Genomic DNA, 144,179 nt, shown 5'->3' on the forward strand with positions numbered 1-144,179 from the left:
GATTTAACTTTTCATGATGTAATACTGACACAGACCCTCCAATTATTCTTTGTTCTGCTGGACTTTTCTGGGACTTCAACAAAGGAGGACCCACGAGCCCGGGCCATCACCTAGCACCAAGTGCTACCTTGTTTCAGAACCCAACATTGGATCTATACCAGAGTGATCCTCTGCTTGAGAGCATCTGCACAGTTCTGAAAGGTGGACCAGGAGGTTGAGCAAGAGGCTCAGCCCATAATTTCGGGTAAGTGTTTGCTGCAACTAATTCCATTTTTTCCCACTGATGCAAATCTTTTTTTCTTTACTTAATAACCACCAACATGATGACATTCTTCCTTCCACAGGTGCCATGGTATTTATTCCTCCCATTTATCATTTATCATTAACACTGAACATTTGTTCCTCCCAATCACCACAAACGTCAAACAATTTATCCTCCCAATGATGCCAGGGTATCTTTTCCTGGAGATGAAGAACAAACAAAGAAAAAAAGCCGCTCAGGTGCAAGTTCAGAGCCTGGTGCAGGTCGGATCCGTCATCCAAACACAGAAAATTCCAAAGATTGAGACCGCACTCAAGGTGATAAGATGAAAGAAAACAAACTCCTTTATTCTTCATAAATGAAGCAGACAGACAGTGCACAAACAGACGTGTCGGGTTGACGCGTTTCACGATGCTGTAGATCGCTTACTCATAACCTGACAACCAGTGCTAAGTGCTTTTTCCTCCCACTAACGTTAATAATTTTTTCCTCCCTCGTACCACTAAGACTGAGCATTTTTGGCATGTATGCTCCAGGTCAGCGACTTACCAAGAAGAAATGAGGATAAAGATTACTGCCCCAGAGATCATACCTCCAAGCATAAGTCAGCAATAGCAGCTCTCATATTCCTATCCAGACAAGTTTCCTGTCTTGGATTATTTTGGCCAGTTCTGGTAAGTGTATAGAATTGAATATTCTTTGTAAAATATAATTAAAGAAGAACTGCAGTCTGCTCACATAATTTGTAATAAAAACATCTTTGCCATTCTGAAGCTTCCCTCCAACCACTTTGAATATTATTTTATATATATTGTGATTCTGTACTTGCCAAATATGCTGTGGAAATCTCCCTCCACTACACATTTATGCAGACACACACACACACACATACACACATAAATACACACACAAACATATATACAGACACATACACATTTATGCAGACACACAAATATACAGACACACTCACACCACTGCTTGCCTGCACATTTCTCCTCTCTTGATGAATACTCATGGATCTCCGCAGTCCCTTGTTATCTACGCCCTCATTAAGCCCCCTCAGCTCTGTAGCTCTCCTTTGCTCTCCTATGACTCATCTCTCCTCCCTTGCTGGCAAACTTTCACCAGAGCGAGAGAGATAGCTGTGCATGATGTCAGTAGTCTAGGTTAATTACCAGACAAGAAAGAGGAAGTGGGTTGTATAAGGTATTTACTGGCAGGAAAAAAAATGTTTTACTATCCAAAGTGAAAACAACAAGGGCAGAGAATTTAACACATGGAAAGATGAAAAAATGACTAAGAGCCGGTTCACACTCATGCGGCTGCGGCGTTCGCATGTAATGTCGGAGCGCACTGCTCCTTCATTACATGCGATCGGCTGTGCGGTGCGAGTTTAGCCATACACTTTGTATGGCTAAATTCGCACCGCACCCGCAGCAAACACGCACAGGACCCTTTTTTGCAGCCGTATCAGGATCGGATCGCACAGCGGTTCACACTTGTGCGATCCGATCCTTTGTGAACTGCAAGATCGCACTGCGATCAAACTGGAGGTGTCGTTAAGATTACATTGACACCCCCAGTGTATCGCATATGGCAGTGTGAACTGCCGGGGGTGCGTTTGCGATGCGGGAGCAGGCTGCGGATTCGCAGCCTTCCCGCATCGCATAAGTGTGAACCGGGGCTGAAGGTCCGCTTTAAAAAACAAAAAAATTATAATAATAATGCCATTTTTTGTTTTAAGCAAGAAACAGACTTCTGATCTGGATGCAATGGTTACTGCACATTGTACTACACCACTGGTTCATTCACCTCTGTAATCATGATGCCTATAAAAACTATAACAATTACAATGACCTTATTTAACCTAAAAATCCACAGCTTTTAAATAGAGGCTAATATAGAGGTTTAAAAGTTAAGATAACATTGTGTCAATCTTAGGGTCTCCTAAACAAATTTGCTAAATAAATGCTACGCTGGAAGACAAGCTGAGGGCTTGTAAAAATGAATTGTTCCCTTGGATATCTTCCTGAATGATTTCAAGGTAATTGCAGAAATGCTTACCATTTAAAACTGCACATGCTTATCAGACTGTGAAATACACAAGTCCAAACCAGACACTGTATAACAATACGAATAGCGTGCATACTGTAAATCACAAGGATTGAGACTTTAGGAATCAGATGTTCCCGAATAAGTCCATGACCCTTACGGCTGAATGTTTCAGAGAGGAAAACACAAAAAAAAGCACAATTTACACCACAGGTTGCACTAAATAGTAACTGCACAAAAAGGTCATTCCTCCCAAAAAAAAAACCCCACTATATTACCAAAAATATTGGGATGCCTGCCTTTACACGAACATGACCGTAATGACATCTTCTCGTCCACATCAAAGCCTGACCTCACAAATGAGCTTCTGGAAGAATGGTCAAACATTCCCATAGACACACTCCTAAACCTTGTGGACAGCCTTCCCAGAAGAGTTGAAGCTGTTATAGCTGCAAAGGGTGGGCCAACTTAATATTGAACCCTACGGACTAAGACTGGGGATGATATTAAAGTTCATGTGCGTGTAAAGGCAGGTGTCCCAATACTTTTGGTGATACAGTATCTCATAAAAGTAAGTACACCCCTCACATTTTTGTAAATATTTTATTGTATCTTTTTACATCCTATAACCAGGACAGCTCATCTATAGGGCTATTGATTACATCACATCAGTGAGAGTATTGTTAATCGGTCACTTGCGTACATCCTATAAGCAGCACAGCTCATCTATAGGGCTATTGATTACATCATATCAGTGAGAGTATTGTTAATCAGTCACTTGCGTACATCCTATAAAAAGCACATCTCATCTATAGGGCTATTGATTACATCATATCAGGTCATTGAGTATCTATTGGTCAGTTGCATATACCCCATATTGATCTGTATCAACATCATGTCCGAAAGGCCGACAAGGAGAGGCCGACGTTCACAGGCCAGGAAAAGAGGGCAAGCAGCCTGTGTCCATTGTGAAAAGTGATGGTCACAGTCGACATAGTGCATCCTCTGCAGGCGGGGCACGCCCATACTTTTTTCGGTGCTGTCCGTGCTATTCAGCCACAACATGTGGAAGATTTGGCGGAGTGGATCAATAAGTCGTCCTCATCCTCCTCGTCCTCTGACACCCACACTCACAGTAGTTTGCCTTCCACAGCAGCTGCCAAAGCGGCCCGTTCCACAGGCTCCCTCTCCACAGCTACTCCTTCTGTCGCCCCACGATCATGCATGCACGGAGGAGTCATCTGAACTAATCGATCATAGTGTCAGTGACATGCTGCTGATGTTGGTTTCCAGGTGGATGAAGGGAATAACGTGAGCCTAGAGAGAGGGGGTGACAATGACGGACAAGAAACCAGCAGTCATGTTGCCACAGCTGAAGCATATTGCTAAGTTTGCTCCAGTGACGAGGAGGGAGGGGATGATGAGGTCACTGACTGTACTTGAGTGCCTGACAGGATGCAGGAGGAGGGGAGGGGGAGGATGAGGAGGACTCACAACCATAGCAGTAGCCAACCTATTGCATCACAGCACAGAGCTCCACAGGTGCAGGGTGCAGCAAACTCACCGTGGACTCGCAAAAGTTCATCGGTGTGGGCTTTTTTCAGCACCTGTGCAGTAGACCGCAGCTTTGCATATGATGACAAGGCATATGATGACCTGCCATGCAGTCCGTTGGCAACAGCACCTGAAAGAGGCAACAGGTCAAAACAACCATACATCTCCTTGCTCCTCATCTGTGATCTCTAACCCTACTATACCTCATGCCTTCTCAAATACCAGCATTGAGAGGGATGATGGTATAGCAATGAGTGCCTCAGAGACTTGCACCCAATCTGCTAGCAGCACACCACCGCTTGATTTGAGCAGCAGGCAGATGTCACCACCCCAGTTTTTGAACCGTAGAAATAAATACTGTCCCAGCCATCCACATGCTCAGCGTCTTAATGCTAGCTTGGCTAAATTGCTAGCATTACAATTGCTGCCTTTTCATCTGGTAGACTCTGCTCCCTTTTGCGAATTTGTGGAATGTGCTGCACCACAGTGGCAGGTCCCAAAAAGGTATTTCTTTTTGCGTAAAGGCCATTCTGGCTTCTACTGTCATGTGGAAGGTAATATTTTGGCCTCGTTGGACAAAGCGGTCAGCAGGAAGGTGCACATTACTGCTGACTCTTGGTCCAGCAGGCATGGAACGGGACGTTACATTTCTTTCACGGCGCACTGGGTAACTCTTCTGGCAGCTGGGAAGGATGCAGGACAGGGTTCGGTGTTGCAGCTTGTTTTGCCACCACGCCCCCAAAAAGCTGGTGCTGGTTCTGCCACATCTGGCTACTCCACCACCTCCTCCTCCTCCTCCTCCATATCCTCTTCTGCTCAATTGTCCTCTAAAGCAGCAGTGCTCCCTAAGCGTTCAAGGTGCTACACAAGCAGTCAGGCTAAAAGATGCCATGCTGTGCTTCAGTTGGTCTGTCTAGGGCAGTGATTCTCAACTCCGGTCCTCGGGACCCACCAACAGGCCAGGTTTGCAAGATAACTAAATTACATCACAGGTGATCCCATTTGCTGCTCTGTGATTGCAGTATTCTAGTCTGCATCTCCCCAAGGTAATACTTAAAATCTGGCCTGTTAGTGGGTCCCGAGGACCGGAATTGAGAACCACTGGTCTAGGGGATAGGAGTCACACTGGTGCAGAGATTCTGTCAGCTCTGGAGAGCAGGCTCAGAGATGGTTGACGCCACGACAGCTTGAGCCAGGAATGGTTGTATGCAACAATGGCACCAACCTTCTCTCTGCCCTCCGACAGGGACTCTTGACACATGTTCCATGCTTGGCACATGTCCTGAATCTGGAGGTGCAGTGTTTCTTGAGAAGATACCCAGGCTACCAAGATCTCCTGAGGCAGGCCAGAAAAGTCAGTGGCCATTTCCACCATTCGTTCAATGCCAGTGCTCGCTTACCTGACATTCAACGGGAATTAAACCTACCCACCAACTGCCTAATTTGTGACATGCCCACCAGGTGGAACTCAATGTTGGCAATGCTGCAGTGGCTGCCCATGCAGCAGAGGGCCATCAATGAGTACCTGTGTGAGAATGGCACAAGGACAGGGCCAGGGGAGCTTGGCTTTTTTCGCCATGCCAGTGGCTATTGATAAAGGATGCATGCATCGTCCTGTCACCATTTGAGGAGGTCACAAGGATGGTGAGCCGGGACGACGCATGCCTCAGTGACACTATCCCTCTAGTCTACCTGCTGGAGCACACGCTGCTTGGAATCATGGACAGGGCACTTGAGGCAGAACAGCGGGAGGAAGAGGAGGACTTCCTTTCCTCACAAGGCCCCCTTTATGCAGATATCATTCCTGCAGGGCCACAAAACACACAGGAGGAAGAGGATGAGGAGGATTTCTGCAGCATGGATGTAGAGGATAGCATACAGCAGTCTTCAAGGGATGGTTTTGATTACCCAGAAACCCCAGGAGTTGTATGTGGTTGGGGAGAGGTTGCTCCTGCTGACAATGTTATCCTTAGTGACCCAGAGGACTCAGAAGCTCATGCCTCCTCCAACTTACGTTGCATGGGCTCCCTGATTCTGCAAAGCCTGCAAAGGGACCCGAGGGTTTGTGCTATCAAGGAGAGGGATAATTTACTGGTTGGCAACCCTTCTTGATCCATGCTACAAGGGTAAAGTTGCAGAGCTCATCCTACCTTCGCAGAGGGAGCAGAGGATGAAACATCTTGAGGAGGCCTTGAAAAAAATTTTGTGTACCACCTTTCCAGACACTGGGGGGGTCAACATTCTCTGGGGCAATAACTTGCATTTAAGCCTTCAAAATGAGGCTGTTTGGTTTTCGAGGTTTGACTCCCATAGACTTCAATGGGGTTCGTTTTTTTGAACAAACTTTTCCTCTGTTCGTGGTTTTCTGGTGTGAAACTAATCGGGGGGTGTTCAGCTCATCACTAGTGACAACCAGCATGGATTTATGAAAGACTGTTCTTCAGACCAACTTGTTATCATTTTATAAGGAAGTAGTTTATCTAGATTTTGCATAGGCATTTGACATTGTACCTCATAAACATTTAATCTATCAAACAAGGTCAGTTGGAGTTGATGAAACACAAAGAAAATTTCTGGAATTGCTGCACTCCTTGAAATCCTGTAATGTATATCATAAAAACATCACAGACACCATGGGGATATCACAGATGGAATATGTTTCATGCTAGTAGCAGCGCTGCTACTAGCTTGAAACATGTTCCATGTGTGATATTCCCCCATGGTGTCTGTGATGTTTTTATGATATACAATACAGGATTTCAAGGAGTGCAGCAATTCCAGAACTTTTCTTTGATGTACATCTCTAAACGGGCTGTGCTGGCACCCTTGCACCACTCTCGCAGGTGTTTCTTTTCAACTCACCTGAAGACGATATTTTGAACTTAAATTGTATTACATGGATAGGAAACTGGTTACATGAATTGGTCAAGAGAGTAATGATAAATGACTAAAGTGGTGTGCCCCAAGGTTCTGTCTGGAATTAAGAGCTCAGTTTTGATGTTTGCTGATGATACCAAAATATGTAGGGAAATAACTTAATCACAGAATGTAGCATCGTTACAGAAGGACCTTGACAACATAGGGGGTTGGGCAGCTACATGGCAGATGATGTTCAATAATAGGAAATGTAAATGTATTCACTGGGTGCCAAAAATACATATGCAAATTACACAATAGGAGGGGCTCTCCTGGGAGAGTCAGTGATGGAAAAGGATCTAGGAGTGTTTGTAGATCACAGACTTCCCTATAGCATGCAATGTCAGGCCGCAACTAACAAACCTAGCAAAATACTGTTATGCATTAAAGGACATACATTCCAGAGATAAATTAATTATTTTACCACTTTACAAAACACTGGTTTGGCCTGATCTTGAATGTGCAGTTCATTTTTGGTCACCAATCCTCAGGAAAGACGTTGTTGAATTAGAAAGAGTTCAGTGCCATGAAATAAAAGTGATACTAAACCTAAAAATGTTTTTTTACCTTATCGCATTGCTTGCATTAACCATTTCAGCCCCTTAATGACCAGGCCATTTTTTGCAATATGGCACTGCGTTACTTTAGACAAGTAAAAGAAAGAGAAAATTATTTTGCGCTTGGAACACACTACATATAAATCAATTAGTAAGGAGGCAGCCAACCATACAGGTAAGGATACACACCCAAAAGTACAATATAAAACAGGGTAGTGCCAATTTGATAAAGGTAATGATTATAAAAGTTCATAATCTGGTTAAAAGATAACCAACACTAAATGAAGGTGAAGTATTCAAATGTAAAACGACAATAAGTTAAAGTCCATATTGAAGTGAAAGGAAATGTGTCCAACACCAGTGAATAGAGGTATATGGAATGCAGCAATCACCCCGTGGATAATTCAATCTGAGTCTGAATGGTCATGTAAGGCAATAATGACAGGTAATCGGCAATGATGATACCGGACAGATGGTGAATGGGTGACTTTCAACTTGTGATGGAAAATTACCTCAAAGCAAGAAAAGACTCTAATGGGGTTGTATGTCCCAAAAGATATAACATTTATTTAAAAGATCCACTTATATAGATACAAAGAAAGCCGGTATGTAGTAAAATCGCAAAGACTGCAGTGTGGGCGTGCTGTCTTCTGACGCAGGTACCGCCTTATGCGTATATAGCAACGGCAATAGAAAATCCCTGAATCAATATATTTGTGATCTTAACACCGATTCCTTGGGGATTGTACTACAGCATGAGGCCAGCCCTGTATGGATTAATTTTCTGGACCTAACGGTTGAGGTTAGGGATGATGCTTTGGTTACAAGCACCTTTTTTAAATCCACAGATCGCAATAGCTTCATAGGACAGATAAGCTGTCACCACCCCTCCTGCCTCAAATCTGTACCTAAGAGTCAATTCTTACGGCTGAGGCGTAACTGCACAAGTTCAAATTATATTATTTAATTTATATTATTTTTCAGCAGGCCACCTTGTTGAAAAACAGATTCTTAGATAAGGGCTATGATATTACAGAAATTAATACTCTTATTAGGGAGGTGGGACGTTTGGATAGGACCTAGTTATTAGAGGGTCGACCTAAAGCCCAGAAGGATGATAATTCTATAGGGCTCCCATTCATTACTACTTACTCCAAACAAGTTTGTGACATTAAGTGCATTTTCAAAAAACATTGGAGTGTTCTTAGGAACAACAGGGTTTTGGGGTCTCAATTACCAACTACCCCTCAGGTTGTCTTCCGAGGGGTCCAACCTTTGCACCTATATATCGCTCCTAATGTTCTAGATAAACCTAAAAAAGCTTCTTTCTTTCAAGATATGAAAGGCTTTTTTCCTTTTTTGCTGTCTGCCGAGTTAATGCTTTGAATGGGAGATGCATCTGTGAGCTTCAATCCACAGCTAACTCTAAACAGTTTTCTATCAAATCATTTATTACCTGCTCCTCCACCAACATAGTTTATCTCATACAATTAAAAATAGAATATTAATCAGCGTAAAACCACAATACTGATAATGTGAAAGTAACAACAAAATCTAAGGCTGCAAGCAATCAGTATTAACACATCACACCAGTGCATAAAAGTAAATTAATATTGCTGCGTCAAAGTAAGAAAATAGCAATGGTGACTCAAATCATACATAAAACAAATAAATAAATCTCTGTGAGTAATACCTTTATATTAGAAATTGGGAAAAAATGTGCAATAAAGAGATATAAATAAATGACACTGTGTAAAAATTATCCAAATGATGAATAATGGTGCAATAGTGACAAAATAACTAAAATAAATTATTGAAAAAGGTCCCAGACCTAATAAAACGAACTGTGCTGTGCTTAAACAGTGAATCAGTGCTTCACTCCACTTCACTTATTCCAGTGCTCCAGTGATTAGTGCTCTTTAAGCAGCTCACCTTATGGATAGACTCATAAAGAGTCATATAAGCATCAATAGTATACAGATGGTGTGACTCCTTCTCTGCAATACTCAGACCTCCCGTGAACCAGCCTCCAGGTCCCGGAACACTAAGGCAAAGAAAAGGAGAAATTATCTAAAGCTCTCAGTTTGAATTATTTTATTAAAATTCAAGGTGTTTGGTACTCACAGGGGCAGCACTTAAGACAGACCTTAACATGACCTTCCTAGGTCTGACGTCTGGCGAGTAGGCTCCTCCCCCGTACGCGTTGTGTCATGTGACTTCGTCAGCAGGGGTGGAGCTATAATCAAACGTCTGAACTAAGTATAAAACTGAGAGGAAGTGTCCATCAAAAATGTATATTTTCCTACGAGCAACCTGTGTATAGTAGATTTTTTTTAAATTGCCGCAGACACTTCACTTCTCATAAAAAGTGCAATGGAACTGATAAATGTAAAATAGTGCTGCGCAAGTGATAAAAAATCTTTTAAAATTGTATATATAAGTGATAAAATCTGTGGTGGTTTATACAGTGGATCCTAATCAGAATAAATAAATCTCTGTGCTCAAATGAAAAAGGTAAATACCTATAATACCTCAAATATGTGCAAAAAATGTTCATAAAATTATAAATGCTTGTTCAACCTTAATAATGAATAAATAATGATGCTTAAAACTATATATTAATTATAACAGGCGTGTCGAATCACCAATAATAATAGAAATGAATAATTTCAGAATAAATAACTCTCTGTGCTCAAATAAATAGAGTAAATACCTATAAAACCTCAAATATGTGCAATAAATGTACATAAAATTATAAATACTTGTTCAACCTTGGTAATGAATAGATAATAATGCTTAAACCAATATATTAATGATAACAAGCGTGCTGGATCACCAGTAAAAAATGTGCAAATAATCAACAGTGCACCATATGAAATGGTAATAAAATTATGTGCAATAAACAAGCAATATCATAGATAAGAATAAATATAAATAAATATCAATTAATAGTGTCCAGAAAAGTTTTCTGTGATAAAAAAGTGCCAATAAATAGTCCACTGTAAAGTGCTCAAGCCACCAGGTGTGTGGCTGTGCCCCCAACAACCAAGTGGGTGACAAGGGTGTCACAGCTGTTTCCTAATTGTGCACCCCCTTGTGATTGGGCGCTCACCTTATGTGTAAAGTAAATGCGCTCAACTGCTGACTGCCTGATGGTATCAGGTGATCACCTCCCATAGACTGGTCAATCTCCTCTTTTGCAATCTCGCATTAGAAATGATTGGATCTAAATGTTAGATATCCGGCAGATGCTGGTGATCTTATCTCCATAGACACACCATATATCCTCATAGTATTCGTTTGCATGGAATAGAGAAGGCTCACAATAGTGCTTATATCGTTTAAGAAACACACTTTATTTCATTAAAACAAATGGTGATACACTCACATTTATCAGTGCAACCATGCACCTTTAGATAGCCTCTTAGATATTTTCCTCTGCAATGCCGTGGTGGTATAGTGAGAGACGCCTCCGAATAAGCCCTTATCCTCTGCAGTGGATCTAGCTAGCAGCTAGACAGTCTCACATCCAAAATCTGCGAAGCGCTCTGTCCGTCCTTGCCCCTCCCCTACGCGTGACGACACAGGGACCACGTTACTTCCTCAGGGGGATTCTTCACCATCTGTCCGGTATCATCATTGCCGATTACCTATCATTATTGCCTTACATGACCACTCAGACTGAGGGTCATGTCTGTCTGGTAAGCAGATTGAATTATCCACGTGGTGATTGCTGCATTCCATATACCTCTATTCACTGGTTTTGGATGCATTTCCTTTCACTTCAATATGGACTTTTACTTATTGTTGTTTTACATTTGAATAATTCACCTTCATTTAGTGTTGGTTGTCTTTTAACCAGATTATGAACTGTTATAATCATTACCTTTATCAAACTGGTGCTACCTTGTTTTATACTGCGTTACTTTAACTGACAATTGTGCGGTCGTGCAACGCTGTACCCAAATAAAATTGTGTCCTTTATTTTTTCCCACAAATAGAACTTTCTTTTGGTGGTATTTGATCACCTCTGCAGTTTTTATGTTTGTTTTAAATATATATATTTTTTTTACCAGTAATGGAGGCAATCAGTGACTTATAGTGGGAGTGTGACAGTGCGTCGGACAAATTGGACACCTAACTTACACTTTTGACACTTTTTTGGGGACCAGTGACATTATTACAGTGATTAGTGCTAACAAATATGCATTGTTACTGTACTAATGACACTGGCAGGGGAGAGGTTAACATCAGGGGTGATCAAATGGTTAAATGTGTTCCCTGGGAGTGCTTGCTACCTGTGGGGGGGTTGCTCTGACTGGGGGAAGAGAGATACCGGTGTTCCTGCATAGCAGAAACACAAGATCTCTGTCTTCCTCCCTGTCAGAACGGTGATCTGCCTTGCTTACATAAATAGATAACCAAAGAACTTGAAGACCTTAAAGTATACCCATCATCAGCCCCTAACATCACTACCAAACAAAGACAAGCCATCAGGAATTTGGCTGATAATCATTCAATTGTTATTAAGCCAGCAGACAAGGGTGAGAATGTCGTCCTGATGGACTCCAACATGTACGTTGGAATGTGCCTTAAAATTCTCAATAATCAATATTGGTACAGACGCATTACTGCAGACATAGTACTCAAATATCATAGAGAATGAACTTATAGATCTGGCCTACCTCAATGGCACGATTTCCAAGCGTGCACAGGAGTTCATCAGGACGACATTCCCTATTAACCCCATCTTTTATTCGCTTCCCAAAATCCACAAACATCCATCCAATCCACCAGGTTGACCAATCATTTCTGGTTGTGGATCCATTACGGAAAATGCCAGCAAACTGGTAGACGAGTACTTAGACCTCACGTACTATCATTACCCCCTTATGTTCGCGATACGATACACTTCTTACAAATCATTGAGGATATAGTTGTCCCCACTGAGTTCTTCCTTGTCACGATTGACGTCAATTGGCTTGCTATGGGGACACACAAAAGAAGAGGAGGAGCTAAGACTGCCGCCAGGGACCTGCTATGGCAGGACACCTAGTTGCCATTGTTTACATCTCACTATTACACTGTATATTACACACGTTCACTAGTTAGGGCTTTTGTTTTGTTACATGTGTCTCTGAGCATGCTTTAAAAGAATGTTTGTATTTGCACCATCCTTATCTATATCTGATATATATCATCCTCCCTGTGTGGAGGTATTTCTCATTTTGTGGCAAATCTGGCATATTTCCTGGAGGCATGTACAGTGGGAAAAATAATTATTTGATCCCCTACAGATTTTGTTACTTTGCCCACTTACAAAGAAATGAAGGGTCTATAATTTTTTATTTTTTTTTATCATAGGTGTATTTTAAATGATAGAGACAGAATAATAACCAAAAATCCAGAAAAAAACACCTGATTCAAGTGTTATATACTCAGTTGCAGTTCAGTGAGTAAAATAAGTATTTGGTCCCCAAGCAAAACATGACTTAATACTAAGTGGAGAAACCCTTGTTGGCAAGCACAGACGAAAGATGATTCTTGTAGTTAGTGACCAGGTTTGCACACATCTCAGGAGGGATTTTGTTCCACTCTTCTTTACAGATTTTCTCTAAATCCATAAATGTTTCTTGGCTGTGGCTTGTCAACTCGAAGTTTTAGCTCCCTCCATAAATTTTCTATATGATTAGGGTATGGATGACCTTAATGTGTTTCTTCTTGAGCACTCCTTTGTTGCCTTGGTGGTATGTTTTGGGTCAAGCACCATCCCTACAGTCAAGCACAGAGGTGGAAACATGATGCTTTGGGGCTGTTTCTCTGTTAAAGGTACAGACTGACTTTGCCACGTTGAGGGGCCAATGGATGGGGCCATGTATTGTAAAATCTTGGCTGATAACCTTCTTCCCTCAGCCAGAACACTGAAGATGGGTCATTGATGAGTCTTTCAGCATGACAATGACCCAAAACATACCACCAAGGCAACAAAGGAGAGGCTCAAGAAGAAGCACACAAAGGTCATGGAGTGGCCTAGTCAGTCTCCAGACCTTAATCCTATAGAGAATTTATGGAGGGAGCTGAAATCTCGAGTTGCCAAGAGACAGCCAAGAAATCTTAAGGATTTAGAGAAGATCTGTAAAGAAGAGTGGACCAAAATCCCTTGCAATCCTCGTAACCAACTACAAGAAACATCCTACTTCTGTGCTTGCCAACAAAGGTTTCTCCACCAAGTACTGCAGTAAGTCATGTTATGCCTGGGGATCAAATACTTTTTTTACTCACTGAACTGGGGCTTAATTGATAGCATTTGTTTTATGTATTTTATTTGGATTTTGGTTGATATTCTGTCTCTATCATTTAAAATAAACCTATGATAAAAATGATGGACCCTTCATTTCTTTGTAAGTATGCAAATGTACTAAATCTGCAGAGGATCAAATAATTATTTTCCCCACTGTATATTAATCTATTAATAAAAATATTTTAACAAGAAAAAACTGTTAGATGTTTTCCTCAGGAAGTAGAGTATACAGGGCTATGGGAATTACGAGAGAATAAAAATCAGACACATGGGGGTTGATTTACTAAAGCTGCAGAGTGCAAAATCTGGTGCAGCTCTGCATAGAAACCAATCAGCTTCCAGGTATTTTGCCAAAGCTAAATTGAACAAGTGGAAATTAGAAGCTGATTGGCTACCATGCAGAGCTGCACCAGATTTTGCAGTCTTCAGTTTTGATAATCATCCTCAACTATGGGGTACCCTGGCCTTCAGCATTAGTTGTGGACCCCAGATTTTTCCTAACGGTAGCACTAATGTATGCAAATATTTAAAAGTGGTTTTTCTCAAATCTGGGTCCTGGGGCAAGCAAGCATTTATTTTTCTAAAATTATTAGCAGAATTGAGAACAATCATCTAAAGCAGGCATGTCCAACCTGTGGCCCTGGGGCCACATGCGGCCCGGAACCCCATGCAATGCGGCCCACTGCCCCCTGACTATTGTTTTTTTTGCTGGGGAGGAAGGAAGTTGGGTCAGGGGCATGGCCACAGTGGCTTCCAACTAACGGTAGGCAGAGGCTGCCTCCGGGGGGGCGAGCATGTGCAGTGTTTCTGACTCCTACTACCATGACCACTTCAAATCACTGAAGTGGTCATGGGGGTTAGAGTGTTCCTTTAATATATCTCAGAAGAAGTAAACCTCTGTATACTGATTACATTTCATTTGATCATCCTCTAGTTGTGTTAAATTTGTGCGGGCGGTGCGGGAAGGGCGCGACGGCATTTTATTACTTGTATATCTTAACTATAATATATATTTTATTTGCGGCCCGAGAACATTTCTCTACACTCAATGTGACCCAGAGAAGCCTAAAGGTTGGACACCCATGATCTAAAGCATGGGTGTCCAACCTTTTGGCTTCTCCGGGCCACATTGAGTGTAGAGAAATTTTCTAATAGTTAAGGTATACAAGTAACAAAACACCGTCACGCTCTTCCCGCGCTGCCGCCCCCCCCCCCCCAGCACTAATTTAACACAACTAGAGGATGATCCCTTCCGAGGCAGCCTCTCCCTACAGTTAGTTGGAAGCCGCTGTGGCCGTGCCCCCGACCCAACTTCCTTCCTCCCCAGCAAAGAAAAAAACTTCTCAGGGGCAGTGGGCCGCATTGCCTGCGGTTCTGGGCTGCATGCGGCCCCCGGGCCGCAGGTTGGACATGCCTGATCTAAAGTGTGCCTTGATCAATACTTTAAAAGCCTCAATTTCAGTACAGAACAAACATAGCAGTAATAATACATGCTTAGTTGCCTATATGAAGACATACAGCTATATGAAGACATACAGCATGTGTATCCTCTCTTCTAGAGGAAGTACCTGAGGACCGGCGTCTCTAGCCATGCAAGCAGTTAGTCTTTTACATACATCACGTGACAATGTTCCTCATTCACTATGTATTTAAGAATGGTCATAAAACAAGCTTATCTATGTAGAAATCTTATTTCTCTACACTGCCTGCAGCACACAGACCCACACAAGCCAACTCAGACTTGTCAGTTCCGATTGATTTTCACTGGCTGATTTTACTATTAGCAGTTCTGCAAATGTTAGCAGAGTTTGGTTTGCTGGATAAAAGGTCAGTATTTTTCCATTAAAATGTCACTTTGCAAAACTGAATGCACTAACTTCCTCTAAGAAGAAAAATCTTATTGCTGATATTTAAAGTAGATATAGTATCAGATTTATTTTTTCATGTAAAGTGCATGCATTGCACATAATTGGGTATTCAACTCAACCATTTTTATGCATATTTATTAGGGTGAAAGTGAAAATCCACTAGGTAGATCGACCCATAATAGTTTATAGCAGCCATTGTCAACCAGTGTACAGTGGAACCATAAAGCCTCGTACACACGATCAGATTATCGAATGAATTTTCTTTAGTTTTTTGTTGAATGCGAGTCTCATATGGAAAGTGAAGAGGTTACTTTCATATAAAAATTCTCATATGACAGAATTCAACTTCAGAAGTGATGTCATGTGTTGAATTGTTTTGTATGTATTCTTTAGTTTCCGAGCATGCCTAGTCTTGCTCTTATGATGTTTTTCAGATAAAAACTGTACTAATTAAATGAAAATCGGACATTGTGTTTATGTACGATAAAAATTTTATAGCCTGCACATCCAGTTTTTGTTGTACAAAAATTCGTAATCGACTGTCGAAAGCACTATACTACGATCTGAAAATCGTCAGATCGTTCGTCGGACAAAATTTTACTTCCAATTTTCTTATCGTGTGTACGGGCCTTAAGGTTCCTCCAGATGTTGCTAGGGGTCTGACATCCCTTTTGACTATGCTTACATAGTTTCAGGCTCAGAGCCACCAGACAGAGCCAACAACATGACACCAATGATCTGTTTTACTATGTGTAAGGATCAGGCATTCTGACCACCACTGCAAGGGAGGGATTCTTTCTGCATACCTGCAATGTAAGGGGCATTTTTTCCATGGGCCTCCGATAAAATAATTTTAGCAAGAAAAACATTTCAAGAAATCTCATGGGGTAGAAAGGTTAGCTTTTTGTGAGTAAGTGGTATGATGCATGTTCTGATTCACATCCAACCAGTCATTCTTTTCACATTCAGTAAGTAGTAGATGTACTATTAATGTTGATTGCAACTTGCTAGCGACAGGATTGGTGGAGATGGAAAAAAACTCCACCCCTTTGATTTTACAGTGCCCGTACTTACTCATTGGCCAGTATAGTAGGTTGTCCCTATCTTGCTGGTAGGGGTAATTCTGCAGCATTCATTTGCCCCTCTATTGATCCTGTTGCTGCCAAGTTTCTGCCAGTGACAGGACTTTTAATGGGTTAAAAGCTTATGTCAGCTGCATCACACTCTTCCAAACTTCCTGCAGTGCAACAAGTGCAGCATCTCTAAATTCCGAGTTTTAATGGTGATAATAAAGCGATACATGCTTACTAAAAGGGAAGCAAATTAAATCAGAATTACGTGATGCAAACCTCACATGCTTCTGAATCATTCAGTTCCACAAACCTTTAGACCCCATTCAGACTGGGGCGACACGACTTGGTGGGACGACCTGTGAAGTTGCGGTGCACAGCGTGCACTGCAACCTCATATAATTGAAGTCAATGCAAGTCGCCTCCGGGTCACCCCAAAGTAGTACAGGACCCTTTTTCTAAGTCAGAGCGACTTGTGTCGCTCCTATTAGAACGGGTCCTGTACTATTCAATGGCGAGCGACCCACCGCGACTTGTCAGGCGACCAAGTCACCTGACAAGTCGCGCTAGTGTGAATGGACCCTTAAGAACTGATGATTATGAAGTTCTTTTGAATTCCATGTAAACACAGCCTTAGGCCCCCTTCATACTAGCCAACCGATCGGGTCAATCTGGCAGTTTTTAATGCAGACCCGATCGGACCCTCCAGCTTCCTCTATGGAACGGCGGGTGTCAACAGACATGTCCACTGACACCCACCAACATCTGATCCGATTGGAAAAATTAATCCTCCAGTGTAACAATATTGCATCACCACGAGTGCAACCTCTACCTAATAAATTGCACGCTTACCGAACGGTATGGACCTTATCAAGTAGGATCAAACACAGTTGGGGCTGCTGTCACGCCAGGGCCTTTGATCTTTCCATCAGGATGGTTAGGCTTCTAGAACTCCTTAAGATTCTTAATGGATCAAACCAGCAAGGATGGATGTCAGATATATCTCCCAAACACTGAGAGCAAGGATCCCTCTCGTACACCGTGGATCTCATAGAGGTTCCCAAAAAGAGATACTACTCGCAATAGTGTAAAACCAGATATATAATTAAAAAGTACAATCAGCGCAACGCTTAGTATTACTAATAGGTCATATGTAAGCTGAACACCAAGGGTAAATTTCACAAAAACCCAGAAACCACAGATAATAAAAACAGTGCAACGCAAATAAAAAGCACATTAAAATCACAATCCAGAGCCCAAACAAAAAACAAAAGTCTTAGGAGTGACAATAGTCCAGAGCCCCAATGGAAAGGGGTCCTTAACCGCTTGCCGACCGCCGCACGACTATTTACGTCGGCAGTCAGCCCCTCACAGGCAAAGCGACGTAGGGCTACATCGCTAACCTGTGAGGGTCTAGGGAGCGAGCGCGCGCCACCAGAGGCGCGCTCCCGCGCGGTCACGGACCCCCCGCGCGTGTGCCCGGCGGACCCGATGTCTGCCGGGCACTCACGATCGTCCGTTAGAGCGGGAGAAAGGCAGGCGGCTAATGTAAACACAGCCGCCTGTCAGTCTCCCCTGTGTAAGAATGGAGATCAGACGGTTCTACTATGTAGGACCATTGATCTCTATTCTTACACTAGTAGCCACAGCCAATCACAGTTAGACACACTTAACCCCTCCCTCTCCAATACAGTTAACTCCTTCACTGCCTGTGTCATTTTTACAGTAACAGTGCATATATATAGCACTGATTACTGCAGCAATGTCACTGGTAACCCCAAAAGTGTCAAAAATGTCAGTCAAGGGTCCGATCTGTGCGCCGCAATGTCGCAAAATCGCAGATCGTCGCCATTACTAAAAAAAAAAACAACAAAAATGACAAAAATCTTTCCCTTTTTTAGTAAACGCGATAACTTTTGCGCAAACCAATAAAAATACGCTTTTTGCAATTTTTTTTTTTACCAAACATATGTAGCATAAAACAAATTGGCCGAAAATGTTAAAAAATTTAGATTTTTACATTTCATATAAAAAAATTTGAAAAATATTGTTATTTTTGCAAAATTGACGCTCTTTTTTTGTTTATAGCGCATGATCAAAAAATCGCACAGGTAATCAAATACCACCAAAAGAAAGCTCTGTTTGTGGGGAAAAAAAAACGTCAAATTCGTTTAGGTACAGCATCGCACGACCGCGCAATTGTCCGTTAAATTCACGCAGTGCCGAATCGCAAAATAGGCCCTGGTCAGGAAGGGGGTAAAATCTTCCGGGGCTTAAGTGGTTTTTAAAAGGTAAAACTTCCTTCTGTGAAAAGTTCAAACACCTTACTTCTTGATACCATACAAGCGTTTAAATCGCAGTTCGGTAAGGGGCTCACTTATCAGTGGAGGATTACTTGCCTGTTTTTTGCTGTATTTACAAGCTTACACAATTTTTCTTTCTGATAATGAGTATTTAGAAGTGTTTTTTGTGTGTTGGTTCACACCTTATCTACGCCTCTGCCTATTTGACCTTTAACTCTGGTAAGCAGCTTCAATATCGGTGGTAGATACACATTCACTCTTCCTTTTTGGTCTCACTAAGATCTGCTTTCTTTTTTATGCACGTATTGGTGTTTGATTTCAATATTTTTTACACCATCGTATGTTTGTGGGGTTTTATGCTATGGCGTTCCTCTTTTTTCTTTTATGACTCCACGCCATTCACTTCCGGGAGTTTAACCACGGATATCCACAATTAAGTTGTTGAGATCCTGATTTGAACCCTGCTTCATTTACTACACGTTCTGGTAAGCGTATTACCATAAGGGAGTCGGGATTGTCATCAACTATTTTGACACATCATTTTTTCACATCAATTTGGACTATTATAGTTTTTTTTTTTTTATTTGGTTAGAGACTATTTTTGATCACAATTTTTCTCTACCTATCAGTTGGTATAAGGACATTCAGTTTATTGTTTGAACAGCGCAACTTGTTTTATTTGTATTTGGTTAAGGGTGTGGTCACACTTGAAGTTAATATAAATACAAGTACAGCGCCAATCATGTGTGTAAGGACAAGACACCATGAAGTAAGAGTCCAACAAATAGTGATCCTAAGTTGAAAGATGAAAAAGTCCAGCCACCCAAGATGGAGTCGATTAAATGGAAGACATCATCACCACGTGCAACAGATTATAATAGATGTCTGCTTACCAGAAACCTCCAGACCCCCTGTTAAGGCGGGTCACATAGGCAGATGGTAAAAAGATCCGGGGAGGGGGTCCTCTATATTACGGAAGCCGATCCTGAGATGGTCACTCCAAAGAGGGCACACTTCCAGTATCCAAATAAACCAGTGCAATAAGTAGGAATGATGGCATACCTCAAAATCAAGAGGGAGACTCCAATGGCATAGTAAACTTCACATCTTCACAACTTAACATCATAAAAAGTAGAAATGGCAACTCACAATCTGGACAATTCAATGCGCATAAGGTGGAAACCAGAAAGAGCGTGAAGACAAGCGGACGTGCCTGACGTTTCGTCCTACATAGGACATTCTCAAAGGCAGTGTCCGCATCCATCCACACGCTATTTATAGTAACAGGCCTTGAATGCGATCGTTCACTGGGGTCCTGGAAGTCCGGAGCCACCGGAAGTGCGTCCACCGGAAGTGATGTCATCGGCGGAGATACATCACTTCCGGTCTACGATCCCACTGCAAGAGAGCTTGCATTTCACCGCTGCTCAATGCCAGGGACCCAGGAAGTGAAGTCCCCTCCAGAGGTCGCCCAATTGAAAACATTCAATCCAGGCAAAACCCACATCCGGCGGACTAGTATCTCCATGGCACCCATCAACAACCGGGACACCAACAGGAAAGGACAACACAATGATCGCATAAAAACAAAGGAAAACAAAGTTAACCCATTACAGGCCGTTCTAACTAATCCATAAACAATTAGTTCATAATTATATTCACATAAAAAAGTGTATGCACCATCAGGGGAACGGAAACGGAAAACTTGAAGTTGCAGCTATTTTTGTGTTATTTCCACTAGCGCGGTTACTACTCTATCACAAATACTCACCTTATGTCCGGTTCTGTCTCATGGACACCCGCCGCTTCATCTAATGCTACCAGTCCTCTTCTAACAACACTCTCCTCAGTTCATGTGAGCTCAGGATATCATTGACCTATACCTTTGTGTATGTCATCAGTTCACCCTGAGATCCTTCCTAGAATAGGAGGAGGACCCAGCCAGAAAAAAAAGCTATGTAGTCTCAAAAGGTATGGCGCACTTTTAAGTGTTTTTGTTGTTCTAACTAGGTCATAGTGTAGTTATGTTCAATGTTGTTTGTTTGCTTTACCTTGCAATGATGGGTTTACATGTTGTGGCAACAGTTTGTAATGCATTGGCTGATCAATTCCCTCTATGCCAAAGAGGGGTCCTGGACAGCAGACATATTCCCCCACTATTTGGCTTGTGGTTTCTTTAAGGGGGGTGATGGGAACACATTTAGTACTCAGGGGTTCTAATCCATGCAGGGTGAGTGGTTCTGGGGAAGTCTGATTGGAGAGGACTAATTTGCAGTACTCTCTGGATAGCTAAATCCTCATTTGAGACATATAATTCGGAGTCTCCAAGAGACTTTTGGTAGGAAGGAGCCTCCACCCACTTTGATCAGTGCCTACAAGGGAGGTCTGAAAAGCTGCAGGAAGGAGTCAGCACTTGTCTGTGAGGTGGAGTGTGAAGCAGATCACAGCTGTGAGAAAGTATGGACTGTGGGGCATCTGAGGTAGTTTTTTTCTGAGCTTCTGTGGCTTTTGCAGAACCCTGAAACAGATGGAAACCCTAAACTCAGGTGTGGGACTTGTATGCTAGCAGCAACCCAAAGTGTTGGTTATTTTTTCATTATGCCAGGATTTGGACAGTTTACATTTTGCTTCTGCTGAAGAAAGCTGTTTGTTAACCTGACTTTGAAAAGCAATACAGGCTTTTTTTACATTTTACAAGTGGCTGGCTGATGATCCTGGGCTTCCCATATTACACCATGTATTCATTCACTTAAAGTGGAGTTCCGGCCACAGAATCGCTTTTTTTTTTATAAATACTTCCCAAAGAGTGATCCCCCGCCCTTCATACATCCGCTAATCCGGTTTTAGACAGTTTAATAATGGATTGGCAATCATAAAATCTTACTTTATAAAAAGTTTGCTGAGCGCCGCCATCTTTGTCCTGGTCACCCGTAGCCGCAGTATGCAAATGTCTGCCCTGCTTCCTGGTTCAAGATGGAGGGGGCCGATGAATGCAGCGCGAAATCTCGCACATGCCCAGTACTATGGGATCGGCATAGTAAGGGTTTCCATAGGGACGGCTGGGCTCCGCCTATCATCGCGTCATTTCCTGTTTGCAAATAACGCGATGAGAGGAGCGGCCGGCTGCCTACGTCACTGCCCATTGCATCCTGGGAGTGATGAGTAAGAGCTCAGAGGGCGCATTGCAGGACAGGAAGTAACGGCACGGGCTGCGGCCACAGAGGGAGGAAGTTGAAGGAAAGGTGAGTATATTTTCTTCTGAAACAAGGTAAGTAAAAAAAAAAAAAATTCAGGAATATCCAATTCTTTTTCAGGTGACAATAAGGAAGCGGATGGCACAAAATCTAATGTAACGATTTTGCTGCCGGAACTCCGCTTTAACTTGTCCATATTCTCTAATATGCTAGTGAATATGGACACTAACATATTAGTGAATATGGACAAGCTAGGTGAATGAATACATAAAGTCTTTCCAATGACCACAGGTGTATGGAACATATGTAATGTTCCATACACCTGTGGTCATTGGAAAGACTTTCACTCTTATAGATAGCCAAAAAGATCAATGGTGTCATTGGGAACTTATCTGAGAGACAGAAATTGCTCACTGCTCAAGGAAACCTGAGGAACCTCTGGAGGAACCCTGGTTGGGAAACCCTAATCTAAGGTGAGGGGATACCTTGAGTGGCAAGGTGGTAGTGTGGTGCATGGTATTTGGGTAAATATTTAAATACACAGTGAAGATTTGGAGTTGATGCACCAAAGGATCTTTGTTTCTTTTTTTATTTTTATTTGGACATTTTTGGACTGATCACAGAATGTTTATAAAGGACACTAGTGTTTGAATATGATATATGTGGAATACACAATAGGTCAGTTGTGATTGATGGTAACGCATGTCATATATATAAAAACATGTTACAATTATTATTTCTGTTTTACTACCAATCTATACATTAGTTTTAGTTTGGGGAGAATTAGAGCGCTTTAGTATATGTTTTTTTTTACATTTCTATTGTTGTGATAGCACGTATTAGTGTAAGCAGCTCTTGCTTGTACACGATATTTGATATTGAGAAAAAAGATGTTTTATAATTTGTAGGGTGTAATGCATGGGTCATATGTTCATTTATTACATCCTGTGACTAGAGGGTGGGGGGGGGGGGGTTGGCAGAGCCGCACTGTCTGTGTCTATGGACACAGGCAGCCCGGCTCAGGATTGAGCGTGCAGTTGTGCCACAATTTAGGGAGAACCAAGAAGAGGAGGAGCCAGGAGCACCAGCGAGGGACCCCAGAAGAGGAGGTTTGGGGACGCTCTGTGCAATTGTACAGAAGAGGTAACCATAAACCTGTTTTTTATTTAAAAAAAGTAGAATTTACAATCACCTTAATGGCACTTTGACAGTCTAAAATAAGGAATGCAATGAAAATATTATTATTATAATTAGTATGTTAATGAGGGGGGGGGGAGCAGGGAAAGCTAATTATAAATAGAATATACTTCAGCTTTAGGTTAGCCAGTAAAGCTGGCCATACATTATACAATTTATTTTTATTTGATTTCCTTTAGACTAATGCCTCGTACACACGCAACGATTATCGGCCGACCGATCGTCCGACTTTTGGTGTTTTGTTGGTTGGAATGTGCCTAGACTGCACACGAATTTTCTCGGCCAACAAAAATCTACTTCAGTAGTGATGTCATGTTCTGGTTTACTTTCCGTGTGTTTTTTCTTCTCTGAGCATGCCCAGTCTTGCTCATCAGATTTTTGTCTGCCGAAATCTGTACTGACTGACGGAAAATCGGCCGTTGTGTTGACGGCCAACAAAAATTTTATAGCCTGCACACCAGATTTTTTTCGGCCGAAAAGTCGGAGTCGGTTGTCGGAAGCATCATACTAACAAGCCGAAAATCGGCCAATCGGACGTTGGCCAAAAATTCACGGCCAATAATCGATGCGTGTGTACGAGGCTTTATGCCTCGTACACACGCATCGATTATGCGTGTAAAATTTTTGTTGGCCGTCAACACAACGGACGATTTTCCGTCAGTCAGTACAGATTTCGGCAGACAAAAATCTGATGAGCAAGACTGGGCATGCTCAGAGAAGAAAAAACACACGGAAAGTAAACCAGCACATGACATCACTTCTGAAGTAGATTTTTGTTGGCCGAGAAAATTCGTGTGCAGTCTAGGCACATTCCAACCAACACAACAACACTCTGGACAAAAGTCGGACGATCGGTCGGCCGATAATCGTTGCGTGTTTACGAGGCATTACCTTCAACTATGTAGTAAAAGGGCCTGCCTGATTGCATACAAATTGAAAGTTTTTAGGTTTGACCTCATATTATATGATTTTGGTAAATCTAAAGAAAAATTGTACAAGGAAATTGTCTAATGTATGGCCAGCCTAATATGTACTGCTTAAAAGGGAATAAAAGCCTTTGGCTTCATGTACACTTGATCGTCATTTACTATGGCAAAACGCAAAATGAGGCAAAATCGCTCTGAAATTTTGCAGCAGTTTTGCGTTTTCCCACTGCCGGCGGTCAAAACATTCCTATCCTGAACATTATTCTTCCTCATTCAGGAGAGAGAGGTTGAGCCTCACCTAACCGCAGCAACTCCTAAACTCTGCTAAAAGCCAATGTGTGCATGGAGACATATATGAACAGAAAATATGGACTTTAAAGGCATAATTTACTAAAAAATATACATTTTATTGATAATTTACATAAAAACACATGTATTCATGTTAAGATTACAATGTAAACAACACAAAAATCTAGTTAGTAGACCAGGTCTGACAATGGGGTCAGAGCCAGTGAGACAGTAGAACCTGAGAATGTCCTGTCGCAGGGATGCGATATGATGTGAAGTGGCTAATAGCTCTACATGTTTTGCAATATTTCGGTTCTTCAGGAGATTATTTTCTTGTACATATTCTCTAACCAGGCCGTTGTACCCGATTGTACACCAACCTAGTAATTGCACAGGATAAGAACAGGTGATTTTGTCTTCAAAAACACTTGCAAAGTTCAAAATGTCCTCTTAACCATAAGATAGTATTGCTTTAGATAGGAATACTGGAATACTAGTTGGTGAATTAATTGCATCACAGATAGAACACAAAGTCGTTCATCATAGACTTTTAGGTAGCCTGGAGATTCACAGGGACAAAGCCTGTGATTGTAAAGAGAACTTGGTTTGACAGTATGGTAGGAGCAGCTGGTGGAGGAGGCATCTGACAAATCGTCCGCAGCACGGTGATCGGTAGTGCGGTGTGCTGCTCCAACATACCGCATCTTCCATCACAGTAAACAGCCAATGACGTAGGCTTTTTACCATGTGATCAGCTGTGTCCAATCACAGCTAATCACAGCATAACTAGGAAGTGCCGGGTATCAGCATTCCTCTATTCACGCTGACAAGGCGTGAGTAGAGGAGAATATAATAATATCAAGGGGGGAAACCCTGCGCTAAGTTTAGACAGGAACAGATGATAATATTGTCCCAAAATAATAGCAGCTAAACACTGGACCTATAGAAATCCAAGCAAAATGTATACCAAAATGGTGTAGCGCTAATGACAACCAAAAATATAAAATACCACATTAGTCATAAAAACAAGTGCGGTGATACAAGCAAGAAAAAACAAAGTCCATAAGGGTCATGAGTCCCAAAAATGGATAATAGGTGGAAAGTTGTAATCCAAAGGTGGAGTCCCAATAGATGGTGAGGCAGGAGGAAAACACCCGTGATCGGTAATGAGAGATGGCTGCTTACCAGAATGAATGGGCCCCCAACTTAATGGACAGGCCACAGAGGCTTGGTAAAAAACCTCAGCATAGACTCTTGCCTCCACAAAAATATGGATATGGACATGGATCAATACACTTGTAACCAGCCTCAGCTTCCAAAGGTGTAGCAGGATGAAGCGATAAAGCTCATATACAGCTCCAATATAAGATGCCAAACACGTGGAAAGGAAGATAAAGGGAGACCATAGCGTAATCCAGCATTAAATAGTAAAGACGTTTATTAAAGGTTCCACTTACATTTATGCAGACAAATACAGGCAGACTTTAAAAACCGCGGCGTCCCGCGGGAATGTAGTGAGCCGGCGTTGAGAGGGGCGTGGGTAGAGGAGAGCCAATAAGTTGCTCTCCTGACGGGGGATCTGCACTGATTATCAGTGCAGACCCATCAGCGATGGCCACCAGTGATGCCCGCTAGTGCCCACCAGTGATGCCAGTCAGTGCCCATCAGTGATGCCTTTAGTGCCACCTATCAGTGCACATCAGAGCCACCTATCAGTGCCCATAAAGGCTGCCCAACAGTGCCACCTACCAGTGCCGCCTATCAGTGCCCATCAGTGCTGCATATTAGTGCCTTCTCATCAGTGCCCATTAGTGCCGCCCACTTCATCAGTGCCCATCAGTGCATCCTCATCAGCACACATCAGTGAAGAAGAAAACATACTTATTTACAAAATTTTAGACCAGAAATGAAGATAGATGTTTTTTTTTTTCATAATTTTCGGTCTTGTTTTATTTGTTTAGCAAAAAATAAACAGTGGTGATTAATTGGCAACAAAAGAAAGCTCTCTTGTCTCAAAAAAAAAAATTGTAAAAATTGAGTTTGGGTACAGCCTTTCACGACTTCGCAATTGTCATTCAAAGTGTGACAGTGCTGGAAGCTGAAAATTGGCCTGGGCAGCGGGGGGGGGGGGGGGGGGGAACTGGCTGGTATTGAAGTGGTTAAGTGTGATCCCAGCACAGGGGCTCCCATATGTTGTTTCTATATGGGCCCCTCCAAACATGGAGGTTGTAGAACACGAGTGTCCTCATTGTATTACGTTGTATCTCCTTGTATGATATTGTGTCTCATTGTATCACATTGTGTCTCCTTGTATCACATTGTGTCTCCTTGTACCATATTATGTCTCCTTGTATAACATTGTGTCTCATTGTATTACATTGTGTTTCCTTGTATCACATTGTTTCTCCTTGTATCTCATTGTGTCTCCTTGTATCACATTGTGTCTCCTTGTATCACATTGTGTCTCCTTGTGTCACATTGTGTCTCTTTGTGTCACATTGTATCTCATTGTGTCTCCTTGTATCACATTGTATCTCATTGTGTCTCCTTGTATCACATGGTGTCACATTGTGTCTCCTTGTATCACATTGTTTCTCCTTGTATGATATTGTGTCTCATAGTATCACATTGTGTCTCCTTGTACTATATTGTGTATCCTTGTATCACATTGTGTCTCCTTGTATCACATTGTGTCTCATTGTATCACATTGTGTCTCCTTGTATCACATTGTGTCTCATTGTATAACATTGTGTTTCCTTGTATCACATTGTGTCTCCTTGTATCACATTGTGTCTCCTTGTATCACATTGTGTCTCATTGTATAACATTGTGTTTCCTTGTATCACATTGTGTCTCCTTGTATCTCATTGTGTCTCCTTGTATCACATTGTTTCTCCTAGTATCACATTGTATCACATTGTGTCTCCTTGTATCACATTGTATCTCATTGTGTCTCCTTGTATCACATTGTGTCTCCTTGTATCACATTGTGTCTCCTTGTGTCTGTCTCCTTCTATCACATTGTGTCTCCTTGTATTAAATTGTATCTCATTGTGTCTCCTTGTATCACATTGTGTCTCTTTGTATCACATTGTATCTCATTGTCTCCTTGTATCATCACATTGTATCTCATTGTGTCTCCTTGTATCACATTGTATCTCATTGTGTCTCCTTGGATCACATTGTATCTCATTATGTCTCCTTGGATCACATTGTATCTCATTGTGTCTCCTTGAATCACATTGTCTCTCCTTGTATCACATTTTATCTCATTGTGTCTCCTTGTATCACATTGTATCTCATTGTGTCTCCTTGTATCACATTGTGTCTCCTTGTATCACATTGTGTCCCCTTGTATCACATTGTATCTCATTGTGTCTCCTTGTATCACATTGTATCTCATTGTGTCTCCTTGTATCACATCGTGTCTCATTGTATCACATTGTATCTCCTTATATCACATTGTGTCTCCTTGTATCACATTGTATATCATTGTGTCTCCTTGTATCACATTGTGTCTCATTGTGTCTCCTTGTATCACGTTGTATATCATTGTGTCTCCTTGTATCACATTGTGTCTAATTGTATCTCCTTGTATCACATTGTGTTTCATTGTATCTCCTTGTATTACATTGTGTCTCATTGTATCACATTGTGTCTCCTTGTATCACACTGTATCTCATTGTGTCTCCTTGTGTCACATTGTATCTCATTGTGTCTCCTTGTATCACATTGTGTCTCCTTGTATCACATTGTGTCTCCTTGTATCACATTGCATCTCTTTGTGTCTCCTTGTATCACATTGTATCTCCTTGTATCACATTGTATCTCATTGTGTCTCCTTGTATCACATTGTGTCTCCTTGTGTCACATTGTATCTCATTGTGTCTCCTTGTGTCACATTGTATCTCATTGTGTCTCCTTGTATCACATTGTGTCTCCTTGTATCACGTGTCTCATTGTATCACATTGTATCTCATTGTGTCACATTGTATCTCATTGTGTCTCCTTGTATCACATTGTATCTCATTGTGTCTCCTTGTATCACATTGTATCTCCTTGTATCACATTGTGTCTCCTTGTATCACGTGTCTCATTGTATCACATTGTATCTCATTGTGTCACATTGTATCTCATTGTGTCTCCTTGTATCTCATTGTGTCACATTGTATTTCATTGTATCACATTGTGTCTCCTTTTGTCACATTGTATAACATTGTATCTCACTGTGTCTCATTGTATCACATTGTATCTCCTTGTATCTCATTGTATCACATTGTATCACATTGTATCTCCTTGTGTCTCATTGTATCTCATTGTGTCTCCTTGTATCACATTGTATCTCATTGTGTCTCCTTGTATCTCATTGTATCTCATTGTATCACATTGTATCTCATTTTGTCACATTGTATAACATTGTATCTCACTGTGTCTCATTGTATCACATTGCATCTCATTGTATCACATTGTGTCTCATTGTATCTCATTGTGTCTCATTGTATCACATTGTGTCTCCTTGTATCACATTGTGTCTCATTGTATCACATTGTATCTCTTTGTGTCTCCTTGTATCACATTGTATCTCATTGTGTCTCCTTGTATCACATTGTATTTCATTGTATCACATTGTGTCTCCTTTTGTCACATTGTATAACATTGTATCTCACTGTGTCTCATTGTATCACATTGTATCTCCATGTATCTCATTGTATCACATTGTATCTCATTTTGTCACATTGTATAACATTGTATCTCACTGTGTCTCATTGTATCACATTGCATCTCATTGTATCACATTGTGTCTCGTTGTATCTCATTGTGTCTCATTGTATCACATTGTGTCTCCTTGTATCACATTGTGTCTCCTTGTATCACATTGTGTCTCATTGTATCACATTGTATCTCATTGTGTCTCCTTGTATCACATTGTGTCTCCTTGTATCACGTGTCTCATTGTATCACATTGTATCTCATTGTGTCACATTGTATCTCATTGTGTCTCCTTGTATCTCATTGTGTCACATTGTATTTCATTGTATCACATTGTGTCTCCTTTTGTCACATTGTATAACATTGTATCTCACTGTGTCTCATTGTATCACATTGTATCTCATTGTATCACATTGTGTCTCATTGTATCACATTGTATCTCCTTGTGTCTCATTGTATCTCATTGTGTCTCCTTGTATCACATTGTATCTCATTGTGTCTCCTTGTATCTCATTGTATCTCATTGTATCACATTGTATCTCATTTTGTCACATTGTATAACATTGTATCTCACTGTGTCTCATTGTATCACATTGCATCTCATTGTATCACATTGCGTCTCATTGTATCTCATTGTGTCTCATTGTATCACATTGTGTCTCCTTGTATCACATTGTGTCTCATTGTATCACATTGTATCTCTTTGTGTCTCCTTGTATCACATTGTATCTCATTGTGTCTCCTTGTATCACATTGTATCTCATTGTGTCTCCTTGTATCTCATTGTGTCACATTGTATTTCATTGTATCACATTGTGTCTCCTTTTGTCACATTGTATAACATTGTATCTCACTGTGTCTCATTGTATCACATTGTATCTCATTGTATCACATTGTATCACATTGTATCTCATTTTGTCACATTGTATAACATTGTATCTCACTGTGTCTCATTGTATCACATTGCATCTCATTGTATCTCATTGTGTCTCATTGTATCACATTGTGTCTCCTTGTATCACATTGTGTCTCATTGTATCACATTGTATCTCTTTGTGTCTCCTTGTATCACATTGTATCTCATTGTGTCTCCTTGTATCTCATTGTGTCACATTGTATTTCATTGTATCACATTGTGTCTCCTTTTGTCACATTGTATAACATTGTATCTCACTGTGTCTCATTGTATCACATTGTATCTCATTGTATCACATTGCATCTCATTGTATCACATTGTGTCTCGTTGTATCTCATTGTGTCTCATTGTATCACATTGTATCTCTTTGTGTCTCCTTGTATCACATTGTGTCTACTTGTATCACATTGTGTCACATTTGTCTTACATTGTATCTTCTTGTATCACATTTGCATCAAAGAACTTCTTAGCAGAGTACAGCCAACACATTCCCCCGAGGCCACGCCCAGCGTTGCTGTCACAGAGGCTCCTCCCCCCGGTTCCAGCATCCAGTAAGGTTGTTTGTCTCCCCGTCCGCGGCCCCCGTGTCCCCGCCCCTCCACATGACAGACGTCCAGCTCCTCAGTGCGGGCCGGTGCATTGCCTCCTCCGCTCTCCTCCCACACATCGGGGCTTTAAATCCGGGGACAGCGGGCGGCATGATCCGGAGCTGTGTGCAGGGATCGGTGTGAAGGAAGGAGCGGCACACCGGGTGAGTAGAGAGGATGATGAATGGGCAGGGGGAGGGGGTACCGGAGATCCTCATTCATCGCTGCAGGTGCCTGCTCCGGGGATGATGGCTGCCTCCAGGCGGCACCATGCTCCTCGCCTCCCGGGGTGGGGGTGATGAGTGCTGCGCTCCGGTATATGGCGGTGTGTGGAAGCGGTGCCGGTCCCTCCAGGTCCTGTGTATAGGAGAGCAGATGTTGGGGGCGGATCTCCTCCCTGAAGTCATTACAGAGAAGATGAGGATGTCTATTGCATCAGAAAGTCTTCACAGCAAGGGACACATAGGGGGGACCGGCTATGATGTCACAGCCTCTGACGTCATCCCACTTCCCCTATCTCCATCATATTGTATTATCATGTGTAATGATGGAGGATATAATCTGTGTGCTGTGCACCTTCCCCATTCCCTGACCCCCATCCTCTGCCTGGGCTCAGTGAGGGGTCATTGCAGGTCAGGACAGATTTATTATGTGAAGGATGGGGATCTCTTCCCAGGATCTTTTTACAAAGAATTAAAGTGCCCTGAAACAAAAAAAGAAGTCGTTCCATTGCAGAATATCCATTCTTAGATGTGGTGGTTGCATCCCTTTCTTTTAAAGTCTTGCTAAACCCACAACAGTGAAATCAGTGTGTGTGTGTGTGTGTATATATATATATATATATATATATATATATATATATATATATATATATATATATATATACATACATACATACATACATACATACATACATACATACATACATACATACAGAATAGCATGCTTCTTATCCACTTCTGGACCGCAATGATTTACCCCCCCTAATGACCAGGCAATTTTTTGTGATTCGGCACTGCGTTACTGTAACGGACAATTGTGCGATCATGCGACGCTGTACCCAAATAAAATGGATGTCCTTTTTTTTTCCCCACAAACATATCTTTCACTTGGTAGTATTTGATCACCTCTGCAATTTTTATTTTTGGGCTATAAACAAAAAAGGAGCAACAATTCTGGAAAAAAAAAAAAGTCACATTATGCTATATAACAACCCCCCCCCCCCCAAATAAAAATATCTCATTTTTTCACCCTTTCAGGCCAATTTGTATTCTGCTACATATATTTGGTAAAAAAAAAAAAAAAAAAAATCACGATAAGTGTATTTTGATTGGTGGTTTGGTTTGCACAAAAGTATCACGTCTACATACTAGGGGAAAGATTTTTCATTTTTTATGTTTACTAGTAATGGCGGCGATCTGTGTTTTAATTTTTTTTCTTACTTTCTTTTAATTTTGCGGGACTGTGACATTGCGACGGACAGATCGGACCCCCAAATGACATTTTTGATGCTTTTGGGGGTACCAGTGACATTTCTACAGTACCAGTGCTAAAAATATGCACTGTTACTGTAATTATAAAACTGGCACGGAAGGGGTTAACCCAGGGGTGATCAACAGGTTAAGTGTGAGCCTAGGGGGTGTTTTCTAACTGTGGGGGGGGGGGCTTGTGAAATGAGCACAGAGACCTGTGCTCCTAAATAGGAGGAATACATGAGCTCTGTGATCATTTCAGAGAGAACAGTCAGCTGTGTTTACAACAGCTGATCGTCTTTCTCTCTCAGTGGGGAGCGATCGCAGGTGCCCTGCTGCAATCGGTTCTGCCGGTCCCGTGCAACGCTGCCTAGTGGGGGTGGGCGCGTGTTCACCCCCCAGGACCGCTCCCCCGAACTGACATACCCAAAAGTTGGTTCACACAGCCAAGCCAGCCTGCTGCAGTATATCTGCGGCGGGCGGTCGGCAATTGGTTATACTCACTGTGGAACCTAAGGGGTTAATCCTCTGCATTGTGTATGAAGGATTCTGTCTTCTCTAGCCCCCCCCCCTTCTTTAACTGACTCCAACCCATCTACTGATAGAACAGAGCATTAGGAGTCAGGCTGCACATGCTCAGTATGGTGTGTATTGCTCCCAACTGAACATGGAGGGGAGCCATTGGCTCCTGCTGCTGTCAGATAAATCCGGAGAGGAGGCCGTGAGATGAAGTCATCTGCACGCGTGTCGTCCATAGTAGGAGACTTGCTATAGGAGTCCTTAGAAGAGAGGATGAACCCCAGAAAAGGAGGATCGGGGCTGCTCTGTGCAAAATCATTACACAGAGAAGCTAAATATAACTCGATTTTCTTTCTTTTTTAAATAAACCGTTCTAATCTCTTTAAGTTAAAGTGGTGATGGGTGTTACTCCTTTAAAGTATATGTAAATGGGAAAACCATTTTTTTTTTTGGGATAGGATATAAAAAGGGTGTTAGACCCACTACCAAGTTTTTATTGATTCACCCCTCTAATTGTCCTGGTGCCCATTGTCAGAGATAGAAAGTAAAGTGGGAATCCTAAATTATAAAGCTATCATTAATGAGGGAAAATCCCCCATAGGGACACATGTTCTGGTAACCGCTAAGATGGAAATTCTAACACTTAATAGATTTTCTCTTTTCCTGTTGCATCTGAAAAGTAGGAAAAACTCTCCAGAAGAATGCAGAGTGCAAAAATGAACCTGATTTATTTATTATTTTCATGTACTTGTATAGCGCTGTCAATTTATGCAGAGCTTTACATATACATTGTACATTCGCATCAGTCCCTGCCCTCAAGGAGCGCACAATCTAAGGTCCCTAACTCACATTCATAAATACATTGTAGGGACAATTTTATACAGGATCCAATTAACCTACCAGCATGTCTTTGGAGTGTGGGAGGAAACCGGAGTGCCCGGAGGAAACCCACGCAGGCACAGGGAGAACATGGAAACTCCAGGCAGGTAGTGTCGTGGTTGGGATTCGAACCAGCGACCCTCTTGCTGCTGATGGGCTATTGATTCTTCTCTACTCTATCCAAAACCAAAAAGATGGGTTTTGGCTATAGAGGCACTATAAGTAAGTTACAAAAGTCAGCGATCATCTGCAGTGAATGATGCGATTTAATTTATTGTGGCATCTATTGCAATGTTTAGTGTAAAATATTTTATTATTTTTTTCCTTAAGCGATCTCACTCAGTGTGTAAACACTGAAAGCCAAGTCTTTGAGGTTGTTTGCTGATCATTGAATGAATACAGGATATTGTATGTTGCATGCTGGGAGATCTCCATCCCTGAAGGCATGTTTATTTTCATTGGTTGGGTCTGACATGGGCTTTTACAAATCTCTCATTTGTGCGTAAGTAAGGGTCATGTGAATGACTCCACATGATTGCGAGGGTCTGCCGTACACAAACAAACAAGATCCTGGACCCCCCTTGTCTCCAAAAATGTGTCTCAGAAGAGTGCACTGAAGTTTTTAATAAAATGTGGAAATTTTGTAGGTTCCTGTAAAGCAATGCGTGCCGGTAATACTTTTAGTTTGAAAATATTAGAAAGTTATTTCATGTGATTGCATACTAATAAAAAATAAATTCTAAAGATTGCATACTAAAATACTCACAAATACAATGCCTTTATATTTATGGCAAACTACAGTGACTGAATACTAATAGCATGAACAAATACACTAATAACACTTATTATAAATCCTGTATTATAATAATGCACTAAAAATGATAATGTATATATTGACAGGACTAAGAAAAAGACATAGCAATGGACAGAAAGTAAAAATGTTACATCTTTCTAAGCCTCTTTTACATAAGTGGAAAGGGGGTGGTAAAAACAGGAGGTTGAACCCTTCCTCAACCGCCTACAGCTGGAGGGGACTGTACACCTACATCACAGCTATGGCAAATTTAGCGTGGAGTGTTGATAGCCAGCAATGCTGTCAAACTCAACCATTCAAGTTAAAGAGGAAGTAAACTCCTCAAAATGCTTTTTCTTTTTTTCTTCCCTGCAAAGTAAATGCATAATGTGCTAGTATGCTTTGCATACTAGCATATTATGTGACACTTACCTCCAACGAAGCCCACGATGTCCACACTGCTGGCCGCATCCATGTTCACCCATCTTCTTCCGGGTCTGCGGACTCCGGCAGTATTACTGGCCGGAGCTGCGTGACGTCACTCCCGTGCATGCGCGCGGGAGTAGCCAGTCACGGCACGGGGCTCTGAAGAAACGGCACGGGCGGCCGTTTCTTCAGAGCGCATGCGCCGATGACGTCATTGGCTGTATGCACTGTAAATATCTCCTAAACTGTTCATGTTTGGGAGATATTTATAGCACCTAGAGGTAAGCCTTAATATAGGCTTACCTATAGGTAAAAGTCATTAAAGTGGGTTTACAACCTCTTTAATGGGGTTGCGCCACATCCCTCAGACAAAAGATTGCCTTATGGTTGTGGCCCATTGGCTCCATTTGAAAATTGCAAAAAAAAAAAAACGGGAGGATCACGTTCTGAGTGGCTGAAAGCCACCGCCTAGCCAAACTCTGAAAACCAATTCACCATGATGAACTTGGCCTAACTGTTTGGTAACAGTTGGCATTCCTGAATACAAAATAATTGGTTATTTTAGGTCTTTAGTTGTCTTGTGTGATCAGAATGCACCTTCAAACATCTTCTGTATGTCTGTGATGGGTCATGGTCATGGTAAATCTAGTGGTAGTTAGTCACATTCAACTGGACTTCTTCTGTATGTTGAAGACATTTCATAACTTCTCTATTCCACTCTTTTAAGTTCCAAAGATTGTTCCAACACTAATTAGGACTAAAGAATTGTCTTGGAGCAGCTATGAAATGTATTCAATGTACAGAACAAGTCCAGTTGAATGCTGCTACTACTACTTCCACTGGATCAGTGTTTCTCAACCTTTTTTTTTTAGTCAAGGCACCCTTTAACCACTTTACCGCTAAGTACTTGAATAGTACTGCGGCAAAGTGGCTCGTTCCCGTCTGACGACGTAGACCTACGTCGCCGGACTCCTCCCCTGTAGGCGGCGCTCGCGCGCCGCCGGAGGCTCGCTCCCGCTGTTTTTTATTCACAGCGGGAGTCAGGCCAGGGGAGGAGCAGCGGCGATCGCCGCTGCTCTGCCCCGATCGTCGGGGATCTAGTGTGGAGATCCGCCCGCCTGTGTAAACACAAGCGGGCGGATCTCCTCAGTGACAGGGAGTGACAGATCGGACTGTTCAGCATAGCTGGACATCCGATCTGTCCCTGTGTCACTCAGTCACCTCCCCCCACACACGTCACCAGGCATACATTAACCCCTCCCTCTCCAATAAAATTAACCCCTTCACTGCCAGTGTAATTTTTACAGTAACAGTGCATATGTATAGCACTGATTACTGTAGTAATGTCACTGGTACCCCCAAAAGTGTCAAAAATGTCAGTCAAGGGTCCGATCTGTCCGCCGCAATGTCGCAGTCCCGCAAAAAAAATCGCAGATCGCCGCCATTACTCGTTAAAAAAAAAAAAAACACCAAAAATGACAAATCTTTCCCTTTGTTAGTAAACGCAATAACTTTTGCGCAAACCAATCAAAATACGCTTATTGCGATTTTTTTTTTTTTTACCAAACATGGGTAGCAGAAAACAAATTGGCCAAAAATTTAAAAAAAAAATTGGTTTTTACATCTTTTTTGGGGAGAATTTCATATAAAAAAATGTTAAAAATATTGTTATTTTTTCAAAATAAACGCTCTTTTTTTGTTTATAGCGCAAAAAGTAAAAATCGCACAGGTGATCAAAAAGAAAGCTCTGTTTGTGGGAAAAAAAGGACGTCAATTTCGTTTGGGTACGGCGTCGCACGACCGCGCAATTGTCAGTTAAAGTTGCACAGCGCCGAATCGCAAAAAGTGGCCCAGACGTAAGACAGCAAAATGCTCTAGTGGTAAAGTGGTTAAAAACCATGGACAGTCTCGAGGCACCCAATTCTAAAATGTAAAAGCTATTCTAATAGGCAGCAGCATCCAGAAGTCCAAATAGGACACCCAACGTTCGAGGTGATTTATTCTTTCAAAGCAAATACACTTTTAAAAAATGGTTCTGACTAGTATTCCAATGTTTCTCTTCTCCCTCAGTTTTTCTCCATCGGTCAGCTAATGTGACTCCAACACTGATGGAGAAGGGCAGGGGAGGGTCAAACAAGGATGCAATGCAGGTGACTGATATCCTTTTTGATCAACTGATGATGTCATTGATCGTTAGGACGCTGGCAGCTAGAAGGTTGTAATGGTGCACGATGAACACCTGTGACTTAGTGTAACTAAAAAGGCAGCCTTTATTCACAAACCAAGGCATTTTGCCAAGGCACCACTGAAGAAACCTCAAGGCACACCAGGGTGCCTGGGCACCCAGGTTGAAAAAGGTTGCACTAGATCCTTCAAACGCCTTGTAGGATGTGTCCTGAGTCAACTAAAATGCATTTATCTTTGTGTTTAATGGGAACTGTTCTGCTGAAAATGAACATTCAGTATGCTGGCTTTATCATCGCCTTTATTAATGCATTTTATGTAGCCGCTGTATTGTTCACAGGAACTTTGTTTACTGCAACTTGACTGTTCAAAATCAAGTTCATTGAACTGTATGACGAAAACCAGGGTTTTGAGTTCACTGCCACTTGGACAAATGTGGGTTTTGCTGATGCGGGGGATTAGGCTGATGATGGTCAGTGTGGATTTGGCCATTCAGGCTGGTCACTTTATAGTGTTGTAGATGCTCAAAAACAATCATTTTACAAGACTGATCTATTTCGGGGGGGGGGGGGGGGGGTAAATTGATGATTTCAGCAAATATATTGGATGGGATTTGTTGTGATGGGGCTGTTGATGTGTGTATCATAATAGCAAGAGTCAGTTGCATGGGTCAGTCCAAAAAAGTTTGTATAGTTTTGAAAAGCATTCAGAAGACCTTGCCGGGTATTGGCTCAGAACGGCTGTGGCATACGGTGGCATCAAGTGTGTGTTTAGGCAGAACGTGGTGTCTGGCCATCAGGAGCTGTGCTTTCTCCGTACACATGGCTGAAAGACTGTTGAAATACATATTTGCACATTGATTTACCTGCCAAAGGACTAGGAAATCTGTGCAGTGATGAACAATTCTGTGAAACTGGTGACCACCAATATTTCCTAATTCAATATTTCCTAATTCATCTTTGCAGCATCCTGTGTCTTCCCTCCATCTCCGAGCCTGCTCACTTAATGGGCTGCCATCATTCAACTGCTTATGCGCTGTCCAAAGTGCGGGCATAGAAAGCTGTTAATCAAATACTGAAGCTCTGTTCCTGGATATGTGTGGGCAAAATCATCAGTTAAATTATACAAAAAGGCTAATTATTTTATTAATTTTTTTAATTCTTTTTATTTAAATTTTAACACAGTATAAACATGACACATGTCAAGTAACAGCACAAAAAAAAACCCCATAAATGAGTCGTACATCAGCACAAATGACCATTTTTTAATTTAAATATCTTATTTTTTTCGTTTTGGATTAATCCTTTTATATTTTTTTTTTTTCTTTAGGGGAGCTCCAGTCTTTAAGCCCCCGTTCACACTGGGGCGACCTGGTCGCCTGACAGGTCGCCGTAGGTCGCCTCCCATAGGGAAGCTGCGGACCCGTTCTAATAGGAGCGACACAAGTCGCTCCGACTTAGAAAAAGGGTTCGGAGCTTCTTTGGGGCGACCTGCATAGACTTCAATGTTATGAAGTCCGTGCCGGCCGCTCCAAGGTCGCGGTGCGAGCAGCGCGCTCTGCGACCTATGAGGTCGCCCGGCAAAGTAGCGTCGCCCCAGTGTGAACGGGGCCTAAAAAAAAACCAAACAAACAAACAAAAAAAAAATTGGTTAGCAGCTTCAAATAAGGAATTTGCATTCGGGTGTCGGCACCCCGAGCCGATTCGTCAGAGCCTGTTTCTTACTGCGCATGTGCGAGTCACGCTGCACTTTCTGAATGGTCCTGCCACCTTCTGGGATCTGCGTGTGTCCCAGAAGGCAGCAGGGGGATGGAAGAGGGGCAGGAAATGTTGTAGATTGGCAATCTTACCTGGAGCGCATACCTAGTTTTGACGGGTACCCGCTCCTCCACCCCCACCCCCAAAAAAAGTGCCAAATGTGGAGGGGGCGAACAAGCAGAGCCTCCCCTTTTTGGTGGAACTCCGCTTTAACGTCCTGTTCGTATCTGGGACAGGAGGTGATGGGAAATCTGCCCAAAAGTACTTAGACAGCAAAAAATACCCTGACACAGGTCCACTTTCTTAACTCAATACAAATTTTCTTTTTTTTTTTTTTTTTTTTTTTTTTTTTTATTCTGTTGTAGACGCCTTTATACTTGGCAAAAATATAAACAGATATGTTGGCTTTTGATTGTGGTTCTAACAGTAACTCCTGCAGATTAGTGATCTGCTGATACTGTCTAAAAACTCTGATTGTTCTAAATACAAAAGGTTTAGCTTAAAGTGATACTAAACACAGTGTTTATTTTAAAATGCCCCTTTTATTTCTGTATGTGGATGATGAGCCCCCGTTCACACTGGGGCGACGCTATTTCGCACCGCGACCTCCGAGGTCGCGGTGCGAGCAGCGCACCGCGACCTCGGAGCGGCCGCCACGGACTTCATAACATTGAAGTCTATGGCGGTCGCCTCCTGGTCACCCCAAAGAAGCTCCGGACCCTTTTTCTAGGTCGGAGCGACTTGTGTCGCTCCTATCAGAACGGGTCCGCAGCTTCCCTATGGGAGGCGACCTGCGGCGACCTGTGATGAGACCAGGTCGCCTCACAGGTCGCCCCAGTGTGAACGGGGGCTGAAACTGTAATTATTGAAAATTAATAATATAAAAAAAAAAAATAGAAAACTCTAATTGATATACAGCTATCACATGATGTCTCTCTAGTCCTCTGCTGCTGGTCACATGTTCAAAATCTAAAAAAAAAAAAAAAACAGCCTTTGGAATACAGAATAAAAAAAAAAAAAAATAGATAATTATCAATAAACTGTTTTAAAATTGACCTACAAATATATATTTATAATTAAATTGTTTGTGGAAATAACATGGTGGTGTGGGCAGATTTCTGTGAATCACAGCTGTCATGCCCTTTCAGCCTGTGTCTTAGAATAAGAGGGAGGTGAAGCCTCCGTCGTGTTTAGCTGGTTAGTGGGCATGAAGGAGGAGGTAGGGAGTGGGCTGTCATTTTCCACTCTGTATAGACCCACATGTGACTCTATAGTCACGTGGGCTGCTCAGATGTGATAGGGAGGAAATGCTCAGCATTGAAACTCACTGAAAATTGAGCATGTGCAGAGTTGCCACCACAGCTGCAAAATCCCTCTCAAAGAGGAACCATTTCAATATATTCTGGAGTCAGTCCCAGTAATATCTTTCACCAACTCAAAAATGATCATAACTGTACTTGCTGCATAAAACCCATTATACACCACAGAAATTGTTTTAGGTTTGGTAAACTTTCAGATGGCCATTATCCCAGCTGTGGGAGCTCCCTCATCCATGTGATGTGGTGGTGTGCTGAACTGGGTAGGTACTGGGAGGCAATTCTCCATACTTTGTATACTGCTTTTATGCTTTCTTATACTTTAAACCATCTGTTTTGCTTAATAGGCTATATGGACGAAGAGCTTGTCCCCCCCCCCCCTACCAGGCAGATACTGGTGCTTTGTTGTCTTTTTCAAGCTAGGAAACCCATTGGTCGGAGAGCTAGCACCCCTTCTGGCTTCCCATTCCAATTTGAATACAAGTAGTAATTTTATACCATACTAAAAGAGAAATATATCTATACTAAACAAGTGTGTCCAAAAATTTGATAAGCTTTGAGAGCCTTTGTTGGGTACCCCAGGACTGGGACCCCCATGGACAGCTTAGTAGGGAAGTCTAGGCATTCCTTTCGTTATTCCACTACTGTACCATCGACTGGAGGCTGAGGTTACTCATTTGTTGTTCGGCCTGCTGTCCTTGGAATGATGTCCCTCATGTTGTTATACTCTTTATAGTGGTACGCTGCCACCTGCACAACATGGGCAAATTAACTGAGTGTTACCTAGACAAACGACTAGACTTCAGCCAAGAGGGTGGTATATAAGTTTTTTTTGCATATTGTCAAATATTATGATATATTCCCTTTATCCACTTGCTGACCGCCGCAAGTACATATACTGCGGCGGTCAGCCCCTCACAGGCAAAGTGACGTATGGGTACGTCACTAGCCTGTGAGGCTCTGGGGAGCGAGTGCGCGCCGCCGGAGGCACACTTCCGCTCGGTCGTGGACCCCCCCCCCCGCGCGTGTGCCCTCGCTATCGTACGTTAGAGCAGGAGAAAGGCAGGCGGCTAATGTAAACACAGCCGCCTGTCATTCTCCCCTGTGTATGAACAGTGATCATACGGTTCTACTATGTAGGCCCGTTGATCACTGTTCCTACATCTCAAGCCATAGCCAATCAGTTAGGCCAAGTTCATCATGGTGAATTGGTTTTCAGAGTTTGGCTAGGCGGTGGCTTTCAGCCATTCAGAAGGTGATCCTGCCGCCTCCCGTTTTTTTTTTTTTTTTCCAAATGGAGCCAATGTGACGCAACCATGAGGCAATCTTTTGTCTGAGGGATGTGGCGCAACCCCATTAACTGCTTGCCGACCCCCGCAAGTACATATACTGCGGCAGTCAGCCCCTCACAGGCAAAGTGACGTATGGGTGCGTCACTAGCCTGTGAGACTCTGGGGAGCGAGCGCGCGCCACCGGAGGCGTGGTCACGGACCCCCCCCACGCGTGTACCCAGCGGAACCCGATGTCCGCCGGGCACTCGCAATCGTCCGTTAGAGCGGGAGAAAGGCAGGCGGCTGATGTAAACAAGCCGCCTGTCATTCTCCCCTGTGTAGGAACAGTGATCATATGGTTCTACTATGTAGGACCGTTGATCACTGTTCCTACACCTCAAGCCACAGCCAATCAGTTAGAATCACGCCCCTAGGGACACACACACAACCCCTCCCTCTCAAAAAAAAGTTAACCCCTTCACTGCCAGTGTCATTTTACAGTAACAGTGCATATGTATAGCACTGATTACTGTAGTAATGTCACTGGTAACCCCAAAAATGTCAGTCAAGGGTCCGATCTGTCCGCCGCTATGTCGCAGTCCCGCAAAAAAAATCGCAGATCGCCGCCATTATGCGTTAAAAAAAAAAAGACAAAAATCTTTCCCTTAGTTAGTAAACGCAATAACTTTTGCGTAAACCAATTCAAAATACACTTTTTGCAGGTTTTTTTTTTTTTTTTTTTTTTTTACCAAAAATATGTAGCCTAAAACAAATTGGCCTAAAATGTTAAAAAATTTTGATTTTTACATTTTTTTTGGGGGGGAATTTCATATAAATAAATGTGAAAAATATTGTTGTTTTTGCAAAATTGACGCTCTTTTTTTTTTTTTTTTTGTTTATAGCGCATGATCAAAAAATCGCACAGGTGATCAAATACCAATCAAAAGAAAGCTCTGTTTGTGGGGAAAAAAAGAACGTCAAATTCGTTTTGGTACAGCGTCGCACGACCGCGCAATTGTCCGTTAAAGTCACGCAGTGCCGAATCGCAAAATAGGACCTGGTCAGGAAGGGGGTAAAATCTTCCGGGGTTTAAGTGGTTAAATTGTCTTGATCTGATTGCAATTGTATAGTGTCATTATGGCACGCTGTTTGTTTATACTTTAATATTGCTGATAGTTGTGTTAGGTTCTCGGTCTCTACTGTTGGAGACCTTGGCGTTGGTTGGGTGGATTAGGGTGGGTGCGTGTGTGTGCTTTTTATTTTATTTTTTTTATAATAGAGATGTGTAGAAAAAAAAAGAGAAAAAACGCCTTTTTTTTTTTTTTTTTTTTTTTTTTTTTTTTTTAATTAAAAAATGATTTATTTAAAGAGAAAAAGAAGAATCCACCGGAAAGTGGCTGGGCCAGGCTTTGTAATTGACAGCCTTGTGAGCTGTCGATTACAGCCCATGCTAGTAGATGGCAGCAATGACAATGCTGTGTTTGGAGTTGCCAAAAGCCTGGTGTAGATCTAATTAAACCCCATAAAGTGCTTAGGCCTCATGCTATTGGTGGAGATGGGGTTTCTGGTAAGGACTGGAGTTCTCTGCGAGGTAAATGCGTCCAGTGGGCGATATTTAGCCCACGCATCTGCCCAAAAATTACATGAGTTTTGTCACTGGCTTTACCGACAGCAAATCCGTTAACGTACAGTGCCATGAAAAAGTTTTCATACCCCTTGACATTTTCCACATTTTTGTCATGCTACAACCAAAAAGTAAATATATTTTATGTGATAGACAAACACAAAGTGGCACATAATTGTGAAGTGGAAGGAAAATTTATACATTGTTTTCAAAAATGTGGCGTGCAATTGTATTCAGCCCCCCTGAGCCAATACTTTGTAGAACCACCTTTCACTGCAATTACAGCTGCAAGTCTTTTTGGAAATGTTTCTACCAGCTTTGCACATCTAGACTGTAGAGTGACATTTTTGCCCATTCTTCTTTGCAAAATAGCTCAAGCTCTGTCAGATTGGATGGAGAGCGTCTGTAAACAGCAATTTTCAAGGCTTGCCACAGATTCTCAATTGGATTTAGGTCTGGACTTTGACTGGGCCATTCTAACACATGAATATGCTTTGATCTAAACCATTCCATTGTAGCTCTGACTGTATGTTTAGGGCCATTTTCCTGCTGGAAGATGAACCTCTGCCCCAGTCTCAAGTCTTTTGCAGACTCTTAACAGGTTTTATTCTAAGATTTGCTAGTATTTGACTCATCCATCTTCCCATCAACTCTGCCCAGCTTCTGTCCCTGCTGAAGAAAAGCATCCCCACAACATGATGCTACCACCACCATGTTTCACAGTGGGGATGGTGTGTTCAGGGTGATGTGCAGTGTTAGTTTCCTACCACACACAGCGGTTTACTTTAAGGCCAAAACTTTCAATGTGGTCAGAGCACCTTCTTCCACATGTTTGTTGTGTCCCTCGCATGGCTTTTCGTAAACTGCAACGGGACTTCTTCTGGCTTTCTTTCAACATTGGCTTTCTTCTTTCCACCATACCATAAAGGCCTGATTTGTGGAGTGCACAACTAATAGTTGTCCTGTGGACAGATTCTCCCACCTGAGCTGTGGATCTCTGCAGCTCCTCCAGAGTTACCATGGGCCTCTTGGCTATTTCTCTGATTAATGCTCTCCTTGCCCGGCCTGTAAGTTTAGGTGGATGGCCATGTCTTGGAAGGTTTGCAGTTGTGCCATACTATTTCCATTTTCGGATGGTGGATTGAACAGTGCTCCATGAGATGTCCAAAGCTTGGGATATTTTTTTTTTTTTTATATAACCTAACCCTGCTTTAAACTTATCCACAACTTTATCCCTGACCTGTCTGGTGTGTTCCTTGGCCTCCATAAAGCTGTTTGTTCACTAAGGTTCTCTAACAAACCTTTGAGGGCTTCACAGAACAGCTGGATTTGTACTGGGATTAAATTACACACACAGATGGACTCTATGTACTAATTAGATGACTTCTGAAGGCAATTGGTTCCACTAGATTTCAGGTAGGGGTATCGGAGTTAAGGAGGCTGAATAAAAATGCATGCCACATTTTTCACATATTTGTAAAACATTTTGAAAACCATACATTATTTTCCTTTCACTTCACAATTATGTGCCACTTTGTGTTGGTCTATGACAGTTTTTGGTTGTGACATGACAAAATGTGGAAAATTTCAAGGGGTATGAATACTCTTTTTCAAGGTACTGTAGCCTGCCTAGAAAGGTTGAATCACTGTCTATTCATCTTAAAAGGAATGCCGGTTAGATTTGTTTCCTTTAATGGAGAAAGTGGAGGCACTCAAACTGGCAAAAGCTGTACACAATGACTTTTTTTAGTGATTTATTTTTTCTTACTTTGAGATTATTTATTTTTGTTGCTCTAATGTATTTTAGATTTTTTCATAAAAAAAAAAAAAAATGTCTTGGCTTTTCCCAAAATTGCTTGTTGGTTTCTAAGACCATGCCATAAGCAAATGAGCATTTTCCTTTTCTATAATGAATGGCTGCTACCAAGTAAGTAGGCATTGCCTACGGGGGCTATTTGTTTTGGATGGCAGGGGAAAGCTTTTCCTTTCGAAATCGTAATCTGCATCCTTTCTTGCCAAATGTGCCTGTTTATGAATATACAGAGGTTGGAATGCAAATATAAAACAAGCCTGTTCAGTATCTACACCGCTAACCAACAAGTGTAGAAGGAAGTGACCTTATTTAAGAACACCTGGAACTTCATATTTTATCACACCACAAAAGAGTAAAATTTGTTTAGCTAATACAAATTACAGTAACAACCAGTTATTTCTTTGTGTCTGTTCCTCCAAAGAGAAGGTTGAAGGGTTTGCATATTCTTTTCTGTTTGTATTGCGTTATTTACGCTAAAGGCTGTTTTCTCGCTTCAGCTGAGCATCTTTTGTCACTTGCACAGGCTTTTTAAAATGTTCTTGCAGATATTTTTTTGCATGAAGGTAAAAAAAACCTTTAGCCTTTAGTACCACTTTAAATAAATAAATAAATATATATATAGATATATCGATATATCTCTTAGGGATCGGCCGATATCGGTTTTTCATTACCGATATTTTGGCCATCGCATATCGGTATGGACCGATATTTTGTACATTTAACGTTTTGAAAAATTCATCAATACTATTTTATTGATGAATTTTTGCTCATTGGCATTGAACTTATGGACTTTGGAGACTTTGTCCTATATGCGCTGCTAGTGTTTATATGTTCATAAGGGATAACCTTGGTATGAATAATATATACACCTTCTTTTATATAATTTTCTGGTAATTAATAGCAGCTGCTATACATGTTATTTTATAATTGTATTAATCTAACATTTGGATCGTGATATTATATCATCCATATCCATAGCGCTGAGTGAGTGAGTTATAGGGACCCATTGGTCATTTATTCTTACTCTATTTTTTTTTTTTTTTTAAAGAAATGACATTGATTAGGGTTATATGCTGGTAGGTTAATTGGATCCTGTATAAAATATAAAATAAAAAATTGGCCCTACTGTGTATGTATGTGAGTTAGGGACCTTAGATTGTAAGCTCCTTGAGGGCAGGGACTGATGTGAATGAACAATGCATATGTAAAGCGCTGCGTAAACTGACAGCGCTATATAAGTACCTGAAATAAAATAAAATATTGGTTTCTGACTAACTTAAAATGCATAGTCCTGGCTGGAGAAATTGACATTCCATTTTCCTTGACCAGAAGACCACGATCTCGGTTGCAATTGGGCTTTCCATCAAAATGCTGTTCTGGGAATTGGGGGCATGGATTGGGTGTAGCCAGTTATTTACACCAAAACAGACACCAGGTTTTGTTTTTTGATTGGTTACTTTCCAAGGATATCAGGGAGTGTACAGTGTTGGACAATTTTTTTTGTACGGTGTCTGCTCTAAAGAAGAAAACTTCCTTTCCTGACTTTTACCTAAAGGTAAGCCTATAATAAGGCTTACCTATATGTAGCACACTACAGGTAAATGTATAGTGGGCCTTGTCTGCCTAACAGCAGGGCCATGATTTCCTTTAGTTAGGGTGTCATGGGTTCCAGATGTGTTTGCTGAAGGGAAGTCTCCCCATTGGCTCCTGTGAGAGGCTTCTCATAGGGCAGTGGAGGAAGCCCAATCAGGGGACACATTCAGGCTTGTAACTACCCCAGAAGGCAGATTATGCTGCAAAGGATTCTGGGAGTGGATATAAGTTTTTGGGGGAGGTGCGTGACACGGTGTCTTTAACGGGAGCAGAGTCCCAGGAGGGAGAGAACGGCTGTCTCTCCTTCTGTCTGAGGAAGTGGATGTCTCGGGGTGTCGCCTGGGAATCCAGAGGGTGCTGAGTTGAGCTGAGGGGATCCGGTGTGCCGAGAACCTGCGGAGAGCAAGAGGGGTTCAGTCCTAGGAAAGCCTACACAGGTCGTGAGTACTGAGGATTTCCCCTAGGGGTCTACCTAAAGTCAGAGGGGACCACTCCGGAAGAGGTTCTAGGATCCAGTATCAGCTAGCTGAGGAAAGGGGGGGGTACCTAGGTTGAGGACCCTGAAGTTACCAAGGGGGTACATAGTCAGTGAACCCCCGAAGAGTTCAAGGTTAAAGGGGGCACCTACAGTTTGGGCCCTGGATTGTACAGAGTGTCAGTTGAGAGTTGCAGCCATACAGGAATCTACATCAATCTACCTCAAGCCAGTGCAAGGCTGGGCGGAGTAGCCAGTGACTTTGCAGTACCGCAGTGTCAGTAGTTCTATAATCCACAGTCCTGGATCTTCTGGACTTAAAAGTTGAAGATTAAGCACTTCTATCAACTTGCAGTGTGTTCTGAGAGTCAGTAAGCACTGGCTAGCGTTGGCTGGCATCAAGGCAGCGCTAGCAGACATTTTTCCTGGATAAAGTCCCAAGTGTATTTAGTTGAGCCCAAGGAGTATCCCGCTCATTCCCTTCTCCCATTCCCTTATCTACAATAAAACCACAAAACAAAGATGCCGGAGTGGTCAATGTCTCAGTTCTCACACCCAGGGTCGCAGCTCACATGAGCTGGAGAGGTAACCGGTAACAATGGCAGACCCACATCAGGCTCAATGCCTGGAAAACCTGCTACATTTATGGCACTTTTCCACTGCAAGTACCGGCTCGGCTCTACTTGGCCCGGTTTGCTTTTCCACTGCTGGTACCGCATGGTACGGTGTTGGAACGGTTCGGTACGGTACGGTATAGGTTTGCTTTTCCACTAAAGTAGTACTAAAGTTAAGTGGGTGGGATAACAACGGGGTGGGTGGGATTCTCTGACCAATGAGTGGCTAGTAGTGACTGCATGCAAAGGATTGTGGGATATGGTACCAGTTGGAACCACAATCGAGTAGGTACTGTTTTTTCAGAGCCGTACCGTACCGTTCGGTTCCATGCAGTGGAAAAGCAAACCTATACCGTACCGAACCGTTCCGACACTATACCATGCAGTACCAGCAGTGGAAAAGCACAAAACCGTGCCGAACCGTTACAGTTCCATGCAGTGGAAAAGCGCCAATAGTTAGTGTAAATATCTCCTAAACATGCATCGTTTAGGGGATATTTAGTGTACATGGAGCCAGTGACATCAACGACTCATGCGCTCTGAAGGAACGGCCACCCTTGCCATTCCTTCAGAGCCCTGTACCGTGAACAGCAGCTCCCACAGGCATGCGCGGGAGTGTAGTCGTCATCGCATCTCCGGCCAGTCACTGAGCTGGAGCCCGCGAACCTGGAAGCAAGACAGGTAAAGATGGAAGCGGCTGCAGCGTTGACATCCTTGCGCTGGAACAGCTTCATTTTAAGGTAAGTTTCACATAATGTGCTAGTATGCGATGCACGTTATGACTTTACCTTGCAGGGGAAAAAAAAAAGGTCAGCAGGATATAACTGCATTAAGTAGAACTTGGCCCAGAGAAAGCTTATTTCTATACTGTACAGAACATGGCACCACAAGTATCAGGTGTTGGGGCTCATTCATACCATTTGCGCATGAAAACTGCACGTATTTCACTTGCAGAGACATCGGTTTCGCATCAGTTTTCATGTCAGTTATGTGCCCTATTCATACCAATGTGGATTTCGTGTCTGTTTTTTTTTTTTGTGCATACACATTGCAGATTCCTGCGCAGAAAAATCAGCACGTTGTTGTGTGAACAGGGCACATATGGCACTTTTCCACTGCAAGTACCGGCTCGGCCCTGCTTGGCCCGGTTTGCTTTTCCACTGTTGGTACCGCATGGTACGGTGTTGGAACGGTTCGGTACGGTACGGTTTGCTTTTCCACTAAAGTTAAGTGGGTGGGTGGGATTCTCTGACCAATCAGTGGGTAGTAGTGACTGCATGCAAAGGATTGTGGGATATGGTACCTCTTGGAACCACAATCGAGGTGGTACTGTTTTTGAGAGCCGTACCATTCAGTTCCATGCAGTGGAAAAGCGCCGCCGTACCGAACCGTTCCTACACCATACCATGCGGTACCAGCAGTGGAAAAGCACAAAAGCGAGCCGAACCGTTCGGTTCCATGCAGTGGAAAAGCGCCATTAGAGATCCATTGTTTTCTTTAAGGCCTTGGTCACACCATGGTGCAGAGACATCCGTTATTCTGCAAGGGCACAAAAAAATAGTTCTGTGCCCTGTTCACACTACAACACTGGTTTCGGGGTCAGATTTTTTTACTGCGCAGGAATCTGTAACGTGTATGCAGTTTTCTGCACGGGAAAAAACTGACAAGACCTCAACATTGGCGTAAATAAAGCACATGACTGCGCATGAAAACTGATGTGATACTGATGTCTCTGCATGTGAAATCTGCGTAATTTTCCCATCAGTTTTCTTGCACTTATGGTGCGAATGTGTCCTTGCTAAACGTGTGCAGAAAAACTGACGTCTCTGCACCATGGTGTGAACGAGGCCTTACAGCGAGAGAGAACTGCTTTGTTGGCTGAGGATGAGTAATTCCAATGTCACATTTTAACTCTCCTATGCACTGGATCCAAGATCTGTAGGCTCTGCACTATATGAAACCATCCGAGGAAGTTCCCAGTGTTCCTCTGATCTGTAACATAATGGGATATATGGTGTACCTTCTGTAACTTTTTTTTTTTTTACAGCCAGTGCCCTGATAGCAGAAGAGCGTGACTTGCTAGGCCAGCATTGAAGCAATAATATTGAAACTTGCAACAATGCCATTGGCAGAAGAAAACTGTCTCTCGAGCGATCCTCCAGTAACTTTGCCTGTGGCTGTTATAGGTAAGATTACCTCTTAACATTTAAGCAACTGTCTGTACAGGTAGTTGAGCTGTAGTTTTACCACCACCCCCCACTGCCAAGCCACAAGTTAAAATGGTATTAAACCCAAAATGTACCGTATTGCAGTTTAGCAATCATCAGATGTGGTGGGTGCATAAGTTTTTCTTTTTGAAGTCCTTTTTTCTGTCCTGTTTTCACCTGGTGATATGGCTAGTAACACACCTCCTTTATTAAAGCTGAGGTTCACGCTCCCTGAAATTGAAAATTGAAATTGTATACAGAAATAAAATTACCATAACTAAGCAACAATCAGCACAAACTGTATACTACTTCCCTTCTAGCAACTAATAGCTGGCAGTGATTAATTAACTTGAGCCAATTACCTAGTCACTTAACCACTTTCACACCGGAGGATTTGGCTGCTCAATGACCAGGCCCTATTTTGCGATTCAGCACTGCATGACTTTAACGGACAATTGCACAGTCGTGCGACGCTGTATCCAAACAAAATTGACGTCCTTTTTTTCCCACAAATAGAGCTTTGTTTTGGTGGTATTTCTTTTGGTGGTATTTGATCACCTGTGTAGTTTCTATTTTTTGCGCTATAAACAAAAAAAAAAAGCGACAATTTTGAAAATATTTTTCACATTCTTTTATATGAAATTCTCAAAAAAATGTGAAAATCAAAATTTAACATTTTAGGCCAATTTGTTTTCTGTTACGTATTTTTGGTAAAAGAAAATTGCAATAGGTGTATTGGTTTGCGCAAAAGTTATTGCGTTTACTAACTACAGGAAAGATATTAATGTCATTTTTTTTATTGGGTTTTTTTTATTTTTTGCAGACCTCCTACATTGCGGCGGACAGATCAGACCCCTAACTGACATTTTTGACACTTTTGGGGGTACCAGTGACATTACTACAGTAATCAGTGCTAAAAATATATGCACTGTTACTGTAATAATGACTAACTGGGGGGGGGGGGGGTGGCTTGTGAAGTCATCACAGAGACATGTGATCCTATATAGCAGGACCACATGACATCTGTGATCACTTCAGGGAGAAGTATGGACGGCTGTGTTTACATCAGCCGTCCGTCCTTCTCTGTCAGCGGCGGGAGATCGCCTCTGGCAGCGCGCGATCGCCCCCTAGCTCCTCCCAGGCGAGAGCTTTGCCTGGGAGAGCCAGCCTGCTGCAGTACATCTGCGGCGGCTGTACGTAAAGTGGTTAAACCAGCCTAGGTGGAGTGCACACAACACTAGCAGACAGGCAAACAATCGGTGACACAATAAACCATGGAATCCACATCTAAGCAATGCTTTGATTATTCACAGACTTCATGCCAATGGTTTATAACAGGCTTTAAGTCTCACAGTGTAAAGTGGGATTAAATCTTCATATATTTCTTGAGGGATATGGTTGATAAATATTGCTGTCCCATTTGAAGTAATCCAAACCATATTCTCAGTGTCCATTAAGTAGTTGTCCAATATTTTCTTGGTCACCCTGTGCCCCTAATAGACACAGGGTGACTTGCACATAAGAGGGACCTGGGGAGCTGAGACAGGGGTCTCCCAACCTCTCTAAGGTAAGCTGAGTTCCATGGGCCCCCCAACCAAAGTGACTCGCGTCACATGCAGCGAGTAAGTTTTCCATATTTACTTTGAATGTGTGGATGGGGCAATCCAATCAGTTTGTTTCGGTCAGCCTACTGGCAAACAAGTGCTGCGTATTTTTGAGCTTTGTTTAAATTTTCTTTTATTACAAATATAGAAAAATTTACAATAGACAAAAAAAAAAAAAAAAAACAGTTGTATACATTTTAAGATACAATGTCTACTTATGATTAACAAGGGTATACTTTACCTGAACATTATATATATAATGTGTGTGTCTGGGATTACGTCCAAAAAAAGCAGATGCTCAAACATCCAGTACTGTGCGCAAGAGGCTTAATACTGCCTTAACATTGCCAGCAGCCATGTTGGTACACTGCTGCAGTCAGAACTGACAACGTGGCAAAAGTTATACAACAGAACCTGTTCGGGAGGTAGTACTGCCACCAAATGTGACCTAGTCAAGTGGATGGGACCTTGTTGCAACCATGCATAATGCGCACACACAGCACGATTTTGCAGGTTTTCATTAATTGATAGAGGCATTGAAGTGACACATTAGGATTTAATTACTAAAACTGGAGAATGCTAAATCTGATGCAGCTGTGCATGGTAGCCAATCGGCTTGTTCATTTAAGCTTTGAAAAAACAAAAAAAACAAAACTGGAAGCTGTTTTTATGCAGAGCAGCACCAGATTTTGCACTATCCAGTTATCGTAAATCCGCCCCATTGCTTCTAAGCTGCCTGTTCTCTGAAAAGTAATCCACTGCAATGCACTATGCAGAGGAGCGTTAACCTCCACTTGTGTAAATGAGGCCTTACTGAATTAAAGTGATATTAAAGTCTCCTCCTGCAATTGCGCCCGCCGAGGGCTCTGAGAACACTGCTGATCACAGACTGAGGTAAAGTGCCAATCAATGGCTCTTTAGCACATGATCAGCTGTGTCCAATCACAGCTGATCACGGATGTAAACAGAAGGTGGCTATCGTCACTCCTTTCCTCATACTGAGAGGAGAAGAGAGCCGATAACCAGCTTCTATAAAAGGGACATAAACCTTTTTAATCAGTGTTCTGATTAGTAGTGCTGTCAATGTGTGCCTACCAGTGCTGCCAGTCAATGCCCACCAGTGCCTCTTTATCAGTGCAGCATCATCAGCGCACATTAGTGAAGAAAGAAAATTGCCCATTTCCAAAATTTGAACTTAACCACTTAACGACCGGCGCACGACGATCTACGTCGGCGCTCAGCCCCGGCCAGGCAAACTGACGTAGGCCTACGTCAGCACTTTTTGCCGGCCCTGTGCGCGCTCCCGCGCCCCGCCGCCGATGACTCGATTGGGTTCAGAACCGATCAGTCATCAGGTCCAGGCCAATCATTTTTGGTCTGGACCTGTTGATCGGTCCTGCCCAATCAGATCTCCCTCTAAGCCTGTGAAATGTAAACACAGGCTTAGAGGAGATGTGCCCTCCCCTCCCAACGGTCTTTTTGGATCCAGCGTGAGAGGAGAGCACATCTTACTGTGAGTAATTGCACCAAGCACATCACACACAGCTAGATAGGCACATTTCACCCCCGATCGCCCCCCCAATTAACCCCTACAGCACCTGACACAACACACACTATATACAGCATATAGCATATACCTATATACCTGTATAAGTGTGATTTGTGAACAGGTGTAGCCCTTGCGACCCCCCCCTTTTCCACTCAAATTACCCCCCACCCCCCCTAATAAAGATTTAACCCACTGATCCCCCCTGAACCCCCCCTGATCACCGCCGTTAACCCCTACACCCTCTGTCACATCAGCACTAATACAAACGCAATATACGGTGTTATTGTATTTTTGTATTAGTGTCATTGTGATCAGAATTAGCGCAGGCGACTAAGTTTCTGTCCCAAGAAGGTTTAGGGTCCCCGCCACCCGCCCAATAAAGATTTAAGCCCCTGACCCCCCCCCTGATCACCCCTACACCCCCTGCCATAACACACACCGTATACAGTATATAGCATTTTGCTATATACCCGTATAAGTGTGATTTGTGGTCAGGTCTAGCGCTTGCGACCCCCCCTTTTCCACTTGAATTACCCGCCACCCCCCCCTAATAAAGATTTGAGCCCCTGATCCCCCCTGATCCCCTCCTGATCACCGCTAGTTAACCCCTACACCCTCTGTCACATCAGCACTAATACAAACGTAATATACTGTGTTTTTGTATTTTTGTATTAGTGTGATTGTGATCAGAATTAGCGCAGGCGACTAAGTTTGTGTCCCAAGCAGGTTTAGGGTCCCCCCCACCCGCCCAATAAAGATTTAATCCCCTGATCCCCCCCTGATCACCCCTACACCCCCTGCCACAACGCACACTGTATACAGTATATAGCATTTTCTATATACCTGTATAAGTGTGACTTGTGACCAGGTTTAGCGCTTGCCACCGTTCCTTTTATCCTTAGGATACCCGCCAGCCCCTTCCAATAAAGATTTAAACCCCTGATCCCCCCCTGATCACATCCCGTTAACCCCTCCACCCTCTGTCACATTAGCACTAATACACACATAATATACTGTTTTTACTGTATTTTGTATTGGTGTCATTGTGACTTGAGGTTGTGCTAGCTAGCTAGTTTCTTTCCCAAAGGAGGTTTAGGGTCCCCGCCACCCCCCCCAGATCCCCAGCGCATAGTTTAGAAATAACCCCTTGATTGCCACACACACACGCACGCACCTACACTTCCATTTCTAGTATAGTGTTTGAACAGATCAATATCTGATCTGATCAGAGCTATACTAGCGCCCCCATAGTTTAGGGTTCCCAAAACGCAGTGTTTGCACGATCAGCACTGATTCCTGCCAGCACCTGCGTTTAACCCTTTCACCCAGGTAAGTGTAGTAATCAACAGATTACTGTCACTTACAAAAAAACACAAGACACAAAACCGCTGTGTTAGCAGAGTCAGGCCTGATCCCTGCTAGCATTAGCAGTTTTTTTGGTAGCGCTTGAAATAATCTTCGACAACCAGGTGCTTTTATTACCTGTGAGTCGCATCACTGTACGGGTAAATTTAGTTACCAAAATGTCTAAACGTTCGTACAGTGATGAAGCTATTTACAGTATAATGACCATGTCAGGTGAGAGCGATGGGGAAGCCTCACCGGCAGAATCAGGGTCAGTATACGAACCAAATGACAGCAGCGGCTCCCTGACAGATAGCTCCGACGACAGATGGGTCCCTGTTAGACCCAGGCGTACCCGACCCCATTCTGGTGTTGTTGAGATGCAGGAATCACAGGGTGCTCGTATGGAGCAGAGTGTGGGTACTAGTGCCGCTCATCCTTCTGGCGACCTGGCAAGCGCCAGCGGCCTAGTACACCCTGGACCTAGTACAACCAGCACTGCAGTAAGACCTGGTGACGTGGCGAGTCCCCTAAGTGCAGTTGAAGCTGGTGCGGTGGCTAGCACAAGTAGTGGCCCGCAGCCACCGCGTATTCGAAGACAGGCCCGTAGAGCCCATAGTGCCCTCCCTGATGCGCTGGCATTTCCTAATTGGCAACCCACTGATACTACAGCGCCAGTACTTCCCCCCCATTCACCGCCCAACCTGGAATCCACGTGGAGACAGCTGGTTTTACGCCCCTGAACTTTTTTGAGCTGTTCTTCACGGAAGATCTTTTCAGATCTATTGTGGATCAATCAAATTTATATGCTCAACAATTTATCGCCGCCAACCCAAATTCGCCCCTTGCCAGACAATTCGGCTGGAAACCTTTAACGGTTTCCGAATTTAAGATCTTTCTGGGCCTTTCCCTCCACATGGGCATAACTAAACAGAGTGAATTGCGGCTATATTGGTCCACTAGCCCACTTCACCATATGCGCATGTACTCTGCCTCCATGTCCAGGGCGAGATATGAGCAAATTCTGCGATTTATGCATTTCAGCGACAATGAAATCTGTCGTCCTCGGGGAGACCCTGCATACGATCGGCTCCACAAAATTCGGCCCCTCATAGACCACTTCAATCAGCGGTTTGCAGCCTTGTTTACCCCCGAACAAGTTGTCTGCGTTGACGAGTCCCTGATTAAATTTACTGGCCGCCTTGCTATGAAACAGTACCTCCCCAGCAAGCGTGCCAGATACGGGGTCAAACTGTATAAATTGTGTGACAGGGCCACAGGCTATACAGTTAGTTTCCGGGTCTATGAGGGAAAAGATAGCTGTGTGGAGCCCCCCAACTGCCCAGACTACATAGGGAGCAGCGGTAAGATCGTTTGGGACTTGGTGTCACCCTTATCCGGAAAGGGGTACCATTTGTACGTGGACAACTTTTATACAAGCGTGCCACTATTTAGTCACCTGCTCGAATTACAAATTGGCGCATGTGGCACCGTGCGACCTAATCGCCGGGGCTTCCCCCAACGGCTTGTAGATTCCCGTCTTAGTCGGGGGGCGAGAGCCTGCTTGAAAACGGACAAATTGCTTGCGGTGAAGTGGAAGGATACACGGGATGTTTATGTTCTGTCCTCCCTTCACGCAGACACGACAATCCAAATCACTACGGCAACTGGCGTTGTGGAGAAACCCCTCTGTGTCCACGAATATAACCTTAACATGGGAGGGGTGGACCTTAACGACCAGATTTTGGCGCCGTATTTAGTTGCCCGTAAAGCCAGACGCTGGTACAAAAAAGTGTCTGTTTATTTATTCCAATTGGCGATGCTGAACGCCTTTGTCCTATACAAGGCGTCAGGACGAACTGGATCTTTCCGGGAATTCCAGGAAGAGATCATCCTTGCCTACCTGTACCCAGGAGGCATGCCTGCCCAACTTCCCCTTCCAGATGCAGTGAGCCGGCTGCATGAGAGGCATTTTCCTTATGCCCTCCCGAGTACCCCTACCCAAAGATGGCCCCAAAGAAGATGTCGTGTCTGTCGCAGGCGCGGATTTAGGCGTGACACCCGTTATTATTGTCCCAAATGTCCTGACCAACCTGGTCTCTGCATCGGGGAATGTTTTGAGCGCTACCATACACTAGTGGAGTATTAGTGTAGGGTACAGCACGACACAGTGTAGGGCACACAAACACAGGGTCTCGAAGGATGTTGGATGTCCATCGACATTTTGAGAGACCCAAGCTGGAAGAGAAGATCGCAGTCCCAAATCAAGACATGAAGAAACAGTTAGAAAGAAAAATAAAAGGATCCAAAAACTGTTGTTGTGTCAGTCATTTTATATGTCCTTCTACTCTTCTTACTGTACATTTAAATGTCCTTTGTTTGTTTTTTCATTCTTTTGTGACCTGTTTCTCCTGCAGGTACTCGTCGGCTACCACGCATTGATTTTATATATTCTGACACAAACAGTGTTTGCGCTCAGCATATATGGATACCTTTGCTGATAGCAGCTGTGGTGATTTTCTGATTTCAGCACTGCAGTTAAAATCCTATTTTGGTATACGTGGATAGCGCCGTGTATACCCATCATTAAATTCAGTGGGTGGTTGTTTGGGCGGTTAATGATGAGAATCCAAAAACTTTTGTTGTTGTCAGTCATTTTATATGTCCTACTCTTCCTAATGTACTTTTTTTAATGTACTTTGTTTTTTCATTCTTTTGTGACCTGTTTCTCTTGCAGGTACTCGTCGGCTACCACGCATTGATTTTATATATTCTGACACAAACAGTGTTTGCGCTCAGCATATATGGATACCTTTGCTGATAGCAGCTGTGGTGATTTTCTGATTTCAGCACTGCAGTTAAAATCCTATTTTGGTATACGTGGATAGTGCCGTGTATACCCATCATTAAATTCAGTGGGTGGTTGTTTGGGCGGTTAATGATGAGTAATACTACGCATTATTCTTGTGCTGATTTCTGATAGGTTCTCTTTTTTTCCGTTCAGCCCACAGGCTGCATGAAAAAAAAAAAAACCTATATGCCAAACAAGGACTAGCAATGTACTGGTACGTTGCTGGACTTTGAGTGGTTATACCAGGATGATGCCTGCAGATTTAGGCATCATCTTGGTATTGTTTTTTACAGCCAGCGGTCGGCTTACATGTAAAAGCAATCCTAGCAGGTAATTGGCCGCTAGACTGCTTTTACATGCAGTGGGAGGGGCCTCCCCCCCCCCCCCACCGCCGCCTTCCGCAGCCTTCCGTGGTTTTTCTCGGGCTCTCCTGTCCCACCGGTTAACCCGAGAGTGCAGCCGGTGGTTCAGTTATCTAACCATAGAGCTAATTGAAGATTAGAATGGCTCCAATCATCTCTATGGCCTAAGATGCCGGAGGCTACGAGCATTTCATGACTTCTTTTTCGCCAGAAATAAACAGGGCCATTGGGAAATTGGGAAAGTATTTTATCACACCAATTTTGGCGTGGTCAGAAGCATTAAGGTCAGAGGAGAGATCTAGAGTATAAAAGACCCCAATTTTTAAAAAAAAGAGTACCTGTCACTACCGATTGCTATCATAGGGGATATCTAAATTCACTGTGATAGCAATAAAAATGATTTAAAAAAAAAAAAAAAATTAAATGAAAGGTGTCAAAATAACATAAAAGAGCATAAAAAAAAAAATCGAGCTCCGCCCCCTTTCCCCCGTGCTTGCGCGCAATGGCACACGCACGCGTTGGTCTAGTGTCATATGTAAACCGCAATTTCAGCATGCATGTGAGGCATCGCCGCGATCGCCAGATCAAGTGCAGTAATTCTTGCAGTAGACCTCCTCTGTAAGTCTAAAGTGGTAACCTGTAGAGACTTTTAAAGGTTTTTAAAAATGTACGTACGTTTTTGCCGCTGCGCAGGTGTGCGCAATTTTTAAAGCATGTCATGTCAGGTGTCTATGAACTCGGCATAAGATCATCTTTTAAATTTTACCAAACAAATTGGAATTATATAGTGTATTTGTGCAATAAATTTAAAAAAAATTTATTTTTTTCGCAAAAATTGCGTTTGGAAAATCTGTGCGCAAATACCGTGTGACAAAAAAAATTGCAACATCCACCATTTTATTCTATAGGGCCTCTGCTTTAAAGAAATATATAATGTTTGGGGGTTCAAAGTAATTTTCTAGTAAAAAAAAAATATTTTTTCATGTAAACAAAAAGGCACAGAAAAGGCTTGGTTTTCAAGTGGTTAGAAGAGTGGGTGATGTGTGGCTAAGATTGAGCGTAAAATGCCGGGACTGTTCAAACACCCCCCAAATGACCCCTTTTTGAAAAGTAGACACCCAAAGCTATTTGCTGAGAGGCATGGTGAGTCCATGGAATATTTTATATTTTGCTACAAGTGTCGGGAAAATTATTATTTCTTTTTTTTTTGTTGTTTTTTTACAGAAAGTTGTCACTAAATGATATATTGCTCACACATGCCATGTGTATATGTGAAATGACACCCCAAAATACATTCTGCTGCTTCTCCTGAGTACAGGGATACCCCATGTGTGAGACTTTTTTGCAGTCTAGCCGAGTACAGGACCCCGAAATCCAACCTCCACTTTCAGGCTTTCCAAGGGCGTAAATTGTTGATTTCACTCCTGACTACCTATCACAGTTTCGGAGGCCCTAAAATTCTAAGATAGCACAAAACCCCCCCAAATGACCCCATTTTGGAAAGTAGACACCCCAAGCTGTTTGCTGAGAGGCATGGTGAGTCCATGGAATATTTTATATTTTACCACAAGTTCCGGGAAATATATATATATATATATATATATATATATATATATATATATATATATATTTTTTTTTTTTTTTACACAAAGCTGTCAGTAAATGATATATTGCTCACACATGCCACGGGTATATGTGAAATGACACCCCAATATACATTCTGCTGCTTCTCCTGAGTACAGGGATACCCCATGTGTGAGACTTTTTTGCAGTCTAGCCGAGTACAGGACCCCGAAAACCAACCTCCACTTTCAGGCTTTCCAAGGGCGTAAATTGTTGATTTCACTCCTGACTACCTATCACAGTTTCGGAGGCCCTAAAATTCCAAGATAGCACAAACCCCCCCCAAATGACCCCATTTTGGAAAGTAGACACCCTGAGCTATTTGCAGAGAGGCATGTTGAGTGTTTTGCAGATCTCACTTTTTGTCACAAAGTTTTGGAAATTGAAAAAAGAGGAAAAAAAAATGCATTTTCCTGTTTTTTCTTCATTTTCCAAAAAAAATGAGAGCTGCAAAATACTCACCATGCCTCTCAGCAAATAGATTGGAGTGTCTACTTTGCAAAATGGGGTCATTTGGGGGGGTTTTGTGCCATCTTGGCCTTTTATGGACTTCAAAAGTGTGATAGGTAGTAAGGAGTGAGATCAACAATTTACGCCCTTAGAAAGCCAGAAGGTGCAGATTGGTTTTCCGGGTCCTGTACGCGGCTAGACTGCAAAAAAGTCTCACACATGGGGTATCCTTGTACTCAGGAGAAGCAGCAGAATGTATTTTGGGGTGTCATTTCACATATACCCATGGCATGTGTGAGCAATATATCATTTACTGACAACTTTGTGTAAAAAAAAAAAAAAATATATATATATATATATTTCCCGGGAACTTGTGGCAAAATATAAAATATTCCATGGACTCACCATGCCTCTCAGCAAATAGCTTGGGGTGTCTACTTTCCAAAATGGGGTCATTTGGGGGGGTTTTGTGCTATTTTGGAATTTTAGGGCCTCCGAAACTGCGACAGGTAGTGCAGAGGTGACATGAACAATTTACGCCATTAGAAAACCTGAGAGTGTTGATTGGTTTTCGCGGTCCTGTACACAGCTAGGCTCCCAAAAAGTCTCACACATGGGGCATCCCCATACTCAGGAGAAGTGGCAGAATGTATTTTGGGGTGTCATTCCACATATACCCATGTCATGTGTGAGAAATTTATCTTTTAGTGACAACGTTGTGTAAAAAAAAAAAATTGTAATTTTCCCGAAACTTGTGGCAAAATATAAAATATTCCATGGACTCACCATGCCTCTCAGCAAACAGCTTGGGGTGTCTACTTTCCAAAATGGGGTCATTTGGGGGGGTTTTGTGGTATCTTGACATTTCAGGGCCTCCAAAACCGTTATAGGTAGTGAGAAAATGCAATGAAAAATGTACGCCCTTTGAAATTCTGATGGTGGTGATTTGTTTTCCGGCTCCCGTACACAGCTACGCTCCCAAAAAGTCTCACATATGTGGTATCCCTGTACTCAGGAGAAGCAGCAGAATATATTTTGGGGTGTAATTACACATATACCCATGGCATGTGTGAGCAATATATCATTTCAATGACAACTTTGTGTAAAAAAAAAAAAAAAAAAAATTATTTTTGTCATTTTTCAAACACCTGTGACAAAAAAATAAAATATTCAATGAGCTCAACATGCCCCTCAGAACATTCCTTAGGATGTCTACTTTCCAAAAAGTGGTAGTTTGGGGGGGTTTTGTACTGCCCCGCCATTTTAGCACTTCATGAAATGAGATAGGCAGTCAGAAATTAAAGCTTCGTAAATTTCAGTATTTACACCATAGTTTGTAGACGCTATAACTTTTGCGCAAACCAATAAAAATACGCTCATTGATTTTTTTTTTGTCAAAGACATGTAGCTAAATATATTTTGGCCAAAAAAAATGACATAAATTGAGTATATTGGATATTTTTTAAAAGACAAAGTTGAAAATGCCATTTTTTTGCAAAATTTTCGCTCTTTTTTTTATTAATATCGCAAAAAATAAAAAGCGCAGAGGTGATCAAATACCACCAAAAGAAAGCTCTGTTTGTGGGAAAAAAAGGACGTAAATTTCGTTTAGGTACTGCATTGCATGACCGCGCAATTATCAGTTAAAGTCACGAAGTGCCAAGTTGAAAAAAGGGGTCTGGACCTTTAGCAGCCAAATCCTCCGGGGCTTAAGTGGTTAAAGATTGAAATTTTTGACCAAAAAAAAAAAAATTATTCATTTATTTAGCAAAAAATAAAAAAACCCAGTGGTGATTAAATAGTACCTAGAGAAAGCTCTATATGTGTGGGGGGAAAAAAAAAAAAAGATAAATGATAAAAATGTAGTTGTAAAATGTTTTATAGTTGTACAGTGTTTCATGACTGCGCTATTGTCATTCAAAGTGTGACAGCTCTGAAAGCTGAAAATAGGCCTGGGTAGGAACAGCATCCCTTGTGATAGCCTGGGCTGTGGCAGGTCCTCTTTATTGAGAGATTTGGGGTCTATTAGACCCCAAATCTCTCCTCTGGCCCCCATGCAGCCGATCGGACTAAAATTGGTCTGATTGGCTGCTTCTCTGGCCACTGGTGGCCTGGTAAACAAAGGGGCAGAACCATAAGTGATGCATAGTTGTTGCTCCCGGTTATCAGGGTTACAGAGAGAGGGGAAGGGTGTCTGTTCCTCTCTCTCTGTACCAGGCTGCCGTCAGCGCTGGCCCCATCCCTCCCGGCCTCCGCAATGGAATCAGAGAGCCTGGGAGAGGTGGCAGCAGGAGGGGGGTGAGACGCCCTTTCGCCACTTGCAGAAGTGATGGAGTGGCTAGCCACTCCATCACTTCTGCCTTCTACAGAATCGCTGGCTGAAAATAATCTGTAGGTGCACCCACCATCCCGGTATAACCACTGAAATTCAAGGACGTACGGTTACAACCTTGGGTGGGAATTGGTTACAGAGAAACTACGGTCATTTATTACACTGGTTCCTCAAGAGATATATCTCTGGACTTTGTATTTGAATCTTTCCCAGTGTTTTGCTAACAGAAGTTCTGTGTCCTTTTAGTAAAATCTATAATCATGGTGTGGGAAATGTTCTAACTATATTATCCATGCTTAAAATGCGTGATCTTGTACATCTGTCAGCTGATACTGGGAATCGCAAATATCTTGCTTCTGTATGCATACTATATAAAGAAAAGATACTCCCAATGAGTCTGCTATGGAAATAAGAGGAAAACTGGGTTATCTTTGTAAAACTAATTAACTGTGTTAAGAGAAACTCTAATGCATCTGTTCTTTAGTAGGTCAACATGCAGAAAAGATGCCAATAATATTCTATAACCTGTTACACTAAGCAGCGCTTAAACGCAACCCTAAATTCTCAATGGTTAAAGGCGAACTAAAGTCCGCAGATACTTGCCCCTGTTCCAGCAATGCAATCGTTGGATTCATCAGAGCGTTGACATCATCTTCCTGGTCCTTGATTGGCCAGCAAGGGATGACGCAGGTCCCATATGCATGCACACAGGTACTAAGAGAAGAATGTGTATGTTGAGCTGTGCATGCGAAGCTCACAGTACATTCAGTAGAAGATTGCGAATGGGCAGGTAAGTTAGTTTTTATTGCAGAGAAGACATAGCCTGTTCAGGGTGTGATTTTTATTTATTTTTTTTATTGTTGGTTTAGTTTAATGCTTTATCTTTAGACATACAAGAGTGCTACTGCTGGGGGGGGGGGATACACGAGGGGGCCAGCACTGTGTAGCTACTTTTTGATTTTGGAAGGTAGCAAAAGCATTTTCTAAACACCTTTTGAATGACATAAAGGTGTGTGTAGTCTTGCTAGAATAGGATTAGAGAGGTAAGGGGCCCCCCACTGGTTTTGCTATGGGATCCTGTTATAGGTGGTATAGTTACAGCCCTGGTTGAGAACTGGAGACATTATTGTCTGTTGTACTGCACATGAAATAAATGAAGGGCCTTTCTAATAGGGTGCATATTGGGTCAGGCTATCTGTATGAATTGTATTGCAGATCTAGCCTATAGCGTAGGAGATGATTCCGTGAAAAGTTTCACATGACGACAATATCTGATTTTTCTGCCACCTAATTGTGAATGGTGTGAGTGTACTGATCTGAAGTGAGAACAGTTCTGTTTTTTTTTCATTGAGGTTTTCTTATGTAATTTCTATTCCAGGGAATGGGCCTTCTGGGATCTGCCTGTCATACCTGTTATCTGGATACAGACCATATCTGTCTCCGGACAGCCTGCACCCCAATCCAATCTTGCACAGCAAGCTAGAGGAAGCACGAGACCTCTCCATCCCTGAACAGGTAGATGCAGTGCTCATAATACATGTGGTCATATACACTGAACATAATTATAAATGCAACACTTTCTTGTTTTTGTCCCCTTTTTTCATGAGCTGAACTCAAAGATCTAAGACTTTTTCTATATACACAAATTTCTCTCAAATATTCACAGATCTGTGTTAGTGAGCGCTTCTCCTTTGCCGAAATAATCCATCCACCTCACAGGTGTGGCATGTCAAGATGCTGATTAGACAGCAGGATTATCGCCCAGGTGTTTCTTAGGCTGGTTACAATAAAAGGCCACTCTAAAATGTGCAGTTTTACTGTATTGGGGAGGTCAAGGGGGGTCCGAAAACCAGTCCATATCTGGTGTGACCACCATCTGCCTCACGCAGTGCAACGCATCTCCTTCCCATAGAGTTGATCAGGTTGTTGATTGTGGCCTGTGGAATGTTGGTCCACTCCTCTTCAATAGCTGTGTGAAGTTGCTGGATATTGGCAGGACCTAGGACACGCTGTCGTATACGCCGATCCAGAGCATCCCAAACATGCTCAATAGGTGACATTTCTGGTGAGTATGCTGGCCATGCAAGAACTGGGATGTTTTCAGCTTCCAGGAATTGTGTACAGATCCTTGCAACATGGGGCCGTGCATTATCATGCTGCAACAAGAGGCGATGGTTGTGGATGAATGGCACAACAACGTGCCTCAGGATCTTGTCACGGTATCTCTGTGCATTCAGAATGCCATCAATAAAGTGCACCTGTGTTCGTTGTCCATACCAAACGCCTCCCCATACCATAACCCCACCGCCACCATGGGCCACTTGATCCACAACATTGACATCAGCAAACCGCTCACCCACACGGCACCATACATGCTGTCTGCCATCTGCCCTGTACAGTGAAAACCGGGATTCATCTGTGAAGAGAACACCTCTCCAAAGTGCCAGACGCCATCGAATGTGAGCATTTTCCCACTCAAGTCAGTTACGATGACGAACTGCAGTCAGGTTGAGACCCCGATGAGGACCATGAGCATGCAGATGAGCTTCCCTGAGACTGTTTCTGACAGTTTGTGCAGAAATTATTTGGTTATGCAAGCTTATTGTTGCAGCAGCTGTCCGGGTGGCTGCTCTCAGACGATCTTGGAGGTGAAGGTCCTGGGCTGGTGTGGTTACATGTCGTCTGCAGTTGTGAAGCCAGGTGGATGTACTGCCAAATTCTCTGAAACACCTTTGGAGATGGCTTATGGTAGAGAAATGAACATTCAATTCAGGGCAACAGCTCTGGTGGACTTTCCTGCAGTCAGCATGCCAATTGCACGCTCCCTCAAAACATGCGACATCTGTGGCATTGTGCTGTGTGATAAAACTGCACATTTTAGAGTGGCCTTGATTGTGGCCAGCCGAAGGTGCACCTGGGCAATAATCATGCTGTCTAATCAGCATCTTGATATGCCACACATGTGAGGCAGATGGATTATCTCGGCAAAGAAGTATTCACTAACACAGATTTAGACAGATTTGTGAACAAAATTTGAGAGAGAAATGGGCCTTTTGTGTACATAGAAAAAGTCTTGGATCTTTGAGTTCAGCTCATGAAAAATGGGGACAAAAACAAGTGTTGTGTTTAAAATTTTGTTCAGTGTATAATTGATGTGACATTTAACTGTACTGTTTAGTGAATATGGAAATAAGTGATATCCAACCATGGTTCCTACGTTGGGCCTTATTTACAAAATTGCTTGAAGCCGCAGTGAGATTTAGAATCATTTTTCCGCTGTCATTTTCCTGTCTAAGTGTGTGTCATCACTTTATGCCACCACAACAGCCCTGACTTGTTGAGGCATGGACTCCACTAGACCTATGGGAGTATGCTGTGGTATCTGGCACCAAGCCATCAGCAGCAGATCCTTGTAAAGGAGAAGTACAGACAAAGCTTGTTTGGCTGTACATCTGTGGATCACAGGAGTGAAGTTCATTGTGTGCACTCCTGTGACTTGTTTTCAGCAGACAGCGGGCTGACATCACAGAGCCGATCCAGCCCCTCAGCGATCCTTAGCTGGCTGCTCCCACCCCTCCACAGTCCAGCGTTCCAGTGAGTGGGGGGGGGGGGGGTCAGAGAGCTGGTGACTGACAGCACTGAGAACCAGGCGATCTGCAGTGCTTGATCGCTCTGTTCTCAGTGTTAGAGCTGGTGGGAGACAGATGCAGCATTAGACCGATGCTGCATCCACCTGGGTAAGTATTACTGTGGAAAAAAAATAAATCTCATTTTAGATTTTTAGGTGATTGGAAACCCTTTTTTTTTTTTTTTTTATTTTTTTTTTTTTTAAATAACAAACATGTTCTCCTCCTTCCTATTGCACAGAGCAGCCCCAGTCCTCAGGATGTGATTGACACTACTGTGTCTGAGCCTATGAGGGAGAGAGCCGCTGCTCTTGTGCAGATCACTGGCCTCAGGGAAGTACAAGGAGGGGCTGAGGGGAGCTGCATTTAGAAGGTTTACCTTCATGCAGAAAATGCATTAAGGTGTTACTACACCCAGGACCCTGCATTTATTAGAATTGGTCTCCCATAGTTCACAGAACATAGAAATGCAATTATTTTAGTAAATATAAATTGCTAAATACCTTTTCTCATCAGCAGTATATAGCAGTCTTATGACTTCTATCAATTCCTGGTTAAGCTTGTAGGAGTTTTCATAATGCATTGAGCTGTCCCATCAGGATCCAAGACTCTGACCCTCTGTCTGGACAGTGCTGATTGGCCCTGTGCTGATCACATGCACTCTCCAAAAAAAAAAACCTCTCAGGCAATACACACCAGACTGAACATGTGCAGCCTGACTCTAAAGGCTCGGTCTTATCCGGGCCTGTTCTGGAGTCAGTGGAAGAAGAGGAGGATCCGTGCATACAGGATCAAGCAGCCTTTTTACCCAGTGCATATGATTAACCCCTTAGGTTCCACAGTGAGTATAACGAGCATGATTTACTGCATATACAGACTGATTTTACTGTTGTGGGTTTTGTAACAACCTTCAACCTTTCCAAACTCTTTAAGTCCTGTAGGTTGCAAGCTTTCACGGATCAGACTTGCTGTTTCATCACATCCCACAGATGCTTAAGTTTAGATTGAGATTTGGAGGCTAAATTTGAAGTCTGTTTCCTGCTGAAAGAGGCCTCTGCCATCAGGGAATACCATTTCCATGAAGGGGTGTACTTGGTCAGCAACACTGTTTAGGGGGCACATGTTAAAGTGACATTCACCTGAATGGTAGGACTAAGCTTCCTAGCAGAACATTGCTCAAAGCCTCCACCAATCTGCCATCTTCTCATAGTGCATCCCAGTGCCATCTTGTCTCCTGGTAAGCAATGCACACACACGGCCATCCACATGATGTAAATGAAAATGTAATTGTAATTGTTCCATGGTCCAGTTCTGGTGCTCACGTGTCTTTTGTTGGTGCCTTTAGCTGTGGACACGGATCAGCGTTGGCAACCTGACCAGTCTAAGGCTATGTAGCCCCATAAACCTCTACAATGCCCACTTTTTCTTCAACCCATCAACTTCAGGGACAACATGTTTACTTGCTGCCTACTATATCCCGTTGACCTTTAGATACCATTGTAACGAGATAATCCATGTTATTCACTTAAAGTGGTTTTAAAGGCTCAAGGTTTTTTACCTTTATGCATTCTTGTGCATAAAGTATGCAGCCCCCCACCCCCCCTAATACTCACCTGAGCTCCCTATTGATCCAGCAATGTGCACAAGAGCTGAGCTTCTCCCAGGTTTCTCACTCCTCATTGGCTGAAACAGCAGCAGGAGTCATTGGCTCACAGCCAGGGAGCCAATGAGGAGGGAGCGTGGGCAGGGCCGAACAGCTGCTCTATATCTTATGGCCTCCAGAGCAAGTGGCTTGCTATTGGGGGCACTGGCTGAAGAGGAGGAGCCAGGAGCACTGGCAGGGGACCTGAAAAGAAGAGGAATGGGGGCTGCTCTGCACAAAACCACTGCACAGAGCAGGTGTTGTATGACATGTTTGGTATTTAAAAAAAAAAAAGAAAAAAAATGAGTCTTTAATGTCACTTTAACCTGTCAGTGGTCAAAAAGGCCTTTTTCAACCAGGCTGCCTTTCGGTTTTATTCAGGGATGCCTTGGCAAAATACCCACAAATGTTATACAAGCCAGCAGGTGGATAAGGGCTGCCTTTTTCAGTTGCACAAAGTCACATTGTGCACCATTACAACCTTCTAGCCACTGGCCTCCTATCAACCAATAAGGTCATTAGTTTATAAGGGGAACCGCATCCTTGTTTGCCCCTCTCCATCAGCACTGGGGTCACATTAGCTGAGTGAGGGGGAAGAGAAACATTGGAATACTAGTCAGTACCAGTGGGCAAAGGTGTGTTTGCTTTGTAGGAATAAATCTGCTCTAACATTGGGTGTCCTATATGTGTGGATATTGCTGCATTATGTAAAATTATTTATTTTTTTTTTTTTTTTACATTTTAGAATGGGGTGCTGTGAGATTGTGCATAATTTTAAAAAGGTTGAGAAACACTGGCTTATAGTTTGAATGCCATCATAACCGTGTACGTGGCACAGAATGTCATTTCGTCTGCTATTATTCCTCTTTCCTGAATGACAAATGTTGTTTGATCTGTGTATGTATGTATGTATGTATATGTTTTTTTTTTTTTTTTTTTTTTTTATATATATATATATATATATATATATATATATATATATATATATATATATATATATATATAATATCATTCTTTTTTTTTTTTATTTATTATTTTTATTTTTTTCTAAATAAAAATATATAATTTTTTTTTTCTATCTTTATATTGTTTTTTAACAGGATTTGGAATACTTGTCAGAAGGGCTGGAAGGCCGTTCCTCAAATGCAGTGGCAGTGTTGTTTGACACTCTTCTTCACCCGAATGCTGATTTTGGGTATGACTACCAATCTGTTCTACAGTGGAAATTGGAACAAGAGCATTATATTCCCCATATAGTACTCGGCAAGGGACCTCCAGGTGGAGCATGGCATGTAAGTTATTATTGATGTATGAAGCTGTAGATCTCCGAGGCAATGGAGTCTTCCCACAATAGCGTTATAGGTGTCACTTACTGTGGATATTGTTTGATTGTTGATACCTGCGGTGACCTGAAGAGACCACTGTTTGGGTGTTTTTTTTAATGCTCTAGTATATATCAAATGGGGTTCCTTCCTTGATTAGAAAATACATTAGAATGACTCTGACCTTCCTCATGATTTATATATACAACTCTAATTTCAAAAGTTGAGACGCTGTTTAAAATCTACATAAAAACAGAATGTAATGATTTGCATATATTATAAACCCATTTTATTTCACAATAGAAAATAGAAAACCTATCAAAATGTACAATTTTAAGAAAAAAAATAAGGTAATTTTGAAACTGATGGCAGAAGCACATCTCCAAACAGTTGGGACAGGGCCACATTTACCATGGTGTAGCATACCCTCTTCTTTTAACAACCCTCTGTAAACATCTGGGAACTGAAGAGAGCAGTTGCTGGATTTTAGGAGGGTAATGTTGATTGTTGACCCATTCTTGCCTGATATAAGATTCTAACTACTCAATAGTCCTGGGTCATCTTTGTCATATTTGTTCATTTTCAAGATACGCAAAAGGTTTTCAATTGGTAGTCTGGACTGTAGGCAGGCCAGTTAAGCACATGGATTGTTCTACTATGAAGCCAAGTTATAGATGCAGTGTGTGGTTTAGCGTTGTCCTGCTAAAATTTGCAAGGCCTTCCATGAAAAAGGGCATATGCCGCTCTAAAACCTGGATACATCTTTCTGCACTGATAGTGCATTTCCAGATGTGCAAGCTGCTCATTCCATAGGCACGAATACACTCCCGTACCATCAGAGATGCAGGCTTTTTAACTGAGCGCTGATAACAAGCCGAAAGGGCCTTCTCCTCTTTAGTTCAGGGGACGCAGTGCCCATGGTTGTCAAAATGTCAAGATTTTGATTCGTCTGACCACAGAACAGTTTTCCACTTTGCAGCAGACCATTTAAAATGAGCTTTAACCCAGAGAAGATGGCACTGTTTCTGGATCTTGTTCAGGTATGGCTTCTTCTTTGCACAGAATCATGCCTGTTTTTAATGCAGTGCTGTCTGAGGGGCCAGAAGATCACGGGCTTCCAATATTGTGGTTCGGCCTTGTCCCTTGCGGATAGTTTTCTCCAGATTTTTGGAATCTTTTGATATTCTGTACAATAGACGGTGATATATTTTAAAATCTTTGCAATTTTACGTTAAACACCATTTTTAATTTTTTTTTTTGCCAATTTTGGACACCGCTTTTCACAGATTGGTGACCCTCTGCCCATCTTTACTTCTGAGACACTGACTCTATCTGTTCCATCAGCAAGAGGTTTGTCTCCTGCTGTGCAGCATTAGACACCATCAACTTCTTTAGGAATTCCTCCATTGCCTTTTTCAGAGGTTTTCACAGGCTGTACAGCTTTAACCCAGGACATAGGATTGGCCTGCACCCCTCAAACTGCCCGCATCCTCCACCAATTGTATGGGATCAGAGGGGTGAACAGCTGTCTCTGAGACAGTCCAGTGAAATTAAATATGCTTTTATTCAGCAAAACAAACAGAAAATGACAGACTTGTCTTGAAATAATCTACAGTCTTTGGAGTAAACAGGCTTATAGGCAACTTATTACACAGCTCTAGCCAAAGCTACAGTCACTCAAGGCTTGGCTCACCCAATACAGCTTCCCTCTCAGCATGCTGTTGTCTCTTCCACTAATAGCAAACAGCTCCACTGACATTTTCAGGCCAGCTGCCTAATACACAGGTCTGAAAGGGAAGTACCTGCCCTCTATAATTAACCCTCTCTTCTGCCAGTGAATGGGAACAACCTGATTGATTGATTGTGTGCAAAGCAATTTTTTTAAAACATTTTCTGGCTATTGAAAAGTAATGTGGTGGGTTGGCCTTGTTTTCTTTGTTTAAGGTTGTCAGAACCAGAAAACTCTTCTCTGCTCCCACCTTCTCTACTGGAATAAAACTGAAGATTCTATTCAGCAGAATAGAAGCTTTTATTAAAATATGGGCATTGGGCTTGTTGAAGAAGGAGCGGCCAATTAGATTGGGAATTGTTCCAGATGTGACTAGAAGGATGGAGCGCCCCATACGTGTTTTGTTTTCCTAATAAAAATGTAAAAATGTTATTGGTTTTCTAATAAATGTATTTGGGTTGTTTGTTTATTTTCCCAGTTTTAGATGCTCAGAGAAGATCATCTTGTTCTTCTTCAATGGCATTTCATTTTTTGGGTTTTTTGTGCAAGTTAGAAGCTTCTGATTTCGTTCAGGTTACATCCTATGCAAATGTATGGCCTGCAGTTACCATGAACTGGTGATCTTTATAGTTGTACCGTTCAGTATGTGGTTTCCTCATCTCCTTGTCATCTAGACGCCACCGTCCAGTTCAGATACTATTTTACCCTTGTTTTAGTTTAACAGCAAGTTATCAAAACCAACTTTCTTTCTCTGTATTCTTCGCACTTTTTTGATCATCTTTATTTCCTTTGTTTAAGGATATGGAAGGATCCATTTTAACACTTAGTCTTGGTGACTGGATGGAATTACCTGGACTTAAGTTTAAAGACTGGGTCTCTGGTAAGAGGAGGTAAGTTTCTTACATTATTTGTTGGTGATTTCTGCTGGCCTTTGTAGAATGCCGGAAAGTGAATCTGTGGTCAGGCTTTGGACAGTCAAATATTTCCATATTCTACCAGCAGTACACATGCTTTAAAACAAGGCCTTGCTGACACTGAGAGCTGCAGGCACTGTGCAGTAATTCATTCTTGGATATAAAAAAAAAAAAAAAACTACTTGTGGGTTGTTACTTACAGGTGCATCTCAAAAAATTTGAATATCATCAAAAAGTAAATTTTATTTCAATAATTCATTTCAAAAAGTGAAACTCCTACTTTTATATAGATGCGTTACACACACAGTGATATATTTCAAGCATTTCTTTCTTTTAATTTTGATGATTATGGCTTACAGCTAGTGAAAACCCAAAATTCAGTATCTTCGAAAATTAGATTACATAAGACCAAAGAAATGTTGGCTTACTGAAAAGTAACTATGTATGGTATAGTATGCACTATGCCAACTCTTAGTCAGGGCTCCTTTTGCATGAATTACTGCATCAATGTGGTGTGATGTGGCGATCAGCCTGTGGCATTGCTGAGGTGTTATGGAAGTCCAGGTTGCTTTTAAAAGCGGCCTTCAGCGCGACTGCATTGTTGGGTCTGGTGTCTCTTATCTTCCTCTCAACAATACTCCACAGATTCCCTATGGGGTTTAGGTCAGGCGAGTTTGCTTGCCAATTAAGCACAGTGATACCATGATTATTAAACCAGGTATTGGTACTTTTAGCAGTGTGGGCAGGTGCCAAGTCCTGCTGGAAAATGAAATCGGCATCTCCATAAAGCTGGTCAGCAAAGGTAAGCATGAAGTGCTCTAGAATTTCCTGGTAGAGGGCTGCGCTGACTTTTTACTTGATAACACAGTGGCCCAACCCCCATCAGATGACATGGCTCCCAAAATCATCACTGGAACCTTCACACTGGGCCTCATGCAACTTGGATTCTGTGCCTCTCCACTCTTCCTCCAGACTCTCTGACCTGGATTTCTAAATGAAATGCAAAATTTTCCACAGTTTTTCGATCCAACTTTGCCCTGCGACTATGGTCTGACTTCATGCGACTTTAATCAACGGGATCCGATCTTGGTCCGACTTTGAGAAAAGTTCCATCTTAACTGATCCGACTTTTGGCATGGGACATGTGCTTTGAGATCAAGTGTGTGCAATATTAGCAATGCAAAAATCACAACAAAAAAAGGCATGGGGTCCTCCGCCAAATCCATACCAGGCTCTTACCAGAGCATGCAGCCTGGCAGGTCAGGAAACGAGAGGAGGGGATGAGGAAGTGCACCTCCCTCCTGAACCATACTAGGTCACATGCCCTCAACAAGGGGGTTGGCTCTAACCCCCCATGGCACCTTGTCGCCATGTTGTTGGGGTCTGAGGGCAGGGGACTAATTGGAATCTGGAAGCCCCCTTTTAAGAAGAGGACCAGGTCCATGATGTCACAAGGGGCAGGGTCTCTGGGTGATGTCACCTGATGGCCACTCACTATAATTATAGAAGAACTATGTTTGAACTACCATGGGGGACATTATTCATTTTTAATAAATCAAACTGTCGCGTGTGTGTGTGTGTTTTGATTTTTTTTTTTTTTTTTTTTTCCTTTTTCACACTATGTACCCCATACTCATTAATTTGGGGTGGGATCGGGGGGGGGGGGGCTTTCTTAAAGGAGGTTTCCAGATTCAGCTAAGCCCCCCTTTCCATGCAGACCCCACAACCACCAGCCAGGGTTGTCGGGAAGAGGCCCTTATCCTCATCAACATGGGGACAAAGGTACTTTGGGGTGGGGAGCAGAGCCTCGCTTGCCTTCAAAGGGCTTGGTATGGCTTTTGAGGGCACCCCACGCCGTATTTTTTTTTGGGGGGGAATTTTTGCATTGCTAATATTGCACACACTTGACCTCTGAGCCCATTCAATTCTATGGGATGGAATCGCACCCAAGTCGGCCCAAAGTAGTGCAGGAACCTTTTTCAAAATCTGACTGACACGAGTCGAACCAGTTAAGACGGCTCTCATAGGGAATCATTGTTTTTTTACATATCATGCGACGTGCTTTAAGTGGGATTTTTGTGGTGGGTACTTGTGTAGTGTGTTCGAAATAGCATAAATAGATAACTGACTGACTTTTTGCTCTTTACAGAAAGTCCAATATGGTGGTTTGAAAAACTAAATGAAAAACAATTTTTTTTTTTTTTTTCTTTAGAATTTTGGAATTCTTGCATATAACCTGTTCTATTTCTCCTCTGCACAGAAATACCAAAAGTGATCGTGCTACCCCAGCAGAAGTGGCTGCTTATTACAAACATTATGTTAAAATAATGGGCATTCAAAGAAACTTTGTGGACAACACCTATATTACTTCTGTGGCAAGGCCCTACCGTGACCAGGAGGAGCCTGACAGCCATGATTCTGAAGATGTTGCACCAGAAGAGCCTTGCATTGACAAAGAAAATGGAGACCCCATGTTAAAGAAGAACTGGGAAATCCATGGCTATCGTAGGGCAGCTGATGGCTCTCACCAGCCCTTTTGTCTTTTTGCAGAAACTGTTGTTCTTGCCACAGGTACATTTGATGCACCTGCTCGACTAGAGGTTCTTGGAGAGGACCTCCCATTTGTTTCACATTCCATTGCAGAGTTTGAAGAAGCTGTTGGCAAAGGAAGACTGCGTGGAGCCGTAGACCCGGTTTTGATTGTTGGGGCTGGGCTGACGGCAGCAGATGCCGTTTTGTGTGCACACAACAATAACATTCCAGTCATCCATGTTTTCCGTAGAAGACTCAATGATCCAAGTCTTATTTTTAAACAATTGCCAAAAAAACTATATCCAGAATACCACAAGGTTTATCATATGATGTGTACACAACTTAGTACTGTTGCTTCCAACTTCTATCCCCCTTATACAAGTTACCCAGAGCATATTGTACTTTCTTTCAAGCCTGATACGAAAGTTGTCCTTCAAAGTAACAATGGACTTAAAAAAGTCCTAAAGATCTCCACGGCTTTAGTCTTGATAGGTTCACATCCAAATTTGTTTTTCTTGAAAGAGCAAGGTCGGAATTTGGGGCATCTTCCCAACCAGCCAATTACCTGCAAGGGTAATTCCGTAGAAATTGATCCATATACTTATGAGTCCTCCAAAGAACCTAATCTTTTTGCCCTTGGTCCACTGGTTGGTGACAACTTTATCAGGTTCCTTAAAGGTGGAGCACTTGCCATAACAAGATGTCTGGAACTAAGACAGAAGAAGAAAAGGCATCGACTCGTAGAAAGTGGAAGAGATGATGGTGTGTCATAAACTTACCATGTACTCATGCCTACTTCTGCTTCTCTGGAAACCTCCTATAACACTCTTTCCGTGATCTGCAAATTTGCAGATTTCATCAGTATGTGTTTTTGCACAGTGCAATGTATTTCATAACCTATTGCAAGACTGACAAGAAGAACCTTTTGCTGCTTTTGTAGAAGATCCTAGAAGCCTACCCAGACTTCTTGCGACATTAAAGAATTCTATAGTTTCTTGTGCAATTTGTTACATATACAGTATATTCTGTTTTATGCATTTTTCAGTATCTAATTCCATTGACTTTAAGCTTTTTTTTTTTTTGTTTTTGTTTTATTTTGGGGCTGTTGGTTAAATGATAAAATGAAAGTAGATGCATCCTATTTTGCATCGATTTCCTCTCCTATTTCAAAACACTAATTAATTTCAAGTCAAGGTTTGTGCTTCACTGAGGATGTTTGCTTTAAGCATACAGAAGAATTAACTCGAGCCTGAAAATGTTTCCTAGCCAAGGACACAGATGTACTGGATTCCAGTAATCAGTGGGAGTTCAGCATACAGTAGGGGCCAGTTTGCGCTGCAATTTTGCATTCCAGGTGCAGGTCTGCATGCGTGTTAATATGCGTTTTTGATCAATTCAGTGTAATCACCCCCCCCCCCACCCTTTTTTTTTTTTTTTTTTTTTTTTTCGGACTCCATTCAAGACTTGTGCGTTTCTGACGCATTTACATGCTTTTTTTTTTTTTTTCTTCCAGATGTTTCATACAGATAAAATGGGGCATGTTCCACTTTTGTTGCGTGCCCTGGAATGCACTGGTGTGAACTAGGGCAGTTATACATGGAAAATGCCATGCATGGATATTTTGATGCAGATTAAAAACGCACTGGACTGCATCTGGTGCGAACAGTGTTGCCAACTGCCAGTAAAAAATTGGCACTTTTTTCTCCTGCCAGTAAATGCCAGTGACAGGAAAAAGTTGCCAGTAAAAAATATGGTTGTGACGCTCGGCTCCGAAATGTGCAGCTCCAGTTCAGAGCTGGCAGTGACCATCCAAATGAATGCTATAATGTGTTCTGGAGGGTCTGGTGGATGCGCAGTGCGTGAGCGTGTCCTGTGATGTCCTGGTACAAGGGAGCCAGAGCCTCGTGTGCGGGTCTACGGGATGGGAGCAAGGCAAGCCGGAAACGGGACTGTCAGTGCTGTTTGGACTGGAGTGGCCTGAAGGTGTGGAGAGACACTGCCACTGTGACTCTGGTGTCATCATCTGTGCTGCTGCACACTGCTCTGTGTCACTAAGAGTCACTTTCATGTGTATGTGCGCCCATTTTTAGGGTTGAGTTTTTTTGTCTTAATATGTACCTTACATCACATTGCTTATTCCATATTGTACTTGTTTGTAGCCTAAATACTAAAATTTGCACTTAAAACTGTCATTTTGTAACTTTTGGAAATGCCAGTAAAAACTTGGCTGTGTCGGTAAATTCTGGATGTCATGTCAGTAAATTTCAATCTGGTAGGTTGGCAACGCTGGGTGCGAACCAGCCCTCAATCTGAAGAATTAGAGATTTAGGATTTGCAGCAATTCCAACATAGAAATGTAAACTATAAAGCGCCAGTTCACAAATCCATATGTTTTATTTGTATTTGTTATTTATCTTCTGCTACCGTTTTTAGGAATATTCATTTGCACTGATGTCATTTTAAGCAGTTATTATGCAGCGTTTCTTTTAAAATAACAAAATGTGTGCTTTTTACATAAAAAGCAGAGTTCAAGAGCAGAGTTAACATATCTCTATGCTATTGCTTCATCTTTTTTGAGCAATCGGCAGGTTGCAGAAGTGGAGACGACACAACTGTATTCCTTAAAGTAGTATTAAGCTCAACATTTTCTAGCCTAATGCCTTGTACACACGCAACAATTATCGGCCGACCGATCGTCCGTCTTTTGTCCAGAGTGGTGTTGTGTTGGTTGGAATGTGCCTAGACTGCACACAAATTTTCTCAGCCAACAAAAATCTACTTCAGAAGTGATATCATGTGCTGGTTTACTTTCCGTGTGTTTTTTCTTCTCTGAGCATGCCTAGTCTTGCTCATCAGATTTTTTGTCTGCCGAAATCTGTACTGACTGACGGAAAATCGGCCGTTGCGTTGACGGCCAACAAAAATTTTATAGTCTGCACACCAGATTTTTTTCGGCCGAAAAGTCGGAGTCGGTTGTCGGAAGCATCATACTAACAAGCCGGAAATCGGCCGATCGGACGCTGGCCGAAAATTACCGGCCAATAATCGATGCGTGTGTACGGGGCTTAACACTTTGAGCACAACAAAATAAACAATCCCTTGTAAGCTGTAATATTCTTACCCCAGCACTTGCAGATCACTTTTAATGCTGCTTCCCTGACCTTAAAGAGGAGCTCCAATAATTTTTGTGTTTATTAAAAGTTAGCAGCTACAGAAACTGTAGCTGCTGACTTTTTTTTAATAAACACACACTCCACTTGTCCCAGGACTGAGGGATGTGCTCATCCGAGCTGTTCTTCCCTCAGCTCTTCTGTCCCCAGCATCTCAACTGTGATCACCCGGCTGTAACAAACCAGGCGCTCACTGCACGAGCTGCGCTGCACAGTGCGAATCTTCTAAGACCTGTGACCTGTCCCAGAAGAGTGGGTGTAATAGACTTGGGTGAATTGAAGTGGATACCTGTCAAAACCAGGTACCCAAATCCCCCCCCCCCCCCCCAAAAAAAGTAGGCACCCACAAGAGGCCTTAAAGCGGAACTTCTCCCTTTTGGGTGGTGGTCCACTTTAAGGTCTTTACAGGAAAGAGTTTAAAAGGTGGACAGTGCAGTCTTGAGTCAGTCCATTAGGAGAATAGAGGAGTAGGGGAGTGCCTTGCTATCTTTGGATTTGTGTTTCTGTTGATGCGCACATTGTAGAGGGACACAAAATTAGTCCCTACATGCAAGGGAGAATCCATAGGATGCTGCAAGAGAATGAAACTACCCTGAAACAGGAAACTTGGAGCAGTGGTCATAGCACAGCTTAGGTAAAGATTGATAAAGAAGCTGCATTGCCAGTGATTAAGGCCCCTTTCACACTTGTGGGACCTAAAAGTTTTGCCAATTTTGCTGCAATTTATTTTGCTGCGTTTTAGACTTAAAGCAATGCCTGTGTAATTTTGAGGTGTATGGACCTCAAAATGCATCAAAGTCAGACCATATTAGTGCAGGTATGTAAAAGCAAAATTTGACCAGCGCTATGGAGTGTGCAGTGAGGCGTGAAGGACTAACAGGTGTAAGCGGCCAACAACCAAACCCCAAAAGGGGTCAAGATATATGTGAAGTGCAGAGAAAGGTTGTAAACGGCGCTAACTTGTGCAAATAAATAATTAGATAGTAATAAAGTGCAATCTCTTATATTCAATAATAAATGAGAGGGTGTGTCCCATAAAACCGAAAGGGTTAAAAAATTATATATACTGTGTATCAAGTGGGTACAAGTAAAATATCCTGGTGTGTGATAGATAAACCCAGAAAGTGCTGAAGTGCAATAAATAAATAACATAGACAGTGTTTTTATTGTGATATACAAGTAATTAAATCATCCACTGTGGAAATAAAATATTCAAATATTGGTGAATATTCCTGGCACTGTTACTATCAAAAGTGCAACATGCCAGTAGAAACCATATAAGTGAAGTCAGGGAATAATCCCGTGTAAATGCATAGACCAAAATAAAATGAGAAATCAGCTGCAATCACCTGTGTGACCACTAGGTGTCGCGCTGTATATACAACCTGCCCTAAATGAAAGTTAGGCAAGATGGATCTTCAAAGGTCCCCCTCCACAATCAACCAAGCACCGATTGGCGAGTTTCCATATGGGGAGAAAGAAAGGGGGAGCCTCGTGAAGTATCATTCATAAACTGAAGAAAAAGAACGTAGCATCCACTCACTATGAGAAGCCGTGGTAGCTGCCTCGCATCAGTTGCAATCGCCGGGAAGCTTCCGCGTTCCACGGCGGTGGAGTCTCAAACCGGAAGTGACGCTGTGACGCAATGCACCCGCCCCACGCGTTTCGTCATCGACGTCTGCTGGAGCGGCCACTCCAGCCAGGAATATTCACCAATATTTGATTATTTTATTTCCACAGTGAATGATTTAATTACTTGTATATCACAATAAAAACACTGTCTATGTTATTTATTTATTGCACTTCAGCACTTTCTGGGTTTTATCTATCACACACCAGGATATTTTACTTGTACCCACTTGATACACAGTATATATAATTTTTTAACCCTTTCGGTTTTATGGGACACACCCTCTCATTTATTATTGAATATAAGAGATTGCACTTTATTACTATCTAATTATTTAGTTGCTCAAGGTAGCGCCGTTTACAACCTTTCTCTGCACTTCACATATTAGTGCAGGAACTACTTTAAAGTTGCTGCGACTTGAAGTTGCAAAGATATGAATGGTACTCTATGAAAATCATGGAATATGACTTGTCATGCGACTTTGCAGTCCTAAGTCGTACAAGTGGGAAAGAGGCCTAAATCTGATGATGAGAGTGGGTTTAACATCACTTTTCATTTTAGCAGAAAAAGTGACTGTGCTGTCTGGCAGAAGTGTACAAATCACAAAAGCGGCTGGCCAAAATTGCAAATCCTTTGGCAGACAAGACCACTTACACGTGTATTTTTCCCATTTTCTCTGGCCTTTAGCTTTAACCACTTCAAGCCATGTTTCTTATAAATGGTAATTTATCCCATCAAGTAAAAGAAGTGTTGCCTGCCCAATCCTCTGCTTTTTCAGGCTTCCTCCAGGATGTAAGTCCATTCCCTGCAAACTCCTCTCTCTACCACTGTGGCATATCTGTCGTCAAGTCCTGAGTCCCCGTTTTGAAAGAGAGTGGGGTATCTTCTCCCCCTGCTCACTGCCACAATCTGAAGAAAACGTGGCTGTGCAGGGCTTTGCTCAGCCGGCCTCATCGTCCATTCACAGTGTTCTGTGAAAGGGAAAACGACAAGTCCCAACAGCCTTTGTGGCTGTCGGCTTGAAGTTCTCAATGAACTACCATTAAGCTGTTGAACACAGTGGTGGCTCATTCTCATTCATTTTCCTGTCAATGTGTATCTGCCTGTATGATGTATGAGCAAATAGATTGAGGATACACTGACAAGGCTGCAGGAGTCCTGCAATACCTGTGATCTGCTGTTCATGGGTGCAATGCTTTACAGGCTCCAAGTGAAAAAAAATAATTTACCTGCAAAAAGATGTGCATTTATTATTTTAAGGTGAACTTATCCTTTTAAGGCCCCCTAGATCTAAGCAAGCCTTTAACCCTTGCAGTGCAGTGGCAACCCCACTGCAAAGGAGCATTTTTCCTTACTCCAGAATAGGATTTTACTTGCACTCAAAATACAGCACAAATCTATAATATAACATGCATATGTTAAATTCGACAGCCAATCACAGGGCAAGGAATTGTATAAGGACTTTTGTCCAAAGTTAACAATCTTATATTTTTCCAAAGGCAGCAAATTAGCCTTCCTCCTTTTTTTCTTTTTTTTTTTATCAAATGTAATAATTTCCCTCTTAGGCCTGGTTAACATGGGAATATGATAGCTAGTGCTCCTAATGTCAAACTGGGAGCAGCGGCTGTGTCCGTGTAGCCTCTGTGTCCCACTAGACATCACTGGGACTGGCTGCATGGGGATGCAATGAACACTTCTGCATCCTGGTGTGGGCAAGCATGATCCTCGCATGGACATACACTATAGTACCCTCTTGTGAAGGTGGCCTTAGCACTTCATCCTCTTAGATGGGTCTGACAAGTTTTGGCTTTTCAGTTCTTTGGAAGTATGCCCAATGAGACTTGCAGCCTATGTATCCTGATCTACCTAAAGGTCATTTTTGCCTCCTAGTCAGCTGGCCTTTGATACAGAAACCTGAATCTTTGATCTATGTTAAAGTTGCTGGATTTTGTTTGGGGTCATGAAATAATAAATACAAGTCAAATGGCAGCACTTGGTTTACTGGCCAATTGTATTATCTCCTGTCTGCACCTACACGGAATTCGTGAACTGGCATGCCAGTGGCCTGGTGTTGGGTTGGTATTTGGAAGCCATGTGACTGCATTACAATTCTTGTTTGACTTGCTGTAAATCCTGTTTCCTACAGTCCTCTGTATGCATTTACTCCTATGTTCCTCAGTTTGAGTGAATTCCATGACTAGTTATTAAAGAACATTCTGTACAGGTTCACAGAGAAAAAAGGTGCTCTTATAAAAGGCATTTGACTTGTGTATTAAAGATTAAGTTGTACACAAATGAGCTTATTTAATAAGGCATTATGATGTGCAAAGTACACGGATCTACTTAAGCATACTGAAATATGTTGTATTAGGTGAGTGCATTTTGCATTGCCTTTTATTAAAAAGCTTGCAGTTGGTTTTGCTTTGTCTAGCTGCTGGAAGTGGTTTCTTTTTTTTTTTTTTTTTTTTTTTTTTTTTTTTTTTTTTCTTGTTTTTAAAGAATTTTATAATGTTAAAGAGGTTGTACACCGAGATTTTTTTTTTTTCTCTTCTTTAAATCCTGAAAGAGAAACCCATAATGAGCTAGTATGCATCGCATACTAGCTCATTATGAAATACTTACCTTAGAACGAGCCCCCGCCGTGCCGTCCGCTTACCTGTATGACGGGCGACATGTATAGTCGCCCGTCTTCCGGGATCGCGGCATCCGGCCATCTGATTGGCCGGAGCCGCGGTGACGTCACTCCCGCGCACGCGCGCGGGAGCCGACGGTCACGGCACGGGGCTCTGAAGGAACGGCACGATCTGCCGTTCCTTCAGAGCGCATGCGCCAGTGACGTCACTGGCTGCATTAAAGGTAAATATCTCCTAAACGGTGCATGTTTAGGAGATATTTACAGTACCTATAGGTAAGCCTTAATATAGGCTTACCTATAGGTACAACTTCCTGAGGAGGGTTTACTTCCTCTTTAATGTGAATGTTGTATTAACATAAATGGGAATAGTTTAGCTAAAGGTAACGATGGAAAATTTGCATTGGCGTTTGATTACAAATGAAAGGGGGCTTCCATAGAAAGTGGACCTCTTTTAACCCATTCTGTCTTTATCCTACCTAAATTGTATTAGTTGGCAGGTTTGTGGCTTTGTGCCTGCAGCTACGCAGCAAACCTAAAGCAAAAGCAGAGCAAAACCTAAAGCAAACCTAACCCTGCACAATAAGAGTTAAAGTGATTCTAAAGGCTCAAGGGATTTGACCTTTTATGCATGAAGGTAGAAAAAACCCTTCTCTGTGCAGCAGCCCCCTAATACCTGAGCCCAATCACGATCCAGCGATATGCACGAGAGCCTCGGGTCTCCGGGGACTCTCCCTCCTCATTGGCTGAGACAGCAGCAGGAGTCACTGGCTCCCGCTGCTGTCATTCACAGCCAGTGAGCAAATGAGGAGAGGGGGCAGGGCTGAGCCGCGGCTGTGTGTGGGAATGAACACGCAGAACAGTGATTTGGGAGCAAGCCTGCTTGGGTGCTCCCACAGCAAGCTTCTTGCGCTGGGGGCACTCAAAGAGGGAGGGGCAAGGAGCGCTGGTGGGGGGGGACCTGAGAAGAGTAGGATCTGGGCTACTCTGTGCAAAACTAACTGCATAGAGGGGGTAAGTGTAACCTGCTATTTGACCACTTCAGCTCCGGAAGGTTTACCCCCCCCCCTTCATGACCAGGCCATTTTTTGCGATACGGCACTGTGTTACTTTAACTGACAATTGCGCAGTCGTGCGACGCTGTACCCAAATAACATTGATGTTCTTTTTTTTTTTTTTTTTTCCCACAAATAGAACTTTCTTTTGGTGGTATTTGATCACCTCTGCGTTTTTTTTTTTTTTTTTTGCGCTATAAACAAAAAAGACCGACCATTTTGAAAAAAAAAAAACAATATTTTTTACTTTCTGATATAATATACATCTAATAAAAAAAATGTAAAAAAAAAATCTATTTTCTTCATAAATTTAGGCCAAAATGTATTCTGCTACATATTTTGTTAAAAAAAAAATCCCAATACGTGTATATTAAATGGTTTGTGCAAAAGTTATAGCGTCTACAAACTATGGGATACATTTATAGAATTTTTATTTTATTTTTTTTTTACTAGTGTTGGGGGCGATCAGCGACTTTTAGTGGGACTGACATTGTGGCAGACAAATCAGACACTAAGTGATACTTTTTGGGGACCGGTGACAGTGATCAGTGCTAGAAAATATGCATGGTCACTGTACTAATGACACTGGCAGGGAAGGGGTTAACATCAGGGCTGATAAAAGGGTTAAATGTGTTCCTAAGGAGTGCTTGCTAACTGTGTGTGGGATGCTTTAAGTGTGGGAAGACAGAGATCCATGTTCCTGCTTGGCAGAAACACAGGATCTTCACCCTCTCTTGTCACTTGTTTACATAGGCAGACTGCTGTTTTGCCTCTCTCTGGACCCCTGGCGGACCCCTTGATTGGCTCCCGCTGTGTTCAATCACAGCAGGAGCAGGTTGCCGACGGCACATGTGCGCGACCCAGAGCTGGGAGTGCAGAATCGCGTACCTGTATGTGATTCTGCGCACAGGAGCCGCCGCCCCGCAGTAAATATACGTGGGGTGGTTGGGAAGGGGTTAAAAAATAAATAAAAATGCCTTTTGATATCACTTTAAGGCTCACATTTTCCTCTGGCTGTGGAAATCGTCCTCTTAAATCTGCTGCAAAACTGACACTTCCAGGAATGTCAATCTCTTGGCCCCCTCTGCATTCAGTGGTTCCTCCTGTGCCGACCTGCACACCACTCCAGGACACAGTAGAAGCAAGAGGAATCCTTGGGCTCAGCAGGGGATCAGATTGACCCTTCTGGAAGAGTCGGTTTCTCAATAGACTTCAAAAGAAGACTTCTCTTTAACAGAGCAGCCCTCGCAATTGGAGAGTAAATATTCCCCTCTGCCACCGGAGATGGCTTTTTGTCAAATTCTATTTTTCGATACGGTCACTGTGGCATTGTGGTATTTTGTGATGCCGAAATAAGCGCTCTAGTTAGTTGCTCTCTGGCTTCATTGGGGACTTGTAAGGCAAGTGTGTGCTTTTGTGTCTCACCAGATTGGCTTCTCTTAGATTTCCAATGCAGTATGGAAGAATCTGATTGCATTGTGTTGCTCAATACCTCTTCATTTGAGATTTACTGTGGAACATCCATTGTTGGAGTAATTCTTTTGAGGACTTCTGGAATAAAGGGGCCTTGTTGTGGTGATTAGATGGTTGCAAGGGTTGGTAGCCACTCTTACACATCTTGCTAAACCTATCTGAAATTTTTACCAATGTAATTAGTGCAATAGATTAATTGTACGTAACTAGTTGAATGTTAAGTACCATAGTCGGAAAAACAGTTGCATACGGAGTTTGGCTTTTTGTAGTTTTTTTTCCCCCAAACATTTACTGTAAAAGCTCACTTTTTTTTTTTTTTTTTTTTTATTCCAAAATATAAATGTAGATCTGTAGGTGCGTCACTTTTTTCACAGGTTCATGTTCACTCTTTGGTAATTAGTATTGAACATGTGATTTGGGGTTGTGGCAGAACCTTCTTCCAGATGTTATGCTTTGTGACATATTACTTTTAGAGCCCTTCCACTGGTTCACTTCAAAACTGCCAGCAAAACTATGAGCGCTTTTGCAGCTGTTTTATAGCGCATTTGAGGTGTTTGCCATGCTGTTTTTAAAGGACACATGATTAAAAACTTCTCCAAAAATGATGTGGGGCAATTTCGAGGTGCTTCCCATTCATTTCAATGCAGAAGGGCGGTTTTGGGGTGCTTTTTTTTTTTTTTTTGCTCTCCAAACATGCTCCAAGGATGCTGCATGCAGGATTTTTTTCACCACCCGACCCCAGTGTAAAAGCATTCATTGATTTTAATGGGAATCATTTTTCTTGAGCTTTTCAGATGCTCATCAGTGTGAAAGGGCTCTTAAAGAGATTTGGCTACCCACACTGCTGGCCAAATGTGACAGAGAAGGGGCAGACCAGGTGGAGACCTACTGCTCATATAGTTCAGAGATTGATTAAAGTGATTGTAAAGTCTTGTTTTTTTTAAAATGAAAAATGTAAATATATTATACTTACCTCCTCTGTGCAGTTGGTTTTGCACAGAGCAACCCAGATTCTCCTTTTCTGGGGTCCCTCCCGCCTATCGAGTGCCCCCACAGAAAGCAGCTTGCTATGGGGGCACCCGACCTGAGCTGCGGCTCCGTGTGTCCATTTAGACACGGAGCTGCCGTTCGCCCCTGCCACCTCTCTCCTGATTGGGTAACTGACTTTGGTTGGGACACAGCCTATGGCTGTCAATCAATCAGTAAGAAGAGCCCCGGATGGCCGAGGGACTCGTGGACATCGCTGAAAAGAGAAGGATCTTGGGTAAGTATTAGGTGGGCTGAGGGGAGCTACTACACCAAGAAGGTTTTTATCTTCATGCAAAGAATACATAAAGGAGTTGTAAAGTCAGAAGGTTTTTTTTTTTTTTTTTTTTTTTTTTAAATCTCAAAGGCCTCTTTCACACCTGTGCGACTTGGGACTGCAATGTTGCATGACAAGTTGTACCCCATGATTTCCAATGAGCACTATTCATATCTGTGCGACTTGAAAGTAGTCCCTGCACTCCTTTGGCCTGACTTTGATGCAACTTTAGGTCCAAATACCTCAAGATTACACAGGCATTGCTTCAAGTCTGGTGACTTTCAGGTTGTAGAAGTATGAAAGGGGCCTAAAGCTGAACTCTAGCCACCAATATTTTCATTTAAATATAGATCCTAAATGCATTTCGTATGCACCATGTGCCTTTGCAAATCCAGACTGGAGGAACAAAACCAGTTTTCCTGCGCAAACAGAAACAACAGTAATAGGTCTTTATTACAAGAAGCACCTGCACAAAGGCAAAGTGCAGGAGTTCTCTTATGCTGGATTACTGGACAGATTGCAAATAAATACACAAAGCCCTCCAAAAATACACATGCCTCTTGTATGTAGGTAAAATGTACTAACTGTGAGCTCAGCTTTAGGACCCTGTGCATGTTCTGTCCCCACCCCGTTCAAAGACTGATTAAGACCCCTTGCATGCTCTGATATGGCCTCCTAAAAGTTACATAGTCTAAGACTAGATGGAAACCCCAACCTTTAATCCTAAAGTGGCCCATATACAGAGAATGTATCTGTTGATAGTATACAGGGGTTTTCAATAAAGAGGATCAACACAAGCATTGGTGCCTTTTTCAATATACTGAAGAATGTGTAGTTCCTGTTAAAATACCCCTTTGTAAGGCGTGTTTGCATCACCATGGATCATTTTTTTTTTTTTTTTTTTTTTTTTTATGCTGATCAAAAAAAAATGTTTTCATGCTAAAATGAAAGCCAATCTTTGCAAAGTAAAATACATTTATTTACACTCCATGCACACAACATTGCTGATTGCATAAGTATACACCTTCTTCAAGTTTGTATTTAGTTATTGCACTTTGGCAGCACTTGTAATTCCTCAGTCTTCTTGCACAGTTACTTTTGGGTGGATGGCCCGTTATATTATAGCTGTACCCTAATATTTCACTTTCTTGGTAACTGATTTAAAGTATATGTGAACAAATACCTTGTAAAACAACCAATTCCATTTAAAATAAAAATGGAAGGCAAAAACATATATATGGATATAATTATTTTTTCCACATAAGTTCTGTTATCAGGCGCATAAAGGGCTTAGAGAGGTGGAGAAACACTAATCTTCTCAGTGAATGGCTATGCTGGGGAGGCATGCCAGCATGAGTCTGAATATTGTGGGTCAGGCAGGCTATTCTCCCAGCAGAACCAGAATACTGACTACGCTGGGATAAATGTGCTTCTATGCCTAGTGTAGTCAGTTTTCTTTCTTTGAACTTGAAATGTGTGCATGAGGTTCTGTAGAATGTATGCACGCTGAAGGCTTGTTATTCTTGTGTTGTATCAGCATTGGCACTTAGTGACTGAGCTGTAGCTGTTGTCATAGACTTGATCATAAAGTAGGCAGCACAAAGGTCAGGCCTATTTTTGGATGGCGGTGTTGTATTTTACAGCTTCCATTTATTTGAAGGTAATGATGCATAAATATATATTAAAACATAGTCATCAAGCAAAGTAGTGCTGATGTTATCTTAGCCCAGCATATATACTAAATTCCTTTTTGTTTTAGTAATACTCCACAAAGCAGTGTTCAGTATTGCCAAAGAAAACACCCCTGTATTGCAGGTAAAAGCAATGGGGTGCAGTTCTCCATAGTAGCCAATCCAGTCATGCTTTCTCTGTGCTGATTATGTGGGATTTCTGCGCATTATATCAGGAAATCTTGTATCACAGAAACCTCTTTTTGGTAAATGTTTTAAATCTAACCATTGTAAGCACCCTTGTCAGGGTTAGATGGTTTGCTTCGACCCTCTAACTTCTACTTTGGACAGCTTGGTCTGGTAAAGGAAGTTGAAAAACTTACTGGCTGGATCACCAGGTGAAAATAAAGGGGGAAAAAAATTCCTAAAGAATACAGCCACCACATCTTGTGGGAAAAGTTGTTAAAATGAATAGCCTGGTGACCAGGTCCCTTTAAATCCCCGATTGTATTAGTTTTTTATAAAAGCTGTAGAACTTTTTTTTGAATAAATGACATCCCCGATGAGCATGAGATAGGCCAAAACATCAGCCCAGAAAAAAAGCTGCTGGCTGTATGAATGGAACCAACTATAAATTGGTGCAGAATCCAATCAGATTTCCTTTGTAATTCAGGTTAGAAAACAAAAGTAAGCTTATGGTTGGCTGTTGTGTGTAGGTTTATACAAATGCTGTCATTGCATTGATATGACGACTGTACCTAGAACACAGGAAAAACGCAACCTTGACTCTTTCCATGTTTACTATATAATTACTAATTCACAAACTCCTAATTTTGACAACACCAAAAAAGGGTCTGGTCACTCCCGTGGCATTGACCACATTGGTGAACCACATGAATGTGTTCACATCCCAAAGTCAACTTGGGAAAGCAATTAAAAAGGAAAAAAGGTCTAGAGCACAATTTTTTAATCCCAGTGTAAAAAAAATAAATAAAAATAAAGAAACAAAAAAAAAAAAAAAACCCTACCACCCATGTAATCAAATATGGATTCAGGTTGCTTATACAATTCTAATATGAGGTTGTCTGAGTAGTCATGGAGATACAATGCACCAAGGCATTTGTAGGTATGCCACATTTCTATTTAAACTCATTTTAATGAAAAAATGTTCCTGGTTTCTGTGTAATGTGTTTTCCCTTAGTGTGTGTACATGCCAACATTATTTTGCAAAAGCTATTAGAGGTTGACATCTATGGGGCCCCATGTTTTAGCTGCATTGTCTATACACTAGCACTTAAAATGTTACTTATTTTGTATTTAAAGAAAGCATTTTTGTAACATGTTTGAATGTCTGACTCATCATAGATGGTGTAACCTCAAAGAGCCCTAAGTGTATATGTCTGGCATAATCATTATGGTTTCTCTGTGAAACATCCATCACTCACACATAATACTGTGTAATATCTATTCAGATGCTGTATGTAACAATTTGCTGTGCAAAATATGGTTGTTGAAATGCAACTTTATATTATGCAATATAAAATTCAGATAAAGATAAACAATGGATTGTTGACCATTTTTGTTGTCTGTTTTTAGTGATCATTATGTGTTGGGTTGTGTTTATTATTATTTTCCACATTTTTATTTGTGCAGCTCTGATGAGGCCCCAAAAGTCCTGTACTGAAGGAGTTTCTAACTTGCTTGAAAAAGTGGAAAATCCTTTTAAAGGAACATGGAAAAAATACAGGAAGCTGAATGCTTTCTGAAAATGTTTGGTAACTGCTCTTAATGACTTTAATATTTTTGAGTCTGTCATCCAGAACCAACATACAGCAAGTAAAGTCTGACATTTATCCACATACCTTGCTTCAGGTGAATTACATAGAAAGCGTTCAGAAGTCTGGGCCACCAGGGCAATCAAGCAGTGAGTATTGTCCCATGAGGTAAAAAAAAAGGAGCAGCCTACAGACTTTCTGCTCTAATAAAGGATGGATTTGGATGAAATTCAAACCTGATGGATTTCTAAGGCAATATTGGAACCCCCTACTATGTAATGCACTCTTTAAACTGTAGCAGAATAGTGTCAATGGCCATATTGTGAGAGCATCTTGTGTGGGATACCTTAACCACTTTTGTACCAGAATGTATATATATCACTTCTACCATTACCAGGCCATTTTTCATGGTATTGCAGAGCATCCCTAAACCACCTCTTCAGGGGTCCCCTGCTGGCACTCTTGGCTCCTCCTTACCTCCTATCTGGCGTCCCCACTGTGAACACCTCCGGGTGAAGGGTCCATTCTCTCAGATTCAGCTGCTGTTGTCTGAGATTCCGCTTGTCAATTTTCCACATTGGAATGTGCACAGGGGAGAGGACAAGAATGTAAAAGATCTGCTCAAAAAAAAGGATCAGGTCTTCTTCCTATTGAGTAGACTTTTCTACTCAATAGGAAGCTGTGGCATTGTCATGATGCCAGGAAGAACCCTTACGTAGACAGACCAATATAAGAGAGCCAGCTGAATAGCTGGACGCTGGAACAACTTTTGCTCCTCTGACGACCGTGTTTTGGTCAAAAGGTTTTCCAGAAGTCCTCCCCAGCCCAATAGGCTGGCATTCATCATTAAGAAAGTAGAGGAGAGAATATTGTGCTGCCTAGGAGAGAAGATGTAATCTCCAATCAAGTGCACAGAAAGTCAAACCAAATTAGATAAATTGATGGTAAATAATAATTAGACCTCAGGAAGTAAATGAGTGACTGTGACTAAGCACAAGGAAGGACAATATTTAAGTGAATAAAGAAATAGCACTTAAATATATAAATACATATAACATGCACAAGTAAAGTGACGCTGTGCAAAAAAAAAGTGCCAAAAAATGTGTAGAAAAATTTAATGTATCTACCTCTGATAATTGTATTACCTCACATCATCACTTTATAATTGCACATTTATCATTTAGCACTTGTCACTTTATGAAGTGTTTTTCACGAATATATTACTAAATGTGGAATCGGTTTACCTTTTTTTTCTACACATTTTTTTGGCACTTTATTTTGCACAGCGTCACTTTACTAGTGTTTTTGTGCATGTTATGATATGTATTTATATATTTAATTGCTATTTATTTATTCACTTATATTGTCCTTCCTTGTGCTTAGTCACAGTCATGCATTTACTTCCTGAGGTATAATTATTATTTACCATCAATTTATGTAATTTGGTTTGACTTTCTGTGCACTTGATTGGAGATTACATCCTCTCTCCTAGGCAGCGCCATATCCCTCTCCTCTCATTTTTTATATTCATATAACCCTTGGGTTATATTTAAGGGAGGCTGCAGCCTTTATTATTATTTTTCCTTAGCGCGGAACTTCTTCTCTATCATTCATCATTAAGAACTTCCAGTTCCTCAGAAGTAAGGATCACCTGGTATGCAGCAACCTGTGTGCTTGTCCACCATTTTAGGACCATCCTGGTCATGAGGATCAGATGCATTGGTAGTACAAGGACTCCTGATGTTTGTTCTATACAGACAACATATAGCGTTGAAGAGCCCTGGACTAAAACTGGGCATAGGGGACCAGCTTTTAATCTCTGGCTACCATGCTGCCGATGCAGTCGTCTGTGAATTCTGGAGTACAGATAGCCGTGGAGGCCAATAGATGTCCATTCACCCATGCAAGTGGGGGCTCCCCTTCATTGTAAAGAGGACTTGTCTCCAGAACTGGAGGACTTGGAGGAGCCCAATTCTTCTGATGGAACTGGGACGTGGGCTTCTGCTTAAAGCCTGAGATCTGCTCTTCTTGGAAGCTAGTTATTTAGGGGTAAGCTCTTGCTTTTCCCCACAATTAACTCCAGTGTGAAGGTATCCAAGGATGGTCCAAACAAGATGTTCTGCTGACCAACACTTGAGTCATAGGTTCTGCCTCATGTGGACAGATATGGTGCCCACCTCGGAATGCTGCCCTATGGACTTTTCCAAGGCATCCACAGAGACAATCCATGCTCTTGGAAAATCTTCCAGAAACTACCATATGGCAAGGGTCCCCTGGGTCAATTCCTCTGGAATCGAGCATGCGCTTTGCCAAAACTTTAAAAGCTAGGAAAACTCCTGCTGCAGCCACCCCTACCGTGGGGAATGCCTAAAAAAAGGGCCTCTAATCTCTTATATGTGTATCTTTAAAGACCAAGACCTCAAAACCCAGGACTGTCAGGGTCTTATTTAAGTAGGAAATGGCCAGGTCAACAGCCAGAGAACCTCACTTCTTGTAGAATTTCACCTCCATGAGGTACTGCATGGGAGCTGAAAACACCTTTATGTCAGGCCAACTGGCCTACATCATTTCCTGAAAGCAAGGGTGCACTGGAAAGGATGTGGAATGTTTTGGTGTCTGCCAGGTCCTACATCCAGTGATTGTTGAAGAAAGGGATTTTATGAAGTGGTAAATTGCAAGTTAGTATGCACCACATCTGCCAGGAATCCCACTGTAGTACTTAGTATTTGTAACAGTCCCAGACCCCAATATTTCTCCTTGGAGGACTTATCTACAGAGGATTCCCGAATCTCAAGAGCTTCCTCCTTTTCCTCATCTTGAGGATGTTCTCTGACGCTGCATCCTCCTGAAAGAGTGCAGGATGGGAAAGTCAGTGCTTGTGTACAAGGCATTCCAACCCAGTAAGAACCCATGACAGCTGGCCCTGCAAACCAGAAATGTCTGCAGAAAATTCCTCCCTTGACCCAAAGGACCTGAAGAATTTTACCCCTGAGACAGTAAAAATTCCAGATAAGGGCAGCGATTTTAGAGCTATCGGACCCTCACCTTACAAGGTGAACTGTGCAGGGGTCCTCCTTTCCTGATAGAGCCCACCCAGCACACCTAAGTGGCAAGTCACCACCAATAAACAAGTGTCTCAGTACTTGCTGTGCACCATAGCATAGGCTGCTGCAGCTCTACAGGGCTGTGGCTGAGCATAGATGAACCGCTGGAGCTGTTCCGCACTGTAGTGGTACAGGAGCCTGTGACTGCACCTATCACTGCTTCTTCATTTCATTCCTTTTAATTGAGAGAGAGAGAAAAAAATAATTATTGATACAAAACAGAGCCTCTTGGGTATACCCAGGCTCAATACATTTTCCCATTTCATTTCAATTCTCTTCCTTATTAACACATAGTTTTCCTATTACAACCTATAAAAACAAACAACTTCAACAAACAAAAAAGAAACAAAAAAAAAAAGTTTAATCCTCAGCATATTATCGCTTCATAGCAACATTTCATTATTAGCTAATTTTTAGTTATTTCCTTATTTTCAGTTTATCTTCATCACATACCTGTATATTACATCAATTTATATTCCTAGCCTTCCTTCCTATCCTCCTACAAAGCAAAAGTCTCCTATAGATGTTTAAGGACTATTTTGGGTATAATTATTCCTAAATTCCCCCATATCATAAGGATAATCTATCCATGCTTATGGTATTGTCGGGTAAAATGGAAAAGGACACTAAGCCAGGTGCTACTATCCATGGTAAGAGGCGGCTCTAGGCTTTGTGAGGCCTAAGGCAAAACTTGGACATGAGGCCCCACTCACGCCCATAATGGGAAAAATAATTCAAGTGATAAAAATTAACTGTATAAATTGCATATACTGTATTAAGAGCCTTAACCTTTGTACTATGAATTCACAGTTTCTAGAATTTTCTCCAACCAATCCTTCTTTAATCAAAAATCATTAAACATCGGATATGTATGTGTGTGTATATATATATATATATATATATATATATACATACAGTATATATGTCTGCTCTTACATCACAGTCCCCATCCTATCCCTATAGGTCATGATTTCCTGAGTCCCTCCTTACATCAGAGTTCAGTGTCCCCCCCCTTACATAAGAGTTCTCCTTTAAATCAGATTCCCCCCAGCATCTCCTCCTTACATCAGAGTCCACAGAATTCCTCTTTACATTAGAGTCCCGCTCTTAAATCAAATTTCACAGAGCCCCCTTTACATCAGAGTCTCCAGAGTTTCCCCCTTACACTGTAAGAGGGAACTCTGATGTAAGAGGAGTTCTGTGAACCCTGATTTAGGAGGAATGTTGGGGACTCTGAAGTAAGGGGAGTTCTGTGAACCTCGATTTAAGGGGGAATGCTGGAGACTCTGATGTAAGGAGAGTTCTGGGAACCCTGATTTGAGGGGGAAAGCTGGGGACTCTGCTGTAAAAGGGAACTCTGTGGTCACCAAAGCTTCCCCTTGCATCAGTTTCTAGAGACCCCCTTACACTTCCCTTCCTCAGTCGGCCACAGTCTAGGGCACGACAAGTCCCACTGCAGAAGGCTGCCATACCTGAGTCCCCACAGAGGGCACTGTAAATTCCAGTATAGTGCACTGCCATTCCTCCCTGAGGAATGGAAGCCTGCTATGCTTGGACTTGTACTGCTCTCTGTAGGGGACTGAGGAACTACTGCCTGCTATGCTAAGACTTGTAGTGCCCTCTGTGGGGACTAAGGCATGGCAGCCTGCTATTCTGGAACTTGTTGTGCCCTCTGTGAGGGACTGAGGATTCCTCAGTCCTCCACATTCTACGGCACTATAAGGTGGGCTGTCATTCCTCAGTCCCTCATAGCTGGGGGGGGGGACAACAGAGTTAAACATCTAAAGGACAACTCCAACCAAAACTACCAATAATGTACAGAGTCCATATGCTATATAATGTCACAGCCCCGCTACCCCTCACCTTCCACCTCGGGTGCTGTGATTGTGTAGGGCAAAGGGCTCCAGCTCCACCATGTTTGGCTTTGATGTCAGATATGCAGGACTGGCTCAGCTCCACTCTCTTCCCTGGCAACTGACTCTGGTGTCACGGGAGGCCTCTCCTCCTCCCCCAGCCACCCAGGGGCCCTCTCCTTCTCCCCCAGCCACCCAGGGGCCCTCTCCTTCTTCCCCAGTCACCCAGGGGCCCCTCTCCTTTTCCTCCAGCCACCCAGGGGCCCTCTCCTTCTCCTCCAGCCACTCAGGGGCCCTCTCCTTCTCCTCCAGCCACCCAGGGGCCCTCTCCTTCTCAAGCCACCCAGGGACCCTTCTCCTTCTCCCCCAGCCACCCAGGGGCCCTTCTCCCCCAGCCACCCATGGGCCCTTCTTCCACCCAGGGGCCCTCTCCTTCTCCCCCAGCCACCCAGGGGCCATATCCTTCTCCCCCAGCCAACCAGGGGCCCTCTCCTCCTCCCCAAGCCACCCAGGGGCCCTCTACTTCTCCCCCAGCCACCCAGGGGCCCTCTTCTTTTCCCCCAGCCACCCAGGGGCCCCTCCTTCTCCTCCAGCCACCCAGGGGCCCTCTACTTCTCCCCCCTGCCACCCAGGGGCCCTCTCCTCCCCCAGCCACCCAGAGGCCCTCTCTTCCCCCAGCCACCCAGGGCCTTCTTCTTCTCCTCCTCCTCCACCAACTATTTTAAGACTCTTCTAACTTCCCTTGGGCTACTCACCCCCTTTGCGTAGTGGACACCACAAATCTATGACCAGCCTGCAGAGTGACAAGTCGGGGCCTGGTTACCTGTATGTTCCTGGGCCAGGGCAGAGCTCTCCTCCCAGAGCAACAACCGATGATAGCAGAGTGAGCTGACCGGTTAGTCACTTCCTACTGATGCAGGTACACGCCCACCAATTCCTCCACATTTTAGGATTACATGATCAGACGGCCAATCCCAGGCAGAGAAGGCGGGGTACGTGTCAACGGACAACAGACCCCTGGCAGCCGCAGTGAAGGGACTGCAGCACACTGCTGCAACTTTTATATCCAAGGATTTAAAACAATCTTTTACTTGAGAGATTTCCCTGACTGTGCCCTTCTAAATGTTGTCGCTCTGCCACTGGCCGCGAGGCCCCTGTAGGTGCGAGGCCTTAGGCGACCGCCTAATTTGCCTAATTAGAGAGCCGCCTATGCATGGTTCACACATTTTTTGGAAACCCCTACTCTGATATACCGGTCTTTAATTTAGTAAGGCCTCATTAACTTGTATTCTCCATTCCTCATATGTGGGTGCATCAGAAGAGCTATAGGTTTTCGGGCTATAAATAACCTATTAATAAGTATTTTTACTTCCATTGAATATCTTTCCTTTTCTAAATACCCCAGTATACACACCTTAGTGCCCATTTCTATACAGGTTTGATAAACACAATTAATGGTGTCTACCAAACTTTGCCAATATCTAAATAATTTACGACATTTCCACAACATATGCAGTGAATCTGCAGGGGATCTCAAGCACCTCAGGCATTCCGATGTATCCCGCCTTCCCCACTGATACAGTTTAAGTGGGGTACTATAAGCTCAATGGATTATAAACAGCTGAGATAACTTTGTTGGGGTGATACAGACACCATGGGTACTTGTTCTAATATATCCTCCCATACTTCATCTGTTAATGCACCCAAATCTTTTTCCCAACCCCTTCTACCCAGGTAGGCAGCCTTCCTCTGGTATTGTGGTATTGTGTAATCAAACTGTTCTATATAAAAGAGGTAAGGCCCTTCCTAACCCATGACTTAAAGATATCTATACGTGATATAGACTGCATCTTGGGTTTTTCATCGTTAAACTGAGACTGTACAGCGTGTTGCAACTGAAAAAACGCATGAGAGGGTAGTGGGTACATCGTCTGGAGATCCTGAAATGTTCTAAAGGTATTATCTTTATATAACGATTGAATTAATTCCCAGGACACGCCAAGACTCAAACTCTTTTAAATTACATAACTCTGGATAGTTTGTACAGTATCTCACAAAAGTGAGTACACCCCTCACATCTTTGGAAATTTTTTATTATATCTTTTCATGTGACAACACTAAAGAAATTACACTTTGCTACAAGGTAAAGTAGTGAGTGTACAGCTTGTATAACAGTGTAAATTTGCTGTCCCCTCAAAATAACTCAACACACAGCCATTCATGTCTAAGTGTAAATGTCCAAATTGGGCTCAAAGTGTCAATATTTTTGTGTGGCCACCATTATTTTCCAGCACTGCCTTAACCCTCTTTGGCATGGAGTTCACCAGAGCTTCACAGGTTTCCACTGGAGTCCTCTTCCACTCCTACATGACATCACAGTGTTGGTGGACATTAGAGACCTTGCGCTCCTCCACCTTCTATTTGAGGATGCCCCACAGATGCTCAAAAGGGTTTAGGTCTGGAGACATGCTTGTCCAGTCCATCACCTTTACCCTCAGCTTCTTTAGCAAGGCAGTGGTAGTCTTGGAGGTGTGTTTGGGATCGTTATATTGGAATACTGCCCTGCCGCCCAGTCTTCAAAAATAGGGGATCATGCTTTGCTTTTAGTATGTCACAGTACATGTTGGCATTCATGGTTCCCAGCAATGAACTGTAGCTCCCCAGTGCCGGCAGCACTCATGCAGCCCCAGACATGACACTCCCACCATCATGCTTGACTGTAGGCAAGACACACTTGTCTTTGTACTCCTCACCTGGTTGCCACCACACACACTTGACTCCATCTGTACCAAATAATTTTATCTTGGTCTCATCAGACCACAGGACATGGTTCCAGTAATCCATGTCCTTAGTCTGCTTGTCTTCAGCAAACTGTTTACGGCCTTCTTGTGCATCATCTTTAGAAGAGGCTTCCTTGGGGGACGACAGCCATGCAGACCAATTTGATGCAGTGTGCGGAGTATGGTCTGAGCACTGACAGGCTGACCCGCCCCTTCAGCCTCTGCTGCAGCAATGCTGGCAGCACTCATACATCTATTTCCCAAAGACAACCTCTGGATAAGATGCTGAGCACGTGCACTCAACTTCTTTGCTCAACCTTGATGAAGTCTGTTCTGAGTGGAACCTTTCCTGTTAAACTGCTGTATGGTCAGCGTGCTGCAGCTTAGTCTCAGGGTCTTGGCAATCTGCTAATAGCCTAGGCTAGTGATGGGGAACCTTGGCACCCCAGATGTTTTGGAACTACACTTCCCGTGATGCCCATGCACTCTGCAGTGTAGTTGATCGTCATGGGAAATGTAGTTCCATAACATCTGGGGTGCCAAGCTTAGCCATTACTGGCCTAGGCCATCTTTATGTAGAGAAACAATTCTTTTTTTCAGATCCTCCGAGAGTTCTTTGCCATAAGGTGCCATGTTGAACAAATGTAACACCTGCTCCCCATTCAGACTTGAGACCTTGTAACACTAACAAGTCACATGAAACTTGGGAGGGGAAAATGGCTAATTGGATCCAATTTGGACATTTACAGTTATGGAGTAGAAATTATTGGCTGTGTGTGGAGTTATTTTAAGGAGACAGAAAATTTACACTGTTATACAAGCGGTGCACTCACTACTTTACACTGTAGCAAAGTGTAATTTCTTTAGTGTTGTCACATGAAAAGATATACAAATATGTGAGTGGTGTACTCACTTTTGTGAGATACTGTATTTCCCCATATTGATGCATATGTTGATATGTTCTCATATTGCATAATACGCCTCACTTCCTGCCAAACTTTGTGGCTAAGTAGGGCTTTGAGTAGCTTATGTGAAGGACCCACATTATAAATGAGTTTTTAAATTTTAGCGAGACGATCTACTGAAAAGCATAGGTTGAACAGGATCTGCCCAATTTATTAATCCCCACCCTGCAACTTGTTGCATTTGAGCTGCTAAGAAGTACAATTTAGCGTTCGGTACGGCCAATCCCCCTTCATCTTTTAGGGAGCTGTAATATCGATAGAATAATTCTGGCGTTCTGACCTGTCCATATTAAAGTACAAAATATTGAATCTATCTTTTTTAATCACTTAATGGGTATCCACAACGGTGCATTATGAAAAAGATATAATTACTGAGGGATCCAAAAGATTTTTATTAAAATTTACTCGTCCCACCACAGACAGAGGTAATTTGGTCCAAAACCTACTCTTCATCCTAAACTTGTCGAATACAGGGTTAAAAAAAAGGTTCAAATATTCCTCTATTTTGGGATGTACCCAGATGCCTAAGTAGGTCAATACCTTTATCTGAGCCAAAAAATGTTATCAATGTCATAGCAGAAGTCAAAGATTGATCAATATCTCCTAAAAACTAAAAGCGTCATCTGCATATAAGAAAGGAGAGAGCGGCGCCAGCTTAGTATAGAAGATCGCCTGACGAAGGAGCACGGATGCTCTGAACGCGTGCAACCCCTATTTTTCTCCTGCCAGGAAGTGATGTCATCAGGGATCAGAAGTCGGCAGCCGGAGCCCTGTTGTGCATGCTCCGCCGCGGCCAGTGACAACTAGCAGCCCCACAGCGGCTCGGATATACCTCTGGAACCTCACCACCTTCTCCTATGACCACTATCCTGGAAGAGGAAGATGGATGACCCTAACAGTCTTTGTGTACCGGTCTCACCCAACCTCGGACAGTGAGTCACCAATTTTAACAGTGTTAAATAAACTTGTACTATACTAAGCTGGCGCCGCTCTCTCCTTTCTTGCATCTCTCAGGGCTTCTCCACGCTTCAGCCGGCTGCCGCGGACTATAGCTTCCCTACAGTACCAAACTTTGTCCCCCCCCCACGCAACCCCATAACCCCCCCCCCCTCCCATCCACCCACATTCCTTGTACCATCTTGGGATATTAGAAGAGCGCCATGACACCCCCCACTTTCATCTGCATATAAGCAAAGCTTGTCCTCCCTTTCTCGTCTAAACCCCTTAATAGTGTTTGACTGTCTGAGTTGGCTATAGAACCGTTGACAATAGCCATCAAACAGCAATGGGGAAAGTGGGCACCCCTGCCTTGTAGCTCTAGACAGAGTGAAAAAGTCTGAGATCCAATAATTTGCAAACATGCCCATAGGGCAAAATAGACGTTTAAGCCATTGCACAAATTCATCCCCAGATTCATACATCTCCAGAACCTCCCACAAATACGTCCATTCGACTCTGTCGAATGTCTTGGCAGCGTCGAGGGACAGCATCCCCCTATTCCCCACGCTATCCTATGGTAGTTGCAGGTTAAAATAGAAGCCTTCTTAGATTCATTGCTGTAGCTCTTCCAGGGTAAAAGCCTGACTGGTCCGGGTGAATTATTTTAGTAGAACATGGTTTAGTCTGGTAGCCAAGATCCTATCCAGGATCTTGACATCAGAGTTCAGCAATAATATCGGCCGGTACAACTCTGGTAATGCATGGTCTTTCTCTGGTTTGGGTATCACTATAATTTTAGCATCTTTCATAGATTCTGGAAGCTCTAATGATGTAAACACCTGGTTGAGCATCGTCAGCAACTCAGGTAATAATACATCACCATATATTTTATATATTTCCGACAGTAAACCGCCAATACCCGATGCGTTCCCATTCAGAGCTTCTGATTCTATCACTGCTTCTAGGTATTGGTGAAACTGTGCCCATGCGTGCACAGCCATGCTGGTCTGCCCCTTTTCAACAATACCACTGCAGTGTCTCATTACACATAGAAAAGCAGCTCACACTGCCAGGGAAAGACTGCCACATGCTGTACTTTAAGAGAGGCACTCACCAGTCCATTCTGCTGGGCCAGAAGGCCCAATCTTTATCCCTCATAATGGGAGTGTCTAGCTGTGCCTCCAAGGACTTGACTCCCCCTCCAGGGATATCACTGTCCTGAAACTGTAAAGCATCCTGCAAACGAGGTCACCCAATACACAGTGCCCTGGACATCCCTGCGAGCAGGATCCAGTGCCAACCAGCAACATTATAGCCCTTCTCCACTTGCATGTGGGGTCCAGGCACAGTCGCTCTTTGCCTGTAAAAATTAGATCTTTAGAGAGACATCTGTAGACAAATTAATTATCTAAGGACACTAGCTATAAACTGATGCTTAGCTAAGCTGGGAAGGGTTATGACTGGGTGGAGAAAACTGGATTTTTGTCTTACTGTAAAATCCTTTCCTCTGAGGTTCACTGACGGACACAGTGCCATGTCTTGGGCTTATGCTACTCTCTCTTCAGGAATTGGACTAGGTGGAAATAATTTCTGACTATGCCCCTGAGGCAGTCCCAGGGGGTATACCATCATTTCCTGCTTTTGGACTTCAGTTTGTAACAAGCAGTGTCAGAAGAATACATAACTCAACCCAACAGAGGGGCAGGTGCTGTGTCCGTCAGTGAACCTCAGAGAAAAGGATTTTACGGTAAGACAAAAATCTAGTTTTCTCTTTCGTTTACTGACGGACACAGCTCCATGTCTTCTAGACCATTGTGATGTCCCAAAGCAGTATTAACATGAGGGTTGGAAAAAACACAGCAATACGTATAATTCGCAACAAGGCTAAACATAGCCAACCAGGTAAAAACAGGAGCTCAACCAGGAACAACTGGAGCTCACCACCAGGAAAACAATTACACCCTCAAGAGGCAGGAGCCTCTGCAACCGCAGCCTGCAAAACTTTGCAGCCGAACGCCGCATCCGAAGATGCAAGAGCATCCACCTTCTAAAACTTTGTTAATGTGTGTACAGACAACCTCATAGCCGCCTTGCACACCTGAACCCCAAACGCCTGATAATGGAAGGCCCAGGAGGCACTAAGCACCCTAGTAGAATGCACCTTGACCAGGAAAGGAGGACCTGATCCTTTTTTTTTTTTATCCAAACAAGAACTTTATTGATTCAGGAATAACAGCAATAACAATTAACAGCAGTCCAGCACCAGTGTTAAACATCACAACACATATACGCATAGGTAACATCACGTCATCCTATCACAGCAAAACATCACCATCCCGCATATTCCCACCCATCCAGATCGGTTCAGCCCAGTAACCTGCCCATCACCAGATCCAGCGGGGCGAGCCCTGGGGTATCCAGCCATGGTGCCCACAATTTCTCAAATTTGGACACATTTCCCCTGTGTTGGTAAATAACCCTCTCCATTCTCAGAACACTACCCATTGCAGTAATCCAGTTTGTCAAGGTCGGGGGATCCTCTGACTTCCAATGTACCATAATCGATCTCCTAGCTTGAAATAGAGTCCTATGAATCGCTTCCTTACCATACTTATCCCAATCATATTCATCCAATATGCTGAGCAAACATTCCAATGGAGCAACCTTCAAGGATACCTGAAACACATCCAGTACGGATGCAACTTCGGGCACCGCCAAAGCAAGTGGATAAGGTCATTATGGTCTCTCCGGCACCGCACACAAGTGGGGTCTACCGGAAGCCCCATGGAGTGTAGTCGGTGAGGGGTATAGTAAACGCTAAGTGTTATGTATAATTATGTCAGTTTCTGGGTAACATTCAGGGAACAGGTCGTTACTGTCTGGAAGGCCTCCTCCCACTGCTCATTGTCCATCGGGCCCAAATCCCTCTCCCACTTCGCCATCATCCCCAGCGGGTGCTGCTTCAAATGCAGCCATAGCAAGTGGGAGTAACACCGGGAAATGAACCCCCAGGACACCTGAGTCGCCCCAACCATGTCAAATATCGGGACCTGGGATAGCACCCACTCAGAGGATGCACTCTGGGCCTTGACCGCATGCCTGAGCTGTAAATATAAAAAGTACATAGAGGAAGGAAGATGGTAGGTAGCCTGTAGCTCAGAAAATGTCAATAGGATCCAGTTACGAAAAAATGTGTTTAAAGTGTGTCACACCCAACTCCTTCCAGCGAGCTCTAGACTGCAGTTTAGCAATTTCCAAATAAGTATCGTTACACCATATGGGACTACTCAGTGTAGCCTTCTGCCCCATGCAAATATTTGCTTTTGTTCCAGACCTTCTGAATGAGATTATAGGTGGGGAAGGCCTGATGAAGTTTACCAAAAGCTTGTGCCTCCAAAGTTGTGAATAAGGGCCCCTCACAAGTCATGTATCTCATTATTCCCCGGGATGGGTTGGGAGACAACGTGTCTACCTCCCCCCTATCATTCGCCGTCCCTATTAAATGTTGCAGTTGAGCCACCAAATAATATAACCAGGGGTTGGGCAACGCCAGACCTTCCTCATCCTTGGGCCTTTGCAAGTCATAGTTCTAGTTTAATCCTGGGCATCTCGGATTTCCAAATCAGTGTGCAAAAAATAGAATTAATGAGTCTAAAAGTCTTTAAAGGGATCACCATAGGGGAGTTATGAAGCAGGTACAATTGTGGCATGAGTATCATTTTGATCAAGTTAACCCTACCAGCAACCGACAGGCACAGAGAGCTCCATGTTTTGATACGATCCCGAAACTTCTGAAGAATGGGGGTAATGTTTAGTCTGCTAAAGTCACGCACCAAGGGGGATATCTGTACCCCAAGGTACCTGAACACATCCGTGACAGGGACAGGGCAAGAGGGCGCCACTTGCCGAGACCCATCCCCGCCCAGGAGCATAAGTGCGGACTTGGACCAGTTGATCAGGAGTTCAGAGTACCTCCCAAAGTCCTCTATCGCAGCCATGGCTGCTCCAAGTGAGGCATCTGTATCACCTAGCAAGAGCAATGTATCATCAGCATAAAGCATCACTTTTTCATGAATATCCCCGTAGCGGAAGCCCTGAATGTCCGGATGAGATCTTATCCGAATCGCCAGGGGCTCAATGGCCAAGGCAAATAGAAAGGGGGACAGAGGGCACCCCTGCCTAGTACCTCTGCCCAATTCAAAGTAGTGCGAGACATGGCCCAGGTTTCTAATAGCTGCCTGTGGTTTAGCATAGAGGAGTTTCACCCAGGATATATAGATCGGGTCAAACCCAAATCTTACCATAACAGCCCACAAGTAGGTCCAGTCCAGTCCATGCTGTCAAATGCCTTAGCAGCATCAAGAGTGCTCTGGCACCCACATTGTCGGCGTGGAACTGCATGTTCAGGAACAACCTCCGAATGTTAATAGCGGTGGATTTTTGGGGCATGAATCCTGCCTGGTTAGAGTGTATTAGGGACTTAATTACCCTATTTAGTCTAAATGCCAGAACTTTCGCTAAATTTTTAACATCACACTGTAGTAAGGAGATTGGTCTATAGGACCCAGGATCAACCGGACCTTTGCCCGGTTTCAAAATTAGAACTACATTTGCCCTGCACATAGATGGGGGCAGAGCAACAGACTCCCTAGCCTCTTTGAAGACCTGCAACAACCGTGGAAGGATTTCATCTGCATGTTGCTTGTATACCATCCTCCCCCAGTGCCTCACAGTTTGGGAACGAGGATACAGCCTCCTGCAGTTCCTCCAAATTGAGTGGTGCGTCCAGTTCCCATCTCTGCCTATCAAAGTGGGGAAAGTGAGCTGTAGTAAGTATTGGTCCAGTTCCTCCGGTAAATATGCAGTCTGGGGGGAATACAGGGTTTCAAAAAAATTAACCAGCACCACCAGGACACCCTCAGACGAGCTCACCAAGGACCCCCCGGGAGATCTAAGTGCGCCTACAAAGGGGGGAACGTTGGTGAGAGGAAGCAATCCTTGCCAAAAGATGACCAGTCCTTTCTCCTTCCTCAAAAAATGCCTGCTTAGAAAAAAAACACTTCTTCTCGGCCTTCCATCAGGTGCTCATAAGCAGATTGAGCCTCCTGCCATGGCGCTCTAGCCGAATCCGAAGGGTCAGCCACAACATTTTTGTTCCAGATCTCTCTCCCTAGTCTCCATTGCAGCAACCAAAGCAGTAGAAGATTTCTTCATTTTAGAAATTTCAGCAATCAGCACTCCCCGGAGGAATGCCTTAAAGGCCTCCCACTGGGTGACCGCACTGTCAGAAGGATCCTGGAACGAATAAAAGTCAGATATGCATGTGGACACAGTGGACGGGGATTCAAATAATTTCAACCAGAAAGCATTAAACTTCCAAGGTGCCCTGCTTAAAGCAGTCTGAGGGGTTACCCGCAGGTGTATTACCAAAGGTGAGTGAGGGACCTGATCCTTAATAGAAAAGGCCTGCACCACTTGGAAATAGTTGCAGCAGATGCGGCCTGCCCCTTATGAGGTCCACCCATATGAACAAACACGGATTTCTGAATCAGCTCAGTCACCGCCAGGTACACCTGAATCGCCCTGACCACATCCAAGGAATGTAACGTAATTTCTTTAGGATGTTTCAGCTTAGGACAGAAGGACGGTAACACAATATCTTCATTCAAATGAAACCCCAAGACAACCTTAGGAAGGAACGCCTGACAGGGTCGCAACACCACTTTGTCTTTGTGAATCGCCAGGTAAGGTGACCGACAGGACAACACAGCCAACTCCGACACCCTATGTGCAAAAGTAATAGCGACTAAAAAGGCCACCTCCTGCAGCAGGGTTTTCAGAGGGAGTTCACAAATGTTTTCAAAAGGAGGCTTTTGAAGCACCGACAGTACCAAATTGAAATTCTGCGGAGGTACCAGGGATCGCACCAGAGGAGCCAGATGGCAAACTCCTTGCACAAAATTGTGAAAAAGTGGATCAGCCAACGGCCTTTGGAAAAATATGGCCAAGGGGGAAAACTGGCCCTTTATGGTGCCCAGAGCCAAATGTTGGTCTACACCTAGTTGTAGAAACTCAAACAGACATGACAATGAAAAGGAACGAGGAGAAAGTAATGTACGCCTTCCAAACACTATGATAAACCTTCCTGAAAGTAGATTTCCTAGCTTTTAACAAAGTAGGAATCACTGACTCCGACAGCACTCTGTCCTTCTCGACAGAAGTTGTATTGGAGGAAAGGCGTAAATCCGATGATACTGACCCCAAGGGGCCACCAGGGCGTCCGCCAGAGGATCCTGAGACCTTGACACAAACCTCTGCACCTTCCTGTTGAGACGGGAGGCCAACAAGTCCACATCTTGGTCCCCCACCAAAGGCACAGCTGATGAAACACCTCCGGGTGAAGAGACCATTCTCCCGGATCCAACATCTGCCGACTGAGATAGACCGCTTGCCAATTCTCTACCCTCAGAATGCGCACAACAGAGAGGGCCAGAACATATAGTTTTGGCCACCTCAAGATACCGGCTACTTCCCAGGCCACCAGGGCACTCCTTGTGCCCCCTTTGTCTAATTGTATCCTCACAGGGCATCCATGCAGGTGATCCGTCCATTGAGACAGACAAAGCCTGATTGCTTGAATCTCCAGGATGTTGATCGGCAGACTGGACTCCTATCGAGTCCAAACACCTTGAGCCGAGTACACTCCCAAGACACCTCCCTACCCGGACAGACTGTCATAAGTGGTGATCACAGTCCAATACAGGGGAGGAAAGGATTTTCCCAGGCGAAGCGCCGGAGATGCGGAGCCACCATAGTAGAGACCCCCTCGAACCCCGACTCAACAGGATCAGATCATCCAATTATAGCGGATCTTTGTTCTATTTGGCCAGAATCTCTTTTTGCAGAGGTCTGGTATGGAACTGAGCCAACGGAACCGCCTCGAAAGTGGAGACCATCAGACCCAGCACTTGCATGCAAGTCCTGAGTGACGACTGACAGTAGGACAACAGGAGCCGAATCACATCCTGTAGCTTCAGTAGTTTTACTTGAGGAAGAAACATCCGGGTCAATGCTGAGTCTAGCGTCAGAACAAAAGTAGCGCAGCATGGTGGACGGAGTCAAAGCCAATTTCTGAAAATTCAGTTTCCATCCGAACGCCTGAAGAGTTCGCACAGTAATGTCCAAGTCGGCTTCTAGAGCCGAAAAAGACTCGGCACGCAGAAGCAGATCATAAAGGTAACCCGGTACCGCGATCCTCTTCGGCCTTAGCAAGGCCAGCACTGTGGCCAAAACCTTTGTGAACACCCGAGGAGTGCAGGCGAGACCAAAGGGTAACGCCACGAATTGATCATGCTCCTCGCCCACGGCAAAACAAAGAAAACGCTGATGCCCGACATTTATTGGAATATGAATGTAAGAGTAATTGAGATCGATAGGAGCCAGAAGATCCCCTTGATGAAGGAAAGCTAGTACCATGCAGATGGACTCCATCCAAAATTTCCTGAACCTGCACAAAACCGTTCAGAGCCTTGTGGTCCAAGATCGGTCGAACCTTGCCTTCCTTCCTAGAAACTGTAAACAGATTTGAATAAAAACCCTGAAAACGTTCCGACTCTGGAACCGGCACAATGACTCCTTGTGCTAACGGGTCCTGCACTGCCCTGTAGAGGCCCTGTAGCCGATTATGAGACAAGGACTGAAACTCGATCTTATAACTGAACCGAATCAATTCGTGGACCCATTTGTCCTGAATGAACAAGGTCCATGGTTCTGGAAAAAAGCGAAGACGTCCCCCCCACCCCAGATGTGGGTGAGGGCGCACCTTCAGGTTGGGAAAGGTTTGTCTGTGGAACCTGTAGTGCCCACTTTCGACTTGCCATTCCAGGGTCTCTTGGAGCCTCCCGCAAAGTTACGGATGGATCTCGAACCCTTTTGCTGCGATTCAGACAGACGAAAGGGCCACTTGTGAGCTGAGAAAAAAGGACTACGTTTACAATGAGGTTCCTTGCCCCTAGCTAAACTGCGGAAGTAATGTACTCTTACCTCCTGTAAGGCCCTTAACGATCTCTTCCATAGAGGCACCGAACAAACGATCCCCTACGAAAGGAAGATCAGTCAGCACCTTTTTAGAAGCCTGGTCGGCCGATCAGTACTTCAACCAAATCATGCGGCAAAGAATCACCGCTGTCAAAGATACCCTGCCGGCAAAGGAGGCCACATCCAAAGATGCATCATAAATGTACTATAACCCCTTGATCAACTGATCGGCCAGCTCAGGAAGGTGTTGAACCCCTTCCAGATCCTGGAGTAAAATTTTTGCCCATTCCGTTAAGGTCTGGGATACCAAAGTGATAGCAAACACTGGCCTCAACATTGAACCTGCCACTGTAAGAAGGTAACGGACCAGGGTCTTAGCTCTGTCCACAAGATCCATAAAAGATGGAGAATCCTCCACCGGCAAAAGCGTGGCCTTATTTAACCTGGAAACCTGAGAGTCCACCGATGATGGAACCGTAAGTTTCTTCAGGAGATACTCCTCAAAAGAGATACTCCTAGCGAAGCAATTAGGTATTCCAACCATGCGTTTCGAGGAACCCCACTGACTAGTGAAAATCTCGTCAAAATAGGCAGGAAAGGGAAACACCTTTGTCACCTTGGAAGATTTGCGGGTGCCAAACTGCACCAGTGTCGCCGACTTTAAGGTTTCCTGCACTGACACAATTAAGGCCTCCACCAGCGCCTTTTCATGCGCAGATGCAAAGGAGGAGTCATCGTCCTCACTGTTAGAACACTCGTGGAGGCAGACCCAGTGGGCTGATCACACTGCGATCAAAGAGGAGGAGGAAGCGCCGATACTGACACTAGAGGACCCCGCAGCACATCACCGCACTCTGACTACAAGAAAATGACTGCCGCTATTTTCAATGGGAAATCAAAAACATGGCCGCTGTGCTACACAAACATGGCCGACGAAGCCAGGAAACCGCATCCACAGCAAAATTGCGGTGCCACGCGGCACTGTGTGGGACCCCAGGGAAATAAGCATCCACCAGGTGGAAACCCCCCAGGAATCCCCCCCCGCAGCACCAAAGGTACATGCACCCCCACCGCACTCCAGCCCAACTCCAGTGAAGCAGGTAAGGGCGACTGACGCAGGGGAACCTCGCTAGGGAGAGGAAGGAAAACGTGAGGGGAAGGAGAACACAGAAGGGGGCCTACCATCCCCAGGGGGGCCCACGATCACCCCAGCAATTTCCAAAAGGGGGGGGGACACTACTCACCACACCATGACATTAGGTGGGCACTACTCCCAGCAATCTACTGCACCTTGGAATGGTGGTGCTGCGGCCCACAGTACGCTGCGACTCTGATCGTGACTGCTGTTGTGACCAGGGCTATGCGACCTTGCAAGGTTTTTCACTTGCCGGCCAGCCCCCATTCAGTGGGGCTATGTCATGGCCAACCGAGCGCGGAGCTAATAGTTGGGTCACGCTTGCAGGCCAGACTGGGAAGACCGTAAGGATCTAGGATATCCAGTTCATCGCCCAGTCCAGCTGTTGACTGTAGCTTACACAGGAACAGGTTGATTGTAGTTCACAAAAATAATAAAAGAAAAAAGGAAAACAATTCCATTTTAAAAAGGGAAGCCAGGTCCTTACTCCTGACAAGGCAGAAAAAACTGAAGTCCTATAGCAGGAAGTGATGGTATACCCCCTGGGACTGCCTCAGGGGCGTAGCCAAAAATTGTTTCCGCCTAGTCCTACTCCTGAAGAGAAAGCAGCATAAGCCCAATGGTCTAGAAGACATGGAGCTGTGTCTGTCAGAGAACGAAAGATAAACCCTGTTTTTCTTTTTTTTATGCCCAGTGTCTCTTCAGCTGAAGGTGGCAGCATATCCCAAGTAGTCATGAATATGAAGTGTCCTGTGATGCAGAACTAAGAAATTATGTGATTGTGCTTCATTATAGTATAGTGCGTGGAACAATGCAAATTATTCTCTTATGCCACCATGGCTAATCTGCACATCCAGATTGGTTGTTTACTATGGCTGTTATGGAGTGGGGCTCACAGACCGACATGATGGAACTAGACACAGTACAGTGAGGTGGGCTTATAGGACAAAATAAGTAATCTCTCATACTTAAAAAAGAAGTATAGCCAACGTTTTTTTACTTTGCTTTTTTTGTGTCATTCTTCTCTTTTGGATCAAAGGAGTGCACTTACTTTTGCTCTTCTGTGAATCAGCTAACAGCTGGCTAAAGTATGCTGTCACCTAATGTCCCCGAGTCCCACAATGCTCTGAAAGTATCCTGACCATATTTTTGGCATCCACTCAGCTGCTTGATTGATGGACAGCTGGCTCCAGCTCTGTGTGCGGCTGATAGCAGAAGCCAGCTGCGCCAGTCCTGTCTCCAGGCTGGCGCACCAGTGAGTTTCAGAGGGGAAGATCGGAGTGAGAGGACTGACCGACACTGATCTCTGCTCTAAGTGGACCAAAAACCGAGCAATCAGCAGTTATGTGATCACTGGGTTCTTGGGCTGAGAGTCAGCGGGGGACAGGTGCAGCATCAGACAAATGGAGGCGAGTATGTATGTTTATTTATTTTTTTTAAACTTGCTGCATCTCCTTAAATTTGTAAGAAAGACAGTACAGCCTTCTTAAAGCAGCAGGTATTTGCAGGTCTCTCATAGATAATTCACTCTAAAGTAAGGGACATAGAGACTAAAGTAAGGGACATAGAGACTGGAGGAAAACAAACGGTTTATTCACAAGCAAAGAAACTTTATTTTTCCTTGATGGTTAACAAATGTAAAACTTATTAAGTCCACATTGAACAGCATCCAAGTGCTTTTTAGTGGAGGAGTGTTAGAAGACATATCAGAATAGAGTAAATAAAACTTCTCTTGTTCCACAACGGTCATGTAACATACATATGGAATATGGAAAGGGCTTGCACTCTTCTTTTTATTTACCTCCACCCAAAAGGACTGAGCAGAGTTTTTCCTCAAGGTGCCTACTCCGTAGGGAGGGTGCATGTAGTGCTCAGCATTATACATTCAGCTTAGTAGAGCAGATCTCTTCCTGTTCCCCAGCAACTGCATCCTTATGAATCAGGACTATAGACACCAATCCTACTGTCTTCTCTGAAATACCTATTGATTGGTTCTACAGAAAATCAATGCTTACTTCTGCGGTGCATAGATTAGACTTGGTAATTGTATGTATATCATGTCAAGAATTTCTTTTATCTTCGCTTTTTCATGTTCTTTGGATTATATCTGTAAGGAGAAAAAACACACATAAGTTATATTTTGTCAGTCTATGCTTTAACCACTATTAACTGATTTGCTGCCAGGCTCAGGCAGCATTATTTAGTTACTGTAATACTAAAAAAAAAGTCCCTCATGTTAAACCTAAATTTCCAAATTGTGTAGGGATACCTGATGTGTGGTATAGTAGGGTCCAATGTACATCTATGTGTCACCTCAATACATATGCATTGGATGTTTGGTGTACCAACAAGCACTTTGTTGACAGCATATACAGGCAGTGCCATTCCTCTTTATGATGACAGCAGGGGTCCCAACAAATCCCTTTCTGATGAGGAAAGAAATCAAGGATGCAGAGTTTCTTATGTCCATCATCATGCCACATGGAGTAAATTGGAACCCAGAAGAGCTTGAAGATTGAGCACTTCCAAGTTAAACTTAGCACAAATAGAGATGGATGAACATTATGTAACCCAAAAGTGCAGCGCTAACATAAATAAATGCAATTGATACGTTTCAAAATACAAAAGGGGAGTGGTGTCCAAATTAATGAATACAGTCCCACATGAATATTTGAAAAGGAAAAAAGGGGGAGGAGTGGGATAGTGTCCAAATTAATGAATGCAGTCCCACAAAAAAAATGTGTAAATGCTGTGAATCCACATGCAGGATATTCAAGACAAGGAAGAAGCCTCTTTTCAATAACACCAAGGGAAAGTGTGAGAAGGGGACACCTCTGTGTGCGGGTATAGCAAGCAGCTTACCAGAACTCAGTGGCTGCTCAAATAAATGAGACAGCCTCTCCCAGCTAGTAATTTAAACCAGTGTGGACAGAAGTTGTCGGACTCAGGCACTTCAGAACTCCGTTTTTAGGAAGGGGCAGCCTCTCCAGGCAAGTTGATATATCAAATATAGTAAATGGGTGGCAGGCTTGATCCTCCTCAATTACTCCAACAAGTGAAAGTGGATATGCAGGAAAAGAAACAGAGGCCCATAGCGTAATCCCGTAAAATAAGGCAATATTTATTAAGACAAAAGGCTACTCACACGTTACAGATGAAAAACAGGCATATATAAGCTGATCCTGGGTGAAAACCGCGGCGTCCCGCAAATCTCCCAAACAGCATACAAAGATCAATGCAGCCGGCTTCGTATAGGGGGCGTGTTGACGTTACGTCAGCTAACCCAGCTAAAGAAGCCAGTGAAGACACAGGAAAGAAGATGAATGCCAGTCTCACTTAAAGCATAAATCCCATTTTCTCTTTCGTTTCTTCGATGGACAGGAGGCTAAACATAAGTGCCCTTAACCAGGACACAGGAGCCCCTTTTGAAAAAAAATGGATTTTTGTAAAATCTTACCGTAAAATCCTTTTCTCTTAGCTCATCGACAGACGTAGTCCTCGGTGATACACCACCTTCGGGTTATGTTACCTCCGCAGGAGCAGGACTAGACAGGAAATTAAAAAGCTCTGGCCACACCCTAGGGGCAGTCCCAGAGGGTATATCCTCTCTCTCTCTGCCTCAGCAAATCAGTTATGTGAAAAAGCAGTGCTTAGAGAATTTAACCCAACCCAACTCCAAAACAGAGGGGCGGGGACTACGTCTGTCGATGAGCTAAGAGAAAAGGATTTTACGGTAAGATTTTACAAAAATCCATTTTTCTCTAGCGCTCATCGACAGACGTAGTCCTCGGTGATACACCACCTTCGGGACGTCCCAGAGCAGTATCCCGACTGAGGGGTGGGAAAATGGAAATCAAATCCCAATCTAGAAGGCCCAACCGGTGCCAACTAGAAGTTTACAATGCTCATCCTTAATGATGAGACTCAACAAAAAAAAATTTTTCAAACAGAAAAAAACCCTCGAGGTAGACCACCGGTCTCCTCAAATTGCGGCCTGCAAAACCTTGCGGCCAAATGAGGCATCCGCCGATGCCGTCACATCAATTTTATAGAATTTAGTAAAGGTATGTACCGACGACCAAGTGGCCGCCTTACATACCTGGACCACTGACGCCTGATGGCGAAAGGCCCAGGAAGTACTGAGCGCTCGAGTGGAGTGCGCCCTAACAGGGAACGGAGGACTCTGACCCTTAATAGAATAAGCCTGTACCACCGTTTGTCTAATCCATTTGGCAATGGTCGCGGCAGATGCAGGCAAACCCTTTCTGGGGCCATCCGTGATCACAAAAAGTGAATCCGTCTTACGGAATGATTCCGTAGCTTTCAGGTATACCCTGATTGCCCGAACCACATCCAAGGAATGCAACGCATGTTCCCGATGATGCTTGGGCTGAGGACACAAGGAAGGTAGTACAATATCTTCATTCAGATGAAAATCTGAAACCACCTTAGGAAGAAAAGATGGCTTAGGATGAAGTACTACCTTATCCCTATGAATCACTAGGTATGGGGACTGGCATGATAATGCAGCCAGTTCTGACACCCTGGGAGCAGAAGTAATAGCCACCAAGAAGACCACCTTCTGGGATAAAGTAAGCAAGGGAATCTCCCTGATGTTTTCAAAGGGAGGTTTCTGTAGAACCGACAAAACCAAATTAAGATCCCAGGGCGGTAAGGGCGCGCGGACTGGAGGAGCCAGGTGCCGCACCCCCTGGATGAAATTCCGCACCAAGGATTTGGTAGCTAAAGGTTTCTGAAAGAAGATTGCTAATGCTGAAACTTGACCCTTGATGGTGCTCAAGGCTAGCTTCTGCTCAACCCCTTGTTGCAAAAAGGCCAATATTCGAGACACCGAATAGGTACGTGGAGGAAATCCTAAAGATTCGCACCACGCAATATAAGTCTTCCATGTGTGATAATAGACTTTGCTGGAAGTCGCTTTCCTTGCTTTAATAAGGGTAGGAATGACAGAAGTAGACAAACCTCTGTCCTTCAGTACTTGGGTCTCAATGGCCAGGCCATTAAAACCAGCGACTGTAAAGCACGATGGTAAATAGGTCCTTGAGACTACAGACACTCCCTGAGACGAAGTTCCCACGGAACGTCTGCGACTAACCTGTCCAAGTCGGCCAGGCCGGCTTGAAGAGGCCAGCCTAGAATTTCTAGGACCACTGGCGCTGATTGGATCTGAACCAGGCGTCCCTAGAGGTATCTGGCCCCGACCATCCGAGAAAGTCTGGTCGTTTTCTGTTCCCACACATTTATCAGATACCTGATAGTTATCAGGCAAGGTGATCTTTTCTGGTTGAACCTCAGGGACCGAAGTCACCCGACTAGAGGCTACTTGGCCTATCTGGTCAATCAGATCCGATTCCTGTGAGGTATCGGGACTAATCTTGGGAAAAGGTAAAGGAAAAGATCTATACAGGGAACGGTAACTACCGCTTCCTGTACTTAAATGTTGGAAGGGAAGAATCGCACCGGTAGTAGTGGTTGATGCTCGATCTAATGTCCTGAATACCGGTGAAAACGTCCCCCCACCCTGAAATTGGGTGGGGGCGCACCTTCAGGCTGTGTACTCCTTTACTTCGGGTTTGGCTGGGTTGGTCCTCTGCTTGTCCGACCAGCCCTTCTTGAACCCTCCTGGAGGAGTCTTGCCTTTCCCGGAAGTACCAGCCGGGCGTCCTTTATGGGCGGTAAAGAAAGGTCCTCGCTTGTTGCGAGGTTCCTTAGCTTTTGCAGCCTGTGGCAAAAAAGTACTCTTGCCCCCGGTGGCATCCTTAATGATTTCATCTAGGTTGGCTCCAAATAGACGATTCCCCTGAAAAGGGAGATTGGTCAAAGTCTTTTTGGAACCTAGGTCAGCTGACCAGCATTTTAACCACAGCACACGTCTGAGGATTACTGCTAACTTAGATGCATGCCCTAACAAGGGAGTAGTGTCCAAGGCTGCGTCACAGATAAACCGTAGCCCTTGTATGATCTGTTCTATCAAATCAGATGTCTCCTGGGGAATATCTTTTCCCCTAAGATCTTGGCGTACCATCTTCGCCCATTCTGTAAGTGTCTGGGAAACTAGACCAATAACAATTACTGGTCTAAATGCTGACCCTATCAGAGAAAAGATAGTGCGGGACTCCGCTTCTATCTTTCGATCCACCGGATCCTTAAAGGACGAAGTGTCCTCCACTGGAATAACCGTGGCTTTATTCAGCCTGGAAATAGGCGGATCCACGACTGGTGGTACCGTCCATTTCTTAATGATGGATTCCTCAAACGGATAGCGTCTAGCAATACGCTTGGAAATAGTAAAGGTACGTTTAGAATGTTCCCATTCTCCTTTAATCTGATTTCCAAAACATTTAGGTACAGGAAAAGCTTTCGCCGTCTTGATGGGCTTATTAGTCCCAAAAGGCCTCTCTGTTTCAGTTGCCTCTGCCGGTAAAGCCTCAAGTTTTAAGGTTTCTTGCACTGCCACAACTAGTGCGTCCACCAATGCTTCTTCCTGAATTATAGCAGGAGAAGAAGCGTCCTCCTCACTGTCTGAGGGGGCTTTACCTGGGATAGCAGCCCTTGCAGAGGAACCTGCAACTGCAGTGACCATCTCTGAATCAGAGTCAGAGGTGTCAGATAGTATAGGGGTAGGCGGGGGTCGCTTCCTTGACCCCCGTCCCTGACAGGCCGCCTCCACCCGAGCCACCATAGACTCCAAGATTGCTGTAAATGACTCTATACTCTGTACACCGGCGGGTCCCGAGGCCCCCTCGAGGGAAACAGGTGGGGGAATCTGTGTGGCAGGGTCCATAATAACTCCAGTTACTTCCTGGATGATATAATTCAAAGTAAAGAAAAAAAAAACTTTTTCTTTTTTTTTTTTTTTTTTTTTTTTTTTTTTTTTTTTTTGACCCTCAGCGCCACAAAAAACCCCTTAGTGTTACCTGCTAGGGATCCCTATCGATCGAGAGAGAGAGAGATAGACCCCCAGGCTCACCACTTGATGTTCAGAGTTGAACTGCAACAGCTTACAGCGCTGTCTTTAGACAAACAGGAAGTCTTTTGGCTGGCTGCCCAGGAAGAAAGGAGGCGGCTCCGCCCCTCTGTACGCCTTCCGGCGCCTCCCCCAAGCTCCACGAGGTGTAGAATCACCTAAAACATGGCCGCCCCCATGCTGGAGACACGAGGCTACGCCAAAATGGCGGCTCGTGCGATCCAGCAAAAAAAAAATGGCGGCGGCCTGTGCTGACTAGCGGTGTGCTGCAGGCACACAACACTCTCTCTGCATGGGGATCTGGCGTGTTTGGCGGTACCGGCCCTGGCGGACCGCATGGCCGTTCGGGAGGCCTGCTATTAGCTGGAGATCTGACTTGGAAGGCAGTCTACATGTCCATGGCTTCTGACTGGTAGGTAGCTTATACTTAACCCATAAGATTCCCAGAATGCCACAGATTACATCTTTAAAACATGTATACAATAGATTGTTAGCTCCCAAACCAAGCCTCCTGGCTTTTGCACACATAAAATCACACTCAAAGTAGGAGGATTTGTGACATGTTATAGGATAGAAAGAAACTCTTTCTTACCATACAGAGAGGGGCCCGCGTTCACCACAAAACCCGTCAGGGAAAACAGGGGGAACATACTACTCACCATACCGGAACCAGGCGGGCACCAACTCCTGACAGTACCCCTCTCCACCGGGGCGGGAGGGCTGTCGACCGATACAGACGCCGTGACTCATGGTCTTAGGCGTTTCAGCGAGACGTTTAACTCGCGGGTTCAGTCCTTTAATGGGACTTTGTCGCGGCCGACTCAGCGTGGAGCTATGGCCTGCACGCGCTCGTAGGCTGAACTGGGGTGACCACCGGATCTCAACATCCAGCCCGTCGCCCAGTTCAGCTTTCTTGCTTGAAGATCTCACAGGAACACTGGAGAAAAAAAGCTGTCCAAAAATTCCTTTTAGAAAAAAATTTCTTGCCAGGACCTAAGATCCCAGCAAGGTATCTAGGTCCTTACTCCTCACTAGACAGAAAATAACTGATTTGCTGAGGCAGAGAGAGAGAGGATATACCCTCTGGGACTGCCCCTAGGGTGTGGCCAGAGCTTTTTAATTTCCTGTCTAGTCCTGCTCCTGCGGAGGTAACATAACCCGAAGGTGGTGTATCACCGAGGACTACGTCTGTCGATGAGCGCTAGAGAAATAAAAGTTTAAAGGCAAACACCCCTCAAAAAGGAACAGCCCATCAAACAGCAGCCTGCAAAAGTTTGTGGCCAAAAGAAGCCAAAGTATCTACCGTAAAGAATTTTGTGAAGGTATGCACCGACGACCAAGTGGCCGCCTTGCAAACTTGCGATATTGATGCCTGATGACGGAAGGCCGAAGAAGGTCTCAGCGCTTGAGTAGAATGCACCGTAACAGGGAAAGGTGGAACCTGACCTTTATTGGAAGAGTCACTGTCTGTCTGATCCATCTGGAGATGGTAGCCGAAGAAGCGGCCAGCCCTTTTCTTGGTCTAGCTTTAATCACAAAAAGCGAGTCTGACCCCCGAAAAGACTCAGTAGCTGCCAGATGCACCTGAATTGCACGAACCGCATCCAAGGTGTGCAAAGTAAATTCCTTGGGATGAGCCGGCTTGGGACACAAGAAAAGTAACACAATGTCCTCATTCAAATGGAAGTCAGAGACAACTTTAGGCAGAAATGATGGACAGGGACAAAGAACCACTTTATCCCTATGGACCACCAAATAGGGACTGCAACAGAATAATGCCACCAATTTCGATAACCTGCAGCCCAAGGTAATAGCCGCCAAGAGTGTCACCTTCTGGGATAATGTAGACAAGGGAATCTCCCGAATATTCTCAAATGGAGGTTTCTGGAGAAGAGAAAGCACTAAATTTAAATCCCATGGCTGCAAAAGGGACCATACAGGTGGAGCCACATGTCGAACCCCCCTGAATGAAGGTACGAACTAAAGAGTGCATGGCAAGGGGTCGCTGAAAGAAGATTGCCAAGGCAGACACCTGCCCTCAATGGTACTCAAAGCCAGCTTCTGATCAACGTCCCATTGAAGAAAGGTTAAGATCCGAGCCACAGAAAAGGATTGAGTATGAGCACCAACCGACTCACACCAAGAAATGTATGCTTTTCCATGTACTATGGTATATCTTGCAGGAAGACAACTTTATCGCCTTGAGCATAGTAGGGATCACTCATCCAGACAAACCTCTATCCCTCAGTACCTGGCTTTCAATAGGTAGGCCATTAAAACTAGCGACTGTAAAGCAGGATGGCAGATTATCCCTTGGGACAATTGGTCTTCTCTGAGAGGAAGCCCCCAAGGGACGTTTACGGCAACCAGGGCGATTGAAAGATTCTCACTCTTGAAAAAGCCTGAGCCGAGGAAAAAACTGGCCTTACCACGGCCCTTGGATGCCTGCGGCATCTGTCAGAGGACCCCGTGACCTTGTCACGAACTTCGGTATTCTCTTGTGGAGTCAAAGCTACTAAAAGTAGGACAGTGCAAACAGAACCGTCTTGAAGGTGGATACCACCAGACTCAGAACCTGTATGCAAATCAGGAGAGAAAAAGTTCTGTGTAACAGCAGCCGGTGAATCACGGCCTGTGGTTCCCGAAATTTGTCCAGAGGAAGGACCATCCTGGCCAGAATTAAAATCAGACCTAGGTAAATCAATTCCCTGGACAGGGATAGGGGGGACCTTAGGTAGTTTGAACATCACCTGAACCTTTTGCAGGAATTCGCATAAAGAGACTCAGGACCTAAATAACCTGAAAAGAACAAATTTTGCCCCCCTTTCTGGGCACCCCCAAAAGAAACATTTTGCGGATTTCCTTGACGCTCACAAAAGAAGTCCACTGGGCCGGAAACCAGCAAAGCTGTTCCCTCACCCTAATAACGGGTGAGGGCAGACCTTTATGCTAAAGGGGTTGTCTGCTGGTCCGGAGAAGCTTGCTCTAGGCTTACCAGACCAAGGTTGCTTGGAACCTCCCCAGAAAGATTTAAAAAATCTATTTCCCTTATTCTCCATCCCAGAAGCACAAAATAATTTCCTTTGGGGTGAGGAGGAGGACCCCTATCTGTGACAAGGCTCCTCCCCTTTCCTTGACTGTGGCAGGAACTTACTCCCCCCCCCCGTGATACCCTTAATGATGTCATCCAGGGTAGCCCCACACAGGCGATCGCCTTGAAAGGGCAGATTAATGAGAGCTTTTTTTTAGAGGCTTGGTCTGCAGACTAATTCTTAAGCCACAGCACGCACCTAATTACCACTGCTGAAACAGAAAGTTTGGACAGCACAGGAGCTGTATCCAAAGCTGCATCACAAATAAACTGTAGCCCATGGACCAACTGGTCCACTAAATCAACATAAGCAGCGGGGACCTGCTCACTCCCCAGGCTCTTTCAGCTGGCCCATTCAGTTAGAGTCTGAGACACCAGGGCTGAGGCAAAGACTAGCCGAAATGTCGAACCAGCCATTGTAAATATGCTGGGTGCCACAGCTTTCCATTTCCTGTCAGCCGGGTCCTTAAAGGATGGGGATTCCTCTACTGGGATCATGGTAGCTTTGTTCAACCTGGAAACAATGAAGTCCACCACTGGTGAAATAGTCCACCTTTTTAAAAGTGACTCCTCAAAAAGGGTAACGTACAGCAAAATGTTTGAGGACCACAAAGGGTATTTTCGGTTCTTCCCGTTCCTTACAGGAAAACTTATTAAAATAAGGCACATAGGGAAACACCTTTGGAGTATGAGGCAACTTATGTGTACCAAACGACACAGCCACGTCCTTGGCTACATCAGCCGCATCCTCCATTTTTAAAGTCTCACGCACTGCAATGATAAGTGCGTTTACCAGTGCTTTTTCATTCGCTGCTGCGACCATGGAGGAATCATCCTCACTATCAGATGGATCTGGTTGTGTGATATTAAGTCCCCCTGGATGGGCCACATCCACTGCGGCATCAGGCTCAGAATCAGATGAGACAGACTGAGCAGGGAAAGGCGGGGGAGGCTTCCTCCTGGCCCTTTGCCCACACGCCACATCCACCCAGGACATTAAGGACTGCAGGACTGCCATCAGCTCAACCATGGGAAGCTGGGGTTCTGAGCGATCTGCCACCTCCATGAGGGGGTCAGTGGGGGAGATGTGACCCTGAGGCTCCATAAGGAAAAACAATCTTTTGGCACCACTAAAAGATCCCCTCAAGGTCTAGGGTACCTATCAGCAGAGAGAGAAAAATCAGGAACCCCCCCCCCCCAAGGACTCACGCTACCGACCAGAGGAGCGCCGAGAATTTGAACCCAGCATCATCATGGACGCCATCCCTGTTCATATGTCCCAGAAAAGGAAACTGAGGAGGAAGAGGAGGCACTTCGGCATCCTCATGAGGCTATGGTCATCTCCAGTGTCTCCTGGACTAAGGGAAAATGGCCTCCGTGACATCAGGCTACACAAACATGGCCACCAACCGGAGACCAGCCAGACTAAGGGAAAACGGCCACCATCAGCTACAAACGCTGAAGCATGCTGCCAAGATCTTCCCTGCACCCTCTGCAACGCTGCACCCTCTGCAAGGGGACCCCCCCAAAGGTACAACACAACTTAGGGGAGACTCCGCTGAGCACTCTGCACCAGTCTCTGTACTGGGACCCTCCTGCACTATACCCACACTGCAAACAGTAGGGCATGCACCTAGGGGTCTATACTGGGACCCCTCCAGACTACCAGGGCAGGACACATAGTATCCCAGGACCCTTACAGAGTGGGAATAGTGGGGGAAACCCCAGGGGTCTCCGCTGCATTCTCTGGCCTGGGCCCCCCCACCAGACTCCAGGCCCAGACAGGGGGGAAAGGGAGTGGGGGAAGCCCAGCTCCCTGAGGGATTTAGGGATGGAAGGAGGGAGGAGAGAATTATTTAGAACCCCAAACATTATATATGTTTTTTTAGCAGAGACCCTAGGGAATAAAATGGTGGTCATTGCAACTTTTTATGTCACAAGGTATTTGCGCAGCAATTTTTCAAACAAGTTTTATTTTCGAAAAAAATGTCATGAATATAAAAATAAAATACTAAAGTTAGCCCGATTTTTTGTATAATGTGAAAGATGTAAATAGATACTTAACCTGTCACGCTTTAAAATTGCCCACTCTTGCAATGGCGCCAAACTTGGAGTCTAAAAAATCTCCATAGCCAACGCTTTAAACATTTTTTACAGGTTACCGGTTTAGAGATACAGAGGAGGTCTTGGGATAGAATATTTGCTTTCGCTCTAACGTTCACGGTGATGTAAACATCCCTTGTAATAGGAATACCCCACCCTAGGGGTTGCACTGCGACGTGATCGGTCACCCACTGGGTCGGGTGGATAACAGATCACTGTACCAGGCTGATGCAGGTACCATGTGATGGCTATGATTGGTTATGACATGACAGTTGTACGCAATAATTTTCATTCATAGCCATTTTTATGTACTATTGAGTGGATCTCGGTGATTGGTGTCACAGTGATCACATGGTACAGGCAGAGCCAATCATAGTATCTGTACCATGTGATAGCTGTGGCCAATCACAGCTTCACAATAGTACCCAATGAATGAATGGCTGCCACTCCATTCATGAAAATTATTGCTTATAACAGTGATCATCACTGTTATAAACAATCATTGTGAGTGTAATAAAAAAAAAAAAAAAGATCCTGATCACTTCCATAGAGTAGTAAAGTGTCACTATACTGCTCTCGTCACAGTATGTAAAAAAACAAAAATTGTACAAAAAAAAAAAAAGTTTAAAAAAATTAAAAAACAATTACATTTTTCTTCTTTTTTTTTTTTAACTACATACTGTCACCAGTCTATTTCCCTGACCACTGCCACACCAGTCGCATGGTGATGCTGTACTGTTCTAGTGCCAGTAAATTAAAAAAAATTGTGAAAAACCTAATTTTATTTAATTTCTTCATTTGCTAAAAAATTGTGGCAAAAAAATACAACTTCAAAAAATTTGCCATGCCTCTTACTAAATACCTTGGACTAGCTACTTTCTACAAAGAGGTCATTCAGCAAGCATTTGTACTGTTCTGCCATTTTAGGGCCCCAAGAAATGAGAGCCTGTCAGTACATCAGGACTGATCGATTTTCAAATATATATATATATATATATATATATATATATATACCATAATTTGTAGACTATAACTTTCCTACAGACTAAATACCATACATTGATCTGGGTTTTTTTTTTTTAACCAAAGAAATGTAGTAGTATACATTTTGTCCTAAATTTATGAAGAAATAAAATTTTGCAAATAAACCGAAATGAAGAAAAACGCATTTTATTTCAAACATTTTTTTGTTAATTTAGCAAAAGAAAAAAAAAAACCCCTGTGGCGATTAAATACCACCAAAATAAATTAATATTTGTGTGAAAAAAAAAATCATATGGGTACAGTGTTACAATACTGAGTAATTTCATTAAAGGTGTGAGAGCACTGAAATCTGAAAATTGACCTGGGAAGGAAAGGGGTGAAAGTGTCCAGTATTGAGGTAATTAAACATTAAGAATTGTATTACAAATCAGAATTACTTACTTTGCGTTCTTAATGACAATCCAAACTCAAGAAAAAAACTGTAATATATTGCAGATTACCAGCCCTTACATAAAGTGGCTGCAGAAGTTTCCTCTTTTCAAACTTTTTTGGCCTGTATTTTCACCCATTGACCCTGCCATTCACAGTTCTGTATCAATGGAGAAGTAGCGTCATCCTAGGCTACAAACCTGCTTTAGACTACAGAACACCTCCCTCTCCCCTCATCGCCATAACATAGGGAAAGGTGCCCTATGTCTCAGAATTGGGCTGGGCTCATAATTCTTGAGATTTCAGTGCAGCAAAGGCAGATTGCACAGAAGGTTAGGAGCTCACTGGATTTTTGGCAGTATCAACAGGTAGTGTGTAAAGTATGTTGCAGGCACCTTACTACCATCACTGCGCCCCCTACTTACTACTCTATACAAATAGCAAGTTAAAAAGTTGGTGCTCGCCCACCCCCATGATAGTGTCCAAAGCCTGGCAATAACCTGCTCTTACCTGGAAATACTGCTGCTCCTATTTATTTTTCTTTTTTTGACAGGTTTCCCACGGAGGTACTAAATAAGGCAGCAACACACACCTTGCAGTGTTTGGCTGGGTTCACATATATGCAAATTGGATGGGTTTTTAACAGTATCCAATTTGCATAATATGTGAATGTGATCTGGCTCTAAATGGAGCCGATAACACATGTCCTGGACAGCCACGGTGCGGTTTTGGGTCTGGTTCAGGTGCCAATTCAGGCAAAAATTTGCACCTGAGCTGGTGAACAGAAACACACCGGACTGCAAACCGCAGCCGCATATGTGCGAGCTGCGCCTAACACTTTCATTACTTGTTTCGATCAGTTTTAATCTGCACACTAAACATTATAATAAAAATAAATAGTGTAAAATATAATCGGTGTAAAATTGTATTCACTGCTGAAAAATATTTGCATGTGCATTACTAAGTGCATGAGTTACACTATAGTACGGTAATTAGACATTTTCACTTCTTCCTTGAGCCGGTTTACTGAACCCTATTTATATAGGCAGGGGAAATGCTGCAGCCAAATTGCATCATCACTTAGCTGAGAATATAATTGCAGATGGCTGCTGTTTCCAGGCAACTCCTGATTATCCTTCGTAGAAGACAGGAAGGAAAAAGCATACAAGCCACTGAAAATAACACGAAGGACAGCTTCCCCCCGGGCTCTGACAAACACCCTAAGAGTACACAGTGCTGCAGCTCTGTGCCTAGGTAAACACATAACTCATTATAGCTCATATATGGAGACTCAATATACTTCCATATGAAGCACAATCATACAGGTGCACTCTGAAATGCAGGCAGACAGCAAAGCCTTCCCTATCAAGGCTTCTCTAATAATCCAGGCATAGCTGTAAGATCGTTATCTAGGAGCCTCTTTTCCTTAGCCTTCTGAAATGCAATAGAAGTATTCTCTAGCACACCCACTGCACGCTCCTTTTCTATAAAGACAGCCTAATGCAGTGTCCCCTTAGATTTGTGCACAATCTCAGGGCAGATCAGTCTGAGGTCTCATTCATACCAGGAGGTATGTGCACACTTTTTGCGCTCTATGCGTCTAAAAGACGAAAAAAGATGCAGGCATGAGATTTAAAATTGTGCCACACCTAAAAAAAAAATAGTACTACAGTGGTGTGCTGTGCAGGAACTGCATGATTTTGTACGCTTTACTGCATTGCATCTGGTGTGAACCGATTAGCAAAAATCCCCCTCCTAGTACAAATGCCCTCCTCTCCCAAATCCCCCTTACTAGCGCAAAACCTCTCATCCCAACCCCAGAAAAGAGGGAAGGCACAGCCTGCACCTCCCCCGGCTTTGCAACTGTCACTACTCCTGTCAACAGCTAAGAAAGGTGTGCAGGCTCCTGACAAGTCCTTAGCAACCAATGACTTCACTGGTTGATAGGATAAGGGTCAGCGGCTCGCACAGTCAACAGGGGTGGGGACAGAGGTAGAGAAAAGGAGAGAGCCAGGAGGAGGTGCGGGCTGTGCTTTCTCCCCCTTTCTGTACATAGGAGTAAACACAGGACCCCTCAGATAAGAATGTACAGGGAGTTTATCTGTCCTTTTGCGGCGGCACCCTGGTAGAGAAATCCTAGCCTAATGTATTTTCAAAGTGTTTGTTCTGATAATCTAATCACAACCATCAAATTCAAACCTGTCTTTGATAAATAAATCTGACCGAATATAGAAATGATTATGATCAATAATCAGAGCCAGAAAGAAAGAGAAGAATTTGCACAGGGCCCAATAAGTTAAAACACCTTTTACACATTTAAGCAGCTCTCTTGAATCTTGTCTCTCAAGGATTTTATCAGGTTAAAGCAATTCTGTGCTAAGAAATGTGTCGGCTGTCTTGGCTGACCCCTCCAGAAAATAAAAACCATCTAGCGGTCATGATGATCTAATGGTTTTAATGCTCTGTCAATGACATGGGAGCAGGTATTCAGACCAGGAGTTCTGAAGGATTGTACTATAATGAGCTGGGCAGCAGTTTACCACTTTATTAGAACAAAACAAAGCAATGTTGTAAGCAGCTTTGCATTAGGCCTTGTGGTTACAAACTGTAAAAATACATCCTGAGGAAGATGACTTTGAAGCGACTCTATAGAGGTAAATCAGAAGCAGCCTGTAAAAATAAAGGGATTTTTTTTCTTTTTTTGTAAAATCCAGTACTCTGAGTTCACTGAAAGACACAGCTTGGCAAGATTCTTGAATGTAGGGTTATAGCACAATCTTCAGGAGTAGGACACTAGGCCATCTGCTATATACAGCTCAGTTAAGCCCCCGTTCACACTGGGGCGACCTGTCAGGCAACCTGGTCGCTTGACAGGTGGCCGTAGGTCGCCTGGTATAGAGAAGCTGTGGACCCGTTCTAATAGGAGCGACACAAGTGGGGCGACCTGGAGCGACCTGCATTGACTTCAATGTTATGAAGTCCGTGCCGGCCGCTCCGAGGTCGCGGTGCGAGCAGAGCGCCGTGACCTGTGAGGTCGCCCCGGGAAGTCGGATCTCCCCAGTGTGAACGGGTCCTTAAGTGATTGTAAAGTCTCTTTTTTTTTTATTAAAAAAAAATAAATAAACATGTTATACTTACCTGCCCTGTGCAGTGGTTTTGCACAGGGCAGCCTGAATCCTTCTCTTCTCGGTCCCTCTTTGCTGCTTCCTAGCCCCTTCTTCCTGTTAGAGTGCCTCCACAGCAAGCAGCTTGCTATGGGGGCACCTGAGCTGAGCTGCAGCTCCACGTGTCCATCCATGTGCCCCGCCCCCCCTCCTGATTGGCTATCTGACTTTGATTGACAGCCATGGGAGCTGCTGTGTCTCAGCCAACCAGGAGGGAGAGTCCCTGGCGGCTCAGGGACTCATGGACATTATTGGACAGAGATGGGGCTCAGGTAAGTATTAAGGGGTGCTAGGGAGGCTGCTGCACACAGAAGGCTTTTTATCCTAATGCATTAAGATTAAAAAAAAAAAACCTTCTGCCTTTCCAACTCCCTTAATTACAAAGCAGCACATACAATAATATGAGAGGGGTGTGAGCTTTGTCCTTCAATGAACAGTTAGAAAAAAATCCTGTTTTCTCTTACGGTTATTGAAGGACACAAAGATTCTTGACTGTAGGGACTTCCCAAAGCAGTAAACATTTAGCTAGAAACAAAACACACAAGCCACAAAGAACCCCCTGGAGGGGAACAAGGAACCTCAAAATGCTGGCTGCAAAACATTGCAGCCAAAATATGCATTTGAAAATGCAAAAACATCAACCTAGTAAAACTTGGTAAAAGTATGGACAGACAACCAGGTGGCAGCTTTGCAATCAGAGACCCTGACTCCTGATCCTAAAAAACCCAAACACACTACTCACCCTAGTGAAATGCACCACGTCAGGAAAAGAAGTAGCTTGACCTTGAACAGCATAGGCCCGAACAAACAGTCTGTACATCCATTGTGAAATAGTTACAATGTCACCAAAGCTATGCAGACCATCAGATAACACAAAGAGGAGAGTTTTTCTTGAGGAAGGGGGCTGTATCAGACAGATTTACACGTATGGCCTGAACCACATCCAAGGACAGAGTGCCATTTCATTATTATGAGATGGGCACGGACAGAGAAACAGGATTATATCCTCCCTAGATGAAATCAGACTCCACTTTTGGTAAGACCAAGTAAGGGGATTAACAGGACAGAGCCGCCAGCTCCAACACATGGTGATAGCCTCCAAAAAGGCAACCTTTTGTAAAGAGTCCCAGAGGGAGGATCCCTAAATATTTTAAGGGGAGCTTCTGCATAGCTGACAGAACCAAATACAAGTCCCAAGGTAGCAACAGAGAACGCACTAAAGGAGCTACAGATCTATCCCTTGAATAAAAAAGTATGAATCAAGTAGTGCATAGCCAGAGGATGTTGAAGGACAAATCGCAAGGGTCGAAACCCAACTCTTAGCAGTTTAACACATTACAGCTAGAAAAACAGCAAACACATTAGCTAGAGAAGGCAGAGCAGAATCACCACTGAGACAGAAGTTTTGAGAGGAAGGGGGCCCATATCCAACGACACATCACACGTGTACTCGAGGCTCTGGACCGTGTGGTCTGCTGGCTCAATGTAGATTGGGGACACCTGTTCCTTACCCAAGCCCTGATGAAGAAGCTTTGCTCATTCTGTGAGTATGGGACACTAGGGTCGTGGCCAGAACAGGGTGAAGGGCTGAACCGGCAACAGTATACAGTACATGGAACGTACAACAGCCTCAGCCTTCCCGCTGGCCGGGTCCTTGATTAACAGAGATTTCTCCACTGGAATCATAGCAGTCTTGTTCAGCCTGGAGATTAGTGGATCCACAATTGGGGGAAAATGCCACTTCTTTGAGAAGATCCTCCTCAGAGGGATACTGAACTGAAAACCGTTTAGGTACCAAAACCAGCATTACCATTCCTAGTACATAAACTAGACAGCATAGCGAAAACCTTGAACCATGAGATAACTAATAGATGAGGTCAAAGCATGCACCAGCACTTTGATTTTGCACTACAGAGGTGGTGGAAGAGTCACCCTTAGCATCAGAGGGGGCCAGATACAACTTTGCAGGGTCTGCTGGCAAATTTGAACCATAGCCGCATTGACCACTGTCTCAGAGTCCTCCTCCTCTGGGGAGATAGGAGGAGAGTGTTTCTTGTTTGCCTTATGGCTGAGCACCCATTCCACCTGGGAGAAAAAATTCATCAGTACCACGGACAGAGTGTCCAGACAAATGGAGGGGATTTAGGGTTTTCCACTGTCACAAGGGGTCAAGGCAGGGAAGATGGGTCCTGAGGGTCCATGCTGAAAACCGCATTGCTCGACAGGGGAAAGCTGCTGCAAATGCAATGTTGGGAAGGGGGGCCCCCGCAAGACTCATCACACTCAGGACCAGGAGCCTCGCCAGAGGGAAGCTGCTGTGTCCCACAGTTGTTTCAGTCAGCAGGAGAGCAGAAACAATGAGAAGGCTTATGAAAGCATTGCTCCCCACACCAGAAATGAAGAGTCTCACACGACTCAGGGAAAAATGCCCACCGCGGCTATCCCATGGTGGCCCCTGCACCTAAGAAAAAACCCATTCACTGGAATTTTTTCATAGCTGCCTCAGAAATGACTGCCTCCATGCGGCTCCCCCAGGATGTATGCTGCATCTCCAGAAAAAAAGACCACCCGCCAGCAGCTGAGGTGGATCAAGGACTGCCAACACATCCAAGGGGCCCACAGGCATTGCAACAGCCCCCGTTACATATGCAGGTAGAGCTGCCACAGAGATAAACCATGGCTCTGAAGGGAGAAAGTGATGGACACTACGGAGTCACATACAAGGTACACATGAACCACAGCAACATGCATCTGCCTTTGATCCATGGAAAGGAGGGGAAGAGAGTGCAAAATCAGCGTCACTAGCCAGCAATCACTTCCCAGGTCTACTGGGGGAAGAGCAGCTGTATTCTGAAGGAAAAGAAGTGTCCTAGGAAGGAATGACACACAGGTAGAACAAAAAATGGTGAGACAAAGACAAGGTACCCGTATTCCACCCAATCCACATAAAGGGAGAGGGGGCAGATCACTTACCTGCAGCAGGACAGTCTGCCTCCTACTGGTCGGTGGGCTGTCATCCCCAGAGTCACTGTGACAAGAACCTAGAATGTTTGGTCATGTGTGTCCCCCAGTGAGACAACACACAGGCCACCCCACTCCTTAATGGGGCTTGCCACAGCCGACCCCACAAGTAGCTAAGGGTATGCATGCGCTTGCTGGCTGAGCTGGAGTGACTACTAGGATCTATATTATCCAGCCTGTCACTCAGCTCGGCTGTTGATTGAATAACTCTCAGGCAAATCAAAAGAAACAAATGTTCAAAGGGATAGAAGCCACCAGGACACCCCCTTTCTCATATACAGGACAAAAAAACACGTCTTTGGTGGAATACAAGCGTGCACACAGTCCTCACATCAGCTAGGCAGTAACGAGTAGACTTCTATGCCTTCAATACTTTATTGTGGAGTATTTTACACTATTACACTATGGAAAGGTTTTCATCTGTTTACGTTACATGAGCAATACGGTACAGAATATCGCTGCCTTTATGTGATTGCTGTGATTTCACCTTAAATTACATTTATTTCATTACATCTGTTTCTTTACAATCTACTTGATTGAAACTGGACTTTCTTTTGTCTACGGTATCATATTTGGACTCACTACCATTTCATATTTGGACTCATTGGTTCTTGCTGCCTTCAATCAAAGTCAGTTAGCCAATGAGGAGGGGGAACTCAACAGGAGGGAGGGGCCAGGAGCACTAGTGAGCGACCCGAAAAGAGGAGTATCTGGGCTGCTCTGTGCAAAACCATTACACAGAGCAAGTAAGTATGTTTGTTATTTTTATAGAGAAAAAAACCAAGACTTTAGTTATCACTTTAAGGTTCAATGCACGGTCACTTTACCTTTAAGACATAAGGGCTGATGAAACAAGATTATTTTCACAGTCATTTTAGTTGTGTTTTGATAAGTTGAGTTTGGCTGAGTGCAACATATTACGACAATATTGTATTGTATTTGTTTGTTTCCAAGCATGTGCAGTATTGGTCACTCATTTTTTTCAGACAAATACTGCACTGATTAAACAAAAATTGTTTGTTCTGGTATTGTATGAGAAATTTTTTTTGTAGTTGTCCCTAATTTCCTACGAACTGTCGTGATCGGCTCTTGAAAGCGATGTACGAACGATCAGATTATTGTAGGATCGCTTCAAAAGAGGTATTTTCCATCCCATTTTTTCATCATGTGTACTAGGTTTAAGCCCTCACTTCTTGAACCTAGGCAAAACACTGATCTGCCTATAAAAGATAGGGGGTTTACCTTTAGTAAGGACTGCCCATAGGCTTTACTTTTTTTTCTGTCTAGTGTCCTTCTACTGTCCTACCTGAAGGTGGCGCTATAACCCTACAGTCAAGAATCTTGTCGAGTAGTGTCCTTCAATTAAAGGAGTTGTAAAGTCTCAAGATTTTTCACCTTAATGCATTCTATGTGATACTTCTGTGTGCATTGGATAGCATGTCCCCTGTTGGGCACCATGGTTCCTTCTGTCAATTCCAATGTCATTACAAAACAGAACAGTGGTGTAGAGGCCAGCAGGGGGAACTACAGAGCTTAGTAGGGTACCAGATATCCTACATGTTGGATACCAGCGATGTCTGAAACTCTACAAGAGAGTGAAGATGGAGAGAAGGGATTCACTGCCCAACATAATAAGAAGTATTACCGGTAATTATTCTACAGGCTGCTTCTGATTTACTTTATCATTTTGAGCAACAGGGTCACTTTGAACCAGTTTCATACAGGTAGTTGAAATTTGAGATAATCAAAAAATGAGTATGAATATACAATGATTTTTACAACAATATTTTGTATCAGTAAACCGAGAACAGCTTTATTGGGGAACAGTAGACTAAGCATTAGTGCAGGGGTGGGCCTGAGCAAATTTCACTTGTTTCCATGCATCATGTGACTAGTCCAGCAGTTGCCGCTTCAGTATCAAATTTTACTGCAAAAAATGTAAGTGGAATCTTCCAAATTGCAGTCTAGAGTTTTGTTAGCAGTGGCTGCAGCAGGCCCTGTGGGAAGAAGTACTTAGGGCAAAAAATATAGAAGAATCCACTGCTTAAACGAGAATAAGAGGGGAAGATTAACACCTTGAAGTCACCTCTAAATTATTGCTCAGCCTGGAGTTCATCTTTACATTTTCTCAGCTTTTCAAAAAATGTCATGAAACGATTGTGCAGCATGCAGAACAGGTTGTAATTCTAAGTTTAAAGGGCTGAATTTAGTTTGTAACATTTCAAGCTGCTCAGAACTCATCTAACATAGAACAGAAGCAATTAGACCTTTATTCCCATTCTTCAGTTAAATAAAAATCTTTCAACCAGGAATGGAAACCTTTTCACAAAAGTGCTTCCTTTCAGCTTTGAATCCTCAGTGACTAGAAAAATGTTCCAAGCCTTATTAATACTATTTTAATGTCACTTGAGTAATATAACACATATGTAATATAGTCCTGAAAATACATTTCCAGGCTCAGCGAACAGCCGTCTAAATGATTTTATAAGTGAGTGAGTCAGTGAAAATAATAGATTGCACATCAAAAGTGATTCTGCATGCACCATAAAAATGAAGCAACCACAAATGTTTCTGTAAAATCTGCCATATATATTTGAAAATAATGGAATTTCCTTAAGTGTATACTTACCTGAACAGATCCTCAGCCAGGGATTGTTCTCTAGCTTGCTGAGTCTGCTCCTGTAAAGAGAGCAATATTAAAGTTAAAACGTTACATAAATGTCATCATGCAGAAAGCTATCTCGAAGCTTCAGCTACATCATATTAGGCTCCATATAGACAGGCGCGGAGGCTAAAATTGTGATAACTACATGTGTGCTAGAATACGGAGGCCCAACATAGTAAAGGAGCAAAACTAACCACACACAATAACACTGCTACACTTTACAGGCAGCTTAAAATGCCCAGACCAAACCTGCGGCATAAGGCTCCATGTACACGGGACGCTGGAAATGGCCGTTTAGGAGCAGTTGAGCGTTTTTTTCAGAAGCCCCTGAACCCATCTACATTTTATCTTATCTGTCCATGTACACCAGGTCGTTTACAGTCATTTGCAGGCAGTTGCGTTCAGGGACTGTTTTTAGAACGCAATTATTTGCGTTCGAACGTGTGTTTCCCGGCGTTTCAAACGCACAAACGCGTCCGAATGCGTCTGAACGCGTCCGAACGCGTCCGAACGCGATGACCCGCGTTTAGCATTCGCGTTTTTCCATTTTAAAGGGGAATAATTTTTTTGACCTCTAGGAACGCTTCTAAACGCAAACGCCCGCAAACGCTGCTAAACGCCCGCTAAACGCTGGTACAAACGCGACCGAACGGACGTTTCAAACGTCCTAAAAATTCCAGCATTCAAAGGGACTTTTAACAACGTCCCGTGTACATGGAGCCTTAAGCAGAAACCTTTAAGTTGCATGATTGTTCAAGGTCAGTGATTAGGTAGGGAAGTACAGATAAGGACTATGTGCCATTGAATCAACATGAAAGCCAGGCAATGAGCAATATTATTAGGAGAGGCCATCAATTGTCACCATCATATTCCCTCGGTACAGGTTTCCTATAACATAATTCTACCATTCTCATCTCCCATCTTGACAGCTTACAGACACAAGGACCCGCAAAAAGAATGCAGTTGGGAATTCAGTCCTTATCATCTGTAATGTTGTGAAGTCAGAGGATGTCAAATACAACCTAGAAATCTACTATAAATCTACATCATTATTATATCTATAATGACAGGTTTACTTCATTGGCTAGTTCGATATCCTGTGCCAGCAGCATGGACTAGCACCGCATGGGTAAAGCTTGTAGACCCTGCAGGCACAAATATTGAAGGATGAAAGTCACAGAAAAGTATTGTTTTGAGAGCTTGTGTGCTGAGCCATTCCACATAACACACTGGGATTGAAGACTGTGTATATAACAGGTGATTCTTTTCTGAGCTTAGTGAATAAGATGAAGCTGTGCCCACTTTACAGTGGAATTAAACTCCACTTTTGAACTTGTCCCTACAGGTAAGCCTATAATAAGGCTTACAAGTAGGTACAGTGAATATCTCCTAAACCTGCACTGTTTAGGAAATATTCACACAACATAGAGCCGGTGACGTCACCTGCGCATGCACTATGACCATACAGCACCTTCAGAGCTTTTCAGGGCTCCCGCATGCATGGGCAAGAATGACGTCATCGTGTTCCCGGCCTCTCATACAGCCGAAGGAAAACTGGGTGAAGATGCCAGGGAGCATTGACAGTGCTAGGAGGCTCCGTGTACAGATAAGTCTGTCATAATGTGCTGGTATGCGGTGCATATTAGTACATTATGACTTAAAGCTGCAGGGGGACCCATTGTTTTTTTTTTTTTTTTATCTTTCGGGCTGTTTACTACCGATTTAAAGTGGAACTCCAGCAACAGGCCTTTTTACAAGTTCTTAAGGGAAAAAAAAAAGTTATCTCATGTGAGATATATTACATGCACAGCTCCATCCTGTTTGCTGTATAATTCATTAATTTCTAGTAGCCTGATACTACAACAAGCACTCTACTTTGGGCACTGACTTTGAGAGCTTTGGCTCTCATACATTGAAGGGATTCTGATTACTCTCTCTGTACACAGAAAACAAGGCACTCTGTGAATGGACAAGAACGCACATTGAAGTCACACTATCGTGTACCTGAACCTCCTATCTCCTCAATCATTCACAGAATGCCTTATATTCCCTTCATGTTTTAAGAATGGGGAAAGGAATAGGAGGGTAAATTACAGGATTCCTTCACTGCTAAAGCTGTAAAAGGCAGCACTATATGTAGAGCGCTGGATGTAATATCTGTGGGTAAAAATGAATGAAGTATACAGTAAACAGGACAGAGCTGAGCATATAGAACACCTAACAAGAGACAACTTATGTGTAAAGATGCCAGTGACGGGAGTTCCACTTTAATCTCCAATAAAAGCTAGGTAAACATTCACTTTGCTAAGTGAACAGCTTTAACTCTTTTAGTAAATCAACACACTCCTCCTGTCCCAGCATTAGGGAGAGCTGTGAAGGCTTCAAGAACACCAAGCTAAATCCTAAATATCAGTGTGTGTGGGTCCTCAGCAAAGTGGTAATTCTGCTTAAAGATTTTATTGAAAGTCTTAGTAAAGATTACTAGAAAAGCAGTTTCTTTGTGTACGCATCCTTCTAAAAGAATATATTAATTCAAAGAAAGTCTATGCTTCTCCTGGTTTTTGGAATGTAATAAACTGGCCCAGAGCTGCTCATGTTAGTTTAAGCCTGATGACGTACAGTATGTACCACATAAATGAAGAATTATACACACAGCACCATATACAGAGACTTTCTGGAAACAGAGCCATTAGGGAAAGGTCTGACTTACTGTGAAATTAGATATAATGTATATGTCTAATTTTATATCTAGCTCAAAAAAAAAAAACATAAATAAGATATACTGCTCCAGGACCATACAAGTTTTAACATATATTCTATATTACACGGAGGAAAATGTCTGTCCCAATGACTGACTACTAGCTATAACTAACTAATTACATAAAACTATACAGTATAACTATTTATCATTGCCAAATTCTTGACTGCCACCAGTGTAATGGTATGAACTGTACATTGAAACAAGGACCATTCGGATGGTGGGATGCTGGCAAGAGGGAAACAATGTATAAGAAAGCTGTGTTGTAATCTAGACCCCAGGGAGGGATATGCACCAATAAATAGGTAAAAAAGCACAGCATGTGATTTCAATTCAAAGCCTATATTGTTAACTTGTCTTCCATTACCTCCATCTCCTGACGTAACCATTGTTCCAGTTCTGAATTCTTCTTCTTGTCATGAGCAATTAAGTCTGAGCCTCCTATGATATGAGGAAAGCTTCCAGCTCCTGGATAGGCAATCTGTTAAAATTAATAAAAGGAATCCATCAACCTTTTTAAGGAAAAAAACTGTGGAATTTTCTGGGGTCCCAAAGATTAAACAGTAGCACACACACACACACACACACACACACAACAGAACCCAACAGCTTAGAACTAGGTTGATGCCACTCATTTATTCCTCAGCAGGTCTGACTCATTAACAAAAATGAAAGCTTTGCTTCCATTCCTGTACTTAGTACATCATTTATGATGATACAATGGGGTCAACCTGCTACTAAAAAGCAAAAAGTTGAATTTTTGTAAGAACTTACCATAAAATTATTTTCTCCGAGTCCTCTGACAGTCGCAGCCGTTCAGTATTCCTTCACCATTGGGTAATGTGCCCTCTCTGCAGGAGCAGGCTAGGTAGTGAAAAGGTGAACAACAAAAGCTTTACACAGACACACCTCTAGGGGGCTGTCCCTCGGTGCTGCTCTTCAGTTTCGTAACAAGCAGTACAGGAAGACAATCAACCCCAAAAAATAGAGGGGCGGGGGCTGCGACTGTCAGAGGACTCAGAGAAAAGAATTTTACGGTAAGTTCTATGGTTCTATTTTCTCTTATGTCCTCTGACAGTCGCAACCCGTTCAGTATTCCTTCACGATTGGGACGTCCCAAAGCAGTGCAGGTGTGAGGGGTGGGAAGACGCAACCAAAGAAAAGGCAACGTGTCAACCAGGCTAGAGAAAAGAATCAAGCCAACAGGGCAACAGAAGCTCAACAGGAGCCAACCCCAGAACAAAATTCACCCCAAGAAGAGACAGAACAACACATCTCTTCAAACAACTGCCATGCTCAAAACAATGCAGCCAAAGCAAGCATCCGAGGATGCCATCACATCAAGTTTTCCAAAGAAAATAAAAAACTGAGACAAGGCGTCCCAGCAGGGTACCCTAGTCCTACTCCTGAGCAAGGCAGCAATTAACTGAAGAGCAGCACCAAGTGGCTGATGGGTAATGTCTGAGGGACAGCCCCCTAGAGATGTGTCTGTGTAAAGCTTTTGTTGTTAACCTTTTCACTACCTAGCCTGCTCCTGCAGAGAGGGCACATTACCCAATGGTGAAGGAATACTGAACAGGCTGCGACTGTCGGAGGACATAAGAGAAATAACCTTTTTCCAGAAACTGTTATTTCAGTAGCCCTGCTGCAAAGGCTAAGGGCTCATTTATACTTGAGGTTGGGGATGGTATAGTTAAAGAGGAGCTCCAGGCTCCCCCCAAAAAATTTAAGTCAGTAGCTGCAAATACTGTCATGGCACTTTTTGGGAGAAAGCAGGCACCCGGTTTTGACAGGTGCCCGCTCCCCCAAAAAAAGTGGAAAATGTGGCAGTGGTGGGGGTGCAAACAAGTGTAACTTCCCCTTTTGGGTGGAGCTCTGCTTTAAGCCAACCTCCAATGGCTTCTCCCTTTAGCTGCAAAGGCAGCAGGATATTACCCCTATGGAATATAACAAATCACAAATTAAAATGAGAAGTGGAGTATTTGTATAAATCTCCTTCAAGAACCCCAAAAGTATCATCCCATAATCCCAACATCAAATACAAAACCAAACATGCAAGTGGGACTTTAGAACATGCAAACAGGAGCCAGGTATGCAAAAACCTGGTTAACAGTAAAATTAATTGTGGTCACCTTCACATCAATGTAAGACTGAAAGATGTGATTGTGCCAGTAAAACTGTGTTTATATTCTAACAAGCATCTAAGTTGGACTATTAGTATCATGATTTCATTATTGCCCCCATACACCCCCCCCCCCCCCCCACAAAAGATCAGATTTAATCTTTTGCATGTGGTCCTGCCATGCACGGCCACAAAAATAAGCTGTATCAAGAATGCGCAAATAACAAAGATTATAGAAAAAACATTAAACGGTATACTGAAGTTAAGCTTAGGCTATCAAATACTCCACGCGGAGTGGAGTAGTGTCCTAGTGTCCTAAACCTCATTCAAACCGGGGGCCCGAGGTGCTACAAAGCAGATATGCAAACCACAGAGCCACCACCTTCTGTTAAGCATCTGCCCCCTCACCCCCCTTCCTGTGACATTGGGCCAGGGATCTTTACCCCACACCCACTGTCACAATTCAAAAAGAGAGCGGCTGTGCGGGGCTCCGCCCACACGGTCACGTCCTTCATTCACAGATCCCTGTAAACAATTACAAGTACCATCAGCCTTTGTGGCTGAAGACTTGTAGTTCTCAATGAACAACCAGGATGCCGATGAGCACTCTAGGTAGTTCATTTAACTTCCTGTCATTCAGTAATTGCCTGCCTGTAAGGGGTACGGGAAGACAGCTACACAGACAGTCTTCAGGAATGGGGCATTACACCCATGATCTGCTGATCGTGGGTGCAATGCATTACAGGCTCCAAATAATAAATAAATAAATGTTATTTTTTTTACCTGCAAAAAATTGTACATGCATTATTTTTTTTTGTAAATATGAACTTATTCTTTAATTTAGTAGTGATTTAAATCTGCCAGATCTAACAAAATCACAGAAGGATCAACTGAAATAACAGCAACTGCAATACAAAATAAAGCAAATTATGTAAACAGTATCCCCTTCAGTGAATACCTTTCTGAATTTTTTAAAATTAGGTCCATTTCTTTGCTTGGTATTGGTGGTGTACTGACTGCATCCTGCTTGCCGACTGACAACAAGTGTTCGAAACTCTGTCAGCAAAAGTCTGTTTGGAAAGTTGTCGTCATTTTCATTCTTTGGGTGCACCATCATAGTCTGTATGAAGGATTTTGAAAGTTGGAATTGAGAGATTATTATTTAATATATATATATATATATATATATATATATACTGTATATGTAAAACTAAAATAGCCACATTAAAATGCATTGCAGAAAGACCCTGCGAAAATACCTTTTCTTGCCTTTATCCGACCCTTGGAGCACTATTTCTTCCACTGACAGCAATGATGGGGCACAATTCCTACCACTGACACCATTGATCGGGCACAATTTCTTCCACTGACACGAATGATGGGGCACTAATCCTCCCGCTGATGCCAGCTATGGGGCACTAATCCTCCCACTGATGCCAACAATGGAATACTATTCCTCCCACTGATACCAAAGATGGAACACTATTCCTACCACTGATACCAATGATGGAACACTATTCCTCCCACTCATGCCAACGATAGGGCAGCATAACCCCCCCCCCCCCCCATCTCTGACCCAATAAAGATGGATCATTTTTTACTCCTGCTGATGCCAGGGCAATGTGTTATACTCCCACTGGCCAAAGAAACTTATGGCAGTCCTCTACAATACACATATACATTTTCATGCACCTGGCAGCCTTGGCTCAAGCAAATTTCATCGTCACAGATGACATCCCATTTTTTGGATTTGTAACATAAGTGTCACAGAGTTCCCTTTAGTTTCCGTGGTTCTCTGGGGGGGTACTCTCTTCCTACTTTTGCATCCTTACCCTATATTTCTTCTTCTCTCTGCCTTGCTTGTGCTCCTCCTCTTTCCCTCTAGAACTCCTGTTTCGCCCTTCTCCACAGCCTCTCCCCTCTGCTATTTTCTCTAGCATATCAGTGGTCCCATTTCTCTCAGATAACCATGCAAGAACCACCCCATGCAAGACCTACCTTGCTCCAATATGATCATTTATTCATGGGCTTCCTTGTGACATTACTTTGAATAGTCCTTAAAGTAAAACTAAAGGCAAAACTTTATTTTTTTTTGGTTTTGGATAGAGTACAGGGGAATTAGAATACCTGTCAGTTTTTATTGCTGTCTGTGCCCCGTTCTGATGACCTGGAGGTCCCCAAGGAATTCCCTTAATTTGCAGGGATTTTCACTCACTTCCTGTTTGGCTATGGGACACGATGTTAAGGGAAATCTCCGCAATGGGACACAGATGGCGAAAAAAAAATCTGACGGGTTATAACTCTCCTTTATGCTATCCAATGTAAAAAAAAATGTTTTGCCTATAGTTCTGCTTTAAGAAAAGACAAAGAAGCAGCATTGACATCATTCAGCCCACAAAACTGCAGTGTATTGTGAACTCACAATGAGAAATTAGGATGCAATAAACAGGCATTTTTATGTACTTGCAGGGTCTTTAATGGAATAAAACACACACACAGGACAAAACTGCGCCAATGTTAACTAAATCCTATAAGAAACCGAGGACAGATGCTCTGGCTGTGCGGAGTGCAGCCCAAAGCAGGCTGGGCTCAGATGGCTTCTTAAACAGTCATCAAGACCTTCCATAAATAAAATTACCTTTTTGTCCTCACATGGTGATTCTGGCTCCTGTTTTACCAATGGTTCAGTTTTTACTTTTTGTTCACTTTGCTGGGGAACCTGAGAAAAATAAATAAATGTAACAGGCATCAAAAAATACACAAATGAACCATTTCAAGGAAAATGTATCATCATTACCAGGATCCCATCCCTCCCCGTGAATGGTGGCTAATCTGTGTGTGGAATTTTCAATTAGTGGAAAACAAAGTATGCCACATTACTTACAAATAATTAATCCTCTGAAGCATTGCTACAATTGCTGGAATGTAAAACTGGCAGCGTGGTTTTCCCCTCTCTATTCATGCTGAGCTTGTGAAAATGGACAGGGCTGTGAAATCAATCTTTAATAGCCTGGTATGTCTGGACAAAGCCAAAAATGTGACACAAACAGACTTATTAAGAGCTGACCTTATGATCAGATTAGATGGCATGGGGAACAAAAGCTACTGAGATTATACTGGATCAAACTAGAGGAGAGAACAGTTCAAGAAGAACTGGATCCAGAATCCCAGGTTAGTCAGCCTTAGAAGTTGCAGTGTTAAATGATCGGATCCTGTGTGACCGTGCTCTGTATCCACTACTGCTTCTTAAATTCTGTAGCAGTAGGTACTGAAAAGGGAATTCTCGAGTAGGGCCAAATCAGTACAGACCATACACAATAGTAACTGTGCAATGTGTATAGTACCACAAAAACCCTCCTGAACAAGGATAATTGATGAAATCCCCTACGGTAACCTGCAATGGGTTAGGGAGAAGCGAGATCACCTGAACGGAAACACTCAAGTCGAAGTACATGAGATGAAGTGTAGATGAGCAGATAGTAGCAGTGTATCCCATAGATATGGAGATCAGTGGAATCAGTAGAGTCAGTCAAGTGATATAGTCATTATATAGACATATTGTGCAGAGCCTGAAGTGGATGACAGCCTGAAGTGGATTAACGGAGGATAAACTGAACTGCCTGTCGTGGACTCCAAGAGACGGTAGCCTGAAGGTGGAGTAGGATTGGGTAAAGGTGGAAATCGAGATTGGAGGGCACAGCTTATAAGTTCATCAGGGCCATAATGGCTATGGAGGTGAAGTATGACTGGACCAGAGGTACTGGGTGAATCCCCAGTACAGTTCTCCGTGCATGGAGCACTATTAAAAGTGGTATGTACTCAATGATGTATGTCCAATGTCTTGTTCAAGCCGAGTAGAAGTAGATATCCGGATTATGTGTCCACACTGCTCACCTGTCTCTGGTCGGGCTAGTTCAGCTCTATTAGGCAGTGGCTGAGACAAATATCCATCCAATTCAGCCAGGTATAGTTTCAGGTTTACGCTTGCATATGACAGCTCAGCTTCAGCCTGTTCTAGTCTGCTCAGGTCTCCAACCGTGTGAATAAATCAGATGTCGGGGAAATCTCACATCTCTGGGTAGGGGGGAGGCCACAGGGTTAGGTCAGGAGTCCAGGACCCCCATGAACTGCTAACGACGTGTTTCACCTGCTGTGTGCATGCAGGCTTCCTTCAGGAACAATTATCCTTGTTCATGAGGGTTTTTGTGTTACTATACACATTGCATAGTTACTATTGCCTATGGTCTGTACCGATTTGGCCCTACTTGAGAATTCCCTTTTTAGCACCTGCTGCTACAGAATTTGAGCAGTGGTGGTGGATACATACAGAGCACAGCCACACAGGATCCAACCATATAACTCTGCAATCTTGTTCATGATCTCGAATCCAAACTTTTTATCACATGTGACAACGTTGTCAATTTTTATATGGTGTGTTTGGTGGAGGTAGTGTCTTATTTTCTACTTTATTGATGTGATTTTTTCATGGAATTCCATTTGGTGATATGTTTTAAGCATTTCTTCCTTTAAATTTTGATAATTATGGCTTACAGCTAGTGGAAACCCAAAGGCCCCTTTCACACGGGCTTTCCAATCACGTCCGCCTGTCAGTTTTTCAGGCGGACCTGATCGGATTCTCCATGTACCCCTATGGAGCAGCGGATGTTAGTGGTGACATGATCGCGCAGACACCTGCTGCTCTCCGATCCGATGTGGTCCGTGAAATCCAGACGGATGGAAACTCTATTTTCCATCCGTCTGGAGGATTGGAAGAAAACGGACAAGCGGTCGGTTTTCATCCTATCTTCCATAGAAGAGAGCAGGACTCGGACAGCTTCGTCAAAGTAAGCAGAGACGGAGCTGTCATCTGCCTGCTCAGTGGGGATCGGCGGATCGATCCCAGCTGAGCAAAAGCACGTGTGAAAGGACCCTAAATTCAGTATCTCAGAAAAATTTGATTTTTTACTTACCATAAAATCCATTTCTCTGAGTCCACCGACGGACGTAGCAGCTGCTTTAAATCATAGATGAATGGATAATAAGCCCCTCCCACTAGGAGTGACCAGGTAGAGCCAACGGGCTTTGTCATACCCAGAGGGGCGGGGTCCCTTGGTTATTACCCCTGGCCTCATCGTTGCATCTTCAGTTTAGTTGCAAGCAGTGAATAATAACCAAAACCCAACTCTTCAGAGAAAAGAGGGGTGGGAGCTACGTCCGTCGGTGGACTCGGAGAAATGTATTTTACGGTAAGTAAAAAATCCCATTTTCTCTTTCGTCCACCGATGGACATAGCTGCTGCTTTAAATCATAGACGGATAGGACGTCCAAAAGCAGTAACCACTGAGGGGTGGGGAAAGGACAAACTTAAAAGAATGCAATTCCCACGGCTAACATAGCCAATTACATAACATGGAGCCCAACAAGCAACAACTGGGGCTCAATTGTAGCAAAACCATAAAGGAGAAGGAAAAGAGGACTGCTCCTTAAATGGCGGCCTGCAAAACCTTGCGGCAAAAGGACACATCCGAGGATGCTAACACATCCACTCTGTAAAACTTGGTGAACGTATGTACAGACGACCAAGAGGCCGCCTTGCAAGCCTGCATCACTGACGCCTGATGGCGGAAAGCCCTGCGTAGAGTGAGCCGTGACAGGGAAAGGAGGAACCTTGCCCTTAGGAGAATACGCCTTCACCACCGTCTGATCCATTGAGAGATGGTAGCCGCAGCCTGACCCTTACGGGGTCCATCCGTATTCACAAACAGAGAGTCCGACTTACCAAAGGACTCGGTAGTCTCCAAAAACACCTGTATCGCCCGAACAACATCCAAGCAAACAAGGCAATTTCCTTAGGATGTGAAGGTTTCAGACAGAGTGTACCGTTTGCAGTTTTGGAGAAGCCATGTGGGGGACACAGCAAACATGTGCAAGAAGGTGCTCTGGTCAGATGAGACGAAAATTAAAATGTTTTGCCTAAAAGCAAAACGCTATGTGTGGTTGAAAACTAACACTGCACATCACCCTGAACACACCATCCCCACAGTGAAACATGGTGGTGGCAGCATCATGTTGTGGGGATGCTTTTCCTCAGCAGGGACAGGGAAGCTGGTCAGAGTTGATAGGAAGATGAATGGAGCAAAATACAGGGCAATCGTAGACAAAAATCTGCTAGAGTCTACAAAAGACTTAAAACTAGGGCAGAGGTTCACCTTCCAGCAGGACAACGATCCTAAACATTCAGCCAAAGCTACAATGAAATGGTTTAGAGCAAAGCATATTCATGTGTTAGAATGGCTCAGTCAAAGTCCAGATCTAAATCCAATTGAGAATCTCTGGCAAGACTTCCAATAGCTGTTCACAGACGCTCTCCATCCAATCTGACAGAGCTTGAGCTTTTTTGGCAGGCAGAATGGGAAAAAAAGTTCACTCTCTAGATGTGGTAGAGACATATATGTGCCACTTTGTGTTGGTCTATCACATAAAATCCTAATAAAATACATTTATGTTTTTGGTTGTAACATAAAATGTGGACAATTTCAAAGGGGTTTGAATACTTTTTCAAGGCAGTGTATGCAAGTTTCACTTTTTGAATTGAATTACTGAAAAAAAAAAAAAACTGGACTTTTGTAAAAACGTACCGAAAAATCCTTTTCTTTGAAGTTCATCGACAGACACAGCTCCATCTAGTCAGAGACTACAGGGTTATGCTCCTCCCATCAGGAATAGGTACTAGGCAGGAAAAAAGCTTAACCACACCTATTGGGGCTGTCCCTGCAGGCATAACCCCACACACCCTGCTATCATCAAACAGTTTAGTTGCAAGCAGTGTTTAGAATAGAAATTAAACCTATTCACTCAGAAGTAGAGGGGTGGGTACTGCGTCTGTCAAACTTCAGAGAAAAGGATTTTTCCATAAGTTCTTACAAAAATCCAGTTTTCTCTATCGTTCAAAGACAGATGCCGCTCCATCTAGTCAGAGACTACAGGGATGTCCCAAAGCAGTATATTCATGAGGGGTTTGAAGACAACCCAAACGGAAACGTATCTCCCCAAAGGCTTAACTTAGCCAATCAGGTAACATGGAGCTCAACCAGGAACAACTGGAGCTCAGCCTGAAAACACAATACACCCTCAAAGAGAAACAAAAAGTTCTCTTTAAACAGCAGCCTGCAAAACCTTGCGGTCAAAGGAAGCATCCAAAGATGCCAACACATCTACTTTGTAGAATTTTGTAAACATGTGCACAGGCGACCAAGTTGCCGCCTTGCAGACTTACAGCACCGACGCCTGATGGCCAAGCCCAAGAGGCACTCAGTGCTCTCATAGAATGCGCCTTCATCGGGAAAAGGAGGAACCTGACCCTTCAGTGAACAAGCTTGAACTGCCGTCTGCCTGATCCATCTGGATATGGTCGCCGCAGACACAGCCAATTCCTTACGAGATCTTTCTGTAAGGATAAAAAGAGCGTCTGATTTTCTAAAAGACTCAGTGGTCTCCAGATAGACCCTGATCGCCTGAATCACATCCAAAGAGTGGAACGCAATTTCCTTAGAATGTTTGGGCTTAGGGCAGGGTGAAGGCAACACAATGTCTTCATTCAGATGAAAATCAGAAACAACCTAAGGAAGAAACGACTGATCAGGTCGAATTACAACTTTATCCCTGTGAATAACCAGATAAGATGAGCGGAAGGACAACGCTGCCAGTTCAGATACTCTGCGAACGGAAGTGATAGCCACCAAGGCAACCTTCTGGGACATCGAAAAATACGATTTTTGTAAGATCTTCCTGTAAAATATTTTTCTCTGATGTCCATCGACAGACGCAGCTTCATCTTCATGAGCTGAGTGGATTATGCTGCCACCTGCAGGAGTAGTCTAGGCAGTACGTTAGTACAAAGTTTTTAATATATCCACGCCCACGGGGCTGCCCCTCCAGGAATAACCCCCACTGCCACAGCCCAGCACATCAGTTTAGTTGCAAGCAGTAAAGACAAAAGAACCATCCCCAGAGGAGCGGGTGCTGCGTCTGCCGATGGACATCAGAGAAAAAGATTTTAAGGTAAGATCTTACAAAAATCGTATTTTCTCTATCGTCCATTGACAGACGCAGCCTCATCTTCATAAGCTGAGTGGGATGTCCCAAAGCAGTATAAGCATGAGGGGTGGGAGAAACACAACCAAACAGTAGCGTCAACTCCAAGAGGCTATACCTAGCCAACCGGGCAATATGGAGCTCAACCAAACAGGAGCTCACCAAGGCAAAAAAAAACCCCTAAGAGGATAATTAAAAAAAAAAAATTCTCTCACGAAACAGCAGCCTGCAAAACCTTACAGCCAAAAGAGGAATCCAAAGAAGCCAACAAATCCAACTTGTAAAATTTTGTAAAGGTGTGCACAGACGACCAAGTCGCTGCCTTACAAACTTGTATAACAGAGGCCTGGTGGCGCAAAGCCCAAGAGGCACTCAGCGCTCTCACTCACTCACTGTAGTAGAATGCACCCTCACAGGAAAAGGAGGAACCTGACCCTTGATTGAATAAGTCTGAACAACCGTCTGTCTGATCCATCTCGAAAAGGTAGCAGCGGACACAGTCAAACCTTTGCGAGGACCGTCTGGAAGGACAAAGAGAGCGTCCGACTTCCTGAAGGACTCAGTACCGTCAGATAAACCCTTTATGCCCGAACCACATCCAGAGAGTGCAAGACAACTTTCTTGGGATGTTTAGGCTTAGGACATAAGGAAGGGCAACACAATGTCTTCATTTAGATGAAAATCTGACACCACCTTAGAAAGAAAAGACAGATGAGGTCGGAGGACCACTTTATCCCTGTGGACCACCAAATAAGGCGAACGACAAGACAGCGCCGCCAACTCAGAGACTCTGCGAGCAGAAGTGATAGTCACTAGGAAGGCAACCTTCTGTGACAAAGAAAGCAGAGAAATCTCCCCAATATTCTCAAAACAGAACAGAAAAAAACAGCTCCCACGGAGGTAACGGGGATCTCCTCGGAGGAGCCAGAGGACGCACCCCCTGAATGAAAGTGCGAATCAGACTATTAGTAGCCAACGGACGTTGGAAGTAAATAGCCATGGCCGACACCTGGCCCTTGATAGTGTCCAACGTCAAGCGCTGCTCAACCCCTTTCTGTAAGAAGGCCAGAACCTTAGCTATAAAGAACAAGCAAGAGTGCAGCAATTCACGCCATGAAATGTACGCTTTCCACGTACGATGATAGATCTTCCTAAGTGTCGACTTCCTGGCCTTCAAAAGGGAAGGAATCACAGATTCAGAGAGACCTCTATCCCTCAACACCTTGCTTTCAACAGCAAAGCCGTTAAAGCCAGCGACCGTAAAGCAGGATGGAAGATCGGTCCTTGAGATAGTAGATCTTCCCTCAGAGGAAGAAGCCATGGAATATCCACGACCATTTTTACCAGCTCTACATACCAGGACTGCCAAGGCCAGTCTGATGCCACCAGAACGACCGGAATGCCTTCCATTGCCACCCGGCGAAGAAACCTCGGCAGGAGAATGAGCGCAGGGAAGGAATAGATCAGGCGATACTGACTCCAAGGAGCCACCAGAGCGTCTGTGGCGTCGGCCAGAGGATCCGGAGACCTGGCCACAAACCTCTGAACTTTCCTCTTGAGTCGAGACGCAAACAGATCCACCTCCGGAGTCCCCAACCAGATGAAACACCTCCGGATGAAGGGACCATTCCCCTTGATCCAAAACCTGATCCGCCTGCCGATTCTCCACACCTGGGATGTGGACTGCGGAGGTTGACAGGTCCTCTTCACCATC

The 144,179-nt window shown here is 43.4% G+C and overlaps 2 protein-coding genes across 2 annotated transcripts in view; one reads left to right on the forward strand and one right to left on the reverse strand.

Moving 5' to 3' along the window:
- Nucleotides 1-30,633: 30,633 nt before the first annotated feature.
- OSGIN2 (oxidative stress induced growth inhibitor family member 2) lies at nucleotides 30,634-74,721 on the forward strand. Its single transcript, XM_082258854.1, has 6 exons — nucleotides 30,634-30,866; nucleotides 49,486-49,624; nucleotides 63,139-63,275; nucleotides 68,129-68,320; nucleotides 70,878-70,969; nucleotides 73,254-74,721. Exons 2-6 carry the CDS (start codon nucleotides 49,558-49,560, stop codon nucleotides 74,296-74,298), a joined length of 1,533 nt encoding a protein of 510 aa, XP_082114980.1. The 5' UTR covers nucleotides 30,634-30,866; nucleotides 49,486-49,557; the 3' UTR covers nucleotides 74,299-74,721.
- Nucleotides 74,722-108,647: 33,926 nt separating this feature from the next.
- Nucleotides 108,648-144,179, reverse strand: part of NBN (nibrin) — a 147,301-nt gene continuing 111,769 nt past the window's right edge. Inside the window, exons 12-16 of the mRNA XM_082258007.1 lie at nucleotides 137,010-137,090; nucleotides 135,330-135,491; nucleotides 132,617-132,730; nucleotides 129,456-129,505; nucleotides 108,648-109,153 (exon numbers count right to left, since the gene is read on the reverse strand). Coding sequence (XP_082114133.1) covers nucleotides 109,120-109,153; nucleotides 129,456-129,505; nucleotides 132,617-132,730; nucleotides 135,330-135,491; nucleotides 137,010-137,090 — 441 coding nt within the window. The 3' untranslated portion in view covers nucleotides 108,648-109,119. The remainder of the gene's footprint in view (nucleotides 109,154-129,455; nucleotides 129,506-132,616; nucleotides 132,731-135,329; nucleotides 135,492-137,009; nucleotides 137,091-144,179) is intronic.

This window comes from Pelophylax lessonae (genome assembly GCF_965119305.1).
Source record: "Pelophylax lessonae genome assembly, chromosome: 5".
NCBI lineage: Eukaryota > Metazoa > Chordata > Amphibia > Anura > Ranidae > Pelophylax > Pelophylax lessonae.

Bases quoted from the DNA above. Each gene is read 5' to 3' on its own strand.
- OSGIN2 (XM_082258854.1), top strand. From the start codon at position 49,558: ATGCCATTGGCAGAAGAAAACTGTCTCTCGAGCGATCCTCCAGTAACT. The intron at 68,321-70,877 runs GTAAGTTATTAT...CCTTTGTTTAAG, and splicing joins CTCCAGGTGGAGCATGGCAT to GATATGGAAGGATCCATTTT. The intron at 70,970-73,253 runs GTAAGTTTCTTA...TCCTCTGCACAG, and splicing joins TGGGTCTCTGGTAAGAGGAG to AAATACCAAAAGTGATCGTG.